The sequence below is a fragment of the Pseudorca crassidens genome, chromosome 10 (genome assembly GCF_039906515.1).
Source record: "Pseudorca crassidens isolate mPseCra1 chromosome 10, mPseCra1.hap1, whole genome shotgun sequence".
Classification (NCBI taxonomy): domain Eukaryota; kingdom Metazoa; phylum Chordata; class Mammalia; order Artiodactyla; family Delphinidae; genus Pseudorca; species Pseudorca crassidens.
Window position 1 is genome coordinate 19703596 of NC_090305.1, and position 144179 is coordinate 19847774.

Sequence of the window (144179 nt, forward strand, 5' to 3'; positions counted from 1 at the left end):
GGAGCCTCCTACAGAAGGCCACTTCTCTAAGGCCGAGAAAAGTTAACTAACCTACCACAGACATAAAAATACCAATAGCAGCTTAGACAAAATGAGGTGGCATAGGAATACGTTCCAGACGAAGGGATGAGATGAAATGCAGCTCTTTTTTCTCCAGTTAGCATTACAACAAGTCTGAGAAGTAAATATCATCCTCATGTATGGATAAAGGAATTTCAAGAATAAACTCAAGTTGAGAATGAGGTGTAGTGTGTTGTGTAAATACCAACTCAAGAGGGGCATGTGAAAAAAATACACCAGACTCTGAACATGAGACTAGTAATTCAAAAATAATTTTTATTTTAACTTACATGATTGAAAGAGTGACGAATACAAATGCCACAAAACTAAAAGCACCCCCTTCAACCAAAAATAAAATGCAGAAGTGAATACAAAAGATATGGAAGTACTCATGCAATATTCAAAAAATAAAAAAAAACCCAAACAACAAAGCAAACAACTCTGTAACATTTGTGATTTGACTTTCTATAAAAATCATTTCAACCATTTAACAGACCGTAGACTATACATACTAACTATAGACTGTACAATGTACCTTTAAAATGAAAGATATATGCATATATATAATATTTATAAATTTACAAATATATATATACATTATAACTTCACAGTTGAAAGAACTTATTTGCCAGGAAGCCTGACAAACAATTTTCACTTTAAAACGAAATGACTTGTTTTTAAAGGTCTTGCTAAAATGTAAATATTTAAAATGACATCTAAATGATATTTTATATAAGCACATTCAGAGAACAGTTGATATTCCACAGTTCAAATTACACTCACACATATTATTTAGATATCTTGGCATATCCCACCTTGTATACTCTTAAGAGGAAGAAGAGTTATTTAATAAGAGCTACTGAATGGACTTGTACTTTATTTAAAGGACTTGCTATCCTGATGTGGAAGCAATACGGGAGCTGTTGGTTTAACTATTTGGCCAAAGGGTCCTATCCAGTGATGAATGCTTTCTCTGGGGGCAGTAACCATCATTCAGGTCATTCTTCTTCCTAACCTTATGGTAATTTGTATAGAAGAAAAGACCACTGTTAATGACCCTCTGCTTCCGCCCCATTAGGATTCCTCCAACTTCTGTTCTTCTACTTCAAGGAGCATCATAACTTTCTGAATTAATCACAGCTGTCTGAAAACTTCTGGGTTTGATTTGTCTTAGCAGCAAAATACCTCTATTGTAAAAGTATCATTATAAAATGGCTCTTGTTTAAAAAAAAAAAAGCTTAAGTTTTGAGTATCTTCTTTAAAATGAGTATGGGTATAATCTTAATATAGTAGTTTTCAGTGATCTACCCATCTTTTTTACCATAACGGAAACATGCCTTTGGAATTTTCACGATAGACGAAAGAAACAAGAGAAATAGTGGAGGCTTGAAAAAATGAAATTAAAAAGAAATAAACTCTTACAATATGATCTTTTACCAGGTTCTGCAGGCAAACTTTTACTTGAAGAAATCTTTTTTTTTTTGCTTTGCACTTAAGGTAAAATTAGGTAACTAAGGGGCCACTCAACCCTGAGAACACAACAGAGGAAACACTGCAAGGCATATGATATTTATCAAAGTTTCATGTGACTATTTCAAGCTTATAGAAGAACTTCCAAAAATGTATAAAGATGGCTGATTTAAAATCCCATACATACTAGATAAGACAGACTCTTTTACTAAGTATTGTCAGACGCAATCAACCATGTAATCTACTGAAAGATACAGAGCCCTATTCTGTTGGCTGAAGGAAAAGCAGGTAAGTACTGTGAAAGAGGACTTTGAATTCCTCCCATAACATGTTAAATTCCCAGACAACCTCAACAACTTCGAGCTAAGTCACAGTACCACCTTGATTAACAGGGCCATTTATTAAGACAGCTGTTAGGCAGAGTTAACTTGTAATTAAAAGGCCGTGGCAACTTCACTTGCATGACGACCTCCAACTTTAACACAGTCTCGAGGAAATTTGTCCAACTGTTCATATGCCAGCCGCCCATCTTCTCCTGCATATAGAGCATCAAAAATGAATACCAGTTTGAACTTAACTTTTTTATTCATCACTCAGAATAATAATACCAGTTGTTTAGGTAGGGGTCGCTATATTTTGCTAAGGTTGACTTTAGGTGAGGAAAAGTCATTTTGGCTATTCTTAATTATGTTGTTTTCTAGGTAATGTTTAGAACAACCAAGGAACTTCTGAGCTAATGCCAGAGACTAAAACAATGTGAAACACAGTAGACGTCCTATGGGCATTTGATGTCAATAACTTCACATAATAGATTTATTCCTGAGAAATTATATGGATTATATTTTAAGTGCATTAGTGATTTCAGTATGGCTAGTCCTTGATTTCAGTGCATTGAACTTTTACGTAACTTTCACTTTTATACATTAGATATTGGTACATCCAAATGATCTGTCATAAAATCAAGTTTAGGCTTTCAAACTTCTGCTAAAAATTTATTCTTTGCCCTGTACACATGTTGATGCTGTCTACCAGCCAACAACTAGGCTGGTTCTATCAGCAGTACCATCTTGAACAGCCAACATGTATTTGCAAATTATTTGAATATTTTACTCCATTTTTCCTATTTAAGAAAAAATGGTTAGAAAATGGGAAAATGAAGTACAGATAACTAGTGATAAGAAACAGGCTTTCACACATTTAATACAAATGAGACAAAGATGCAAATAATTAATTGTGCTCAATCAGAAGTTCACTGTGAAGAAAAACAGAAGAAAAGATTCCTTGAAATGCTGGAAATATATTGATATTAGTGGGTTTTAGAAAAGGAGTGTAATCATGGATTTTATAATATATTGCCTCTATATTTGTATAATTTATTGGATATAAAGGCCTTTCAATAAACCAAAAGTCTGTTTTTGGTTGTTTTCTTTTTCAGTACATTTAACTTTTTCAGTAATACATTAGATACAAAAGTAGAGATTTGCGTGTATTTAAAAGAACTCTGTAGTGAACTCGTCTATAAGCAAAAGCCATCAGTTTTTAGATTCTTTTGTTGATTGTTTCTGCATGCCTTGACTTTTCTGAGGCAAACGTTATTTTTTCCCTGATTCAATAGTTTCCAACTTTTTCTTACTTTGGAGTAGAACCCTTTATTTGAAACAAAATATTTATGCAAAAGCCTGAATATGAAACATGAACAGCAATGCCTTTCCGGCTGATGACAGTGGAGGAGAGACAGAGGCCCGAAATTAAGCGCATTTATACCATACTCCCTGCCCGCTCACACACACCCCTGCGCATGCCTAGGCTAATGAATGCTACTTAAAAACCCAAGAGTACCAGCCTAGTTCCTAGTTTGCTCACAGGGAGATTCCAATTTAGAGGTCTTCAGTTCTTCCTCCAGTAACCTACAGCATCCAGGTGCCCTAGAGGGTCAGGGTTCCATTGCAGTGCTTGACCGGGTCTGGGTGTCGTGGGTGAGTTATGCAACCCTAGCATGGCTCACTGTGCCCCTCTGTAAATTGGGATTAACGGTCCCTCATAGAGTCTCAGGAGGATTAAATGAGCTAATCCACGTAGATCCCTCAAAACAGTGCCTGGCACGTGTTACCCAATATTCTTTACAGTGACACAACCCGGGCCGGGGTTTCAGGGCATCTCGCTGTTACTAAGATTCAGTTTTCAGGGGCCTGGATCTGTGTTGGCTCCTCTGCTAGTCCGTTTAACAGCCCTGTAAAGTAGGCAGGGTGTTGGAGCAGAAAGAGCTCGAGCTTTGGGGTGTCAGGCAGTGTGGTTCCGGACAAGACTGAGGTCCAGCCGGGACGCGCTGGAACGGCCAGAGGCGCGGTGAAAACTGCTCTGTCCAACAGAGAGGCCACCAGCCTCAGGTGGCTGCTTACATTTAAATGGTAACCACTCAAAATTAAACTAACTCCTCAGTCATAATAGCCATGTTGAACTGCTCAGCTGCCACATGTGAATACTTCCTGCCGTCTGGGACGGTGCATATAGAGCAGCCCCGTCATCACGGAGGGATCTACTGGACAGTTCTGGGTTCAAATATTGAAATAATTCCGTACTGGTTGGTAAACAGCGGCTGCTTGGAGCCCCTCGAACGCCCTGTGACAACCCTCAGCCCTAGAGTACCTTTTACCAATTCCCATCAAAAATACTATTTGCACTACATTAATTCAGTCGTCTGTGTGGGATAAAAATACACCAGTATTTGTGTCTTAGGGTCAAAGGAGATTCATAACATTGAGTTCAGAGGTTCTCAACCTGGGAGGCTTTTAATAATCCCAGTGCTAAGGCCCAGCTCAGACCCAGAGCAGAGTCATCAGAAGTGGAGCCCAGGTACGGGTGTATTTTAAAGGTTCCCTGGTGATTGCAGTGGGCATCTAGGGTTGAGAATCATGAACCGGTGGTGTGTGGGCTGTGGGGGCTTTGGGGAGCCACATCTGTAACGAGTTAAGGTGAAGCAGGTGTGATGACCAACCCTGGCGATACGGCTGTCTGTGCAGCTGAACTGGGTCTGGATCACCTACAGGGATGAGCCTCCTCAGGTTACAGTGGGAAGAGCAGCGTTGCTAGCTATTCCTTCCTTCATTGTTATTTCAGAACACTAAAGGATAAAAGAAGTTCAAACTAATAATACCCTGGGCACATTTTTAGGGAATTAAATAATTTCTATGCCTAAAGCAAGCCGTGAGGAATAACTGTTTTATCCTTTAAACACACATATGTTGGCTAAGATTTCTATGCATTGCATGATATATCAATAGCAGAATGAAGCCTTATTAAACCCTAAGAAAGAGCACCAGACAATGAGTGTGATTGCCATGGTGACCATAAGTGCCATGAGAGTCTTCCTTACATTCTTAAGCTGCTACTAGAGTCACACTAGGGCAGCGGCTTTTTCCCGACTAGTATTACTGAGCGGATTCTATTCGAGGACTTTGAGGGGTAGAGTATTTATACTCTGAGTGAAGTGAAGGAGAAGGGTTATTTGGATATTCCAGAAAAAAAAAAAAACTTCATCTCTTTTCTTTGGTGTCGGGGCTTAGGGGCAATAGGCCCGCAGGGCAATCAGAGGTTAACCTGAGAGTCTGGGGGAGGCTGTGTTACGTGGGGGATTATGGCATCCTGGGGAACACATCACTGTCCTCCAGGTAGTGCCAACCCCAACCTGGCAATCCAACCTGGCTTCCTGACTCTGACCTCTGCTTGATAGTTTGATTTCTGTGTTCTTGATTCCAAATAGTGCCCAGACTATGAAATCAGCTAGAAAGGCTCCAGAGAGCAACCTTCTCCCTCAACATCCAGGTAGTTAGAACGAGGAACTGGGGTGAGATGGAAATTGATCAGTCATACTGTGTGTGTGTGTGTGTGTGTAAGTGTGAGCCGATAGCCTATAGGGGAAAAATTGCTAAAACAAGGTACATGAAACTTTTCCTTACCATTCCCTTTGAGGGTGTCAGAAATAAACAATCATGTAAAAAAAACAAAAAAAAAACCCAACTCACCAAGAGATAAGAGAGTTTCTGAGGCCACATTTCTGATTTCTTCAGTATCAGACTGACACAATGTCACCAGCATTTTAATGCTTTCAGTAGCCTACAAGGAGAAAATAGTTAAAATAGTGTTCTGACATTTATGTGTGGGATTACATGAGACTTAGCATTTCGTAGCTGGTAGCTGACTTTAAAAACCCAGGGCTTCCCAAACCTGGTTGAGTATCAAGATGACTTAGGGCGCCCTTGTAAAAGTACAGATTCCTGGGTGCCACTCCAGACACACTGTATTAGAACTTTCTGGGTCGGAGCCCAGGATTTGTACTTGTGGGAGTTCTGATGATCAGCTAAGTTCCTATTTCACAGGGGACTCCAGACGTAGAGAAGTGAAGTGACCAGCCTGCTTTTCCAAAATAGAATCCAATTCTCTTAGTTCTTTCTACTCTATCTCATTCCCTCCAAAACAGTTCTAATGTAAGAATTCCTAATTTTAGTCTATATACTAAAATAGAGGAGGGGAATAAAGATCAAGGATGGGAATTCTTCTATTTGTTTATTCCACAAACATTTACTGAGCACTCTGTGAACCAGGCAGTTCACAGGGTCTGGGAAACTCAAGCCAGGAACATGACATGGTCCTGGCCCTCAGGACTTTACAGTCTGGTGGAAAGACAGACCGTGAAACAAGTAAACTAATTATTATGATGAGTGATAGGCTGAATCAGGGTGGTAGGGCAGAACACGGCTGGGAAATGCAGCCTGGTCTGATCAGGGAAGTCTTCCTGGAGGAAGTGATATCTTAGAGGAGTTAGTCAAGTTTGGGCACATGGTAGGGGTGTGTGTGTGTGTGTGTGTGTGTGTGTGTGTGTGTGTGTGTGTGTGTCTGTGTGTGTCTGTGTGTATGTGTAGTGTTTGGGGGTGTGGAGAAGGAAATACATTCTAGGTAAGGGGAATAGCTTGTTACAGGGTCCAAATCGATGGGAGGCTTATAAGCCACATTAAAGATTTTGGACATCATTCTAAGATCATGGAAAGCCATGTAAGAGTTTTAAGAAGGAGTTGTCTTTTATTCTGAGCTTTCTAACTGCAGTGGAGAGGATGGACTGCAGGGAGGCAGAGACGAGTGGGAAGGTAGCTCAAATCCAGGTGAATAGAGTGAGGATAAAGAGTGGGGAAGGGTGGGGTCACTGATGGCTCCTAGGTTTCTGGCCTGAGCTACTGAGAGACGGTTGTACAATCCACTAAGACACCAGAGGCTAGAGGTGGGGGTGAGATGGTGGAGTTTGAGGTGACTTCCTAGGGGAGATACCTAAGAGCAAGCTGATCAGAGATGGGAAGGGAAGACCTGGACTGGAAATACGAGGAATTATTAGCATAGAGATGATGATGGAAAACGTAGGAGTTGATGTTTCCCCAGGGACAATTCATAAAGGGAGAAGAGGGCCCAGCAGGTGTCTCTACAAACACCAGTATTGAAGGCAGGTAGCCGAAAGAGAGCCTGCTATGAAATAAAATGCTCTTCCTGTCATTTTGAGGAGTCGATATTGGGTAACAAATTACAGTTTTCTTTTCTGGAAGAAAGGTAGGCTTATGAAATGGTAGCTGCATGGGTAGACTATGGGTTATTCTAACCCAGTAAGACAGATGGGGAACCTAAAATTGGAGGGCCACTGGATTTGAGGACCTTGACCTCTCAAGCTTGTTTTCATCTTGATAATAGGAAAGAAAAATGTCAGCTGTTTGCCATCATTAATTAAAAAAAATTTTTTTCCCTGACAAGTTAACAAGAGTTGATTGGTTGAGTCTGCACTGTTTTTCACATCATGCTGCATGGAGCCCCTTTCAGGAGCTGGGGGGCTGCAGATGGTTTAGAAAGAGGTCTTTTAGTCAGCACAAAGGATCCTATCCTCTAGGAGAAAAAGGTAAAGGAGAGGAATTGGTGCTCCCAGACTCTGGATAAGCTAGACTTTAAAACTGTAGCTTTTAAAAATTATTTATTTATTTATTTATGGCTGCGTTGGGTCTTTGTTACTGTGCACGGGCTTTCTCTGGTTGCGGTGAGCGGGGGCTGCTCTTCGTTGAGGTGCGTGGGCTTCTCATTGTGGTGGTTTCTCTTGTTGAGGTGCATGGGCTCTAGGTGCATGGGCTCAGTAGTTGTGGCACGTGGGCTCAGTAGTTGTGGCGCACAGGCTTACTTGCTCTGCGGCATGTGGGATCCTCCCGGACCAGGGCTCGAACCCGTGTCCCCTGGATTGGCAGGCCGATTCTTAACCACTGGGCCACCAGGGAAGTCCTAAAACTGTAGCTTTTATGGTAAGCTTCACAGCATGTAAATCCACAAAAACTGGTGCAGATCACTTATCCTCATGTCTTAATTTATGTTAACCCTGTATCAGAGCTATCATCACCGACCTGTCACTGTATATCAGGAGAGCACCCAAATACACAGCAACCACTGTGTGCTTTTTTTGGCCACCTCAAGGTAATTTTTTGACCAAGTAACAAGGAAGGCAAATTTTCCCAGAGCTGTTTTTCTTCACAGGTCATTAACTTTTTCTTTTGAGGTGTTAATCCCTTCCTTCATGTTCCATCAGGCCTACAAGTCCTTGCACCAACCCAAGAGTTCAGCAAATTTTAAGGTGTGGCCTTTTCATTCTTTTCTCAAGGATGATTAATCTTACATTTTGTGATTAAGGTCGTTCAAACATTAAATCTTGACTACTGAAAGGCAAGCTCTTTAATGTTGGCAATTCTCAGCCCTTTTTCCATTTACACCTCCCTCTGACACAATTAAGATTGATGAGCTGCTTAGTAAAAAAGAGTTCTCCAGGAAGGATTTGGGAGTTTATTGGCACACTGGATTTTAATACTTCTTTGCCAATTTTATTTGTTCCTGCTATTTTTTTGTACACAAGAAAAACTGATGAAATCAGCATGTCATCTCTTTTTTGGGATGGAAGATACTTTTCTAACAGGCAAACTGATTCCTGTGGGCTATTGAGAAATGGAATTGTTTTCTGAAACGTATCGACTTTAACAAAACTAAGTTACATTTAGGTACTAAATTTGGGGTTGGTAGATGCAAACTATTACATTTAGAATGGATAAACAACAAGGTCCTACTGTATAGCCCAGGGAACTATATCCAATCTCCTGGGATAAACCATAATGGAAAAGAATATTTTAAAAAGAATGTATATAAAAAAAAAAGAATGTATATGTGTATAAAACTGAGTCACTTTGCTGTACAGCAGAGATTGACACAACATTGTAAATCAACTCTACTTCAGTTAAAGAAAAAGACAAAAAGGACTCGCGAACTAATATACAGTGTAAAGGAGAGGAGAAATGCTGCTAAAGCAGGTACTTCCAAGTACAGCAAGAAAGCTGTTCTATGCACCTGGCTTAGTCTCAAAGCCAAAGTCAGCTCAAAGCTGACCTGCCAGGGGCTCTGAGGCTGAACCTTACCTTCAGGCTTTTCAGGGCCAGGCAAGCTCCCTTCTGGAGCCAGAGGTCAGTCTTTGTTAGGGCTTCACAGTAATAGAGCAGGGCCTGAAAAAGAAGAAAGGACGCTGTGAAGACACTTCGATTTGTTTGTAGTTTTAGGTGTATATATCATTTTTACTCCCTGAGATAAGCTACAGATAAAACAAGACATTTTGCACTACCTTCAGAACAACAACAAAAATATCCATTAAAATTCATGTTTATTAAAAGAGCTGTCTCTTTACTCAATTCATCATGCCTTCTATTCTATGACTGGAATCACATAATACATGGCCTCTCGTGTCTTGCTCTTTCAGTGGGGGTGATGGCATTCGGCCCATAGAAGAGAGTTTTGAGCAAATTCTACCAGAAGATCAGAACTTTGTAGGAAAGAACAATATGAAGTTCATGCTCTTGGGCCAAAATGGCATTAGAATGGAATATCTTCCTGTGAGTACATGTCACCACAGGCTAGCTTATGTAGTGCCTTAGAAAAGTTAAGCAAACTCTTCTCAGAGTTCAACATCGACCTCCCCAAGGACAAGAAGGACCAAGTTTGATTTTCTTGAGCTGATCTGAAGGTTGACATGAATTGATTTTTAGAATGACTGTTCAAGTTGTAAAGGGCTCCCAGAGGACCGAGGCCCTTGCTTGTACTGGGCCCCAATGTGCTTGAATTGCAGATGTTTATTATACCTGGATGACTGTTGAATTAAAGCCAAGAGAGGTAAACTGTCTCTTCCCTAGCATCAGGAGCGATGGCTTTTCAAATTAAAAATATTCTAGCTGTTTGAGCCAGTAATTTGATGACTTAACACCAAACTACTCATGAGAAATGCATGTGCGTGAACATACATACGTATGTTCATCATAATATTTTTCAGAGTTGGAAACTACACAAATGCTCATCAATACGGAATAAGAAAATAATGGGTTATTCATATACTGAGATGCCATTTATCCATCAAATAGAATGAAGTAGATCGATACGTTCTGCCATGGAAAGAAAATAACCACGATATATTACATTTAAAAAATCAGTTGCACAACAAAATAGTGTGATCTCGTTTAAGAAAAAAATAATTATCCATGTTAGCATGGATAAAATAGAAAAAATCTGAAGGAATGTACACTAAGTTATTAACAGTTTTCTCTGGGGGCTGGACCTACAGGTACTTAAATATTTTCAGTATATTTTTGTAGTTTAAATCATGTTACAGAATATATATTGTTAATAAGTGAAAGAAAATTATTTTTATAAAGGAAAAGATGACAAACTATTAATAGTAAATGGCATAAAGTTAAACAAGCTTCTGCCTCGATGTCCATCATTTCATGCCCTACCTTTTCCCTGAAATGCTCGTTTCTGGAGGCTGCTGCCAAGTAAAGCATCACAGCTTCACTAACTCCACTGTCATCCCCGGTTAAGAGCAGAGCCAGAGTCCTGAGTATTTCCTGCTGGGCCAGGAGGCTGCTGGGTGCAAGGTCACTCATGACCTGTAGCAGTTTTTCATCTCTCAGTGACTGCAGAGTCTGAACCATGGAAACTGGAGAGTGAGAAGAAAACAGAGGTCACCTTCTGACAGTAAAGGAACATGTTCATTAAAAATATAAATAAGACTCAAGGATGTACATAATAACAGACCCAAGGATATATGAAAATTAGCATATTAGAAAGGCGATGTTTCCAATTAGTGAGAAAAGGACAGATTATTCAAATAGCTATATCAAGGCAAATGAATCATATGAGAAAAAAGTAAAAGTGGATTTCTACCTCATAATGGCTACTATAATAACTTAGAGATGAATTAAACAGTCACACGTAAAAATAACAGTGAAAAAAATACAAGTAAACAGTTGCTACAGTGTTCTTTTTTTACTGTCTTTTTATTTTTAAAGTCTTCATTGAATTTGTTACAATATTGCTTCTGTTTTATGCTTTGGTTTTTTGGCTGTGAGGCATGTGGGATCTCAGCTCCCCAACCAGGGATCGAACCCGTACCCCCTGCACTGGAAGGTGAAGTCTTAACCACTGGACCACCAGGGAAGTCCCCAGCCCCCTGTATTTCAGTCATACTTGCCTGGCAAAACCCTGACCCTGAGTGACCCCTTACTCAGCCTTCTCTCTGTCTGCACTCAGGAAACTGGACCCTGATGGAAAAATTCAGTTGGTTGGAATATGGGGACAATATGATAAAAAATAGGATTCTGAGTTCCATTTGGACAAATTGACCATGCTCTATGTACTCTAATCCTTAACTAGGTATCCAGCATGGGCATCCATTAGCCACAAAAGCATTAGGATAAGAGTGTATCTGGTCCGTGCAGATGGGAAAATATAACAAAATTCACATTCCATTAATAGAGCCACATCCTCTACACATGAACAAATTTGTGAATGATTAAGATTTTTTTGCTTTAATTTCCCACTTCTCCTGTTGTGGTTGTTCTGGTAACTTCACTGTTTTATAAATAAACACTCTAGCAAAAAGTCTCCAGATAAGATTATGTATAACAGCTAAATAAGTAACAGAAAACAACCTAAACATTCAACAATAATCAAATATATTAGTATGCATCTAAATGCAGGGATATTATAAAACTAAAAAATGTTTCAAAGAATAATATGGGATATAATGTCAAATTAAAAAACCAGGATATAATATTCTATAATGAGTATTCACAATTTTGAAATTTAAAACCAGCATACAATCAACTGAAAAACACGTTATATTTTAAAAATAGGAGAATAGGTGACTTGAATCTCTTCCTTCATACTTCTCCATGTTTTCTAAAATTTTTTTTTTTTGTATAATGAACGGCTTTTCTTTGTATAAAGAAAGGGGAAAAAAAGATAAGTAAAGGTTTAGAGTTCTTCCCATGGTCATTCTCCAGGGCTGTGTAACAGGAGGAAGGGGATGCGGTTTTAGGACCCCAGGGTCTCACTTTGTTATGCTCTTCATTTCTTTTTTTGTTTGTTTGTTTGTTTGTTTGTGGTACAGGGCCCTCTCACCGCTGCGGCCCCTCCCACCGCGGAGCACAGGCTCCGGAAGCACAGGCTCAGCGGCCATGGCTCACGGGCCCAGCCGCTCTGCGGCATGTGGGATCTTCCTGGACCGGGGCACGAACCCGTGTCCCCTGCATTGGCAGGCGGACTCTCAACCAGTGTGCCACCAGGGAAGCCCTATGCTCTTCATTTCTTGATTCTAAATTTGTCACAATCTAAATCGATTTTCTAAAAAAAAAAAAAAATCAATTATCTGAGTAAATTTCTATATTATTCAGTTTCCACCAGAGGCGTCTCCTGCCCAGGCTTGCCCTCTCTGGCACTCTGGACTAGCATGGCTATTCGGGGCTGGGGAGTGGGACCTAAGCACAGACTCCCGTGCTCAGGCTGGAGTGGCCCTGGGTGGAGGAAGATTTTCTTCTTCTCCCTGTGATGCCAATCACCGTGCTGAACATGGTGCCGCAGGGTTTAATGTTCTAGAAAGAGAAGGGCTGAGCCTGGGTTTGGGTCAGGGTCAAAAGTGTTTCTGCCACTAGCGCTGTGCCAACCTGTCTACTCCCAAGAACACACCTCACTCCCTCCCCTCCCCACCCCCTCCATTGCCCCATTGTCAAGCGTGGGTGGAGAAAAAGAGCACAAACTTGGGAACCAGAAACCAGCCCCTTACTGCCTGGCTCCACTCCCAAAGAGGTTTTCACTCACTGCAGTTACTGATTTTATTTCTTATGTTCGAAGGGCCACATGAGAAGGCAATAAGGAGCTTCACTGCCGCACCCCTGCGTTGGTTGCCTGTTCTCTTCAATCCCTGGATATGAAGCCTTAGATGTGGTTTTTCATCTTCTCCTCCTTTCCCTTCCCAATCTGTCACCCCACTGGTCTTCTTCTGAACCTCACTTCTGCTTAGTATTATGAAAGCGCCACCAAAAAGGGCAACATAAAATAGCACTGCCTGCGGGCTTGATCCCACAAGTGGCAAATACATTAATGCGGGAAAGAAATGACAGCAGTCTGAAATCATTCACCAGCTTCCTGTTACTGGCACACCCCTGCTGGATGACTGGGATGTGCTTAGCAAATCGCTGGCTCGTTGCCAAGGGGCTTACTAATGTGAAAGGTCTAGAAGTCACTTAAAAGGCGAACCTTAGCCCAGCTGTTGACTTGGGGAAAAAAAAATTACCACCACTAAAAACTATGACTAGAAAGACCAGGGATCATTCCAAACTGAGCCCCACACAGTGTGACCAAAGAACGTGTCCCACCTTGCTTGGCCAGCTGGTTCAGGTAACTCTCTAGGTCACTCACACCGTGGCTCGTAAAGTAACTGTAATACTGGAAGACAGTGATGACTTCGGAGGAGAGGCTGGAGGTAAGCAGGGGCTCGGCCCGGTCCAGGATCTGGGACACCAGTGTGCGAAACACTATTTGGAAGGGGAAGATGCGGAGCAGCTTTTAAGAAACATGATCAATCATTCATTCATTCACTCATTCATCTTTCTATTGTGGTACATGACAGATTGAAGTCTGTAAAGTGAAATCAGTGTACAGCCGGATGATTTTTGCATGTCTATACACCTGTATAGCTTGTCATCTGGATCAAGATACAGAACACTGCTAGGACTCCATTAGGTTTTCTTGTGCCCCTTTCCAGTCTATAGTTACCCACCTATCCCCACCATGGGCACCTAATAATCGAACTTCTATCAATATATTAGCTTTATGTGTTCTTGAACTTCATATAAATGGAACTATATAGTATGGACTTTTTGTATCTGGCTCCATTTGCTCAAAAAATATCTGTGAGATTCATCCAAATTGTTGCTTGTAGCAGTAATTTATTCTTTTTGAAAACTGCTATGTAATACCCTATTGCATGACTACATTACAATGTATCCAAGTTCTTGTTGATGGGCATTTGACTTGTTTCTAATTTCTGGCTCTTGTGAATAAAGCTGCTATTAAAAAATGAGCATAAGCATGTATTTCTCTTGACACATTTAGGAGTGGAATTGCTGGATCACAGGGTAGGAGTATATATATTTAGTTTTCATAGACACTGCCGAACAGTTTTTCCCAAGTGGTTATACCATTTGATACTCCTGTACTGCTGACATTTTAATGAAAAAAGGATACGTACTTCAATAGCAACACAGACATATAGTCCTTTTCAAAGTCACTGCTGATATTCAGAATGAAAACATGTTCAGTGCCTTTCTTTTCTTCGATTTTACTAAGTAGATGATGTTTTCTCTGGAGGGTAAGCCCTTTCTCAGGGCTAGCTGTGGGGAAAGTGTTGAGGGAACCTCTCTAGCGCTCACTCTCAAAGCAAACGACAGAAATGTTTCCCTTGCTCCTGCTGCCCTGTACCTGGGTCTGCAAGTCCGGGATAGTCTCTGTTGACAGTTCTGGCAAAGCTGGCTTCTAGCTGCTTAATCACTCTGTCCGCTGAGCTGTGGTAGACCCCAGCCGGGCTGCAGCACTTGGTCCAGAATGACAGCAAAGACAGCTTTTTGTGAAATTCCGGTATGGCTGGAATAGAAGAGCAACACCCCATCCCATGATACATGTTTTGAATGAAATAGATGAAGAGATGGACCTGGGTCAGGATGGGGAAGGCACCACCAAGGGCCTTCTTTTTTTTTTTAAAGACTGTTTTTTAATCAGAACTACAGGATTCCTCTGTCGTTGGCAGGTGTCCTGAGGGCAAAGAAGTTGAGATGAGGATCTCATCCCGCCTGGGCAGCAAAGGAAATGCAGCAAAAGCAAAGCTGTTTGCTTTAGGTGATAGAAAACATCAGGTCTACCCTTGGGAGAAGGTCCAATCATCTCATCTCCTATAACTTAACAGCAAAAAATATACAGGATCAGAGACTCAAACCTCAGGAGACTTTTCCGCAGGGGGTGCAACAGAGCAGAGGATGACTGAAGGAGTTTTTTCACCCTGCCCAGGCGGCTCTCTGACTGAAATGATTGAAGAGCCATATGCCACAGTCAGCATTTCACTCATGTGGCTGTGATCATGCAAGGGGGCCTGGGGGACGAACGGACAGGAGTCTGAATGTCCTGCCCCTTTTCACATCTCTCAGAGACCTGCCAAGGCCACCTGCTCCTGGGAGGACCGGAAGCAGGAGGCAGAAATGCATAGAAAGAAACTACAAGGTGTTTTAAGCTTAATCGGAGATAATCCAGGAGATCCTAGTTTTCCACTATTTCCACAGACTATCTGATGTGAAAAACGATACAGATTCTTGCCTTTAGGAAACAGCCCTGTAGCCAGACCACACAGATTCAAAGGCATCTTTCCTGGGTCAAGTTCTCTACCTAAAGCTCTCTGAACCAGGGACGCTCCTGAAGGCCTTCGACTTCTCGTTCTTCTACCTTTCCCAGTAGGGTTTGAGAGCACCTTGCCTTGACAGTCAACCACTATGGGAGCTGTCTCAGCCAGCTCTGTGGTGCAAGCACAATCCTGATTACCTGTCCCAAATGGAACCACACCAGGAGAACAAGTCTGTGAAACCACCTGGGAGGCGGATGCGGGTTCTGTGCATACACTAGCGTCTGCATTCTGGGGGTGGAGGCCCCGCTCGAAAAAGCTAGGCGTCTGCTGCTTTGACTCCGAAGGCTGAAGCATGGTGTTAATTACGACCACACTCGTGTGGAGACCTTCCTCTACAGCCCAAGAGCGCTTCTCTGCCATCCTAACAAAGCCATGAATAGATGCAGGCAGGGGAGGGGGCTCGTGGGGTCATCATTTACAAGAATGGCAGCGTAACTGCAGGTGCTCACCTTCGATGACAGAACTGATGCTTCCTATGTTCTCATCACTGACAGCCGAGAGCTTCTCCATCACTTGGATTTGCCTAGAAAGCTTCTCTAAGAGGTTTCTGGCCACAAATGGGGTTTTGCTTGAGAAAACAATTTGCTGATAAAACAAACAAAACCACTGTGTCAATTACATTGTTGTCAACAGAGCTTTCCCCACTCAATCTTGTCCTTCTGAATGAAGTGAGGATTTTTTTTTTTTTGCGGTACGTGGGCCTCTCACTGTTGCGGCCTCTCCCGTTGCGAGCACAGGCTCCGGACGCGCACGCTCAGCAGCCATGGCTCAGGGCCCAGCCGCTCCACGGCATGTGGGATCTTCCCGGACTGGGGCACGAACCTGTGTCCCCTGCATCGGCAGGCGGACTCTCAACCACTGCGCCACCAGGGAAGCCCATGTGGGGATGTTAAACTCATACACATTTCTCTTCCAGTTTGAAAATGTTCCTCATTCCAGGCCGGTTACAACATCTGCTGAAATCAGACATGTTTTTGTTGCTTTCAACTTTTTTCATGCCTGTGTAAATTCCTGAATTTTCTCAGTTAGTAGGGTTGCAAGGTTATTATAAAGTTACCTTTCTTGTATGTACTGTCAATCTAAAACTCCTCTCTGAAACTTGAAGGGCGTATTTAGGTTGCCCTCTGGTATGGAAACAGAAAAAAGATTTTTTTTTTTTACAAGCATAGTAATTTTTCACAGTCTGATTTATTTCCTTGTCTTCAAGCTGAAAATTAAGAGCGTGCTGTAGAATAATCCTAATTACAATCAAAGCTATCTCACTATAGTTAACAAGTTCTTACTATGTACCAGGCACTGCTCTGAGCCTTATACATGTATTAGTTTGTGTTATTTTGCACAACAATCCAATGAGGTGGGAACTTTTGATTTTCCATTTTACTGATGAGGAAACTGAGGTACAGAGAGGTCAAGCAACGTGCTCAAGGGCACATAAATAGCAAGTGATTTCACTTGTGTGCAGATCACAAGAATAAGGAAGGGCTTGAGAGGGGAAAGGACAGAAGTCAGTCGCTGCCTGAAGGTTCTAGTCCTTTCTGTGTCTCTCAGAAACCTGTCCCCTTCACTTGGTAGGCATGGCTGCAGGATGCAGACCTGTACCACCATTCTGTATGGTCTAAAGCATTTGGACTCTAAGGCAAAGAGAATTTTTCAAATTCAAAAGTCAAGTACAGCAATTATGTACTAATGCCTTTCATGTAAATAAATACAGTAGAAAATAACTGCTTTATTTTAAACATAATTATAGCTATTATGATTTTTATGCACTGCTCATTTTTATCTCTTTGCAATTATATACCAAATGAATAAGTAAACTCACTGATTCAGGAGCGGGTGTGAATTAGAAATCAAGCTTCTAACCCTTACTCTTTTATTCTATATCTTTATGTCTACCTCTTTTATTTTTCTTTTGTTTTTATTTCTTTCTTTATTTTTATTGGGGTATAGTTGTTTTACAATGTTGTGTTTGTTTCTACTGTACAGTGGAGTTCCCTGTGCTATACAGCAGGTTCTCATTAGTTATCTATTTTATACATGTTAGTGTATATATGTCATTCCCAATCTCCTAATTCATCCCACCCCTCCTTTCCCCACTTGGTGTCCATACGTTTGTTCTCTACATCTGTGTCTCTAGTTCTGCCTTGCAAACCGGTTCATCTGTACCATTTTTCTGGATTCCACATGTAGGTGTTAATATACGATATTTATTTTTCTCTTTCTGACTTACTTCACTCTGTATGACAATCTCTAGGTCCATCCATGTCTCTACAAATTCTTTTCCTTTTTTTAAATTTTAAAGATCTAATTGGCTTTACTAAACGATTCATGGATTGGGCAGTATCTCATGTACCATGTAGAGAGGAACTCCCCTCTTGTTTTTCTAGTGTTGATTTTCTCCACAGAAGAGTTGAGGTGTTATAACCTCACAGAAGAGTTGAGGTGTTATAAAGAGTTATAAGAGTTATAACTCCACAGAAGAGTTGAGGTGTTATAAAGGCCTTATTACCGAGAGAAACACTGCACTGACTACTGCATGCCAATTATTCTTTTAGAGAAAACATCCATCCCTTCATGGAAGAGAATTCTCCCATGCCTCACAAAGTAATGACTTTACGTCTAAAAGGTGAACGGGGAGTTTGCTCAGCACAGTCTCGGCCTCACCAAGGACAAAGAGCCGTGAAAACCATCTCATTCCAGTGCTTGGTGAGTAGAGGATAGCTATAAGTCAACGACAATCCTTGTCCATTTTGCTCAGAAAAAAAAAAAAAAATTGCACCTTCTGCCAGATTGGTTGTCAGCACCTGGCTTGTAAATTCAACGCTCAGCAGAAGAGATCTGCTGGGGTGTTGGCCAACCTAGTGCGAGAGTCATAACTGCCAACCAGTTTCCCAGAGCACGTGAGGTGTCTGAGGCTCTTTGAGGGTCTACATTCGTGGAGGAGAAGCAGATTCTTCTACATCTCATCACAAGTGTGTTACTAAAAAAGCAACATTAACCCACTCCTGGCCTCCCTGGGGTCCTTCCTCCTCACCCTGCCTCTGGTCTCCCAGTTGGCCATGTGCTCTTAAAAGCACGATTCCTCCTCTTCTGGCCTGGCCCACCCCCCGGAAACCATTATACATTTGCTTTCACATTCTTTTCCTGTTCCCCACACATCCAAGCAAGTGGGAGAAGAACTAGATTGGGAGAAGACAAGCCACTAGGTGAGGAGGAAGCATTCAAGTACCGATAGCTGCTTGGGGAAAATGCTTTGTTCGAGACAGCAGAAACTCTCCCTGCAACAAAAGAATGGCAGAATAGTTGCTCTGCTGTGGCAAAATCTTAAGGGATAAACAGCCTGAAATGAGAAGAAAAGTGAGCCCCAGGGTGTCGCAGAATGACAGCGAACTGGTGAGGAGGATAATACCTGTACAATGTTCTTTCTTGCTGCTAATAAGTACTTATTCAAGATCTGGGAAACTGTGGTTATGTTCTGGAGCATTTTGCCTTTAGCTGTCCAGGTGGTAGAAAACTAGCTCGTGTGATGGGTTCATATTAACATGTTCAATAATACTGGCTTTCAAAGTCCATTTGTAGATGGCGGAATGCAAATTCCTTATCTAAAAAAAAAATCACACTACTCTCACCTACTATCAAATGATTTGAAAGCAAGAGCACGTTATATGTCACCTACTACCTGTTAAAGTCTGGAGATCTAGGTTTTAAGATAGAAAACTCAGGGTTGAGGGAGCACGGCCATGCCTTTCAGAGTTTCTGAGTTGGGTCAAATCAAAGCAGGATGGCTCTCTTATTCCTGAGTTCTCATTTTCCTGGGAAAACTCAAAAAAGCAAGCACACATCCATTCTTGGTACATCAAAAACCTGGGCTCTAAAAACCCAGTGCCGTCACCAGTCCTACCTGGACGAGTTGGGTGCAGTACTGGAGGTGCCTGATGATGCTGAGGTCCAGGCTTTCATTTCCCGTGGTCAGTGGGAGAGGGCTTCCTGCCACACTAGTCCCGACTCCCGTGTCCTCAGTCAGGGCTTCGCTGAGGTGCCCCCTGGCTTCCGGGTGTACTGATCTGTAACTGTTGAAGCAGGAAGGTGAGCGAAATGTTAGCTGGTTCTTTCTGCATGGAAATCACAGGTCAACTCAATCACAGCACCCACTGAAAAGAGTCTTGCGCTCGCCTATCTTGAAAAATAGAGATACCTTTCAAAAACTATTTTATAACTAAGCCTGGTCACCGATTTGCCTAATATTAAAAAGATCCTGCAGACAGACTGTTTCCAGAGTTCTCCGTTTGCTTCTCAAGCACAACGAACCATCTGTACAGTTGGCTCACCAAGAAGGCTTTTGAAATGTGCCCTCGTTTCGCGGCACTTTCCTGCTCTGTTGACAGAGTGGTTTGCCAGATTTTCTGGGATTAAACTGTCCTGTGAACCTGTGGCTTCCCAAGAGCAATACCATTAAGAAATAATCAGTCAAGGCTTTTTCCTGGCCTTAAATCAATTGTGACTTGAAGAAAAGGAGAAAGGAAAGCTGTTAGGAAGAAACATGATGTTCTACTCCAGACAAAAGCTAAAAGGGGCATTTGTATTGCTTAGGTCTGCCTCGCGGGCTTTGTGTAAAGCCCACCGTTGAACTGTCTAAAGTTGTATCATGCTGGGCACTTACATTTAAAAATAAATCTGTTGCACCTATTATTTAATTTTATTCTTAATATGAATCTGTGCAGGAGGGCGAGGGGGAGGGAAGAGTCTCATTTCACACATGGAAGGAATGACCAGCAGAGGTGGTAACCAGAGTGTCCTCGTTCACACAGCTAGGCGGTTTTTGGCTTCTAGTTTCATGCTCCCCGGTCTCCACAATTTAAAAAGATAATGCACCAGAGTTTAGAGGCATTGAGTGCCTTACTCTGACTCACATTTGCCTCCAAGGGGAAAACATTCAGCTTGTGTCCTGGTAGTTAGCACATATTTAAAACACACACACAATTTCCACAATTTTCCATAATACCTCTTATGACATACGGTAGGACTGATCAAATTAGACATATTTAATAGCAATGTTCTGTAAAATTTACAAAGGCTATGATGTTTTTAAAATGCTTCTTGGGGCTTCCCTGGTGGCACAGTGGTTGAGAGTCCGCCTGCCGATGCAGGGGACACGGGTTCGTGCCCCGGTCCGGGAAGATCCCACATGCCGCGGAGCGGCTGGGCCCGTGAGCCATGGCCACTGAGCCTGCACGTCCGGAGCCTGTGCTCCACAACGGGAGAGGCCACAACAGTGAGAGGCCCGCGTACCGACCGCAAAAAAAAAAAAAAAAAGTTAAAATGCTTCTTATAGCAAGAAGGAAAAAAGTTTAATCTGACCTTGATCCATCATCTAATAGCTTAAGCTAACAAGTATACAGGAAGATGTTTGGTTTAAGAAGCATTTCACAAATTCAATCAAGTTAGAAAAATCTCACTGTAGAATGATAATTTAAACATGACATTCATTTCCTAAATTTTCTTTGCTATGCCCCCAGTTTGCTCAAAGGATAAATTCTATTTCTCACTTTTTCTTTTCCTCGTTTCACTTTGGCAGAAGAAACCCGCTAGGAACAACAAAACTCCAAAATATTAACACCACCCACAGAGAGGTTTGCGAAGGTTGAACAGCCACAGCTTGTTGTAACTTGAAAATCAGTGTATACAACACGTCAAAAGAAAAGATGGATGGAAACTCACCCTTACCTTTGGGAAAGTGTTTGTGTTTTGTTTTTGTTTTTTGCAGTAATTGATGGAGCTGAGTATGTTCACTGTGCTTACAGAATGGACCCCAGGCTCTAGTTCTAAACACATGGTTTGGTACAAGAAAGCCCAATGGAGAAAGAAGGTGACAACATTTCACCTTTATCCTCCCTTCCCACTGCTCTGTCCCATCCCCATCCTAGAGAAGGCCACATTCCAGCTGGAGGCCTGCAGATCCAGTGGCAGTTATCAGTTATCAGTCATCTCCTCTTACGCTCTAAGGAAAACATGGACCACGGGGCTTAAACCTGGCTTTGATATAGGCACTGATGAGCTTAATCTACTGCAAAGACCCAATGGCCAAAAGGAACGGAGAGGTAAGGGGTGGGAAAAGCAAAGTCTAACAAAATGAAGAAATTAGAAATACGATGCAAAGCAAGGAGAACCAGGTCCAAACTGATGATCCAGTAAGAGTTCTCCAGAAACATGGTATACCTACTTAATTTGCAATTAATTACATTGGGGACAAGTTGTAGACACTGAAACCTACAAGATGTATGTGTATACACATAAATATACACACACACTCATACAAAAATCTCCCCTTCATTTATAAGGAAGAAAATCAATTTAATTTTCCTTAAACAACACCAAAAGAGGTGAATGATATTTAAAAGTTGTACTTAACAATGAAAAGGAACTGTAAGCCAGTTCATGTATAGGGGGTTTTATCTTCCTGGAGATGTGTATCAGGTCCCGTCTGGTAGCTACAAAGAACTGCTGTAGCAGCTATGACAGTAGAAATAGAAGCAGACGCTAACTTCAGACTTACCTATTTTTCTCAGTCTCAGTGTCTGAAAATACTGAGTCAGCACCTCCTCCAACGTTACAAACCTCATCACCATCCTCCTCCTCCTCGTCAAAATCAGAGGTGTTCAGAAAATCAAAGCTTTCTAAAGCACTTTCAACTGTAAGACTTAAACTGGAAGACCTGCTTCGGCTTACTGCTGGCTTGCACTGCAAAGGTAGAAGGTACCAAGGAGAATATCAACATATTCGGAAGGAGAAACACAACAAAGACACCCAGTGGGAGATGTGACACTTTTCTTTTTTTTCAAGCTTTTATTTTTTTTTTTGTTGGCAGTAAAAAATTCATTTAAAGTCGTCTTATTAAAAGAAAGTACAACCGTGGATAAAATGACACAATATCTGGGATTTGTTCCAAAACAATCCAGAGGGAAGGAAGCAGGCAGAAGAACAGACACAAGACTGGCTGTGAATTGAGCACTGTGGAGGCTGGGGGATGGGCACATCAGGGTCCATCATCTGATTCTTTCTACTTCTGTTTGAAATTTTTTAAATAAACAGTTTAAAAAATACTACAATCAGAAGGCTTTGGGAAATAGAACTGCTATACTCTCTCCGCCTCGTGCTCAACCCCAAATAAAATGCAACTGGCAGACAGATCTAAGGAGTCACAGTCAATGCCAACTACTAACCAATCTCTAATTCCAAGTGGCAACATGTTCAGTGCCCTGAGACAGGGGTGAGCTACCTAAGGCACCTGTTCTAAAGGATTCACAAAACAAATCCCAGAAATAGAAAACTACTCGAAGTCACTTAATCCACACTCCCTAGGTAAGTACACTTAAATATTAATTTTACGGGGCTTCCCTGGTGGCACCGTGGTTGAGAGTCCGCCTGCCGATGCAGGGGACGTGGGTTCGTGCCCCGGTCCGGGAAGATCCCACATGCCGCGGAGCGGCTGAGCCCGTGAGCCATGGCCGCTGAGCCTGCGCATCCGGAGCCTGTGCTCCACAACGGGAGAAGCTACAACAGTGAGAGGCCCGCGTACCGCACCAAAAAAAAAAAAAAAAATTAATTTTACATTCACAGCATGTAATTTTTCTTTGAGCATTGAGGAGAAAATAAATGGCATGGGCATGACAAGGAGTAGCTGTGCTTCCTCTACAGCTCTTTGAAGGAACAAGTTCCATTTCTTCCCTGACTGGGCCCTGGAATTATGTGAGCAAACCCATTCTATGGTGTGGAGAATTCTACATTGCTGGATATTAAGCAGAAACATTACAAACAGGGTAATGCCAGTTGCTGTGGGCACAGAGATGGAGAGAAGTTCTTCCAAATAGTCAAGAGGATGCTGGGGGTTACTGAATGGGACAAATTCTGCAAGTAAGAAGAACGAAATGTTCTCCATCCAGTTAGGTGGCACTCCCTGCTGACTTCATTACACAAGGTCGGAAGGGCCTTGCAGGGATCTGAGTCTCTGACACTCAAGACAAAGCATACAGGAAACCGTCTTTCAGTCTTTTAAATCAGAGTTGTTTCATTCGCCCTCAGTGATCTCCGTCCAAGAGGCAGCATCATTTAGTTTCTGATCCTCAAGGTGTTTAGCATCCTAGGAATGTGAAGGAGGGAAAAAAGAGAAAGCTTTGTCCAGCGGATGCTTTAATCCTGGCTGGAGACAAAGCCACTTGCCCCAGACCTCAACTCTAATGCCGTTTTCCCTCTCAGAGAGAGAGGAGGAGCCAGTCCCGACTTGACCCACTTCTAGGGTCTTCTTCCCTAAGCTAGATTGCAGAACCTGATCTTGCACAGTATGGATGTGTTTAAATACTGATCAAAATAAAGAAAGAGGCAGTTAAGGATTTTAGTAGCGGGATAGTTTTGGAACAACTGCAGATTGAAATAATACTCTGGAAAGAAACCTATAGCCGCCAGGTTTTTATAAGACTAACAGATGACTTGCTGAGCGCTTCTTGGTGTACTGAGCTACTGACCAGCGCCCTAGACGCCTGGAAATGGGGGCATCTAGACATCTGAGGCATTTACTTTAGGTGGATCAATTGCGTCTTAGCTCTTTACATTTAACAACTTTTTCCCCAGTAAGCGAAAGCTGGTCAGCTGTGCTGACATGAGCTTGTTGAGGGGATAAACGATGTTTTCACTGCAGTGCTGGACAAACAGCCTCCATGCGTGAGCCCTGAGCAGATGCTTCTGAGTTATGTTTTACAGGAAGCAGATTCAGAATGCCCATCCCTATTGCTCGGAGGCTATACCTACAGCTGAATCAATCTGTCATGAGCATTAGAGGATGTGGGGAGTCAGAGCATGGATTATTATCTGCCCTGGGCAGACATCCCCTCCAGACCTAGGTCAGCATGACCGAGACTGTGAGAAAAGCCTTGGGAAGGTTGTTCCAGGTGCCACGGGGAAGGCCACATCTTAAAACCGTCACGCCAAGGGATGCAACAGCCTGCTGTGGGTTGACTTGCCCCTGACACTGTATTTTCAAGCTTATTTTATAGAACACGTTCCCAAAGAACTGCTCTTTCAAGAGAAAAGATCCAAGTTCTCTTCTCTGTGGCACTATAAATCAGAGTGGCAAAGCAAAGAATACAAGAAGTGGCCGTGGGATTCGGAACAAAAATTCCAGTTCTGTCTTCTTGTGCCTTGTTTTTAAAAATTTCATCTGTATGCCAAGTGGAGACAGATACATTCTGGGGTAGCATTAACGATCTCATTGCTAGGACCTCCTGCCTAAGAGGAAATCACCCGCTCACTCCTATCTTCCCATGTCTATCCTGAGCGGTCTGATTAGGAACAGGAGAGGGGAAGATAACTCTGGTGGAGTCAGGGTTCTCTGGCTTCTCGATTATTCGTGGGTGATTATCTGGGGTTTCGACTCACCAATTTGGGCCAATTGCAGAGAAGGGAATCCTCCAGGAGGTGGTGCCCTGGGCAGGGGAGAGATGCCCGTGGCTCTCACATCTGTACTGCCTAACTCTGTCTTCAACCATGGGAGGGCTTTCCTGCTTCCCTGATACTCAGAGAGGTACCCTCTCCAGGAGCATCTCAATGAGATTATGATGCCCAAAAGGCCACCATTTCACATTTGGAATCTGAATGATGAACTTAGGGACTGAGGGAATTTAGACGCTCTCCAGAGCTGTTAATTTAACTCCTAATCATTTTCCTTAAGTTGATCAGTTGTCAGGAAAATAAATATACGCTACTAGTATTAAAAATCAGTGCCATTTACGTAATGATTATCTACTGATCCTGTGATGGGGCAGGATAAAAAAAAAAAAAAGATAGGCTATTTTAAATAGAATGTTGGCTGAAGATACCTGTCTCCAGACCTAAGCCAATTTCCCTAAAAATGTACTTACTTTTAGAATGTCATCCAAGTGCATGACTTCTTGGTTCAGATCCTGAAACTCTTTATACTGCTCTTTATGTGGTTCTAATGCAAGGAAAAGCCCATTAAAGGCATCCTCTAAGCTTCCATCTAGGAAGGATCGACAGCCTTCGGACTCTCCACTGACAGAGCCCTCAAAGAGCAGCCTCTCGGTGGCCGCCGGCACCTCTGACGAGGTGAGCCTCTTGACCAGCTGCTTCGTGATGTTTCCTTCAAAAGTGTCCAGTTCCACGGGCTTGAGTTCAGAGGCCTCGTCAGACTCTTGCAGAAGGGCCTCTGCGACACCCTTCTCCAGGAATAGGCGCTCCGTCCGGGCACCCGCGGATGCTCTGCAGGCCTCGGGTTTCCCGAGCCCCTCGGTCTCTTCCTCCCTGTGGGGCCTGGGCTCTGAGCCTTCTTCTCCCAAGGAGCTCTTGGAAGAGGCCGAGCTGGAGTCATCCAGGCCCTCGTTCTGGGAGGAGAGGCTGTCGCGGTTCAGCTCTGCGGGGGTGATGGTGATTTCTGGATTTGCCGAGCACGTGCTGGGGAGAGGGCGGCCTGGGCTGTGGGAGAGGGTGCAGTCCCCATTGGGCAGGTCACTGAAGCTGAGGGACAGTGGCATTTTCTCCCCAGCTGCCTTCCCATTTTCAAGGACGTCATCAGGTAGATTCGACTGCAGATAAAAGGCAAATCATTACGATTTTAAATACAAGGGATGCGTTTGGCATGGTTCATTTCCAGACAAAATGTAAGACAATTAAAATTTTAAAAACAGACCTTTCACGATATTAACATTGTATTGTTGATTTTGTGTGTGTGCGTGCGCGCACATGCGTGGCAAAAGAAAACAAGCCTTTAAAAACTCTATTACCATTGTTGAATCTCGGTGAAAGTTCATTGCACTATTCTCAAGTTTGACATTTTTCAAAAGAAGAGGCTGGAGGCAGGGGAGTGGTGCTTGTTTCCCAAATCCCAGGATCTCACAATATTTGGCAGCCATAGTTAAGAATAGCACCACCGTTTTTTTTGTTTTGTTTTGATTTGTTTTTTTTGTTTTTTGGCATCGATCTTAAAAGACTTTACAACATTCTTGCTATTTCACTCAAAAGATGTGATGCTTTATTCTGCTTCAGTTCTCATAAAATTATTTTTTGAAAAACTCTACCCACAAATCCCAAGCCCTGGAAAAAGTTTTATTAATTCAGTAACCACGCCACAAACAATTCAAGACCTGAAATACGTGCGCAGTGCTTCTATAAAAAGAGGAGAAAAAGACTGATAAACTGAACAACTATCTTCCAGGGCTGCAAACCCCAGAGCTCCCAGGGTGTCTAGAAATCCCAAGTGCTCTGTCAGGCAGCCCCAGGCTCTGTGATCCGTGAAGCAGAACTCAGAAGACAGAGGTCAGAAATATCCAGGTAACCACGGTAATTTGTTTATGCAGGCGTTAAAGCAATTTCTAAGTCACCTTTCCTGACACAGTGGTCTTGGCGAAGTGCTAAATGTTGCTCTGTGGGAAAAGTTTTTTAGTGTTTTGAGATCAACTCCTTCAAAATGAATACTCTCTCTTGGATTCCAGAATTGATTGTTTAAGTAAAGGTAAGTACCTATTTTAATTATACATAAAACAATGAGGGAACTCCCTGACAGTCCAGTGGTTAGGACTCCGCACTTCCACTGCAGGGGGCGTGGGCTCCACGATCCCTGGTGGGGGAACTGAGATCCCACACGCCGTGTGGTGCGGCCAAAAAAAAATAATAGGGCTTCCCTGGTGGCGCAGTGGTTGAGAGTCCGCCTGCCGATGCAAGGGACGTGGGTTCGTGCCCCGGTCCGGGAAGATCCCACATGCTGCGGAGCGGCTGGGCCCATGAGCCACGGCCGCTGAGCCTGCGCGTCCGGAGCCTGTGCTCCGCAACGGGAGAGGCCACAACAGTGAGAGGCCCGTGTACCGCAAAATAAATAAATAAATAAATAAATAAATAAAACAATGAATGATCACGATAGTGCTGGGAATTAGCCCAGGAAACAAAAATGTTACAGCAAGTGAAATGAGGAGCAGACAGAAAGAGGCTCCCCATCCTCCTCCAGCAGCGTCCATGGTCCCATCACTGCTGGATCTGGGCCACCAGCTCCCAATACATGCAGTTTCAACTCAAACTCTCCATTCTCATCTGGTTGGAAGGTTTTTTACTTTAACCACAGGATGAGTAAAAGGATGTGTCACTGGGGCACTCAAGTAACCTCTGCAGGCTCAGTTTCTTTGCCTCGAAAAGTGAGAATGTTTTCCTTTTCGATTAGTGATTATTGGATTATTGGATTAGTGATTATTGAACTGTGCTCCAGAGTCCCGGTGCGGTGGGGGTGGGGGGTCGGGGGTGGGGAGGGAGTTCCAGGGACCGTCCTCGGGAGGGGACGGGGAGGGGGTGGGTCCCCGTGCGACTCACTATTTCCAGCCTCCTTTACTTCAGTTTCCTTCCTCCTGTATCTGCACCCCCTTTTCCCCCCAAACACGTTTTATGCCTCCAGGGCAGACAAAAAAGGAAGCTTCTGGGGAGGGATGGGGGAAGGCTGAGTCCTGCTCCCTGCACTTCCTCCGTGGGGTCCCCTGGGGATCTCACAGAAGCCCTGGGTCCTCTGAACGTTCCTGCCCAGCCTCAGCTCATCTTCAGAGCACACATTCCGAGCAGCTCTGAGGGAGGCGGGAGGCGCTGGCTAAGTAAGGAGCGGGACTGGTTGTCACGATTCTTATTTAAATTCCAAATTCCTCTTCAGCCACTTCTATCAAGTCTCACATTCCCAAACCCAATTTGCATGTACTTAAGTGGCAAGTATCCAGTTAGACTGAGATGCCCTGCTGAAGGGGACGTACAGCCTGCCAAGAGCGCGAGCCTATAAACGGGCACACGGGGAAGGCGTGCTGTAACTGAGGGGTGATGTAGGGATGCTGCAGGGTGGTAGGAGCCCCGGCAGGGGGCGGGGGTGGTGCTCAGGAGAGAGAGTGTCTGAAACTCAGCCCTGGAAAATGCGGAGAAGAAGGGCAGAAGGAGGAGGAAGTGCGTCCTAGAAGGAACAACAGGCTGTGGGAGCTCTTGAGAGGGAGGGTGCATTTGGAGGACAGTGATGGGGGTTGGGGTCGGCGGGGGGCAGTCCGGCAGAGAATGAAGGCTGGAGAGAGGAGAGGTGGGCCTGGAAGACTGGGCCGGAATGGAACGGCTGCTCCGAGGAGTTTGCGTTTATCCAAAAGGCTATGGGAAGCCATCACATTCTTTTCTAGTCTTGCTCTTGTTTACATGATGCAATTAAAACCTCTACTAACCATCTCTACACCCTCCAGCTTGCAGCGTATGAGCATCAATATACACATGACATTGACAGTTACTGCATCAGCTCTACTCTTCTCTGGCACGTGCATATCTTTCCCATTTTCCGTGGAAACTCCACTAGAGTTTAGCCTGGTCCATTTCACCTGTGTTTTTTAATCCAATGACTAAGATGCAATTATTATTATTATTTTTTGGATGGCTTATTTATTTATTTATTTTTTGGGAAGAAAAATAAAAACGCGTTTCAAGTAGTCATTTAGAAAGAAAAATAAATCTATTTTTAATTTTTATTTGAAGTATATTTTAAAATATATCTTACTAATGCAACAATCTTTTACCTCATTTGAGCATGCAGAGTGGGTACTTGAAAGTGATTTAAAAAAATCTATTTCAAACTCCTCTATAATCAGTCTCTCTACTAATTTAGGCTTGCCAGTTAGTCTAGAGCTGCACTCTTTTTTTTTTTTTAACATCTTTATTGGAGTATAACAATTATTATTATTATTAACCAGAAGACTTTTAACCCTTTCCTCTCTGGACATTCAAAGATTACTTTTATATGTCTGTAAATGGCAGAACATTCCAGGTATGTATGTACATATGTGTATGTGTATTCTCTTGTGACATAATGGATAACACATATAATGTAGGTTACCTATTACATTCCTGATTGCAAATTAAAGAGTTTCTTTTACTTCGATAGTATAAAACTAGCAAACAATACAATAAATTAGGGCTAAGAACCTCTTTCAATAAAAATAGTTTCGGGAAAATAGGTTTAAATCCAGTGCCAGGTTTTGAAGGCTACAACTGTAAAGACTGCTATTAGTGATACATTAGCTTAACTTGTGAACGAAAATCTTCTTTGACCTTGAGCGCAGCTGTATTTTTTTTTAAGTGACAATATTGTTACCATGGATATCTTTGCCACAGTGCAGAAAAGTCACAGCACAAAAGTGGAGATCATGAGCAGGGAAGGACAAACGGCCTCTCTCACAAAGGTGCATGCATGCCCGAATTTCCCACCCACGGACAGGAGGCCTGTAACCGTTAGCCAATGAGCGAGAGACAGCAGATAAAACAAGAGCCATGCCAAAGCCCACATGCCACAAGCCCCCTACAGCAAGCACGTCACACCCAGGCGGGCCACACACACTCACATAAAACTCTAGAACGGCCTTGGGTCTCAGCCTGAGGGAGGGCAGGTCACTGAAAGAGCGGCTGCGGTGCAGCTTGGCAAAGAAAGACTCTTGCAAGGCACTCAAGACAGACAGCCTTGGCTTGTCTGGTGAAGGATGCAACCATCTCTTCAGAAGTCAAAGCAAAATGGGGGAGTTAGTGGAAAGCAGCAGGTTACCATGTTTTTGTCAGCTTTCTAGCGAGCATTTCTGATTAAAACAAGGAGGCCGTTATTTACACCCACTTCTTTAAAAGTCTGATCTTAGAGAATGTGCAGAAAAGTCTACATGTGTTTACCAAGCAACAGGTTAAGTTGGGGGAGGGGAGAGGAGAGCCACAGGAGGTTTACCACCTGTGCGCGGGTGGCCACAGACATCTCGGAATGTGCTTTCCTTAGTCACCATGTGCTTAGGGTGAACTTGAAGATGACATTACAGTCAGCCCTCTGTATCCAAGGGTTATGCATCTATGAAAAAAAAATTCCAGGGGCTTTCCTGGTGGCGCAGTGGTTGAGAGTCCGACTGCCGGTGCAGGGGATGCAGGTTCGTGCCCCGGTCCGGGAAGATCCCATATGCCGCGGAGCGGCTGGGCCCGTGAGCCATGGCCGCTGGGCCTGCACGGCCAGAGCCTGTGCTCCGCGACGGGAGAGGCCGCAGCGGTGAGAGGCCCGCGTACCGCAAAAAAAAAAAAATTCCAGACAGTTCCAAAAAAGCAAAACTTGAATTTGCCAATTTGCTGGTAGCTATTTACATAGCATTTACATTGCATTAGGTATTATAAGTAATGTAGAGATGATCTAAAGTATCCGGGAGGATGTGCATAGGTTATGTGCAAACACTATGCCATTTAACATAAAAGACTTGAGCATCCTAGGATTCTGGTATCAAAGGGGGGTTCTCGGAACCAATCCCTCTCGGATATTAAGGGACGACTGTATTAGGAATTATAGAGACTCCCTAACACCGTATATTAAGCATTTCAAACCCTGGGTGCAAGCACTGCCTCAGGCTCATCATTTCTCCTCTAGAAATCACACTGAACTTACAAAGAAGGAGTGGTCTTTGAAGGTGGGCGTTTCTGGGGTGCCCTGGCTGTACATGGACATTCTTCTCTGGAGGGCGGCTGCCTTGTTCCCAGCGCCTGAGGATGGGGTCATGTCCTCCACGTCAAACGGACTGCAAAACAACAGGTCCCCGTGAACACACGTTTGTTAAAGTCACCTATAATCACCGGTCCGCAGGCCAAGAAAGCACCTCATTTTACTTACGTAAACTCAAACCAGTGGGAACTGGGCTGGTTTTGGCCAAATTGGTCTGTCAGCAAACAAACCAAGATAAAAAAAAGTGGAGCAGAAAACGGGGTCTAGACTCACCCAAGGGACCCCAGATTATCATCACAGCTTTAAGCACAATTTATGTGCACACCTGCAGACCAGATAAATTTGTTTCCTCGTTCGTATTAGAGACACAAACACATTAATGTTTGTCCCAACACGAGATGTTGAAGAAGTCTGTAAAAATTCCTGGAGCTTTGCAAGGGCAGACGCTTTAATGATACAAGAGAGCAACAGATTATTGTTCGGTTCTAAAGAAAACTCTCCTATTCCTTTCAGTGGACCCAGAGCCTGTTGTGTGACCGAGAGGATAACAGTCTGTTCACAATGATGCCATTTATCAGCATGCCATGTGCTCCTCCAGCAGAAGCACTGATCTTGCATTTGAGACGTCAATCATTACAAGCTACGGGGAGAGATGGGCTGGGCAAAAGCTGTGGACACTGCTCCAATAACAAGGCAACATGTCTTTGCTGCTTCCATGCCTGACCCTCGATATTGTAAAGGTGGCCCCAAACATTAATACTGAACATGTCCTAGTTACTTGTAACATACCAGGGGCATAAGATCAAATGTTGTGAGCAACCAGTACTTAATAGCTTATCATGACCTTTCTCACGGGGTGACTTCAGAAAACCACTTTTAAGTTCCCTGCTTTGACAAAAGGTGTCTCTGGCCCTTTGGAAATATTCTGTTTCAGTATATAGAGTGTGAAGAGACTAAGGATATCCAAAAATTTCCAAAGCAGTGTCAGGTATCTGAGATAAAGAGGGCTAAGCAATTAAAACACCATAGCGAGAATCAGGATCTTTCTGTGGATAAAATATCTCATACTGGACAGTTATTTCCTTTCAAATTAGTGGACGTGAGAGATATACTTCTTTATACACATCTAAAGGCTGAGAAGGAGGAGAGGAGACAGAATAAAATATTTAAAAATAGGAAGTTGAAGAGGAGAGTAGTGATACGGCAGAGGGCTCTCCTTTAACATGTGTGACCATCACCCAGCTTATTTAAGAGATTCCTGGGCCCTGAGAGATTCTGACACAGCGGGTCTGGGGTGGGGCCTGAGACCCTGCTTTCGTACCAAGCTCCCCAGTGATTTTGACGGTCCACACACCACCCCTGGGACAGCACGAGCCTACAGCACTTGTTTCTATCATGATGATATTGAAAAGGGCAACTTACTACCAGGTGATTTCCAGGTTGAGTTTGATGGTGCCAAGGTCATTGATGTCCACAGCCACCACCTGAGGTCGTGCTGCAAACAGCTCTTTGGTCTCGCAGGTCACACTGCCGACCAGGAGATGAGTTGCTAGCCCTTTGAGTTCTGTGACCTGGTGAGAGAGGGAGAGGTAAGAAAGGCCTTACAGGAGCGCAGAGGACGAAGCCAGGTGACTCTTTCCTTTGTTTTTCTTGGCCAGGGCAGGCATTTCAGAACCATGTCTGAAATCAGAGGTGGATGTTTCCCAAGCCCATCTCACATTTCCATTGCCCGCTCTGACACGAGGGCAAGTCTTCTGATGTATGTACCTGTAGTACATACAGAGGCCTGCGGGCTGGAGGGGCAGCAGGCAGAAGTAACGGGCACAGGTCTCCACGATGGACCATCCAGCCGTGGCACCAGCAAAGACAACAAACTGCAATGACGATATTGTACCTTGATGGAAATCAATCCAATTATCAGGGGCAGGAACACCATTTCTTCTCCATCCCAGGTCTGTTTGCCATTTACTTCTATTCTGCCTTTCAGTTTCCACCTCTGTCGGCCATACTTCATGAAAATCTGGGGAAAGACACCAAAGGGCCCTCAGGTTCCACTGCCCTCACCTGCCTTCCCACCAAACACCAGGATGAAAAAGGCAAGTAAATACAGTAGCTACTGTTCCTCCCCTCCTCCAGCATCCTCATGACACCCACTGACTGTTGCTTCTTCCAAATTCCCTGGCAGGGGGCGGGGAGCAGAGCACCAGCAGGGAAAGACTTTCAAAGGGGGTAAGTTCTGTTTCTCTAGGATAGAGGGTATGAAGGGCTTTCTTTAGAACAAGGTCACTGCATCGTGCCCTTTGGCTCAGTTCCTTCTCTCGTTAGTTCTACTTCAGTATAACAACCACTGGATTCATTCTCCATACTCCGCAGCTCCTTTAGAAAGACAAGGAACCAGCAGCTAAAATCTACTTAGTGTCCAGAAGCAAGAAGCAGGGCATCCTTCTTGTGGATAAGGGAGACAGGTCTGGACAAGGATTTTGAAATCTGACACACTCTGGGGGGAGGGTGTGCAGTTTCTCCTCAGTCAGACATCTTTACTGCTTAGAGGAAGACACATTCCCCCTCACCACCCCCGGCCAAGATGAATGATTACAGAAGGTTTTGGAGGAGATAGTTAGATGAAATCATTATGTAAGTTCCCTTCTGAAGAGGGAAAAGATAAAAAGCTTTTTTACTTTTATGGAGTATATTTTTATAAAGAAAGATCTAGATTCTATTATTCTTCAATCATGATACTTTTGAGTAGTCATAATCCTGGATTGGATCTTGCATCAGGAAAAATAAACTGCTGTCAAGTACAATATTGGGACACTTGGAAAAATATGAATATAGATTGTATATCAAATGACATTAGCTAAAGGGCCAGTGCTAAGTTTGTTGGTGTAGACAACTGTACAACGTTTATATGAGAGAAAGTCTTTCCACATTCAGGAAAATAATTTTTTTTTGGCTGTGCCGCATGGCTTGCAGGATCTTACTTCCCCAACCGGGGATTGAACCTGGGCCAAGGCAGTGAAGGTGCCAAGCCTTAACCACCGGACCGCCAGGAAATTCCCTCAGGAAAATAATTTAGGGGTGAAGGGTCATGATACCTGTGCATTAATCTAAAATAGTTCAGCAAAATAACAACAACAATAATAATATTAATAATAATAAAGCAAATGTGACATAACGTTAAAAACTGGTTGTCTAGGTGACCCGTATATGGGAGGTCTTACACTAATCTCCAAAATTACTTATTGGCTCAAATTTCTTCTTCAAAATAAAAAAATGTAAAAAAAAATTGAAGAAGCAAAATAATGACAGCTGACTCCTGCCTCTCAAGTCCAACACCCAGACCGACACCACACTTACTTCATATTGATCTCCGGGACAGAGGCGAGCAAAACCAGCCAGACCTGTAAGCAAGCAACTGGGATCAGAGGTGCAGAATTCATTTCCCCTCTTTATAAACCCACACTGGCACACTTATAAGACTCAAAGTGTCGGGCCTTTGTGAAAACTCATATAATAGTTTCTGAGGAATGACTGTGGGTACAGCTATTGTTGGGAATTCCATCTATCACAGCAAGAGAGGATATTCCTTGCTGGGGTGATGGGAGAGGTGCTCTCTGGGGCAGAGAAGACTGTTCTTTCTAGGAAGAGCCCCGTTAAGTTGTGAGACTGTGGGACGGATGAATCTGCTTTGCACCAGTCTCAACGGGCTATGCCAGGATTAAGATGATAGAGAAGGTCCAGGGAGGCCTAAAAAGGCACCTGCTGTTACCACTCTCTGTCAGTAGATGGCAGCAACTCACCAGTTCGTCACACCTCTCCATCCACGGAGCCGGTCCATTGAGGACCAGTTTCCACTAACAAGTAGAACATAACAAGCCTCTTAAAAGATTTACTGAAATAAGAGCAGAATTAAAGAAGCCAATTTTCACTAATAATTTTCTGGAGGATTAGTCTTTTGTTTTTAATACTTCTGAAAAAAAGCACAATCGACTGATCTTTATAAATCACAATTGGCTGGATATACCAATTCTAATAAAGTCCTAAACACTCTTTAAAAACCTCTGCAGAAGACATAGAGTATGGACTTGAGGACACGGGGAGGGGGAAGGGTAGGCTGGGACGACGTGAGAGAGTAGCATGGACATATGTACACTACCAAATGTAAAATAGCTAGTGGGAAGCAGCCGCATAGCACAGGGAGATCAGCTCGGTGCTTTGTGACCACCTAGAGGGGTGGGATAGGGAGGGTGGGAGACACAAGAGGGAGGAGATACGGGGATATATGTATATGTATAGCTGACTCACTTTGTTATACAGCAGAAACTAACACACCATTGTTAAGCAATTATACTCCAATTAAGATGTTTAAAAAAAAACAAACCAAAAAAAAACTCTGCAGAATATTCAGGATTTATCTACTGCCTACTTACATACCTATGCAATTACAATGGAAGCCTGGTTAGAAAACAAAACAAAAAAACCTAAAAAACTGATCTGATATCAGTGCTGGATAAAGAAGAGTAAAGGGGAAAATCCTTTGAGGGTTTTTATTTTTATTTTTTCCTTTCAAAATCACCAGAAATTTCATATTGGAAGAACTTATCCAGATGGGAGAAAGCTACTTGGTAGTGATGTTTTTGAGCTTCTCAGCTCATGTTATTAAAGCAAAATTTTTTGGAAATGCTTGAGGCGGTATCACTCTGATACTCTGATTATAACCATAACGTGGCACGTGGCAGTAGACAGGCAAAAACAGGCCTGGGGCTGTGCTATGATTCTTCAAGTCCTACCTGCTAATGTAAGCCACTCGTGGTACTGATTGCAGAAATGAAACTAACAGTGGGTCAATTAGAGTTACCGCCTTATATCTTTTAAACCTGGCCAGGTTTCTTTCAGACTCTGGTCTGAGGCCTGTTGGGATTTTCAGTTGGGGAAAGCTTCTTGTTTTCTCAGCAGTTTGGGGATTACTGCTGCACTGTCTACAAAGCTTTCATTATGGCCACTCCAAAAACCATCATGGGGGTTAGCACCCAGGGATGAGCATGGGCAAGTGGAGGGGCTGAGGGGGCTTTCATCTCCATGGTGCATCTTCCTGCACCTCGTGGATGTTTTACTGTAAACATCTATTACTGATAAAACAGCTCTTCCATGACCTCATTCGGAAGGCCCAGATGCTACAGTCTGCAACCGCCCACCCTGTTCTTCTTTTGCTCAGGGACCATTCTGCCAGAAGAATGTGCCGCCTTTTTTTCTAGTTCTGTGAGGATCTTCCTTTCCAAAGATAAAAAAGATCACACATGTTGGCAGGCAGCGTATACACAGAGAAAAGGCTGATTGGATATTCACGACAATCTTAGCACTGGCGGGGGGGGAGCGATTCTGAAGCTAAGGAAGTGACACTTTCTACTCCAAGGAAAACAGCCAGACAGCTGAATAGATAGGCGCTCCCATTACAGGACTGAATGATTTACTGACCAGGCATAAATAATGCAGATTTACTAGCTCCCTGGTAGATGTCCCCTCTCCCAAGGCCGGACCTGCCCTAAAAGCTGCAGGTGCCAACACAGACTTTTGGATATACACACTGCCTGGAACTTAATATGAAGTAGGTAATACTTGGGAGAAGTAGTTTTTCTGTAACAGACCATGTCTTTCCATCTGCAAATTGGTGGATGGGTCTAGGGCTCCCTCTTTAGCCCAGCGTTGGACCCTCTTCAAACTCTGGCATCAAGGAGTCCCACAACTCTCTTCCCAGGGTCCTCTCATTCTAATGCAAAGGTTACAGCGGGAAGCCTTCCTCTTCCCCGTTTCCCTCCCACAAGATAGGTGGGTGGCACCCTTTGCGCCCCCTCCTGCCACCCCCCCCGCCCCCCAGGCATCGAAGCAATTGGCCACATTATTGATCCAGTAGATCATTTATTCCGTGGAATTAGATTAGACTGGCTCATGCAACCACTGTCTCCAGTAGACTGTGTGGAAGTCAAGGCCAGAGACCATTCACCAGGATGCAGCCCAGAGCCTGGCCAACAGCAGGCTCAATTGTCTTTACCATCATCACTTACCCCGCCCCTCCAAAACCCCACAGAATGATTGCCATTTGTGAGTTGGGGAAGCGTCTGGCAGGAGGAAGCTGGCTTACCAGGTCTGAGGATATTATGAAAGATCCTCAGCTTGTGTCACTATGCATGCTGGGGGTGGTAATTCTTTTTTTTCTTTTTTTTTACCAGAATGAATAACAGATAAGAAAGTAGGTAACTGCAAAGATGCAAGATTTCTTGGCAGCGTGAGAGGCTCCCTTTTATCAAGAGAGAGGAAGATTTCCATGGGGGTGTTACCCCTGAAAGGCTTCATAGAAATAGTTCAAGTTTTCATGTTAGATTAGGAAAGTGGAAGTGAGATAAATCAATAATGAAAAAGGAGGATCACTTGCAGGTTTGAGTGACCCCCCTGGGAGAAACCCTGAACCCAGACAGAAGCCAGGGAAGCCCATCGGGCAGGAAAGACAGAATCACGCTGAGGGTAGAGCTGGAATAGCAGAGGCGGCAGCAAGTTGAGCCCGTCCATCATGACAGCCCATCATAACCCAGAGCCGTTCTTTAGCTGGGCAGCCGGGCTCCCCGGTGGATTGTAGGGCCCCCAGAGCATCCTCGCTGACCCTCAGGCCTGAGGTCCAGGTCTGGTGGGTGGCTGTCCCTTTCCTCCCACCCACTCCTGGGTGCCTGTGTGCTGGGTGGAAGACTACCATCCCATAGAAGAGAACATGTTTTGAGCAATAGTTTATAGTATCTGTTCACCTTTGTTAGAACGTCCCTCCTCATATGGGGCTGGGGGACGGGAATGCACTGGGAGCCACGAGCTCTGGAATTCAGTTTCAAGTTTGACTCCAACGTACCGTGTGACTTCTGGGACAAGTCATTTAACCCCACTCCCCATCGACAAAATGGGGAAATCACCAACTCACCCCAAATTGGTGACTTTGATAATAGTGAGCGTCAGAAATAGGGGAAATACGGTACTGCTTGGATTAACAGAGAGAAGACGGCATGATGGGAATTTCTCTCAGCTGTAAGACCCCAGACTGTGCTAGCCTGCGTGGAGGGTGCCCGAGAGTTAGGGGAAGGAGAGAGGAGTGTTTTCTGCTAAACACTGGCTCAGGGCAGTGGTTTTCCAGAAGCAGGCTGCTGACAGAATCATCCCGAGGATGAAAAATATACCCCAAGGGTGCCACCCACCCATCTTGGGGGAGGGAAACGGGAAGAGGACGGCTTCCCATTGTAACCCTTGCCTTAGAATGAGAGAATGCTGGGAAGAGAGCTGTGGAGCTCCTTGGTGCCAGGGCCCCGCCCTGACTTGCTGAGATGGGGGCAGGGCCTGAGTGGTTTTAGAACCACTGACTCGGTGAGGACCCACAGTGAAGAGAAAGGACCTAAAAAACTGAAAAAGCACAGATGTCCCGCCTCCGTAGTAAAGTAAGTATTGAGACTTCATACTGAATAACAGACTGATTCACTATGGGATCTGCTGGAGAGAAGAACACAGCCGTGTGGGCAGCTGAGGGTCAAGGTCATGTTGATTGCAGGTACACTCAACCAGAGCAGCTCTACGGACATCACACTTGACAGAACACTTTGCCTCCTGAGTTAGGTGACTCATTGGAAAATTAAGCTCTCCTGTCAAGCACTTAAAAAAAAAGCGCCCCTTTTCTACTCCCTTAATGGCAAAAAGCAGACAAGAGGGTGATTAAATCCCCATTAGCAACCCAGGGATCCGGCTGCTAAGAAACCTCAGAAAAGGAAAGGCACACAAACTAGCCCTTCTCCCTGCGGTGAGTGGGTGCGTGGCCCAAACTCAGAAGGAAGACGGACTCGCTGTGATGGCTGCTCATCTGAAGCCCTGTTGGCCACTGAGCTGTAAATCTGACAACACCTGAAGGATGCTCCGTTTCTACAACTAGAGCTTTTTGTTCTGAAGATGCTTGCAGTACAAATCAACAATGCTTTCAGAGTAGGACTTCCTGGAGTCAACACCAGAAAGGCACTGGGAAAAAGAGGAAAATGCACAGTCCTGTGTGGGTTTAACACTAAAAAACATTTAAAAATAAAGAAGTTGGTAGGTCGTTTATAGGAAAGTAGAGCATAAAGGAACAAACTAAATGACACCACCAAGAAGCCAACAGACAAGTCTAGAACGTGGGACATTCTGTACAACAGTGACATGTTGAAAGTGACAACAGTGACAACAGCTTCAACGTGACAAGTCAATGGTAGGAAAAAAACCAAGGAGGTGTCTGTTTTAGATGAAAGGAAACTGAAAAGAGATATCTAATGACCAATGATAATGCATGGACCTCATTTGAATCCTGATTTGAACAACTGTATAACTCACTTTTGAGACCACCAGGTCATTTGCTAATGGAATGGATTCATAACAAAGGCATATTCATTTTATTAGAAGCGATAATACTTGGCATTGTGGTGTCCCTATCATAAGATGTCCCTATTCTTTAAGAGAGGCACATTGCAGTCTACAGGGAGAGACTCCCACATCTGGGTTTTATTTCATCAAAGGAAGAACAAAGACAAGAAAACAGATGAAGCAAAGGTGGCAAAATCTTGCTGATTATTAAATGGAGGTGATGGGTCTATGGGAGTTCCTTATAATATTCTTCCATGTTTGTGTATGTTTGAGATCCTGTCACAGTAAATATGTAAATATGTAGGCACAGTAAATATGTAGGCAAGTCTCAGGACGAGAAGGTTCTGGAGCATCAATAAATTAACATAAGTGGGGAGGGTTGAGAGAGAGTGGCCCAATATCTTTGCAAGGAAAATTAAAACGGTGTGTGATGCCACACTTCAAGGAGCTAGGCGGAGATAGCACCCCACTCTATAAAAAGGAGGAAGAATACCTTTCATCTTGATGGAGAACTCCCCCAGCTGCTTCTCCAGCTCTGCTTCAATGGTGCACATGTTCTAAGAAGAGCACAGGAGACCAGCGTTAGGGCTACATTTCTTTCAAAGCACAGGATGTTCTCACAGCAGTGGACAACCGCTGCTCAAATGAGAGGCATTTACCTGTTTGCAGTGAGTTACACGTATGTAGCAAATCGTCACAAAATATTTAACCTAAGCCTAAGCAAGCCTTCTAGTGTACCGGCAATTTAGAGCATAGAAGACCAAGTTAAGTTATATCATAAACAGTCAGATAAATCCAGAATGTGGGAGATTCTAAAAGAACTGGCCTGGATTCTATAAAAAGGCAGCAGAATTATGGGAAAAAAAATTTTAGATAAAAGAGATTAAAGTGACATAACAACCAAATGCAATGTGTTAACTTTGATTCCATCCTGATTTGAAAGTAAATAAACTAAAACAGTTATAAAAGACATCATTGGGTCAAATAAGGGAAATCTGAAAATGCACAGGATATTAGATAATTCTATAGGAGGACTGGTAATCTTCTTAGATGTGATAATGGTGTGTGGTTATGCAAGGGATACACATGTTACATAGGTTATCATTAAAGGATCTGTGCTAAAATATTTATGGGGTGAAATGGCATGTTATCTACCATTTACTATCAAATGACTGAGTAAAAAAGGGGAAAAAATTGAACATATGCAAGAGAAGAAAAGCAAATATGGCAAAACATTACCAAATGGAAGTCTAAATAAAGGTATATGATGTTCAATATACTAGGCTTGACTTTTCTGAAGGGCTGAAATTTTTCTTAATAAGAATTTGGGGCAAAAAGAGCTCAGGAGGGCTTCCCTGGTGGCGCAGTGGTTGAGAATCTGCCTGCCGAGGCAGGGGACACGGGTTCGTGCCCCGGTCCGGGAAGATCCCACATGCCGCGGAGCTGCTAGGCCCGTGAGCCATGGCCGCTGAGCCTGCGCGTCCGGAGCCTGTGCTCCGCAACGGGAGAGGCCACCGCAGTGAAAGGCCCGCGTACCGTAAAAAAAAAAAAAAAAAAGAGCTCAGGAGCTCAGCTGTACTCAAAGTGAATGAGGCAGAGTTCCTGCTGCCATGCCCTGAGGCCCTCAAAATGATTCTTGGGTTTGACAAGAGTCCTCTCCTCACTCTAATGTTGGGGAACAGTAAAGGCAGAGGAGCCACACCATCTATGCCTGTGGTTAGATATCTAACCACTCGCACCCTACCTCCTCAGTGTCTGAAGACCTAAACAGAGCAATTGCAGTCAGAAATCAAGAGGAAAAGTGCTGTGGCCCTTCTGCAGCATGGCCAGTTTAAGCTTTCGATGCCACCTCTGGTGTTCTAAGCAGAAGTCCCAGTCCCATCTCTCACACACACACACACACACACACACACACACACACACACACACACACACACACACACACACACACACACACACACCCCTGCCCCCTGCCCCCCAGGGCAGCATCTGCAAGCTTCTTCCTCCAGCCCAGCTAGGGGCTCGGATGCATGGCCTGGGCAGCTCAGTGAGCACAGACAGGGGCTACTTCCATTTGGATTTTGTTTGCAAAGGAATTCCGAATTGATTTGCAAGCTAGAGGTGCTGACTCTTAAATGTTGGTACCTCAAGTAGCTTAGCAAAGCTGGGGAAAACTCCTGAGGTTGAGTTCTGTGCAGCTGGAAAGTTTCGAAAACAAAGTCTCAGTTTTGTAAACCAATTTTCTTCCTCAGAGCACTGGGTGTCTCTGGGAAGGAATGCATGACTGTTTCTAGAAATATATCAACGATGTTATCACGCATGTCAGGACTGCGACCAGTGTCTTTGAAAAACTTGGGGGGCAGCTAGTTTAACAGCTGAGGACATCCGTGGTCAGAATTGCTTTCTGTCTCACCCAGGCAGCCATGGACGCACACTGCTGCCCTTGCAAAGGCACCCAGAACCGTCTATTCCTAAATCCTCTTTGTGATAAAATGCGGGTTTTTGTGGTTATGTGAAGATACGAATCTACTTGATGTCAAGTGAGGTAGGAAGCTGCAGAAGTCTTGGACTTCTTTCTCCTCTTGCTGAAATTACACTCTACATCTTTGAATTTGTGAGGAAATATGATGCCATGTCTTGGCGCTTGACCACCAGAGGGTATTTCTGAAACAACCGACAAAAGTTCTGGGACAGGCACCAGCTGCCACTCAGTCCTCCTACGTGTGTACTCTGAACGGCCTCCTTCATTGGCAACTTCTCTTTTGATTTCACAGATGTGTGGAAATGAGGTCTCATGAACTAGGGCTGCTTTGAAGCCAGAGATTCTTAACCTGTGCTCCATCAGCTTGGATGGGGAAAAAAGAAAGTCACATCGCTATTTCCACTAACCTCTAACTGATATCTAATATATCCATACATCATGAACGTAGAAAACACGCTGCAGCCGTATGACTAGTACCTGTGACTTAGACCTGATAAAAGTCACGTCTATGTTCATGTCGCATCAATTGTTGCAGGTACCTTGAGAAATCATTTCTATTTTTCATTACTTTCAAATTGCAATAGTTATTGGAGCCACTGCTAAATCTTGTAGTTTGACGAGTTAATAAAGCAGCAGCCTTGTACTGTATCACACATTTGATTTTAAAAATATCTTGATCACTGTACTGACAATATTGAAATAACTGTATTTCTTTCTTTTTCTTTCTTTTTTTTTTTTTTTGCGGTACGCGGGCCTCTCACCGCCGCGGCCCCTCCCGTCGCGGAGCACAGGCTCTGGACGTGCAGGCCCAGCCGTTCCACGGCACGTGGGATCTTCCCAGATCGGGGCACGAACCCGTGTCCCTTGCATCGGCAGGCGCACTCCCAACCACTGCGCCACCAAGGAAGCCCGAAATAACTGTATTTCAATATAATTTGTTTCCTTTGAATTCCTATGGGTTTCATTTTATGCATTCAAAAAGCATTCTTCCAAATGGAGAGAAAGAAGCCCTGTTTTAGACCATGAAAAAAGAAAAATTTGGTTCAGACAAGACGCAGGGCTGGAGGGTTACACAGGAAGCAATGCTGTGGCAAGTCATCCAAGACATCCCTCCCGTCCCAGGGCTGAGACCGGATGCTCAGCTATGGGAATTGTCCAGCAGACCCTCATCAGGCCGATGACTTCATTCATGAAATTGGATCTTTGAACAAAGACACTTGGGAGAGTGAGAAGTGCTGCTTTAATAATTCAATCATTTCATCAAAGGCACTGGTTTCGGGTGACCCCCGGATGAGTGAAGACCTCCCTGTGTCATATGTTTGGGCCCCAGAGACAGAAAGCAGGAAAGCATGCTTCTGTTCATGGTTCTTTATCTCGCCTCCTTTAAGATAGAAGGGAAATTTCTTACAATAAAATAATCGTAGGCAGGAGGTGGGTGAACCCAATATCCAGGGCAGCCATCTTAACCACAAGGTCTGTTCAATTTGCAGGGATAAAGCTAGACTAGATTGTACACTAGAGAATTTGGAAGTGCATTTCAATGACCAATACCAGGGCATTTGTGACTTACTCATTTGCTGAAATTTTTAACATGCATTCGTAGTCTATTTGTGCAGAGACTATACACATAAAGAAGTATAAGATTTGGTCAGTGAATGGCTTCACAGTGTCTAAAATCTTGTGGATTTACACGTCCATGAACAAACCTATTACCAGGCACTATAGGAGGTGAGCGCCTGACAGGTGACGCTCACAACAGAAAGTCACATGCTCTGGAGTCCACAGAAGGCTCTAAACAAAAATACAACCAACAGGGCTCCCCTGGTGGCACAGTGGTTGAGAGTCCGCCTGCCGATGCAGGGGACACGGGTTCGTGTCCCGGTCCGGGAGGATCCCACATGTCGCGGAGCGGCTGGGCCCGTGAGCCATGGCCGCTGAGCCTGCGCATCCGGAGACTGTGCTCCGCAACGCGAGAGGCCATGACAGTGAGAGGCCCGCGTACCACACACACACAAAAAATACAACCAACAAAACCACCCGAGAGCCATTTTAAACCGCTCCACCGATGGCCTCAAGGAAACGCAAGACAGGCAAATAGTAAAACGTCTCTCTCTAAAGGGCAGAATGAGGTTGAGGGTGCCATTCCCCTGGTTCTTAGCAGGTGTCGACAATTCAGATTGGGCCAGGTGGGGTTCAGCAGCCGAGCAGGTTGGCGCATACCTCTGTGTACTCTTTGTAGCTCCGGTGGATCTCCGACAGGCTCTCCCGCGCAGCTCTGCTGGCAGGGGACGCGGCGAAGGCTTGCTTCATCTTGCTAGCGCCATCTTGGAGACGTCTTTGGATACAATAAGCTTCATAGAGTTCATCTACCTGCCGGAATCAAACAGAAACACAAGGGACATAAATATTTGTCACACTTGAAGGAAGTGACATTGGCCGTTGTTAAGTGCTTCAGGTACTTTATGTTTCTGACCTCAAAAGGAGAATCTTGTAGAAATGTCATCCTTTTAGACAGATCCATCATTTTTGTTTTAGCCACATGATCCATTTTCTATTTCAAACTGGATTTTACTCTGAGCTCTCTTTTCAAATGACACAAAATGAAAATGAACTTAACGTCGGTGGACTGCGCGAGACAAGGTTTAGATAATGAAGACAGGAGTCGTTTATATAAGGAACGAACACTGGAAGAGTGTATGCAGTTTCAAACCAATGTGAAGACGTTGCATTATACTGGGCTATTATCACTTTATTTTAAGAGAGTGTCACAAGGTGATATTCACGCATCCAGATTTAGATTTAAAAAAAAAAAGAACTCAAGGCTATTTATCTAAAATGATTTTTGTAAAGATGTGGCCCAACAAAAGAGAGAAAACAAAGGTAAGTTATTCTTAAAATTAGGGTGAAGCATGACTGTTAAAACTTAACAGACTGAACATAATAACTGTGACATTTTGGGCATGTAATTTATACCACAATTTAAAAAAGTAAACGGGAGGAATGGAAATGAACATTTCTCTGCAATACCTCTATATTTAGGCTTTTAAATAATAATATACCCATTGCAAATGGCTATTGATCATATTCATTATATAAGCCTGACAGTCACTTAATACTTCCAAGGCAGTGATTCTCAATCAATCCAAGGTGATTTTGATATTCAGGGGACATCTGGCAACATCTGGAGACATTTTTCAGTGTCACAGCTGGGATGTGTTACTAGCATCTAGTTGGTAGAGGCCACGGATGCTGCTAAACATCCTGTAACACAGAGGACAGCCCCCTACAACAAAGAATCATCCCCAAATATCGATAGTGCCTAGGCTGAGAAAACATACAGCTATATCTGACGATACTTATCTCTATAGTCTCTCGTCCTATCTTCAATTATCAACACACCAACCACAGTTAACTACAGGAATTATCAGGTAGATTAAGAAGGATATCACCAGACATTATGTTTTCTGGGAGGCAGTTATCTACCTAGGACTGCTTGAATTTTTCATTTCAGTACAAACTTTGTTCCCTCAAAAAGGAGGCTACAGTTGTAGAACCAGAAGAAGGTAGAGGTGAATATGATGGACGTCAGGGTTTAACATTCCCCTTTTGTTCTGAAGGCAAACTTCTGGCTGATCACTAAAAAGCATTACTATTACCTGTTAATAGTACAATTTTCCATAGTTGCTTTCTCTATACAGATGTCAATGATACTTAGCTTAGCATATGAATGTTAGTTAAGAGACTGAAAATGATTCTCTTGGTTAAAAGGATTCTTTGTTGCTCTTCAACAATTCACTCCACTTCACTGAGAGGAATCGTCAAAACTCTGGAAGGAACAGTCTTTCCTCTTTGGGGTTGGTGGGTTTGTCTCTGAATAAGAGGGAGGTATATAAGACCCAAGGGGTTGTGGCACATCTGCTGATAAGATCCTTTGGTTGGGTGACTAGCATAGAGGGTGGTTTCCATACATTAAGACTAAGCTAAGACTCACTTGGTGAGCTTGTTAAAATGAGGATGCCCAGGCTCCACTTTGAGATGCTGATTCAGTAGGTTAGGGATGCGTGAGGAGTCTGAAATTTTAAGTAAACAGTGCAGATTGTTCTGATGCGGCAGGTCCCCTAGACACTTAGAAACACAAGAGCTGATACCTCTTCCGATGCAGGCCAGGCTGTTTCACCCATATGGCCTCCCGGGGGACTGTCCCTTCAGCCCTTCCCCCACTGTAGTCCAAAGACTGTAATCCTCTCAACAAGGAAACTGCTAACTGGACCACTGGTATAGCCCTAACAACTTAGTTTACTACTTTGCATTTGAAGAAAAGTTTACCCTTGTTTTCATTTAAATATCAATCTACCCTAGCCAAATGGAGTTAACCTTTAGAATAAAGGAACTATGTACTCACATAAGCAGAAACTGGCCCATCTGTAGGCAAGAATTTGTCTTACCTATAAGTCAGCTGTAGCTCTCATCAAAATAAACTGATTAATCAATTAAATATCATTTGTTAGGATTTGTTAGGGATCCATCCACAAGATGCTGCAGATAGAGGACTACCAACCTTTAATAACCACTAGGATTGTTATATCTTACAATGATGGATACAAGATGGATAAATACTCTTACCTAATACTAATTGTTTTCTTGGTATTTTTCCAAGTAAACAGAGTAATTTCAAAGCTTGCCCGCCACATAAATATCTTCTAATGGATGTCATTGTTTGTTTATTTATTTAGGCTGCACCGGATCTTAGTTGTGGCATGCAGACTCTTAGGTGTGGTAGGAGAACTCTTAGTTGCAGCCTGCATGCAGGATCTAGTTTCCCGACCAGGGATCAAACCAGGACCCCCTGCACTGGGAGTGAGGAGTCTTACCCACTGGACCAACCAGGGAAGTCCCTGTTTTATTTACTGAGTTGAACAGAAATAGGAGCAATTTCAGATTTGCCAAGGTAATAAATATCTTTCAAAGTGGGAATGGGAATGTACAACGGCAGTAGCATATACATGTTTAGATCATCATAGAATTTTCAACTGGAAAGGATTCTTAGGATCCTCTAGATTGACTGTGTGCACCTCCAGCCTCACTGCATGGAGTGGAAAGCCAAGGTCCACACAGATGTTATAGCGCAGTGAGTACGTGGCAGAGATGGGACTAAAACCTGGGGCTTCTGACCACTAGTAGAGAGAACTGCTAAAACCTCCAGTCTCTCCACTTGGAACACAGGATGATGGGTGCAGATAAGCACAGGAATTGCCAATGGTGTGATCCAGCTGCCCTCAAAGGGACATTGTTTCTAGGTTGTACTGATACCGCCTGATAGTGTCCAGAGCAGGGTGGGGGGGGATAGTCCCACTCCACGTTAGGCTGGTGGGACCATCAGTCAACTATTTGTAGGGTTCAGGGCTGGATGTCAGGGACCCTGACAAACTGGTGTACGTAGAGGGGGGCAATGAGGATGAAAAGGAATCTGGAAACCAAGCCATGTGAAGAGTGGAAGGAACTAAGAGCTTGAGAACGACTGAGGGAGCTACATGACAGCTGTTGTTAAATACTTTAAAGGCCTTCATGAAGAAGGTTATGGGGGTACCACGTTGTATGTGGGACCTGAATGTAGAGTTAGGCAAGTGTGAAGATTTTTGTAGGTCAGTTTGGTTTAATCTTATCTCTAACCAGACTACACCCAGACTGCATCCTCTACCAGGCACCCTGCACACTGCACAGGAAACACTTAATAAATATCTGTTGAACTGAAGCAGAGTAAACAATGTGCTAGGTAATCAGGCTCTCCATTCTTATTTTTTTTCTACAACTTTACTGCCTGTTGGAGGATTTAATTGCTAATCAGCTTAGGAGTCAATTGGATAAGAAATTCTCCATGGACTAGAGGCTATGCTCAGGCCAAAGGTGTATTGATCAGTGACTGAGAACTGAAAAACGGGCAAAGACAAGAGGAACGTCAGTTACCTTACTGATGTGAAACTCCAGGCGTCTCACGTATCTTTCAATTGTTTTAATTTGCTGGAATAAAAGAAGAAATTTGAAAAAGTACAGCCATTTACAGTTCCACTGATTAGACTTGTGTGGCTATCTTTATTATCTCATACTCAAAAGTACCAGAAGATGTTAACTATTTCCACTTTCCTCCTATCTCTGTTGCTACTTTAAAGATTCTCTAGTATCAACTTAGAAAGTATTTTTTAAAAAAATATTGAAGAAATACTCTGAAAGACGAACTTGAGTTAGCTATTGGAATCCTTATGTTTAACATTAAGAGGGGCCAACCAAATGGAATTCACTGGATTTCTGGCAGGACAGTATCATATTGGCGTATACTTAAGTTTCTTCATAATAACATTTTATCAGCTCAAATATGAACTCGCCCCCCCCCCCCCATTTTAATGTCTCTGAAATGGGGTGCATTTTACAACTGCAACTGTCTGTGCACACCCCAAGATAATCATAGTTTGTTATGTGTCATCTCTTCCATTTGAGTTATAAATATTATCACATGCGTTAAATTTAATTACCCTTTAAAATATCTGCAAACAGATTATACTATGATTCAGTATTTTTTTAACATCTTTATTGGAGTATAATTGCTTTACAATGGTGTTAGTTTCTGCTGTATAACAAAGTGAATCAGCTATACATATACATATGTTCCCATATCTCCTTCCTCTTGGTGTCTCCCTCCCATCCTCCCTATCCCACCCCTCTAGGTGGTCACAAAGCACCCAGCTGATCTCCCTGTGCTACGCGGCTGCTGCCCACTAGCTATCTATTTCACATTTGGTAGTGTATATATGTCCATGCCACTCTCTCACGTTGTCCCAGCTTACCCTTCCCACTCCCCATGTCCTCAAGTCCATTCTCTACATCTGCATCTTTATTCCTGTCCTACCCCGAGGTTCTTCAGAACCTTTTTTTTTTTTTAGATTCCATATATATGTGTTAGTATACGGTATTTGTTTTTCTCTTTCTGACTTACTTCACTCTGTATGACAGACTCTAGGTCCATCCATCTCACTACAGATAACTCAATTTCATTTCTTTTTATGGCTGAGTAATATTCCATTGTATATATGTGCCAAATCTTTATCCATTCATCTGTTGATGGACACTTCAGTTGCTTCCATGTCCTGGCTATTGTAAACAGAGCTACAATGAACATTGTGGTACATGACTCTTTTTGAATTGTGGTTTTCTCAGGGTATATGCCCAGTAGTGGGATTGCTGGGTCATATGGTAGTTCTATTTTTACTTTCTTAAGGAACCTCCATACTGTTCTCCATAGTGTCTGTATCAGTTTACATTCTCACCTACAGTGCAAGAAGGTTCCCTTTTCTCCATACCCTCTCCAGCATTTATTGTTTGTAGATTTTTTGATGATGGCCATTCTGACTGGTGTGAGGTGATACCTCATTGTACTTTTGATTTGCATTTCTCTAATGATCAGTGATGTTGAGCATCCTTTCATGTGTTTGTTGGCAATCTATATATCTTCTTTGGAGAAATGTCTATCTAGGTCTTTGGCCCATTTTTGGATTGGGTTGTTTGTTTTTTTGATATTGAGCTGCATGAGCTGCTTATAAATTTTGGAGATTAATCCTTTGTCAGTTGCTTCATTTGCAAATATTTCCCCCGATTCTGAGGGTTGTCTTTTTGTCTTGTTTATGGTTTCCTTTGCTGTGCAAAAGCTTTGAAGTTTCATTAGGTCCCATTTGTTTATTTTTGTTTTTATTTCCATTTCTCTAGGAGGTGGGTCAAAAAGGATCTTGCTGTGATTTATGTCATAGAGTGTTCTGCCTATGTTTTCCTCTAAGAGTTTTATGGTCTCTGGCCTTATATTTAGGTCTTTAATCCATTTTGAGTTTATTTTTGTGTATGGTGTCAGGGATTGTTCTAATTTCATTCTTTTACATGTAGCTGTCCAGTTTTCCCAGCACCACTTATTGAAGGGGCTGTCTTTTCTCCATTGTATATTCTTGCCTCCTTGATCAAAGATAAGGTGACCATATGTGCATGGGTTTATCTCTGGGCTTTCTATCCTGTTCCATTGATCTATATTTCTGTTTTTGTGCCAGTACCATACTGTCTTGATTACTGTAGCTTTGTGGTATAGCCTGAAGTCCAGAAACCTGATTCCTCCAGCTCCATTTTTCTTTCTCAGGATTGCTTTGGCTATTCGGGGTCTTCTGTGTTTCCATACAAATTGTGAAAATTTTTGTTCTAGTTCTGTGAAAAATGCCATTGGTAGTTTGATAGGGATTGCATTGAATATGATTCAGTATTAAAGGTCTCGTATGTACAGAAATGTGTGGAAAGAAACAGCATCATATATAACTTAAAAGATATATCTACATTTAAAATAGGCCTAAGAGAGTTTTGTCACTAAGTATAAAATACATATGTTAAGTGAAAAGAAAGAACTGTGTCACAGTGTAGCTGTAATCACTCTTTTTCTTAGTGGCAAATAAGATAATGATGTGTTTTCCAATCAAAGAGGTCTTCCATTTGATGAAATATGATAGTTCCCATTTAGAGAGAACACAGGTAAGGACCTTCAAACCCTTGGGAAATTCTTAAACTTAACCAGAACACTGAGAAACCCTGCAACCAGGTGACTTTTTTTTTACAAAAGTGACCTTAAACACATTATTGGGTCTGTAGATCATAGTACTTATGATCTTTCATCATCCTCATTAGATAAAAGCATGAACTTTTCTAGGATTAGAAAAATCATCATTTCTCTAGGATCTTACTGTACCTAAGCAAGGATCACTGACTTCTCCTCAAGGATGAAGGATTTTATTTCCCAGTAACTCCCCAACACAGAACAATAACTTACCTTGTCTAGGTCATACAGCACACCCTAAAATTAAAAAAAAGGAGTATCTGGATTAAAACACATCTTCCTCAAAACCGTTACTGATAAGAATCAAAGGATTGTGTCTGCATTTCTGCATTGTCAGTGAAATAATGGTTAGCCCCATAATGTCTGTTGGACTTTTTGATATTCGCTTTAAAAGAGTAAATCTGGGTTATTTTAAATAATAGTAAGAATACTTTTAAGAGCTAATATTTATTTATACTCTGTGTCTCCAGAATTCTACCCAGTCCTCTCTGCCTTCTGGGAGCCTTAAGACGTTCACTTGCTTTGGGCTCTCCTCGCTTACATAGTGAGGGACACATAAATTCACGTCCACTTAAATGTTTTTTTAAATGTTTTTAACATAAAAAGTAGCAGTGATTATATGTGTTAAAAAAAAGACTTGGGCTTCCCTGGTGGCGCAGTGGTTGAGAGTCTGCCTGCCGATGCAGCAGACACGGGTTCGTGCCCCGGTCCGGGAAGATCCCACATGCCTCAGAGCGGCTGGGCCCGTGAGCCATGGCTGCTGAGCCTGCGCGTCCAGAGCCTGTGCTCCACAACAGGAGAGGCCACAGCAGTGAGAGGCCCACGTACCGCAAAAAAAAGAAAAAAAAAGACTTGCCTTCCTGTTTAAACACATAAAAATTGGCATTTAAGAAGAGCCCTTGAGAGTGGTGAAAGCTTTTCACAAATTGTTTTTAAAGCAAGTTTATTCCTGTGTGCTCACAATATCACAGTATAATCAGTACACTAAGCCCACATCCCCCATCAGGAGGGTTTTTATGGAACATGAGGTCCTGCTGGAAGCTCCTCCATCCATACACGATTGTTCTCCAAGAAGGAACATTTGTTGCCATTGAGGACTGCCAGGGACATTCAAAAGCTCTGAAGGCCACTCCACATTGAGTTCCACATAAATGGGAGCAATTTATCTTCTAATATTATTAGAATCTAAAACTTTTAACTCCTATGAAGGCTTTAACCTCTAAGCCTTTGAAAAGGATAACATCTTTAAAAAAAAAGAAGATAACAGCTATTCATGTATATGTGTACCTCGTATACGTAGACTTTTCCTGGGCTTTCTGATGCCTTAAAACTTTAAGGCATGATATCATTTAGAACTTAACAAAATCATTAAAAATCATTAGAAACACCTCTTCAAGCAGACAAGTCCTCACAATTCATTAGAGTAAAGGAAACTTGCAAGCATCTCCAACAATACAGTGTGTAGTTGAACTGGCTCAAGGACGCCTCCGATTTCTTCTACCAATGACCTCTTGAGCCTCCTTTTCCTCTCAGGTATCACTGACCTATTACAATTTTTAAAAATTGGATATAAAGGAAAGTTCTGGGTTCCAAATGCTGTACTAACAATATGGTAGGAAAACCCCAACTTTTCATTTCCTTATATTACTTGGGAAGAGGAGTATAGGGAGTTGGCTTTTTTAAAGTATTTTTTCCTGATTACAAAGTTTGTCTGCATAAACATGCTTGAAAAATACTGGAACATACTGAGCATTAAAATAAACATCAGGAAGCACATGGCACTTTGTCCCTTGGATCTGCTTTTCTTGAACTTTCTTCCTTGTCCCCGTGTCTATCCAGTAAGAGAAGTTAGCCAAAACAAACAAACGAACAAAAAACCAAAAAACCCACTGTGTGAACACCCTAAGGATTAGATGGTACCTACCAGGCGAGAGTTTCTTCTCATATCTTTTAACTGAGCTGTCAACTTGTCCAGCTCTGTCTGGTGAACCTCCAGATACTCACTGCAAAGAAAAGAGAGAGGTGATCGTGAACTCTGTGACTGTCAAGTGGAATCTGATGCTGATGCTGACCTTTCCCTTCTAAAGGGGGGGCATTAAGAACCTGAACCTTGCTCTGCGGAGCACAGAGCTGGCAAGGAAGAGGCTCTGCATTTTCCTAAACTCTCCACATTTTGAAAGATCTAGCAGTTGAATCTGATACTATCCAGATAGTCAAAAAGGAGAATGCCTATGAGGCTGGCATAGCAGGAAAGAAAAACCAATGTGGAGGGAATGGCAAGAACTATGGAGTCAGTCCTAGATCTGGGCTCACAGAATTCTATCTAGTTCCATAGGACACTGACAGTATGCATCTCACCACATACTAGGGAAGTTTTATTCTGGACAAATCATTGCTATAATATACTCAAGAAGGTTTTAGAACGCTTCTTCAGCAATCTCTAAAACAGATATGCCTGTCTACCAGTGTTTAAGTAAAATACAATATTACACAGAGTTAAATATAAACATATTACTATTTCAGGTCTCCTTCAATGTTTGGTTATGATATGGAAACCCGATCAAGTTCAGATCTTTGGGACTCATTTAAGGCTTCCTCAATTATGGTGCAATAATAAAACACCTACTACAGAAATAGACATTCTAAAATTTATCTCATAAGACTAGCTTTTGTGACCTTCCCGAGCATTTTAGAAAGGAAAAAGGTTTCAGTGCATTATTAGGTTTGATCTTCTTACTCAAGTCCATTTTTCAAAGCCCTGTAGACCTCTTCCACCCTTTTAGGCTGAGGCTCCTTGGGAGGGCTGCTGTTTTTGTATCCTAAATTGTGCATTTTCTTCAGTTTGGCCTGAGGCTTCTTGAGAGCAGAGGGATTTTCAATGAAGGAGTTACATCTACGGAAAGAGAAAAGAAAAGCTGACATTGAGTCTTGGGCACCCAAAACGATCTGACCAAAGAAATGCCTTTTAATCACCTTGTGTTTGTGTCAGTGTCTTCTGGGGAAGGTAACGTTCCCTTGTATATTAATAGATCTGAGCCATCCTTCATTTAGTTTTGTGGTGTTAGAGTTAACTGCTGAAATCTGGAAGCTGTGCAGGGCAGCAGTTACCCAGAGTCAAAGCCTGGATTCAGGTAATGTACACTCTGAGTGAAAGCATGTCACATCACTGAGACCTCACGGGAAGCCAAGAACAAACACTTCTAGGTGGAAATAATGAACAGGCAGGAGAATGTAATTCAGCTAAAAAAATATGTGCACTATGTGACATCAGGCATAAGCGTCTATTAAATTTGACTGGGATGTGCATGAATAGTTTTTAAATAAAGGGCCATAAGCATGACAAAGGGCTAATGCTGTATATAAACACATTTTATTGCACTTCAAAGATATTGTGTTTTTTCACAAATTGAAGATTTGTGGCAACTTTGTATGTCAGATGATGGTTAGCATTTTTTAGCAATAAAGTATTTAACTAAGGTATGTACAATTTTTTTTAGACATAATGCTATTGTGCACTTAATAGACTATAGTGTAAACATAACCTTTATATGCACTGTGAAACCAAAAAATTTGTGTGACTTGCTTTATTATGATATTTGTTTTATTGCAGTGGCCTAGACCCAAACCTGCAGTATCTCTAAGGTATGTCTGTAGTGTTAAAGTAAAGAAAAGCACACACAGCTGGATGAATAGACTTTTTAAAAGTTTACTTATTTATTTTTTGGCTGCATCGAGAGGCTCGTGGCATCTTAGTTCCCCGATTAGGGAGCAAACTGGGGTCCCAGCAGTGAAAGCGCTGAGTCCTAACCACTGGACGGCCAAGGAATTCCCTTAAGCTTTATTTTTATGTAGTAAACTTTGTTTAGGTATAACATGAAACTCAACATCCCTATTAGTGGCAGGGAGGCAGCCTACAGTGGTAAGATGGACACCTGGTAACTTAAACCCAAACTACTGATCTGATTAGGAAGCTCAGAGGCCAGACTACTCACTGACCCAGCTATTGAGTGGAAAGCCGTGACCTCTGAGTCTGGTAGGTGTCTGCTGTGCACCTTCCAGGTTAATTCTTACTTTCCTCTGCCATTACCGTGTGCACCAAAGGGGACAATACAGGTCAAAGCACATAAGACCCCTAAGAATGTAAGATCTTTATCATGTCAGAAAAACTGAGGATGAACTTTATTCCATGTTACCTATTTCACTACCTGTGTTCTTTTTCTTGAGTTCCTCTAAGTCCTATTTTAGATGAGGGGAGATTCTAGGGAAACTGAAGACTAACATTCCCAAGCTTGTGTCTGAAAGACATCTCTCCCCAGAGTCAGTCTGCAGAGTCGGTCTTTATCGACTACGTAACTTCATACCACAAATAATCTCCCAAATCTGGATACAATGGAATGTGCTTCAAAAAGGGGTGCGGGGTGATTTCAAACTCTATTATGAAGCTATAGTAATTAAAACAGTATGGTATTGGCATAAAAACAGACACATAGATCAATAAATAGAGAGCCCAGAAATAAACCCACTCATATATGGTCAGTTAATTTACGACAAAGGAGCCAATAATATGCAATGGGGAGAAGACAGTCTCTTCAATAAATGGTGCTGGAGAAACTGGACAGTTACATGCAAAAGAATAAAACTAGACCCTCTCTTACACCATATAAAAAAATTAACTCAAAATGGATTAAAGACTTGTATGTAAGACTTGAAACCATAAAACTCCTAAAAGAAAACATAGGTAGTATACTCCTTGACATGGGACTTGGCTATGATTTTTTTGAATATGATACTGAAAGCAAAAGCAACAAGAGCAAAATTATACAAGTAAGACTACAGCAAACTAAAAAATAAAAAGCTTCTGCAAAGCAAAGGAAACCATCAACAAAATAAAAAGGCAACCTGCTAAATAGGAGGAAATATTTGCAAATCATATCTGATAAGGAGTTAATATCCAAAATATATAAAGAACTCATACAACTCAATAGCAAAAACCGAACAACCCAGTTAAAAAATGGGCAGAAGATCTGAACAGACACATATCCAAAGAAGACATACAAATGGCCGAGGGGTACGTGAAAAGATGCTCAACAGCATTAATCATCACGGAAGTGCAAATCAAAACCACAATGGGATATCACCTCACCCCTGTTAGAATGGCTATTATCAAAAAGACAAGAAATAACATGTGTTGGCAGGTACGTGGAGAAAAGGCAACCTTTGTGCACTGTTGCTTGGAATGTAAATTGGTGCAGCCCCTATGGAAGACAGTATAGAAGTTCTTCAAAAAATTAAAAATAGAACTACCATATGAGCTGGCAATTCCACTTCTGAGTATTTAACCAAAGACAATGAAAACATGAACTCAAAAAGTTTTCTGCACCCCCATGTTCATTGTAGCACTATCTACCAAGGCCAAGATTTATGGAAACAAGCTAATGTCCAATGAATGGATGAATGCATAAAGAAATTGTGATACATATATATATGGCTGAATAATATTCATTATATATATATAGGAATATTACTCAGCCATAAAAAAGAATGAAATCTTGCCATTTGTGACAACATGGAAAGACTTCGAGGGCATCACACTTAAGTGAAGTAAGTCAGACAAAGACAAATACTGTACAATCTCTCATACATGGAATCTAAAAGAAAAACAACAAAAAACCAAACTCATAGATATTGGTGACTGTCAGAGGCAGGGAGTGTGGGCAGGATAGAAGAAATGGGTGAAGGAGGTCAAAAGGCAAAAAAAAAAGGTAGCAATTCAAATGAGGGGGAAAGGGCTTCCCTGGTGGCACAGTGGTTGAGAGTCCGCCTGCCGATGCGGGGGACACAGGTTCGTGCCCCGGTCCAGGAAGATCCCACATGCCACGGAGCGGTTGGGCCCGTGAGCCATGGCCGCTGAGCCTGCGCGTCCGGAGCCTGTGCTCCGCAACGGGAGAGGCCACAACGGTGAGAGGCCCGCGTACCGCAAAAACAAACAAACAAACAACAAAAAAAAAATTAGGGGGAAAAAGACTACAATATATGGTGTTACAATGGATATATATAAAAAGCCTTTATTGTTCTGTAAGAAAATATGTAAATATCCACCCCCAAAATAGGCAATGGATGTGAATGCACTGGTTATTCCCAAAATAAATACAAAAGACAAGTAAACTTATGAAAGCACATTTAACCTCGTTAGGGATGACATAAAAGACTGGAAAAGATTTTTAGAAAATGCTCAGTATCAACAGATGTGTGGATAAAGGTAAATCTGCTGTTACTGGTTAGAGGATAAATGGGTTCAAACATCTGGAGGCACTCTGGCAACAGGCATCAACAGAGCTGAAAGAAATGGGGTGGGGGTGGGGAGAGCTATACATATGTATTGCTAGCTTGTTCTAAATCTTCTTTGAAGGAGGAATTCTAAATGATAGAAATTTGGGGAACATTACATCTTTTTCATGAAAGAGATGAAAATAACACAGGTGTGTGTTGTGACAAGGCCACATGCACACGGACCCTCTTCAGAGCACCAAGGCTCACATCCCTCGCAAGCTGCGTCCCAGCAGAGAAGCACACACAACTTGCCTGGATCGCCTCTCCTGAAGGCCACTGAACCCCGCAAAGGACTGGCTCCTGATAATCCCATTAGGCCCTCCAGGCGAGAAGGACTGGGATCCTACCAACATGATTTCTGGGAGTCTGGCTGGCAGTCCTATAAGACAACAGAAAGATTAAGGCAAATTACAGGCAGGTTCAAACAGAAGACACGCGAAGCTTGTCAACGGTAATAGGAGGTGACATGAGGAAAGGTGAGTCATGAGGCCATTAGATGCTTGTAAGACTTCTTGCCTCCGACATGTTCTTTTTAAGCGGAAGGGTTCAGCTCTCAGGTGGACCTGAAGAAACACATGAAGATGTAAATAAATGTAAATTACACACCATTATCAGTTACTTTAGGGTTCCTTCAGGGATTATTTTTTTTAAACAAGGTTCAACCATACCCTCAAAATACGCAAAAACTTTGGAATGTTTCCCTCCATTTAGGACAACAATAGCAACAGCAAAAGGAAACAAATAGGCCAAGTCAAGTTTCAGATAGGTTCTGCGTGACATTCAAAACACAGTCCAGTCTTAGGGTGGAATTCTACACTTAGAAGTCACAAGGCTAAAAACACTAGGTTTCTTGAGAGATGAACTTACTTAAACTTGTTCTCCCTTTTTCTACCCTTAAGTATATTTTGAAAGATAAGATCGTGCCGCTCTTGTGGCAGTGATAAAAAAGAAGAGCACAGAGAACGCTCACAGAAGTAGTGATAATCTAGGTTATGATAAGAACACAAGAGAAGAGGCAAGAAAGGTAAAGGGGAAAATACAGCAGAAGGCACACACCCTATTTCAGTCGCTAGTTCACCTTTTATAAAGACTCATCACCACTGACCAAGACACGTTGTCAAAATACAACTTCAGCTGGACAGAACCCCAAGGTTAGTTCCCCCAAAGGACTGCCCTAGAACAGTTAGGTAATTCTATTCCCTTTAGATCAGGAAGAGTCAAAGCACATACCATTGTCTTAGCAGGTAACCTCAGTCCAGAGAGGGGGACAGGCTAGCAGGAGAAAGGGGACACAGCCGCGGTCCAGACTAAAGACTTCCAAAGTGGGCAGCCACTAATAGCATCAATAGTTGCCCTTTAAAAACCCAGCAAACAGGGCTTCCCTGGTGGCGCAGTGGTTGAGAGTCCGCCTGCCGATGCAGGGGACACGGATTCGTGCCCCGGTCCGGGAAGATCCCACATGCCGCGGAGCGGCTGGGCCCATGAGCCATGGCCGCTGAGCCTGCGCGTCCGGAGCCTGTGCTCCGCAACGGGAGAGGCCACAACAGTGAGAGGCCCGCATACCACAAACAAACAAACAAACAAAAAAACCCCAGCAAACAAGCAAGCAAGCAAGCAAAGCTAAAAAACAGCAGCAAAACACTCTTGTGTCCATCTAGATGGAACGGAAAAGCCAGCATCACTGGGCCCTACTCAAAGCTATTTGAAGCAACTCAGCCAAGGGAGGGGGTTTGAGTGAGTTACTTCCCCAGAGAGAGAACAAACAGCCCCCTTCCCCATGAGGCTGCAGATTGCTAAATCCCCTCCTCCCCACCCACCCCGGGAGAAAGCAGCTCTGAGGAAGCACGCATGCATTCTTGCTGACTCACTTGGCAAGAGGCTTTGCAATGAGCAACAGGTTGCTCTTTGATCTGGGTAGGACAGGCATCCCACCCAGTCCAGCGAGGGATGGAGACAGGGAGGCTTAAGTTTTGGAACATTCTCTAGAATTTTAAAAGTAATGACGTAGAAGTATGCATGTGCAATAAAATTAATATCTAGTGCACGAATGGCAGGACAAAATGTGGTGCAAATAAGACTCTTTCTGGTTACTTCCCCCCACCCCCAAGTTTCAAAAATAACCATGATTCACATAAATCCTTAATGAGGTTCTCTTAAGTGTTCTTTGTTGCTTACTAAGCAGTCTGTCTAGTTCTCGTTAAAAACACCTTCTTAGGTTCATAAAGCACGCCTGTGCTATCTTTGTATCACATGCAAACGTAGTAAATATCAAGAAAACGTAATAAATATCAAGAAAAAGATCCAGAAAATTTAATCAATATCAGGAAAACATGTTCTTTCTGTGCCCAATAATTTTATAACCTAAAACCCACCTCAAAGTCTCCATGTGGCAAATTTAATTAGTATTGTATCTCATTTTGTAAATTATTGTTCAACAGGTCTGTTGCATCATGGCGTTCTTTGGTCACAGGGAAAAGACTTAAAGTATTTGAACTATTTTAACTGCGCTATTGTCTTGTACTTCCTAGAGATTATGCTTTTAAACCAAAAAGATTTTTTTCTCTTATCCACTGGATCAGTAGTTTCACATACTCCCAGGCATTCTGACTTAACTAGTATGGACCTGTGTATTGGGATTTTGAAAAGGACCCCAGATGGTTCTGATGCTCAGCCTACAAAAGAAAAAAAGGATGATGCTGAATTGGTTGAAAATGTTCAAACTTCAGTTACAATCATCTGCTACAATTTCTCAAATGTCCAACTTTTAAAAAGTCTTAAATAAGCCTCTCTTTACAAAGTTTAAACGTTAAATGAATTAAACATTAGAACTGGATAGTGAAATAATTTTCCTTCTTCCCCTTTTTCAGTAATAGGTAAGAAAGCTTCTTGAGAACAAAACAAATGTTTGCCCTGGATTCTGAGTTTGTAAATTGCTTCGGGATGGATAAAATCCTCAGACGCTTTTCATTACATTTACGTGTTGAATGGATGCCGCTGGGAACAGGAAGGGAGGTAAGTGGTTTTGCCTGTCTGGTCTTAGAAATGGTCATTATCTATCGGAAAAGAATTCGACTGATAGCTGGCTTAGGCTGAGATCTCTATCCTGCCGTCAATTCCCCTAGAGGCTGGCTCACTGCCTAAGGAGAGTCATAAAATAAGTCTGAGGGCCTCTGCACAAGGTCAGGCTCTTGGAGAAAAGGAGTAGGTTGGGAGAGGGGAGAGCAGGTGGGTTGAAGGATAAGAGTATGCAAAGCACCTCCCCGCCCACACCCCTAACTCTGAAGTAGGGATGACAGTTCTTTTTTCTTTTTTTTTTTTTTTTTTTGCGGTACGCGGGCCTCTCACTGTTGTGGCCTCTCCCGTTGCGGAGCACAGGCTCCGGACACGCAGGCTCAGCGGCCATGGCTCACGGGCCCAGCCGCTCCGCGGCATGTGGGATCTTCCCGGACCGGGGCACGAACCCATGTCCCCTGCATCGGCAGGCGGACTCCCAACCACTGCGCCACCAGGGAAGCCCAGGGGTGACAGTTCTTTGCTACTACTCTTCCGATGGCCTCAGCCATTCCCCAGTGGCTAGTTATCCTGCGACTCTGTTATCATCTTCTTGACAACACCACTCCCACCTCTTGGAGCCCTAAGTCTTCAAGCTGCTCCCTGGCTTCCTAGAATCTCACAGACCTGCTTTCTTCCAGCAAAACTACCCTTAAAGCTACATTACTCATTTTCAGGCTTTAAGGACTTCAAACTGGTTCCTTGTCATTTGCATTTTAGTAGCAGATGCTTCTTTGAACCTTTACCTAAAGAAAGGACTGAAGTAGAACAGCAGTATCACTGCTGGTAGGGGTATAAAGTGGTACCGAAAGTTTGGAAGACAACTAGGTAGTATCTACTATTTAAAATGTAAAACATACTTATCCTTTAATATGTCACATCTACTCTTTGCTATCTCCTGTGGAGAAATACTCAAGTTCACAAAAAGTTATATACAGGGATGTTCACGACAGTTAATGTAATAGCGGAAAAACGGAAATGATGTAAATGTTAATCATTACAGGAATGGTTAATACACTATGGCATAACCATAGCAGTTAAAAACAATATGCCCACATAGAAAGATCCACCCCCCCCCCGACCCGCCAAGCCGAGGACAAATTGCAGAACAAAATAGAGTATGATACCAGGAATGTTGAGAACAAAATATAAAATTATGTACATGAATAGAAAAGTTCTGAAAGTATACACAGGCTATGAAGAGGTGGGATTGAGTAGTAGTCAGAAACATTTTAATTTTTTCTATATTGTTTGAGTTTTTATAAAGGAAATGGATTTATGTATGATTGATATGATGCAAAATTCTCTTTTGAAACTGCAGACATTTGGAGTTGTCTAGAGTTGGGACTGGAGAGGAGAGAAAGCTCAGATACAAGAACATATAAGATAGCTTTAACGGGTAACGGCTATATTTATATAGTTTATATTTTTAAGTCCTGAAGAGGAGAAATATAATTTCTGAGAAATAATGTATTAGGTTTCATAAATTCTGATTACAGTAGAATAATTCAGATTCCCCAGTGAAGTTCCCATTATGAGCTCTGAGCTATGTACCAACTTCTTTATTTTGATCTGAAGCATTTTTAGAGATGGTACTGTACTCCTGGTAGGACGCACTATACCCAATACGTATTGTCAAGGTTCACCAAATACCATATCTAATAAGCACGAAATTCCACATAAAAAACCACAAGTCCCTCTTTGGCTGCTGCTACTTGAAACTCCTGGCGCTTTGAAAAATGTTTCCAGTCCCTAAGTTACTGACTTCTCACCTGGTCTTTCCAAAAATGCCAGCAGAACTAACATTCATTTTTGCACATTAAATCCCAGAAAGGTCTCAAATCTTAGGCAAACGATAAAGCTGCTGTGCTTTGCCCCTTACTTTGTTTTGTCCCAGGAGGCCCAGGCTGTTACACCGGGTGGCCACCCATGCCCTGCCTTTCCCACAATCCCTGGAAAGATGGAATCTTTCTGGAAAGAATCCCCAGCACCTTGACTAAGAGTTGAACAAACCCTACCATTCTGAGCCGAGTCTCTTAGCACAGAAGCCAGAAAGTCACAGTTGTTTCTCTTCTCGACTCTTCATACAGTGAAAACCGCTGCCTTCTCCCTGGCTATGCAGTGCTAAGATCCACCTGAACACATACCGGAGTCTTTTGAAATTAAAATGAGTATAGGATTTCATGTGTTCTGATATGACACGGTGATACAAGTACACCGGGCCTTGGTGGGTACCACAAGCCACCAGCCGACCGGAAGTTCCTAGTTTGTTTGAATTAGAAGGTAGCTTATCAGATCAGCAGGCAGTTTGGTAACAGCACTGAGCGTGGCTGGAGATGGCAGGGTCTGGGGAGGGGGCTGAGGCAGATAAAGAAACATCAAGGGTCAAGAGGTCCCCCTTCATCCCACCAGGTCTCATGCTTGTTTAGATCAGAAATAAAAGGGACAGTATGAGTGCAGTTCAGAGCGGGGAAATAGCCAGTGACCTGGAGAACACAGAGATAACCTGATTCTTAAGAATAAACGAATGAATATGATAGAAGTCAACCTTGGAAGGTTGCTTGGAAGACAGGCAATGAAGGGCATTCGTCACACAGCAGGGCTACGCACCAGACCCTAAAATGCAGCTCCTGATGGTGCTACCAGTAGAAGTAGTAAAAATGGAAGAAAAATGCTTTGAAAGTTCAGTCTAGGTGACAGTTCCATTTCCCATTACATTTTTATTAACTGGTATTCTGACTTAAACTTTCTTGTAAATTTGATTAGCCTGAGTTAGCAAGCTTCTCTACCCAAATGTGAACAATTCCTCTCGGGGAACCCCAAGGTTAGGTAAGACAGGCCAACCTCTTTTCATCACTTCTTGGGCATGAATCTCCAAACTGACGAGTTCACAGTAGAAGTGTTAGAGGCATTGATTAACTGATATGGTAACTGGACAAAGCAACCGGTCAGCTAGAAGGAATGTTAATATTGATCGTTAGAGTTAAATATACTAAGACTCATGAAAGCAAATAGGAATCATTAGGTTATTTTTAGTTTTTCCAAGCATAAAAGCACTCTGCTGTATTAGGAAAATACAGAGAAGTAGAAAGAAGTCAGGGCAGGGAGGGGGAGGGAAGAACCATATTGTTTTCTAGCACCCATCGATACACCAGCAGAATTTTGGTGCATGTAATTTTCTTCAACTCTTCCCTTTCCACATAAAACATAAGAATTTTGAGCACAATGCATGTTAAATTTTGTATCCTGCTTTTTCTATCATATTCTTTTTCTAAAAAACTAATTAATTATTTTTTGGCTGCGTTGGGTCTTTGTTGCTGTGCGTGGGCTTTCTCTACCTGTCGAGAGCAGGGGCTACTCTTCGCTGCGGTGCATGGGCTTCTCACTGCAGTGGCTTCCCTTGTTGCAGAACACGGGCTCTAGGCGTGTGTGCTTCAGTAGTTGCGGCACACAGGCTCAGTAGTTGTGGCACATGGGCTTAGTTTCTCCGTGGCATGTGGGATCTTTCCGGACCAGGGATTGAACCCATGTCCCCTGCATTGGCAGGCAGATTTTTAACCATTGCGCCACCAGGGAAGTCCCTATCATATTCTTTTTTTAAAAGTACGTCGAGGGGTTTATAAATTAACTTTTTTCTTCAACCACCTTTAAGGGTGTACTTAGGTCTACCCCACATTCCATGTGCTACCTTGGATAATAAAAGGGAACCCATACAGTCTATATTATATATGCCTTTTATTTCTGATTTTAAGATATGGTCAAAAGCAAAGTGGACCTTGCCAGGATGACACTCGGGCCTCTCTATGGGATACAGGGGAGCAGATTAGCATTTGTACATGCTGGAGTTGCAGGACATCAAACATTATGAAATTTAAAAAACAACAACACAACAGCTGACATCACTGTCTTAATCCTGGAAGAGCAAGGTTTTTATGGTGTTTTCCTTTTTTTCATTTAACCAAATTCTCTAACATAGAACCCAAACAGGTAATTCTGGAAGACCCCCACTATGGACAGAAAATATAACAGACATCTGTGATTTCTGAATGAAATGAGTAAGGACATCTCAGTTCTCACCAAAGCATTTGTCGTGGAGCGGAAATGTTGACTTAGAAATCAACAATTGCATAGCTACAAAGCTACGCCATCTCCACGTTAGACTGAGAGCAACCCTCTGAGATAAGTCAATGGTCAGTTGGCAGGTTGCTGGAGTGACAATGCTGGCAAAAGTAGACAATTCTACAGTCAACCCCAGTGTTGGCCTGGTGCCAGGGATGGGAGCGGGCAAAGGACCATGAGAGAACTTTTGGGGGTGGGGCTGGAAGTGTTCTAAAACTGTGTTGTGGTGACTGTCGCACAACTGTATACATTTACTAAAACTCAAACTGTACACTTAAGATGAATTAATTTTATGTGATATATGAGGTTTACATCAATAGAGCTGTCGGAAAATCACTATCAATTTCCAGAAAATGTCATCATTCCTTCTGCAAGACGAAGTGCCAAGGAATCAGGACCTGAAAAGGAAAAGCTCGATCCACAAGCCACCACCTGAGAGTTGAATATTTTCGTGATTTGATCCTTTTCCCCATCAGCACCACATAAGATGCAGCACACTGGCCCCACTGCACTTTCTGAGTCATTTCTTCCTGCCTGCTTTGTGTGCCTCCGCTCTCCTCTCCTAACCGTGCTGTCCTGTTTATGCACCTCCACATCTTGGTCAAGGGCAGAAGTATAATTCAGTTGTCTGAAAGAGGCACGTGGGGCAGATGTAGATAGCCTGCTATGCTAAATGATTATTTAAGATGAATCCTAAAAATAGGCGTCTGCTTATTATATGGATGCAAGGTACCTATTACAGAACAGTTGACTAATCTTAAAAAAAGTGGATATATTTAAGTCACGGGCTTTTTTTTTTTTTGGAGTGTACTGCCTTAAAATAAATCGGGCAAGGCTAATATTTGCCTTCAGTTGTCAGCTTTGTTTGCTAACCAAACAATAAATACATGCAGGAGATATTACATTGATTGACTGAGACAAGTGATGTGAACGCATGAAAAAACTTACAGAGCAACATAGACTCACTCCTCAGTGAGAGATGGAAGAACCAAGCTCAGGTGTTCTTACTGGCCTCTCGGGCACATACTAAACTTGCTGAAGCTCAAATTTGGTATCTAGAGAACGAGAGTAGTAATTCCTCCCCATTTTAATAGACAAGCATTGTAAGGTTCAACTGAGATCAAAGCATCATTCGATCTTACAATCGTGAGGTTACTTGGACATCTTCTAACCTGACTTCTCACCAGCCCTATAGACGGTAAGACTTCTGCTTAAAAACATACAGAAAATGAGGAAGTGCTTTATACAAAGTAAGGTGCTTGAGAAATACAAAGATTGCGATAACGAAGACTGAGGTTCAACTAACGTGGAAGAAAAGGAACGCATTTTCAGAATCTCTGGAAACTGATATCAATGGTTTTCTTTCCATATTTTCTAAGACACCTCAATCAACACAATTATTAAGTACATATTATCGGCTCATCACTGGCAGGATGCTATGTGTTGCCCAAGATCTAAAGAGAACCAAAGACTGATCTCTGCTATAAACAGTTTTAATAATTTAATGGGAGAAGAAAATATGACTGTACATAAAGAAGTTAGGAGATCATGTCTGATGTAAGAAATATGTAGGAAATAACACACAGTGAAATTCTAAGTGATGTCTATTTCTCAGTGCTCCAAGGAAAGCAGTAGAGCTGAGATGATTAGAATGTGGACTCCCAAGTCAGACAAATCTGGGCTCCATTTGGGGGCTACAGTTTACAGCTGTTTGAACTTATGCAGGTTACTTAACCTCTCTGAATCCCAGTTTCCTCATTTGTATAAAAGGACTAACACTTCAGAGGATTTTTGAGGTGCAAATGAGTTAGTATACTCAATAGCTGGTGTGTGGTAAGTGCTTAATAAAATTTAAAATAACAGAGTTCTCTCAATGGAGAGGCAGATGAATGAGACAGGTACAGCCACGAAGTTTCATAGAGAAGATAAAACGCTGGCTACATCCGGAAGAATGGATGTGATCTGAACAGGTGAAATCAAGGGAAGCCGGAAACTAGCATCTTTGTGAACATAGCAATTTTTAGATAATTAAAAAGCAGAACTACTTTAAATACTGACTGATAAAAACTAAAACCATGGGTACTTTGGAAGCCCAGTTCAAAAACCAATTACGGTTTTGTTTTTGTTTTTTTGAAATAATTGGAAGCTTACAGAAAAGTTACAAGAAAAGAACAAAAAGCTCTCATACATCTTTCATCCAGATTCACCATTTGCTGAAATCTGTCACGTTTTACTCTGTGGTCTCCCCCCATACACACATACCCATTACTACTTCCTCAATCATTTGAGAGCAACTTGCATATACATATTCATATATATATTTGCTCCTCCCCGTTGAGCAATCTGCAGATACGATGCGTCCATGTGTATATCCTAAAGACGTGGTCATCACTTACATAATTGCAGTACAATTATCAACATCAGGAAATTTAACATCACTATGATACTATAACCTAATGTACAGACATTATTCAAATTTTACAAATGGTCCCAATGATGTTTGGTATACTGTCCCTCCACCCCCACCCCCATGCTAGGAGCCAATCCAGGATCATGCGCTGCCTGTCTTGAAATGTGCCTTTAGTCTCCTTTAATCTGTGATGGTTCCTTGTCCTTTCTTTGTCTTTTGTGACTTGGACATTTTCACAGAGTACAGACCAGGTGTTCTATAGAACGTTCCTTAGTTTGGGTCTGTCTGATGTTGTCTCATAATTAGGCTTAGGCTATGTAACTTTGGGGAGTGACATCACGTAAGTGATATTGCTGTCCTTCTGAAGGTACTGCATTCGAAGGCACGAGGAATCACTTGGTCCTATTACTAGTGATGTTAACTTTGATTACTTGGTTCAGGTGTTGCTGGACAGTTTCTCTCCTGGAAAGTTTCTATTTTTGCCTTTGCAACCGGTAAGTGGTTAGTAAGGAGGTACTTTGGGGCTATGCAAATATCTTGTTTCTTTAACCCAGAAGTTTTAGCATCCGTTGATAATTTTTGCCCAAATCAATTATTATGATGATGGTGGCAAAATGGTACTCTTTGAACTCAATCATTGTTTTCTGCTGTAAGAGATTTCTTGAATCCTTTTATTTGTTTTTATTTATTTTCAGGACTGTCAGCATGGATTCATGGATCCTTATTTTATTCAATGGGTTTGATCCATGACTATCATTTGATGCAAAAGCCAACTGTTTCTTGAAGCATTTTCTGAGCATATCAACCAGCACAACCAGAGGGATCTTGCCTTGTGAACCACAAAACATCCAACTATTTTTTGTTGTTGCACTTCTATTTTATCTATTTTTTGTTTTCAAAGCTTGGTTTTTATTTTATTTTATTTTTTGATCTTTTAAAATAAATTTTTATTGTAGTATAGTTATTTACAATGCTGTGTTAGTTTCTGCTATACGACAAAGTGAATCAGTTATACATATACATATATCCACTCTTTTTTAGATTCTTTTCCCATACAGGTCATTACAGAGTATTGAATAGAGTTCCCTGCGCTATACAGTAGGTTCTTATTAGTTATCTATTTTATATATAGTAGTGTTTACATGTCAATCCCAATCTCCCAATTCATCCCTCCCCCCTTTCCCTCTTGGTAACTATAAGTCTGTTTTCTACATCTGTAACTCTATTTCTGACAAAACTTCCAATTATTAATGGGAATTAACATACTCAGGGGCTCAGTGTATTATAATTATCTCCCTGAATGTTTCGTCTCTTTAATAAGCTACAAACTTCTTGAGTGTAGGTACCACCTGTCTGCACCAACTTCTTTCATGCTCAATACAGGGTAGAATAGAAAAGCATTGTCTCTGGAGCCAGGCTAACCCCAGGGTTCACCCAAGTTCTCTCTGAGCTCCAATTTTTCTTGTCAATAAAGTGAGTACAATAAGACCTAAGTCACCAATGTTATTGCAAGGAGAAAATGAGAAAACATATGTAAAAATCTTAGTGTGGAGTAATGGTCTTTTCTACTAACTAGAATGTGCCCTTTGAAGATATATCTGGCTTTTATCCATCAAATAGAATGCACTAATTATAAAAGCATACATACTTTACAGGTGAAGAGATATACAGAAATAAAGTAATTTGACATTACTGCTCTCCTCTTTCTTCCTCTTTTATTCCCCTTCTAAGCAATGACAGCAGAGAACTGTGAAGCTATTTTAAGGGTCTGGCTGAACCATTTGAAGAGTAAAGAAGAAACGTTAATTGCACATCTACTCACTGCGACAGTCAGTTGTAGGAACTTCTCGATAATTGACACCATTTCAGCCTGAGGAAAATGAAAACTCTATTTCTCCTTCCATTCTGGTGGATCAAATAAATGCAGGGGGAAGCAGCTGGCCTCACGATAATTAGAAGAGAAATGACTCAGGACATAAAACTCGCTTAAATGTCAAGAGGGGTTAAATGGATTTTGACTAATGTTATAACTCATTTTAAAATGCAAAGTCTAGAACACTCGGAGACCCTCATTTGGTGCAAACTAGACATCAAAACAGGACCAACTGTTTCCTGGTTTGAAGGAAAAAGCATTTTGCACTTATTACCTAATTTTTTTTTAAACCTATTCAAAACCATGTACATCAAAAGGGAAAATTTCTTGGAAACATGGTCCTCATAGACAGCTTGGCTGGTCCTGCTGAGAAAAACATACACCCACCACAAATCCTCATTATTTGATCATCAGATTCAAAAACAGCACTCCAGCATAGAAGAAAATGGTCCCATGCCTGGTGTTATCGACTCCTTCAGGCTTTTCTTGCATGTAGCCTGTTTACCCCTAGAGCTTGGCAACTCATTTCTAGCTAATGGTGATTGTGGCTTCTTTACTTCAAAACAGCAACGAAATGACACTGACATCTTCTATTGTTATTTGACTTTACTGAAATTACCATTCTTATAAGCTCATAGTTTTAATCATTTTCACTAGAATGGAGCTACAACTTTGGACATCTTAAAGAGAAAAAAAATCCTTAGGTCCTGGAAGGATGTACCCAACAGTGTGCTGGGAAGCATAATCATGTACCATGTACCTTGCCCAGCATGGGTGACCAACACTGGTATTCATTTGCGGGCATGAGAGTCAGGTAGAAAATAGAATTGAACCTTATAATTAAGCTACATGGTACAGTTCATCTCAGAGAAAGGAGAAGAAATTATCTTAAAGCTTTTCAGATATGGCCTACATAATCAAACAAATAGATTCTTCTTATGGTCAATTAATTTATTTCTGGCCATCCGAGCAATTAAATTGAATTGATGGAGGACTGACAATTTTATGTGATGGCAAGTATAGCTAAAGATACAGACTCAATTATGGTAATGTCATTTGATCACAGCCTTTGTTTGCACTAGGAGGTTACAGTTAAGCCCTTGCTTAGGTAAAGCAATGGACTTAAAACTAAGGCAGTCTTTTCAAAGTCAAGTTACACTTGTCATTTTATTCCTGTTGTTATGACAACACTTTTAAAAGCAGCACTTCAAACGCTTAGCATTCAGGCATCTTATTATAGACTTGAATATAATATATGAGGGTATAAAGTGCAGCTCGTAGGGGTTTTAAAGGGACCAAGGGACGCAGGGTTAGAACACCTGGATGCCTTCTCAGCTTTGGCCCCTGGAGCTCCTTAACTTGGCTTTTTCTACTAAAAAAAAAAGAAGAAGAAGTGAGGGCTCATCCAGAGGAGGGAAGATGAAAGGATTTATGTGGGAAGATATGCATTATTATTCACAGTCTCTGTTCTGATTCTCTTGATTACAGCCTGCGTCACGCAGTTTTTAGAAGTCTGTAAATGACAGCGTGTGCCGATCACCTTCGGGTGCTTATTGTTAGCTATGGTATGATTCACTTATGTAACTGTAACTTTATAGAAAGACTTCTCATAACGCAGACTTATGATGAAAATTAATAATCGATATTGGGAGCCTGGGATTGACACATATACATTATTGGTACTATGTATAAAATAGACAACTGATGGGAACACACTGTACAGCACAGGGAACTCTACCTAATGCACTGTGGCAACCTAAATAGGAGGGATGTCCGAAAGGGAGGGGATATCTGTATGTGTATGGCTGATTCATTTAGTTGTGCAGTGGAGGCTAACACAACATTGTAACCATACTCCAATAAAAATTAATTTTAAAAAATCGATAAAGGGATAGTGGTATTGGAGTCAATCTACTACATGAAGCAATGACCTGCTGTGTTTGCACTACAGTCTGATAAAAGCACAAAAATGTTTGTTAAATCTTACGTTGTAAGTTTTTCAACTGAAGTATAGTTGATTTATTAAAATCTTGTGTTCGTTTCAGGTGTACAGCAACGTGATTCAATTATACATATATTTTTTCAGATTATTTTCCGTTATGTTATTACAAGATATTGAATATAGTTCCCTGTGTTATACAGTAAATCTTTATTGCTTATCTATTTTATGTATAATAGAAAAATACAGAACGCTTCACAAATTTGCATGTGATCCTTGCACAGGGGCCGCGCTAATCTTCTCAGTCTTGTTCCAATTTTAGTATATGTGTTGCCGAAGTGAGCACTAATTTTTTGTTGTTGTTTTTTAAGAAACATACAAATAAAAAAATGTTTTTATTAAGGAAATGAGCTAGTTGAAGGCTGGTACTTTCCAATCATTATGTACTAACAGGGGGACACTTATCTGTCTTGTTAATTCTCTCTGCCTTCAAGTAAATTTCTCTGATAATTTTACCTTGGTCTCCTTCGACCTGTGGTGTTCTGTCTGAAGTCACGTGAATTATTACCAAACGAAGTAGAGGTGATAAAAAAAGGAGGATGCAAACGATAACATTTCAGAAAAACTCAGTGTCAGAAAGTTACTCTGTGGTTCGAATAGAATAAGGCTGTATATGAACGTGCCATCACATGCCAGCAGTTTCAAAGCTGAGTGGTTTCCCAGGGGCCTGTACACGTGTTCTCTGAATGGTAATTTTAGCAAATTAAACTGCTATAATAGGGATAGTGGTTTCATTACTGGTCCTTGCTGCTGCATACCAAGAAGGTGGTCATATTAACAACATCTGCTGCGTTATTTTTGTTTGCCAAAATCAAATAATTTATAATCAGAATGCAAAGCAGTTAGGTATGGCGATGTGCAAATACCTAGATTATCAACAAAGCAGAATTATGTTCCTTTTTATGGTACACCAAGGGCGTAAAATAATTTCTTACTATCCCTTGCTCTGTCCAGAGGATTTGAAGCTGTAGAAACAGGAATGAAGCAAAAAGTCCATTTAATCCTTAGCTTAAAGTACAATTTAGTGCAAAGAAAGAACAAATGTTTATGGATCCCACACTGGACCCATCAACATATGGCAAATTCCCAACAGCAAAGACAAAAGAATACATTACGGGCTTATTTGTACACATGTGAAATGCCATATTACTTGGATTCTGAGCCCAAAGGCACTGTCAGGATGCTTCCCCTCTCAGATGCCCACATAACTCCTAAAATCACACCAAGCTCCCACTCAGCTAGCAAATTAACTTCTGCTCTTAGCTGTCTGTGACCCTTTGCCCATTCATGCCCTTAGCCAATCTACCTAGAGGGGAGTCAGATCCATTTTTATAAAGCAGGAAAAAGAGGGGTTGGAAGACTTTTCCCAAGACAACCTGTCTCCCCTACCACACCACTCCATCACCTGACTCTCACCAGTTTCAACCCTGTTCTAGGCCATTCCCTGTGCATTCACTCCATCCTCTGGGTCACAGTAGAATTGTTTGAAGGGATACTTTCTATCTTCTGGGACTCAAATCTCACTCTGAAATGCTTGGCTTTCTTTTGGCTCTGTGTTTTAAATTTTGTCTCTGGTTCACTAGTGAGAAAGTGGTTTTTATCCATTTTCTTGCGTCCTTAGCCACTGTCTCCACCACCCCACCCATCTGGTCAGCCTGGGCGAAGTTATGAAAAGTAGAGTGACAGCGAGTGATTCTCTGGTCAGCCTGGGAGAAATAAAGCAGGTAACAGGCTTTCTCTGGACAGATCTTCTCAGGGCTTCAGACTCCTACTCATCAAATCATTTATTCATGGGAAAAAAGGGAGGAGAAAGGACAAGAGACTCAAAAGACATACCATCTTGATGCAATGTGTGGACCCTGTTTTAATCATGATGACAAACCTAATGAAAAAAGTCTTTTTTTTTTTTTTTTGTGGTACGCGGGCCTCTCACTGCTGTGGCCTCTCCCGTTGCAGAGCACAGGCTCCGGACGCACAGGCTCAGCGGCCATGGCTCACAGGCCCAGCCGCTCCACGGCATGAGGAATCTTCCTGGAGCGGGGCACGAACCCGTGTCCCCTGCATCGGCAGGCAGACTCTCAACCACTGTGCCACTAGGGAAGCCTGAAAAAAGTCATTTTTGAGACACTTGGGACATTTTAATATGGATTAGATATTAGACGATACTAAGGAAATATCGCTCATTTTGTTAGGTGCAAAATGGAATTAGGATCATGCAGGAAAATGTCCACACTTTTGAGATGCCCATGGAAGCTTGTAGGAGTGAAATGACATACGGTCTAGATTTACTTTAAGATGCTTTAATAACAACAATAACAAAAGGGATGGATGAAGCAAGTGTGGAAAATTCTTGACAATCATTCTACTCGGTGATGGGTTTTTAGGAATTTGTTATCCCATTTTCTTTATTTACATGCATATTTGAACATTTTAATTTATTGGATGTCTACTGGCCCAGTGCTGATATAAGAAGGCAATCCCAAATAGTGTATGGGTGTCAGGGCCCGCATCTAGCATGAAGCAAGCAAGTATAGTGTTGGAGACAGTAATCCTTAACTTTCACCCGCTTTATGGAGCACTTTAGAACTCAGTGAAGGTAAGAATGGGAGATGCAGGATGAAAGCAATACATGATAATCCCTGTCCTCCTCGAATCTCGGTGTGGGTAAAGATGAGGTCATAGAGAAGGGAAATTTGTCTGTTTTCTCTCGAAGGAGAGGGAGATTTGGTTTAGCCTTTTTCCTTGGTGAGTCGACCCAATCCCACTTGGAAGCAAACAAGAAGCCTATCATTTGACCACATTGGTGGTCAAATTAACTGGCTTTAAGAATTTCCAGATCCACCTAATTTTCCATTCCTCCCAGACCAACATCTGTGTAAACACAGAAACCCCCAAACTGGGACCATCACTCTTAGACATGGAGCAGATTAACAGGGAAAGGAACTGTGTCGTCAGGGGGCCTCAGATTTTGCCTCCGTCCTCTGGCTTGTAGGAAGAAGCTCGCGGGAATATCCTGAGGCTTTCATCATGGACAAGGGCACAGAGGGGTCTAAGGCCGTCAGGACTTGAGAAACAAACGCATACTGTGAACAAACTGGCAGCACTGAGCTTAGGAGCATTACTCATGCAAAAATGAAAAGATGAAATAATCTGTGTAGGGAAGTTAGGTGTTCAAGCCAATTGACAGAGGCCTTATCCACCATATGGAGCACCCAAAGAATTTAGTACCTCATGCTAAATTTAGAAGACTTTGGAACAGGTGACCCTTTGGGGAATAAAAATAAACAGAATGGTGCATCTTTTGGTGGCCACACAGCTGTCTGTAGTATGACCTAATGAGGAGACTCATAATAACATTTCATGTTCGCAGATTGCTCTTTTCCAAATGTTTTGACATCTATATCCTGACAGCAACCCTGTAAATTAGGTAGGACAATTACCATGATTCCTAGGTAAGGCAATTGACCTGTAGACAACTGTTCCAACAAGGCTGTTGGCAGAACCAGAACTAGCATTGGAGTTTCTGCCACCCACATGTGGCCTTGCTTCTACTCATCTCTATTTTCCTTTAGCTGAGAAAGCAGAATTCCTCCTCTAGTTTTATTTGCCTGTTTCTTTTTCTTTTCTTTTTTTTAAAGTTTGGCCGCGCTGCGTGGCTTGCAGGATCTTAGTTTCCCGACCAGGGACTGAACCCACACCCTTGGCAGTGAGAGCGCAGAGTCCTAACCACTGGACCGCCAGGGAATTCCCTTCTTTGCCTGCTTCTTAATGTGACTTTCCTTCAATTGGAGTGGAGGGTCACCAGTACTCAGAATGCCCTGTGGCCCCGAAGACGTCACTAATCAGGTCTGATCAGGTGCTCAGAGGGTTCAGGAACAATTGATCTTTGTCTCACTGTCACTCTCCTTGCTTTTTATTTTCTTATTCCATAACCTTTCCCCACAATGAGATGCTCATTGTAACATAGTATAACATAGTATAACAATAACAGCATTTTAGATTCAACAAAAATAAATGGGTAATCCTTGCTATTCAGGAGTAATGCCTTGTACCTTAAACTCTTGTGGCTAAATCCAGAAAGTTCAGTTTTGACTAAACCCAGAACTGAATTATTGGGTTTATTTGAAGATATTTACCACATTAAAATAAATATTTAACCTATATCTCAGCCTCTGCACCTTCCTATTGATATAACTATCAATAACATCTAGAAAGAGCCTAATATAATTTACAGAGTCTCAAACCTGGCTGTGTATTAGAAGTTCCTGGAGAGCTTTTTAAAAATGTGATTGTTGGGCTTCCCTGGTGGCGCAGTGGTTGAGAGTCCGCCTGCCGATGCAGGGGACACGGGTTCGTGCTCCGGTCCGGGAAGATCCCACATGCTGCAGAGCGGCTGGGCCCGTGAGCCATGGCCGCTGAGCCTGCACGTCCGGAGCCTGTCCCCGGCAACGGGAGAGGCCACAACAGTGAGAGGCCCGTGTACCGCAAAAAAAAAAAAAAAAAAAAAAAGTGATTGTCTGAGCCTCATCCCCAGAGACTTTGTTTTAATTGATCTGGGGTGGAGCCTTGCCAGAGATACTTAAAACAATCTTCCCAGGGTTTAATTTTTCTCTGCGCACACAGTATACCATAATCTTGGTCACATCTGCCTTCCATTCTTTCAATATGTAAAAAATTGAGTCACGATTAATGTTCTTTAGTCACTTGATTCCAACTCCACTACAAGAAATATTTGAAAAAGGCATTGTAGTCTTTACCAGAAACACAGGACAAAATTGTCTCTCTTATTTAGTGGCAAAAAGGAATGGCTCTGAGAAGCTTAGGATTTAAAAGAAAAAACTTTTCCACTGTTGTAAAGACTCAAAAGTAACTGCCTATCAGGACTGGAACTCATGGTCCTCTAATCTTCTGCTTTCCAATTGTGTGCTGACAAAGCAAGTGAGCCTTGCGTCTCAGGGCTGCTGAGACCAAAGAATTCACCCTGCCTGGGTTTGTGGCCTGGCAGTACCACTTTATATTGTATAGCCTTGATGGGCTGCTTAACCTCTCCAGACCTTAATTGCCTCATCTGTAAAATTGGGAAAAGAACCAAACTCATAGTTTCCTGTGAAAATTAAATAGGTTACTGAATTAAAGTGCTTAGAACAGTGAATAGCATTCGCTATTCTTATCGTTAGGATGATGAGGATGTATTATCAAGTTGTCTCCAGTTTAACGAGGTCTGGATGGAGACTTCCTGTGCATCTCCCAGACGAGAAATCTTTCAAAGGAGGTTGATTTCCTGAGCTTTATAATTTACCTAGGATCTCATTTATAGTACTGTGCATTCTCAGGTGTCTTGAAAGTCGAATTAGCTGAGCTAGGGTTCAATTGGAGAGACTATATAATATCTGCAGAGGGGGTAAAAAAATCGTTGATTCTTCCTAAATAAAAAAATGCAGTTGGCATTAAATATGGCACAAGATCCTAGGATATTTTACCACCAAGCAGGCATTTTTAAGAGTTGATTTTCTACGGTATGATTTGTGAGCTTTTCAGTGGACGCCCTCTGGACAACCAGCTGCTCTGAACATTTTCTTTTCTGAAGGGTGTCATTCACACTGTGTGTTTCTCAAACCTCATCCCAAGACTTCGGAATTGAAAGTACAGAGAACATTAAATGTGGGTGCTGAGTACAATCCAGTGGGATGAGCAGAATGTGGAATGTGAACTGGGCAATGTCTTTAAAAAAATGACATGCATTCACGTAAGAATGTATTTTGATCCCTAGGAGGGACAAATTTTTCTCTGTACCAAAAATACACCATTTGGCAGGATGGGTTTATTGTTTCCGAGTCAGCAGTGTGGGTGTTCCAGCCCCAAGAGCAGATGCCCTCCAACTGTTCGGCTTGGGGTATTCAGGGTAAAGAGAAAAAGGGGGCAACAGTATGGACAGGTGGCTGGACACAGCCAGCCACTGCACCCCCTACCCTCCTGCCGCCTTCCAGAGCTGGATTTCAGACCACGCTGTGTGCCACAATTAATATTCTCAGCAGGGAAGGGCAGTATCAAATGTATCAGTTATGTTTCTGTTAGCACTTCCAGAGTCAAGGAAAATGGTTTAAGTGGGAGCATTTGTCTTAGTGAATGAGAATACACTTCAACTTAACACGTGTGTATATATGTTACGTATTTCCTGAGAGTCAGCTCAGAGGTAATGTCATGCCATCACAGCTCTAATTAATAGAGGGTCTTAAGTTAGACAGAATCTTAGAGATTGCTACAGTCAGCGTCTTTGTACACAACAGAGAGGAGCAGCAAGTAAGAGCAAGGGAGCAGCAGGATCCGGAAGCTTAAACACACACGTGCACACACAGACACCTCAAGTTGTGTGGTGTGTGGTTAGACCATCAGTCTGCAGTCACACAATTGGTGTGAATTTCCTCTTTGGAACAATGACCTCTGCTCAGTTTCCTCTTCTCTAAAATGGGGCTCATAATATTGACATCGCTAAGTTATTGTGAGGATTATGGGACATCGAGCCTGTAAAGTGTAACGCCAGGCACAGAGTATACACTCAGTAAAACAGATGCCTGCGACCACCACCACCATCATCATCAACATCAAGGTCAAGGATATAAAGACAAATGGCCTCACCTAAGCAATGAAAGTTTTATGTTTTTATGCTCTTCATTTTGCTAATCAGGTTGGTCTCACTGAAACCTAAGATCTCAAGTGCTGAATTCCGGCACTGCAATAAGATTATTATGAAGTTGCAACTCAATTGTCTGAGCCGGGCTCCCCTGTGAGAACATGTAGGCAGGGAGGAGTCACCCTCAACTCCTTCTGGTAACCTTGCCTGAAGACAAAAACCTGATTATGGCACGTAACTTTGCCTTAGAAAAGTTGAATCTTTTTTTTTGTCCAAAACAGAGCAATTGAAGGCCAACTATACCTATTTCTTTTTCTCTTCATGAAGTTTCCTTTGATTGCTCCTTTTGGATCTTTAGGAGAACCTGATGGAGGGATAAGAAAATAAGAGTGAAGGTCGACGTGCAAAGTGTCGACTTTTGAACTTCACTGCAATGCTCTGGTTTAACGAGCTCAAATTAACCTCCTCTGTGTCAGTTCCCACATAAGACATTTCTTTTATAATTCATTGCTGGGGTAATTGGCCCTCCGAGGAACTGCTGTATTTTGCATGTCTATCTTCCTGATAGCAGTAACTTCAGTGATAACCGAGTATGTATCCGTTTTGGTCTGGCTACAACGAAGCTCAGAGCAAAACTTGCTGCTTAATTGTAGCATAAACATTAATTTTTTTAAGTTAGAATACTGACTTTCTGAGCTCCTTCTTTTGATACTTATTCTCTTTTTTAATTGTGTATTATTGTAAACTGTCTAAAATGTTTGAAAAGTTATGGAGAATAATTTTTTTAATAAACTTTAACCAAGTCTTGTTCTTCTCCCAATTACCATAGATGAATTCCAAGAGGCTTTAACAGCTATCTATTGCTTGACAAAAATCACAAGGATATTTCCATCTGTGTCCACTCATCGTCCCATAATTTGTTGCAGCTGTTTGTTTCGGTTTTAGTTTTTGGAAGCCACTGGATCCCAGAGGTTCCAGACAATGAGGAAACTACCAATCATTATTATAAATCCCCCATAAATCTTGATAAATGAAATAATCATCATTCCCATTGAATTATTCCCATAAAAGAAATTTTACTCAGGCTAACATAGGGCCCATGAAGATAATTTCTCTTGCACTGATTTGAAAAATGGGCACTTCTGGAAAAGATCAAACAGGAGTTAAGGGCTTCCCTGGTGGCGCAGTGGTTGAGAGTCCGCCTGCCGATGCAGGGGACGCGGGTTCGTGCCCTGGTCCGGGAGGATCCCACGTGCCGCGGAGCGGCTGGGCCCCTGAGCCATGGCCACTGAGCTTGCGCGTCCAGAGCCTGTGCTCTGCAACGGGAGAGGCCGCAGTGGTGAGAGGCCTGCGTACCGCAAAAAAAAAAAAAGAAAAAGAAAAAATACTTCTATTTAACAAACCAATGCAATTTTGCACATCACGCACACTGGTTACCGCTTTAAGTCTTTTCTGAGAGAGGGACAGAACGGTGAACCATGCATGGATTAACCAGCTCTGACACTATTCATTTCCTTCAACTGCAGGTAATTATCCTGTATAATTCTCCTATGCATAAATTAAACTGCATGAATTAACAATGATCTTGTTTTCCTACATTCAGTAATTAAGACAAAATTGAACAAGGGACACTTTACATGTGGGTATGGATTAGACAATAATCCTTCTAAAAGGGAAGGAATGACTCCTTTTTTCTCCCAAGTTTGCTTTTTCTCTATTTCCCTCCCCTTTTGTGGGGTTTTCAGATCGGAGGCATTGCGAAGGACAGTTGTTTGCATGAGGAAGGGGAAGGCTTGCCACTGACACACATCACTTATCAGGACGCATTGTCTACTCAGTGGAAAAGTGTCTGTTTCCCTGTGATAGGGTACCTCTCAGCACAGGCACACTGCTTACTTAGCGGGACTAATGAACCTTTTGGCTGGATGATGTGAAAAAGCTTCTCAGTGATTACAATAAAGTCCTGAAGTGTCTCATTAATGCCTTGATATCAACTAAGACTCTCGACCTGAAAATTGCATGGACCATCTGAGTACTGAGTGACTAAGCCAAGTGATCTGGCAACCATAATCCAGCTCAGTTCTGTGCGAGAACTCAGGCTTCTGGAACATGCTACTAACCGGCAGTTATAGGAACTCTGAATCTGGGGGTCTTTGTATATTTACATCCATAGCTACAGCCCAGACTGATACCAGGCGGCCCAGATTTAAAACTGTACTCTGTCTTTACTAATTTCGCTGAACCTCAGTTCTCTCATCTATAAAGTACAGATGATAATAGTAATTACCTTGGGGTCACTGAGAGAATTCAGTGAATGAATACATGTGCCTGGCACATTGGAAATGCTATTAAATGATAGCTATTATTATTAATATTGTTATATAAAACATTTTATTTCGATTCGATGTTTCACTACAGAAGAGGGGCTTTATGTCAACATGCGATATGAGATACATGTGGACACATATGTAATTCAGAAATTGGGTTTATTTTTAAAAATTGCAATGGCTTCAGACTTCCCTGTGCCTTCATTCAGTATCACATAATTTACTTAAGGGGAGAAGATGCAAGGAACATCTTTTTTTTTTTTGCGGTACGCGGGCCTCTCACTGTTGTGGCCTCTCCCGTTGCGGAGCACAAGCTCCGGACGCGCAGCTCAGCGGCCATGGCTCACGGGCCCAGCCGCTCCGCGGCATATGGGATCCTCCCGGACCGGGGCACGAACCCGCAGCCCCTGCATCGGCAGGTGGACTCTCAACCACTGCACCACCAGGGAAGCCCAGGAACATCTTTTCTGCACGCAGAATCTACATGCAAGGTCTACCTGCACTTATTTCCCCCCAGTTAGACTGTAAAGGAGTGAGACTCATTCCTTAAATGAAAACTACACATTCTTTCAATTTTTTTTTTCAGTACCTCTAGCTTGATAACTGTATATTCACATATTTGAAAGCACCTTGAGTTAATGTAGCCCCTTAGCCTCTTCTTGCTTTGGCTGTTTTCTTCCATCAGTGGCAAAAGAGCCATTTTGCAATACTCAGAGCCAAAAAAAATTACATCTGGAAAATATATTAATGTGAAGAAACACACTTTGAGGATCTAAAAAAATAATAATAAATAACCCTTAAAAAAGAAACAGCACATGCCATTTCTATCCTATTTTCGGCCAAAGGCCATTTGACAAAATTCAAAGGGCAAAGCTTTTTTAGGGATGTCATGGGAGCCTGCAAAGGGAGCAGTTCCTGACCTTTCTTATGTCATTATCGGGGCAGGTTTCCACTTGCAAAATACAGTGTCAAACTGACATCATTAGTCAGGTAGTAAGAGAAAACAGTCATGCTTCAGGCTCTCAATGAATTGGGCTTCAAATAGGCCATATTTTGGTGACTGAAGATGGTGGGCAGGCAGAACAAATCACCCCTCCCTCTCTCCAGCTTAACATTGATTTTGCTACAAAGGCCAGTTGAATGGATATTCTGGGGTGGCAGACGCCAAATGGGAGTGAGAACAGCTCAGCACTAACCCAGCCTCTTAGACATACTGGCACCGTGATTTTGGACAAGCCTTTTGTTTTGTTTCCTAATTGGTGAAACCAGGGACATTAACGTTCGTCCTGCAAACATCATGGGGTTCTCTGGTTGAGACGGGATAATGGATGTGATGAAAGTTGTTGAAGACTGCAAAAACCCGCAGAAATATAAGGTACTATGACTTAGACCAATGTATTATTATGTACCATTTCTGAGGGGACCTTGAACTTGAACTTCAGGAGCAGTAAACTTTGGGTATCAAGGAAGGAGGCATGTGCAAAAAAGAAGTGGTAGAAAAAGAAAGAAGAGCAGTCAGCCTGCTGGGGAGGAGGGCTAACACACTTCATTGTGTGTTAGTCTGGCTGTGTTTCATCTCTTTTTCTCCATCTCCTAAGTGGGTCCCAAATTTGACGACACTCCCCAAAGTAAAGATTTGCAGCGCATCTACCTGCCACACTGAGGCAATTCTACTTTCAAAAGAAGTTACCAGGCGTCTTGCTTATTCACACGTTGAATTAGCCAGTTTGAAATTCTTTCTCAATGCTACCAATTCCCCTTTTCCTAAATCCTCCCCCAATAAACCAACCAACAGACTGCTTCTGATACATATTTTAAGAATGAGTTTCTTAGGCCAATATTCTACAGCAAGAGAACGTGGGCTTTAGATTTGGTTATTCTACTACTGACAACTGTCACACTATTTACCTCACAGTGAAGAAATCTGATAGGAATAACACAAGATTGTGGTTTTAATTGACTTTTTTTTCCTGCATCCGACAGCATGGACCAATCCAGTTATTTATTGCTGCGTGACAAATCATCCCCAAATTCAGTGGCCTAAAACAACAAGAGTGAGTCAGGCGTTGGGAAGGGCTCTGCTGGACAGTCTGGCTCAAGGTCTACCATGCAGTCAGATGGTGGCTGGACATGGAGCAGTAGGGACCAGAGAAGCTGGGTACTGGCCAGGCATCTCTCTCTCTCCTTGTGATGCCAGGCCTCTCCATGTGGCTGGTTAGTTTGGGCTTCCTCACAGCATGGCAGCCTCAGGATAGTCAGATAGCTTACGTGGCGGCTGATAGCTTCAAGAGCTAATAAGAAGCTGGGTTATCTTTTGTGATCTAGCCTTAGAAGTCACATTCCCTATTAGTCCAGAGAGTCAGGTTTTTGAGCGGAGAAACAAAGGCCTCATTTCTCAATGGGAAGAGTATCAAAGTCACTGTGTAGGAAGGCCTGTAGGGTGGAAGATACTGTTGAGGCCACCTTTGGAAAATATAGTCTGCCATATAGACTGACTATAAAGTTGAGATAAGTTGTAGAATGTCAATAATTATCCCTGATACTGATACTTACATACAATCTCTCCTTACTACCACCCTGCCAGCGATAGCTAATAGATCAGATAGTAACTTCTAGTTCGGTAAAACAGGCAACTATTCTGATGCCTTCTCTTCCCCTCCCCCTTGTGCCTTAATGACTTAGTAACACTTGTTAAACTTCCTAAAAATCTCAGGCATCCGATTCTGTTCTGCCATATTTACATGCCTCCGTCCCTCAGGGCACTGTGCATATACACCTGTGGCTCCCCGGGCTCCCCATGTGCTCCCACGACAGCTGCACTGGATAGGAGTGATTGGCATTCAGCATCATTCCAACCCCATCTCGGTGCCTTCTAGTACCGAAGCCCAGAAGCTGAAAACACTTTTGAGAATCCCCTGCAGCTCGGATTACGCACATGATGCAGGGGGTCTCCACCAGGGGTACTTGCCACAAGATTTGATGGGGAGGCTGTGGGTATTGGTTTCCTACGGCTGTTTTAACAAATTGCTACAAATTTAGTGGCATAAGGTGACACACATCTACTAGCTTACAGTTCAGGAGGTCAGAAGTCTGAAATGGGTCTCACAGATGTGTTCCCGTCTGGAGATTCCAGGGGAGAATCCACTTCCTTGCTTTTTCTAGCTTCTAGAGGTCACCCACATTTCTTCTCTTGGTGCCTCTTGCTCCACCTTCTAAGTCAGCAATGTTGCATCTCTCTGACCCTTCCTGCATAGTCATATGACCATAGCTGGGACAGGTTCTCTGCTTCTAAGGACTGATGAAATGAGCCTGGGCCCACCTGGAGAATCCAGGATGATCCTAAGGTGCTTGACTTTATCATATTTGCAAAGTTCCTTTTGCCATGTAAGGTAATCTCTTCATTCACAGGTTTCAGGGATTAGGATATCTTTTGGGAGGGGGTGACGACACATTATTTTGCCTGCTATGCTATACTTCTGCCTTTTCTGTTGTCACCACTGGCAACCACCTTCATGGACTGTCTGGCTTTCCTGTGGTGCCTTCCTGGCTGGCTGTTTCCTGATGGTGGCAGTGGCAGCCTCATTCTGGAGACAGTAGCTTCCTAAATCAGCAGGCAGCATCTTGATTATTGATCAGGCAGTGACTCCATTACAACACGACTTTCAAAGTTGTTACAGAAAGCTTGACCTAGGGTGTGTTTCCCTGGCCTTCCTGACCTGACAATTCCATAAGTCATTTTATGTCCTTTCTGCTGAGTGGATTCTGAACCCCGATGCATGTTCTCAGTGCTATATCCCTGTGTGTGTCTATCTCTCTCTTTTCTAAGCTCCACATATTTCTGAACCATCACCAAGACAACACTAAATTATATTACAATTTCGGAAGATACGGATCATTTCAAAGTGGCTAAAATGCTGCTAAATAACTTTATAAATGAAAAGTATGGCACTGCTGTTCACGGGTTACCTGGTAGTTATACAGGAATCTTCATTTAGGGAAGTTAACCTTGAACCTCCATATATCAGCAGGGTCACATTAATTAGAAGGTAGACTGTTACAGTTAAGGCCAAGACCAAGTCACTCCGGGCCTTCATATATAGCAAAAGGTAGGGAAAGCAAATGCTGTACTGGGAATAACCTCTCAGGAGCTGCACTAGCTCCAGGAAACTGTCACTTTGGATTTATTCCCCCTATTATGGGAAGGAAAAACCGTGTGCCCTTTGTGTTCATCTGTATTACTTTTGTATTTGTGAGGTACCCTCCCCCCCACCCCGCTCTTGCCTCTCTTCCAAAAGTCCTCCCAGAAAACAAAGACAGAAGTGGACCAGCTTGAAGAGAATGGAGTCATTGTTCCTTCAGTTCCTTCCTGAACAATTTGTTTGAGAAGGAATAGATCACTTCCAGTGCTAGAGGTGAAAGCCACAGCATTAAACCCCAAAGACAAGTGACTTTATTATACAAGAGTTACAGGACATTGTTCTGTACACAGGTTGTTTTGTGGGACGGGCATCGCCAGCCTCGTTTTAGCACCATCACCATTATTTAATAGCCTTATTTCATAATCGTGCCCATCTGACCTTTGCCAGGCACACCGCCTCACTATCCTGAACTTTCCTACCTTCAGTCTTGATCTTAAATCTAGGTCACAGGCAACGAATTCACATTTGATGCCTATGATTTGCTAGGCAGCACGCAAGCCCTGAGGATCCAGGAAGGAACAAAATAGACCCTCTGTGCCCTCAGGGAGCTCACCGTCTTCCTAGTCTTATCTGGTGAGTCTTCCCTTTTCCCTTCCATTTATCTGTAATCTTACCATAGGCACGGATGAAATCTTCACTGGCTACTTCAATCACAGCCTTCCTCTCCTTCCTCTGACCTCTCACAGCCCATTTCTAGGGTGACCAAACCGGAATCCTTCTGAGTGAAAGGGGTGCTATTAATAATTATGCTGCAACAACAGATGTACACAGGGCAAACCAAGACATGTGTGGACAGCACTCTGTCCAACACAGTTGGGCTCTTCCTCCTTCCCTACCAGACTGTGCACTTCCTAGAAGGTATAATCAATATCTTACACTTTCATATTGAATAAAAAATCTAACTTTGGCCAGATCCCAGTACTCCCTTAAATTACAAAACACTGAGGACTTGGACTTCTAATGCACCTCAGAAATAAAAATACTTGTTAATCATTTTATTATATTTTTGAATGCTAAATGGTGTGAAAAACATTCCCTTTGTCTAAGACTCTGCCCTCCTTGGTCTGGCAGAGAGCTCGTTTTGATCTTATGAAATACAACATAGAAATATTGCACCTCATTTGCTTTCACTGTTGAAAAGAAATCTAATTTTCTTTTTTAATTAGTGTGATAGACATGTGAAAACATTCATCTCCTCCACGCAGTGCTCATCAGTGTCATGTAAACCTTGCACACTAGACAATAAGTCAGAGTGGCTTCTTTTCTTGATGGTGTCCAGGGAGGGCACCCCAGCATTGGGCCATGTGTAAAATGATCTTTTCTACATAGCCGGCCACATTCTGAGAAAAACATCTATTATTATTTGGGAATACTTCCAACTAAGGTGGGATTAGTGTACAGTGACCAAAAAACAAAACCAAAACAAAACGAAAAACCCAACAACAACAAACCTTGGCCATTCAGCCAGAGAGGAACTCGGTGGCCTCAGAGGGCAGATAGGAAGAGGGAGGAGGACGTGTGGGTGTTTCGATATTAATTCATTCAAGATCTGTGCATGGAGTGCTTTTGTTTAGTTGAATCGGCTGGAAGGCCTCCACATGCACAATGGGGAGGTTTTCATTTTCAGGGGGAAAATGTTGTGCGGAGAAACTGTCTAGAAGGATATGATTTTGAAAGCGGAGAGGAATGAAGCCAAAGGAGGGTTCCCTCCAGATGAAAAGGCACATAGTCATAATCGTTCCCCTTTGTTGACGGGATCTTTCAAATAATCACTGTGGGGTGTTTACACGACAACTGCTTTACGGAGCCATCCCGTGTCTAGGTTTGCCTTTGGGGAACCAATTATGTGCTGCTGGCCTATCTGTACCTCCTCTCCCCACCCCCAGCCCCGCTTCCCTTGCTTCACTGTCTGTTTTCAGCTGGTATTCTTTTCTGGTTGAATGGCCACAAACACAAGCTGTCTATCTCCTCCAGCTCGTGGAGTTCAGCTTGGCAGATGAAAATAACCTTGGTAGAGGAGCTGTTCAGAAGCACGAGGCCCTGCCCATGGCCACCAGGGCAGAGAAAGCCCAAGTGGAAAGTCAAATCTGCCATTGCCCAGAGGAGCACCTACTGCATAAACAAAATGGACTTTCACTTTACCGCCACCTCCTCCCAAGAAAAGGAAGAAACTGGTTTTAGACTTCTGACTTCTTTGCAGAATAGAAACAAGACAGCATTTTATCTTTTTTCCCCAAGCCATTGAATGAAATGAACAGTAAAAATAAAACACAGGTTTGCAAACGCTTCAACCCCAGGGACTGTTGTTTGCCTGATTCCACGATTTAATGTGAAATGTGCAGGCTGTGCTGCCCACCCTCCAGAACTGCCTTTGTCTGTGTTTTAGTCTCTTGACACCATGGGGTGAGCCAATAATCTGTGAATTAACCCAAAATATAGCAGAGAAGTGACTTGGTTATATTCAGAAGTGAGCATGTGGTTGGTATCACAGCTGGGCTGTGGGGTTTAACTACACTAGGGATGTATCCATTCAGCAACCTCAGACTTAGGGCAGGACACCTGGCCGTTTGGGCAGGACACCTGGCCGTCATGGGCAGGGCCCCAAGTCAATGGACTTCAATACTAAAGAGTAGAATTTGATATGAGTTTAGCTACCAACACCTGTAGATATAAATATCTCCTTCCCAGGTCCCTTGGTTTCTCCAGGTCACCCTTGAAAAGGGATGGGTCCCTTTTCTGCTGGAAATAATTTGACTTTGCAGTCAACAAAAAGAAAGAGAGCCATCGCTGGCGCTTGTGTTCGGGTACTCAGAATTTTGTGCAAGTCCCTAGTGCAGGCTTTTATTAGCTTTTCCTCGCTCTAGCTTGGTATTCCTTTATATTTATACATAAGATAAAATATTTAAAGCAGAAATCTCACACTGGATTGGCAGAGGAAGAGAGAAGCAGCACCCATTGGGGGCCTTTCGGAAAAGCAACATATGCAGTACGTTTTTGCTCAACAGATTCTCCAGTATTCAGGTTTTCAGATGCTTGGATGCAGCAGATTTTGGGGCAAGTGTATCACCTTCCTGGGGAAGAGACAGGATTAGGCAGTATCTCTACTGAAGGGGGAGCTGGGCACAAAAGGCTGAGCCTGAGGGCTGGGCTACCAGGGATGGTGAAAAGCAGGGAGGCCCTTTCCTCTAGTGGCTGTTACCCTGAGTAGACACACCCCTGCAATTTGTTCCTACAGAAGGTTAGCCACTGGCTGCTTCCTAATTAACCACTGGAGAGTAGCCCGATGATGCTCCTTCTTGAAGAGTTCACAGGTGACATCCCTTGCTTGGAACAGCAGCTAAAACAGTCTGATGGAGACACAATGGGGGGGGGGGGGATTAGAGGGAAAACTCAGAGGCTGGGTCAAAAAGGCTGGAGGAGGAAGAGGAAGAGGGCAAATAGGTGAATAGGAATATCCTGGGGTGGGGGTGGGTAGGAGAAGAGGAACATTCTCAGAGCCAGATAACCCTGATAGAAAACAAAAACGAAGAAGTGATCACGTGTCAGATAACAAAGGGGCAAATGCTCACAGAAGATGCCCAGTCCCATACGGAGCGCCAAGTACAATCTCTTTGGGAATGGGGGCGACGATTAGTCCCAGTCCTAGAACTTCAACCAACTGCATGGCTGTGAGCGTGGAGGAAGTGGAGAGCAGGGAGGAAAGACGGACCCAACATGTTTTCCAAGACAATCATGATTGTTTCCCCCGGACCAAAAGCTTAAACGTTTCCTCTCCGTCACTCGAGCAACACGTTGGTATCTTCAGGATAAGAACCTTCCACGCTGCCAACATCCCCTCTGCACCACCCCCGCCCCTCCCCCCAACAAAATCCGCCCGGTTATCTTGCTTTTCCACTTGCTCTCTTGCTCCTGCGGGAGCTGTCACTTTGCACGAGGGGCTGGCACAGCGCTTCTGCCACCTTAACATCTGCATGGCTTCCGCTTGTCTAATTTCCAGCAGCACCTACTCCCTTCTAACATGAGGTTCTCTATCCGTTCCCCACTACCCTGGGGGAGGGGGATAGGAGGTTACAGTCTCAAGGTAACAGAGTTGCAGATGCTTCTCTTCTCTAGACCATCTCCCAAGCCACAGAAACTTGCAGGGGTGCTCCGGTCCTCAGGTGCATCATCACCTACCCCACTCCCACTCTCCACCCCCGTTTTTCCAGACACTGGTGGGCATCAATGCAACAAATTTCTCCTTCTTGCCCCTCCTCCCAATTCTCATCCCCCCACCCCGTCACCCCACATTGCCAATTTGTAATTCAGACACGCGGGGATGAGGCTGGTTCATTGCCAAGCTGAATCCGGGCAGCCTGGGGGCAAGTTGGGACCCCAGAGACTGCGATCTGGACTCCCCGTGGGCGCTGAGAGTGCCGGAAGTCGTTCGGTGGCAGCCGGCAGCTCAGGACCCGCATCCCGGGACGCTCTCCGCGCCCCCCCCCCCCCGCCACCGCCCGCCCCAGAGCACCTAACGTCCGGCCACGCGTGTCCTAGCCCCAGAGATGCTCCAGCCGCCGGGCACTGCCGGGGGCCCCTTACCATCTTCTGGGCCGGTCCCTCCACTCTCCTGGGCATCCCTCGGTTTTGACTGCAAAAGTGCTTGTGCCCTGCACCGCTCGGCAACTTCGCGTCTCTACCCTGTGGGCATCAGAGACCCGAACCCTCCCAGACGGAGGAAGCCGAGGACGCCCCAGTCCCAACGGCTCCTTAACAGGCAACACTCATGCAAGCCGAGGACACCCTCGCCACACAGACCTCACTCGGGTTGTCAGCAAAATCAAGCAAAAAAGAACAAATAAAAAGGTGCTCATACCTAAAGACGAAGGCTCCTTGTCATGACAGGAGGACACTTGAGGTCTCCGGCTTAGAATAACAGCCTCCGTGCCAATGCAATGACCCGGGCCGCCCGCACCTCTGGCTTTGCAGCTACCCTGAGCGCGCTCACTCGGGTGAAGGGACAAAGGGTCGCGGGAAGCAGTCGGGTCCCCGCGTCCAGGCCCCGGCGCCAGCGGCCCTCCCGCGTCAGCTACCGGCAGCTGCGGCGCGGGCTGAAGTTGCGGGGCCGGCAGCGCGTGGAGCGAGCGCGGCGGCCGCGCGGGGGGCGGGGAGCGCGGAGCGCGGATCGCGGAGCGCGCGGGGGCGGGGCTCGGCCGAGGGGCCGACGGCGTCACCCGGGCGGGGAGGGGGCGGGGCAGCCAGATGCTTGACAGTTACTTCAGCCCAACTCCGAAGGGTGAGCTTTGCTGTCTGCGTCCAGCGGATCGCCGCCACGCCGAGCTCCTTGGCACTAGCTGGTGTCACCGCTTTGGAGTTATCCTTGGAATTCGCGCAGGAGACCGAGTGCATCGGAGGGAGAGGGCAGGGGAGAACAGCCGAGGCCATGAAAGGCCCTTTCGGCTAACCTTTTGGTACTTAAAAGAGAGGCTGTGTATTGAAACAATGCGCTGGGGCGACTCTGGTGGTGGTGGTGGTGGTGGTGGTGGTGGTGGTGTGTGTGTGTGTGTGTATGTGTGTGTGTGTGGCGGTGAAGTTGGTTGCCCACGGCACGACGTTTGCTTTGTATGGGCTCTCCTCTAGGGCCTGTTTGGGCACAGAGATCTCATAACAATGGGGAGAAACAGAGTTGTTGTTTTTTTTTTCTTTTAATTTTGTTTTGGTGGATTTGAACTATATATAAAGGTTTCCTTTAGGAAAGTGTGGATATGACAGAGACATTCCATAGAAAGAGTCTTTGGAGTGGAAATTGTCCAAGACAGGGAGTCTACAAAGACCCAGAGACAAGGTCTCTGCCTCCATCCTTAAATAGGGAATCCCTTACACCTCGGTTTCCTTATCTGTAAAGCCACCATTCTGAATAAATTGTGTACGTAGAATATGTTAAATAGAATGGTACTGCAAGGTGCATCCGCCCTCCCCAGCTTGAAATTCAGTCACCTTGTGAGGGAGTAAGAGTCGATGAGCATAGATATGAACCAAAAGGGAACATTTGAGGACACTGTGTCCTTATCCAGTTGTGATAAGGAGACTGCATCCTCAGGCCTGGACTCTAGGCCACCCAAATCATAGCCTAATCAATGACATCATAACCAACCAATGATACAACAGTAGGAGCAGAGTGCGCTTGATGCCTAGAAAGGGCACCCCAAAGCAAGCTCTGGTCACTGTGTCTCTGCCTTCGACCATGAAGGGCAGCCTGAGCAGTGAGTGCCTTGACAGGCTGAACACTTCATGACAGCTGGATTTTTCCAGACACCCACCTCCCTCTGTCCTTCTTCCAACTTACTAAATAGTTCCTGACAGCACTCAGTCTTCCCACATACACTTTCCTTCAGAAGAGAAAATGTGTTGAGCAAATGATACGAACATTCCTGGCAACTAATTCCTCGTATGTGTTCAGTACTGGTATATTCTGGTCAATATATGTGTCCCTAGTGAGTTTGGTTGACTTGACGTAATCCTTATGATGCTGAACACTACAGTTCATTGGCTATCTTCTTTCCTTTTTTAAAAAAATCTTTATTGGAGTATAATTGCTTTACATTGTTGTGTTACTTTCTGCTGTACTCAAAGTGAATCAGCTATATGTATACATATATCCGCATATCCCCTCCATCTTGAGCCTCCCTCCCACCCTCCCTACCCCACCCCTCTAGGTCATCACAAAGCATAGAGCTGATTTCCCTGTGCTACACAGTAGCTTCCCACTAGCCATCCATTTTACATTTGGTAGTGTGTATATGTCAATGCCACTCTCACTTCGTCCCAGCTTCCCCCCCACCCCATGTCCTCAAGTCCATTTTCTACATCTACGTCTTTATTCCTGCCCTGCCACTAGGTTCATCAGTACCGTTTTTTTGTTTGTTTTTTCCCATTGGCTACTTCGTATACCCTAGATTCTGGAGCAGATACTTTAGAAGCACTGTATCATTTATTCTTGACTATAAGTCTGCAGTAGGTATTATTGCTCCCATTTCATGGATGGGAAAACCAAGATTCAAGGGAGTTAATGTGAGTTGTCCAAGGTGACACAATTGAATCAACTTTAGATACATGTGCAAAAGCTGGGTTTTGGCACCTGAAAACATGGGTGGTAGTGGCCCCACTATCCTGTCTGTCATAGATCCTTGTTCTTCACTTCATTCTGGACCCGGGTTCGTCTCTGTTGTATCCCTGTTGATACTTGACAGCTGAGCCCAGGTTTTGTGGGTATTTCCTGACTCTATCTCCTTTCTCACTTCCTTTTACCTATCTGATGACTCCCCCAGTCCTTTTCAGCATCAATAAATCTGAGAGTCACAAAGGTCCAAACAGCTGCACAACTCCCACAGCACCCCTTGGCCTCTTGGTAGCTATTAAAATGGCCATAAATAAGACTGCTATTGAAACATTCATTCATACAATAAGTACTTGTGGAGAACTGAGAAAGGGACGGGGGATAAAAGAAGGAACGCTCCCCCCACCCCCACCCCTCAAAAAGTTTACGACCTAAATGGTGATAATGAGATTAAGAATGGGAGCTGAATGACACTGTTTAAGACAATGCTGAAATAGAGCACAAGGCCAAGTAGGATTAAGTCAAATGATACACTCATCCCCCCACGCCCCCACCCCCGCTAAGTAAGCAAAACCAGCCGGGAGAGAGAGGATGGAACCTGGATACTCTTCTTAAAAGATAGTTAGAATTAGGGCCAGTGAAAGAGAGGCAGTTCTAAAGGTAGACTGAGGCACTTTACAGAGGACTAAATGGGGTTCTAGGAATGATCTGCACATAAACAGCTTAGAGGGGTATTCAAGGGCCCACAGTGGGGCCTCATCTCATTCAGTTCATGGCTTTAAGTCATGTTCATGTGCTAAAGATTCCCAGATTTATATTGCAACTCAGAACTCTCCTCTGAGGTCAGATATCTGAGTACCTACCTAAAATTCCTGTTAATTTCTTGCTGCCCAATTCTTGATTCTCCTCCCCCCAAACCAAACCTGGTCCTCCCCTATACTTAACCATCTTAGTTAAAAAAATAATAAATAGCACCAATATCCAACCAGTTGCTAGAGGGCCAGAAATCTAGAAGTCGTTACTGATGCCTCTTTTCCCTTTACCTCCCACACGCAATTCATCAACAAAACCTGTTGCTTTTGTCTCCAAGACACTTCTCATTCTTGGTTACTCTCTCCAGCTCTACTGCCATCACCCTTCTCTGAGATCCTTCATCTCTAGACTGTATCGCTTATCTCCTTGCCTCCAGTTTGCCCTTCCCTAGAATCCATTCTCCACTGTGGCGGGCCAACTTTAAGATGGTCCTCAATGATTCCCACCCCCTAGTATTCACACCCTTGTGTAATCCCTTCCCCATGAGCGTGAGTCTAGTGACTTCTAACCAATAGAATATGGCAAATGGGCTGAGATGTCACTTTCATGATTAGATTATAAAAGGTTTTGATTTCTATCTTGCTAGCTGAATCTGTCCCTTGTTGGCTTCGATAAAGCAAGCTGCCATGTTGGAGAAGCTCATGTGACAAGGAACTGAGGCCCTCTGTTCAGTAGCCCACAGAAACTGAATCTCGCCATCATCATGTTAGCTTGAAAGTGGATCTGTCCTCAGTCCAACCTTCAGATGAGACCCCAGCCCTGGATGACACATTGATTGCAGCCTGAAGCTAAGCTGTGCCTGGACTCCTGACCCACAGCAACTGTGAAATGAGAAGCATGTGTTGTTTTAAACAGCTGAATTTGTGACAATTTGTTATGTAGCAATAGATAACTAATACAGAAAGAGTAATCTTTAAAAATAAAAATTATGCTGTGGTCACTCTCCTGCTTAAAACCCTGCCTTCATTCCCCATTTATTATAGAATAATATCCAAATTCTACGCCAGTGCTTACAAGACCCTGGTGAGCCAATCCCTTCTAGTCCTTCCAGCCTCACTCATGCCTCTGGCTTCCCTCTTACTAAGCTCAGGTTACTGACTCAGGTCACAGGGCCTTCTTTCAGTTCCTTAAACATGCCAAGTCACTTCTAAGAGAGTTCTTCCCTGACCACCCACATCTTTAAGTATATCCTTCCCCTCAGTTATTCTTTTTGAATACCCTGTACCTTTTATAGCACCAGCTGTAAATTGTAATGGTTTTTCTTTACCTTTTTAGTTGTTCTTTGTCTCTTTTTCACTGGACTGTGAGATCGTAAGGGTAGAGACAGTTTCTGTCTTATATACCATATCCCCACAGAGAACAGGGGCTCAATAACTACTTACTGAATGAAAGATGAATAACTCTGCCATTCTGGAGCACACCTGTACTCTTACCTCGATCTTTTTATTACCTTGTCAACACCACCCCCCACCCCAGCCTATCTCCATCCATGTAGCCTTCACCCGTTTCCTAATAGCCACATCTATTCATCAAGATCCAGTTTCAGTACTCTAGTTTGCATCTGTTTTTCCCAGATCTCTTGCCCCATTCCCTGCCCTCTCACTTCAGAACTTTCATAACATCTTAGCTCTTAACATCTCCCGAGATGCTGGGCACCTGCCACCTTGTATTACAGCTATTTGTGTAGAGTCGGATGGTTCCAAACATTTCTCCATTTACCTCATTCTAGAGACAGAGGCCTGGAGAGAAGCACAGATATGCAGGAAAAGTCTTGGGAGAAATAAGAGCTACTGCAGATTAGCATCAGAGCTAATAGGCTACCGAGGAAAAATCTGGAGGGGTGGGAGCAGGGTCTAACACCTCCCCTGGAGAGAAGCAGACTTTCCATTTCCCCACTATATTAGTCTGCTAGGGATGCCATAACAAGATACCACAGACTGGAGGGCTTAAACAACAGAGATGTATTTTCTCACAGTTCTGGAAGCTGGAAGTCCAAGATCAAGTTTCTGGCTGATTTGATTTCTGGTGAAGGTTCTCTAATTCATCTACCTCAGAAACTTCCCTGATCAAAGCATTCAGAGATTCCCTGGTGAAGCCCTTAAACCTCACCCAGGGAAACAGTGAAGGCCAGAGCTTGTTAGGCATTGGGGCGGGGATGTTACAGAAAACTCTGCTAGTGTGAGAGTTCGTCACTCTTTAACACCAATGGAGAGAAAGATTCCCTCCAAAGGAGTAACAGCTTAACACAAGTTCCCCTCCCCCTGTCCCACCCATGTATCAATTTTAATTTAAAAATCCCTAGGTACAAATGATAGTTATTATTTCAACAAGCTATTATTTCAACTCAGGTGCCAGGCACTCTGCTAAGGGAAGGAGCCACAGAGGTAAATAGGAAGGTCATGGAACCCATCTCGGGGAGCCTGGTGGTGAGGACAGCGGTAAATAACTCTGGTGGGTGTTATGAAAGAGGAAGTACTATGGGTGCTACGGGAACTGTGATTATTTTTGGTGCCATAAAACAGGGTGTTTGAACTTCAGCAGCACTGAAAATGGTCTCTTCTAAAAACTGAATTTTATCCTGTTTTTCTCTCATGGGCATTTTTAAAGCCAGTTTTTGTTTAGGGAACAGAATTGGCAATGCCAGGCTGATTATTCTTTGCACCACCAATCAATCCTAGTAAATGCATAATTCATTAGAAGAAAGCAGAAGGGCATCCAAAGTGCAGCCAATTTAGTTTCCTCATTTAGAGCATCAGATATTTAATGCAGAATTCAGAACATGTCTGAAGACCCACTGCCATTGTGCAATGAAGTAGATGCTCTGATCAGAAGGTCCCGGAGATTTGGTTTTATCTAGGGACCTCTATCCATTTATATTCCTATATATTCCTTCTGCCTATGATACTTCCTACTTCTACCTTTTTGCTCGGGCTATTTCCACTGCCTGGAAATTTTCCGCTGAGAATTGCCCATCACTTTTTCTTTTACCTCTGTTGTTTGTCTCTGAAAACCCTGTCTAGCCTAGAAAGACCCGTTCAAACACTACCTCCTTCCCAATGCCTTCTTGGCCCTCTAAACCCTACCTGCATCCTCCTGCAAGTCCCTTGTGTGTCCCCTGAATAAGACCCTATCACACACCTTCCTTCTGTCATAAATATTTGGTACACATCTCCTCATCAGTTTATAAATTCCTTGATGTCAGGAACTATGCTTGATACCACTTACATGATTGTAACCTCTATATTAATGAGCGTAGAGAATTGTCAGTGAATATTGACTACGTTAGGAATGAGCGCATACACTGCCCCTGCTGCCTTCTATCACCTTTTCTCTTGGAAAAAGTGCATAACAAGCCTGTATTTATTGACATCAGAGCTGTACCTACAGAAGTATGTTTCCACCTGACAAATGACAGCTGGGTCTTGCTTGCTGCTTTCTGAACTGGTGAGAGCTAAACCCCATTTTCCTTTGCCCATGTCTGGTACTGATGATAAGGTCCTCAAGGGAGTAAACATCTCAAGCTGTTGTTTTCTTACCATCGTCACACGCATCTGCTTGCACAATGGGAAACTAGTCTGGCCAACACCCTTAGCATTTCAGTATGTCCCAGGAGCGGATGTCCCGGGGGGGCTGAAATCAGGCCTATGCATTAAGGCAAATGATCTCAATCCTAGACCCTGCCTTCACCCCCACTTCTAGCTTCTGCACCAAGTGACCTAGAAGTTGCATGGGTGGAAGGTAGTCAGCAAAATGTTCAAGGCTGACAGGAAATAAAACATGTCTTACATGTAGCAAGCAATCCCCTTCTGTCCAGCAACCTGAGATTGGATTTCTCACACATTATTATTATATTACATGTAGAGGTCATTTTCTGCAATAATACAATCTATAAAAATCACTTCCCAATTTTTTGGTCTCAAGACCCATTACACAATAACACAATCTAGACTAGCCATTTTATATAACATATATGTATATACATAGGTTTATGTGTATATGTACTTGGAGGGCATTATGCTAAGTGAAATACATCAGACAGAGAAAGACAAATACTGCATGATATCACTTATATGTGGAATCAAAAAAAACACAACAAACTAGTGAATATAACAAAAAGAAGCAGACTCACAAATATAGAGAACAAACTAGTGGTTACCAGAGGGGAGGGTAAGGGGAGGGACATTATAGGGAAAGGGGGTTAAAAGGTACAAACTATTAGGTATAAAATAAACTACAAGGATAGAATATGGGGAATATAGCACATATTTTTAATAACTATAAATGGAATATAACCTTAAAAAATTGTGAACCACTATATTGTACACCTGTAACTTATATAATATTGTCTATCAACTGTACTTCAATTTTTAAAAAACCCACATTTATATATATAACATAATCTAGACTAAACCCTCTTATATTTTTAAAAATTGTTGAGGACCTTGGGGACCCACTGAAAGAGTCTTGGGAAACTTGATGGCTTCTCAGACTATATTTTGAGAAACTGGTCTAGACCGACAAACATTTTGGTAGAATATTAACTTTATAAATTCCTATAGCTCTGAACTCGGCTGAAGGCTGAAGGTAAATAGTATAAATCTAACAAATATTATTGCACAAAGATATTAAAAGAAGTATAAAATAATGCAGAATGAATGTAGAAGTGACTGGAAGCATGCACGTGTAAACACAGTGCTAGGTACTGGACATGTAGACTCTTTTTAAGGTTCTAAAATGGACTTTTCCTTCATAATGAATCCCTTCCCTTTTCTCTCATTATTAGGGGAAACATAAGAGAAGAGCTTTGTCTGTAAGGTTCGCCAAGGTGATTTATTTATATTGTGTCCCTGGGCCCCCTGCAGTCCCTGGCTTGCAGGTTGTCCCACGTGACCCCTTCCTGTCCATTCTCCACCTTTCTCTCTCCTGCTTCCCGCCCTGGGGGTCCCCAGGTAGGGACCACATCAACGACTGCCCTGTGATGTCCAGTAGGGTTTGGCCAATGGGGAGCCCCAACAGGAGATGGGAAAAAGGTAAAGGAGTGAGGTGAGGATATTAATTACCTGGCTCCTCCCTCTGAGGTCACATTGGGCTGGCTGTGCCCCTTCCTAAAAGACAACTGCTCTCCCCCCCACCCCCTCAAGGCAGCCCTCTCTACACAGCTTTCTCTCCTTGAAGATTCTAGCAACCTCTTCCTCTCCCATCCTTTGGAGCCAGGTGGTGTTGGTCTCTCTCTGCCCTCTGGTTCCCCCACAATCCACCCACACCTCTGTAAGTCATCTCTTTGTAAATAAACCTTCTTGGAATTATTCTAATGGAAGCTATCGGTTTCCTGACATTGCCCTGACTGATACACATTAACAATAGTGTACTGATTATTGAAAAAAAAATTAAATCTGTTTTTATCCAGTCATTCATATTTTTAAAATATTTCTTAAGTAACTCCTTTAATTATTTTCATTTCTCTTTCAATTTTAGGCAAGATCTGTTGTTAATCTCATTCAATTCCTTTCCTCCTTACTGCCCCCCAACGATGCACAAATCTTTTCAAAGTTTGGTCCCTCCCTTACTCACGAAATTGAGATCATTAACTTCAGGAGGTGATTTTAGGAGGAATTACGGGCCCAGAAGCCATTTTACTTAAAACTTTGTCACTGGTTGTTAATCTTCACCATCTTCATGGACATTATTCTGGAGTCCAGCTCACATCGGAAACAGGTCTCTGAGGTTAAACGGCTGTCACTGCCACTCAAGCAAAGTTAGAGAGAGCTGGAGGGAGTATCAAGGTACCTTAGAACACAAGGGAAAGATTCTGAAGCCATGACAGGTTCCTCCTGGCTGTTCGCTCTTCTCTACAGCTGCTCTCATATTCCTGCTCCTGGGCCTTGAGTTCAGCTGCATGTTTCAAAGGCCAGGGCCGCCTCTGTGAGGCCTGGAAACCATTAGCTATCCCTGCTAGCTTCAGCGTCCGGTGCCTCCCCCTACTAACATACATTTTATGCCCAATCGGGATACTGGATACAAAGCTCCATCCCCGTGGGCCCCGCACAGTTTCACTTTGCAGAGGTGAAAGTGGAAATCTGACTCCTGCAGCCAGGCTTGCTCAACCCACAAAGCCTTCTTTGGTAGCAGGGACGAGACCTGGCCCCACTTCCCCTCTTTCCTTCTCTGCTCACACACAATCCACATCCCTGGCAGCTTCGGATAGGAGCCGTGACAACAGGACAGGGCGCTGTTACCCTCCATGATTAGCCAGGCGGGCAATGCTGCTGTAATATCACAGCATTGACAGAGCTCTCACACCTATTAAATTATTCACGCCACCCAAGTGTAATCAGCCATCACGTTTGAAATAGGTCATTCACACTAAGGCTGCTTGGAGGTGAAAATTTCACAGGGATGGCACCAGATCCAAGTGCTTTGGCTTCATCCGATCTCCCAAGTAAGGGGCTGCTCCAAGCAATCCCCTATTAAATATCTTTCATTGAATCGCAGTTATGTTTTCATGAGCAGCAGCAGGAAGCATCTGGAACAGCTGTCTGCTGGCAGGCACAAGAGTTGTGGGCTGGAAGGCTATATGTCAGCCTCTTCCTTCAATGACCTGTCCTCAACGAGCCTCAAGGGGCTGCTTGAGGAAGATAAATCTGAACACCTGCTCTCATTTGTTCTCTGCGCCCAAGACGGTAGCTGGGTCAGAATGAGGATGTAAGCACTGGGCAAGGGCAGGTTTTAGAAGAACGAACGCACACAGGCCTCTCTGAGAAGTGCCTCTCAGCCCTGGGTGCCGCATTCAAAGAGGAATTCAAGTTCAACAGCTGTGGGGCGTGTGCCCCTGCATTTCAGATCCTAATTCACAGACATCTGGGCCTGTTCGGCACTCAGGATACACTTGCCCTCTTGTTGGCATAGATATACTATTCAACTCAAGTGCCTGGTGGAATACAAATATTTGACTAGCTATTGTAAGGTCTGGAGAATTACTGCTGTGTTAATATGTTCTTTTAATGGTTTTTGAGGATACGAAAGACTATCTTACAGGAGGAAGAACAATTTCCCCCTAGGATTAAAGTAAGGTGACTGAAGACATAGTTCACGGGATTTGAGTTAAAATACAAGCAAATGTGCTGATTGCTAGCGCTTCACTGTTAAATGGATACGTTACTGAGGGAGGCTGATAAATCTCCTTGGGGAAGGGAAAAAAGGCAGGGAGTTGAGCAATGGGATTGACCCCTTGCCTGCCTTCTATTAGGAGAATAAGAATAAAAACCCCTAAAGAGGTCTCTTTAGCTGAGATGCTACGGATGTACAGCCTAGGAGCGAAAGGGCAAGAGATGCAAGCTTTTTTTTTTAATAGAACGTTATTGGAATATAATCGCTTCACAATACCGTGTTAGTTTCTGTTGCACAATAAAGTGAATCAGCTATAAGTATACATATATCCCCATATCCCCTCCCTCTTAAGCCTCCCTCCCAACCTCCATATCCCACCCCTCTAGGTCATCTCAAAGCACCAAGCCGATCTCCCTGTGCTATGCTGCTGCTTCCCACCAGCCAACTATTTTACATTCGGTAGTGTATATATATTGATGTTACTCTCACTTCGTCTCAGCTTTGCCCCCCCTCCACCCCATGACATCAAGTCCATTCTCTATGTCTACTTCTTTATTCCTGCCCGAGATGCAAGCATTTTAACGTGGTGAGCGTAGCACCAAAAGCAGAGAGGCCACGTGAAGATGGAAAGTTCATGGATGCATTTCCATAATTATTCTATATATCAGAACAGTGCTCCCAAGGATGTTAAGCTCTCTCCTTCAAATATTCACCTTCAAGAAGGCTGCCCAGGGCTTCCCTGGTGGCACAGTGGCTAAGAATCCGCCTGCCAATGCAGGGGACACGGTTCGAGCCCTGGTCCGGGAAGATCCAACATGCCGCAGAGCAACTAAGCCCGTGTGCCACAACTACTAAGCCTGCGCTCTAGAGCCTGTGAGCCACAACTGCTGAAGCCGTGCTCCACCGCAACGAGAAGCCTGCGCACCGCAACAAAGAGTAGCCCCCGCTCGCCGCAACTAGAGAAAGCCCGCACACAGCAATGAAGACCCAACACAGCCAAAAATAAATATAAATAAAATAAATTTATTAAAAAAAAAAAGCCTGCCCAGATGATCCACCACTTCCCCCGATCTTTCCTTTAATTTCCTTTAAGTGTTTTGCACAGTTTGTATTGCTTCTCCAGCTCCTGGTTTTATGCAACAGCCCATATAGGTTATACAGCCCAATCCCCATAAGCTAGAGATAAATCTATGAATAATTCTCATTTATGCATATGCTGCTTTATCATCAACATTTCAACAGATATTTCCTAGTGCCCACTATTCTGGGTACTTGGAGTGGGACTTCATGAAGTCATCCCCTATTTATATCTAAACTATCTCAAAGTGGACTCCTGCTTCCCCATCATGGCCATACTACCCCAATGCAAGCCTGCTTCTCCAGCAGCCTTCCTCATCTCAGTAAAGAGCAGCATTATCCTTCCAGATGCTTGGGCCAGAGTCTTGGAGACATCCTTGGTAACATTTCCCTCCTTACCTCCAGAATTCAATCGGTATCAGGCCTGCTAAGTTCCCCATCAATTCTCTCCTGGACTGTTGCCATCCTCTTCTAACTGGCTTCCCTGCTTTTGCCTTTTATGCCCCCATTTTAATTTTCCAGACAGTAGTCAGAATGGTACACGGGCCTCTCCCTGTTGTGGCCTCTCCCGTTGTGGAGCACAGGCTCCTGACGTGCAGGCTCAGCGGCCATGGCTCACGGGCCCAGCCGCTCCGCGGCATGTGGGATCTTCCCGGACTGGGGCACGAACCTGTGTACCCTGCATCGGCAGGCAGACTCTCAACCACTGCACCACCAGGGAAGCCCCAGAATTATCCTTTTGAAAGGCAAATCAGATTATGTCACTCTGCTCAACATTCACCAATGGCTCCCCATCTCCCATAGAGCAAACCCCAAATGCATACAATGGCCTGTAAGGCTTATAGGAGCTGGACACCCTCCCTCCTAACAGAAACCTCTAGGGTTGCAGCTTCTACTGCCCTTGGCTGTGCTCACATCGTGCTGCAGCCACACTGGCCTCCCGACTCTCCCTGGAACATTCTCCTCCTGATATCCAAGTTGGCCCTGAGGTCCTTTCGAGCCTCTAGAGCCGAGTAGAACTGAATCCAGCACATGGTAGACTATCAACAGATAGTCTTTAATGAATGAAAAAAATACATCTTCTATCCCTACATAGTTCATAAGCTCCTGAGGGGCTGCATCTGCTAATTATGCTACTCCTTTCTAGAGAAGCCTTGGTAAGTGCTAATCCCAAAATATTTATGCAGAGATTTTAAAAATGATTCCCAGCTAGGCAGACATTGGTAGAAAAAATTCCCAGACCTCATTCTTACACATCCTGCTATGGAGAAAACAGTCTTTCTAAGACTGTGTCAGATATGCCCAGCCCTGGGCAGAATCAGCTCCCTGGGACCATTTCTATCTCACCTGGGTATTCAGTTCCCTGTTGTTAAACTTACATGGCTCAAGAAAAAGCAACCTTTTTGCAGACTTTCAGGAACTATCTGGTTCTTTCCTGTTTTGTTTTGTTTTGTTTTTTGGGGGTACCCATTCCTAACTCTTTTTTTTTTAATGTGGAAATATATATATGTTATATACGTATGTAGATATAATACATGTAAGATTTACCACCTTAATTATTTTTAAGTCTACAGTTTAGTAGCATTAAGTACATTCACACTGTTATGCAACCAATCTCCGGGACACTTTTCATCTTGTAACACTGAAAACTGAAGCTAGACCCATTAAACAACAACTCCCCATTTCCCCCTCTGCCTACCGCCTGGAAGTCACCCTGACATTTTCTGTCTCTATGAATTTGACTCTCTACACACCTCAGATACATGAAATCATACAGTGATGTGTCTGGCTTATTTCACCTAGCTTAATGTCCTCGGGGTTCATCCATGTTATACCATGTGTCAGAATTTCCTTCCTTTTTAAGGCTGAATAATATTCCATTGCATGTATAGACCATATTTTGTTGACCCATTCATCTGCTGATGGACACTTGTGTTGTTTCTACCTTTCGACTATTGTGAATAATGCTGCTGTGAACATATGTACAAATATCTCTTCAAGACCTTGCTTTCAGTTCTGTGTATATGCCCAGAAGTGGGATTGCTAGATCATATGTTAAAGAACTAATTTTAACTTTTAATTTTTTGAGGAACTGCACCTGTTTTCCATAGTGACTGCACCATTTTATAGTCTCACCGGCAGTGTACAATGGCTCCTGAGCTCTTTTTATAGTAAGATATTTTTCCCCTCCAGCAAGTTAGAACTGCTCAGAGATGCCTAATAGTGCTAAACATTCCAGCTCCTTCCAATGCTTAGCAACCAGGAGCCGAGCGGCCCCCACTGAACGAGCGAGGGTGTGTGTGGTGGTGCTTTTCGCTCTTTCCTTCGTGCCTGTTTTGAAACGGCTTTCTTGTCCTTGAATTAACATGCAGGCTGAGTGGACATCCACGGGTCTGCCCTACAGACAGAGGGCAGTGGGCAAGAGCCAGCACTGTTTTGGGGATGATCAAAGCTCTGCTAATCCCTTGTAATCTCCTAACGTAAAGGGGATATATTTCCAATTTGTGGTTTCTTTGAAAGATGCCCCCAAGGTTGGCACTATCACTTTTTGATGAATTGGGAGACTTGGAGTGGTGTGTGTGTGGAAAAGCCAAGGAGACGGCCTCGAGTCATGTTCGTGCATCAGTCATCTCTTGCAAGGAGGTCCAGGGTTTCAGATCTCGGGGACAAAGGACCCAAAGGGTCAAACGAGGAGGAGAGTGCCTTGAAGTCATGCAGAGGAGTAAGTGGGAAGGACCCTGGACACCTCCTGTGCGTCGCCTTCTTTCACCTCACTTATCGGTGGGCGGGGAGAACAGGCCTTAGTCCTCCTGTGTGTCTCTGCTTACATCATGCTGCCTTCTCTGCCCTCCCCCACCCAGCGCATTCTGTCTTTGGTTTTGTCTTGGACTGTTAATTTTTCATCATCCTACCAGTTGGTGTTACAGAGCAATGTAATATGGGGACATGTGTTCTCTTAAAAATAATATTTAAATAAAAATAAGAGGGGATAAATCTTCTCTTAAATGGGGATTTTAAAATGATAGGGGGCTTCCCTGGTGGCGCAGTGGTTGAGAGTCCGCCTGCTGATGCAGGGGACACGGGTTCGTGCCCTGGTCCGGGAAGATCCCACATGCCGCGGAGCGGCTGGGCCCGTGAGCCATGGCCGCTGAGCCTGCGCGTCCAGAGCCAGCCTGTGCTCCCCAACGGGAGAGGCCACAACAGTGAGAGGCCCATGTACCGCAAAAAATAATAATAATAATAATAAAAATAAAATGATAGGACCCTCTCACCGGCATGAAAAGGGGAAGAGCTAGTGGGAGAGACAATGACCTTAAGAGGCAAAATGATGGAACGTGATGACCTAAACCAGGGGTCAGCAGGCTTCTTCTGTAAAGAGTCAGATAGTAAGCATTTTAGGCTTTGGGGCCAAGAGGTAAAAAATGAGGAAATTGTATACTTACATATAACAAGAGAGAAAACAAACTTTCACATTTTTTATGGACAAAATTCAAAATATAATAATTAATAATTGAGCTTTTTTTTTTTATAACACCAGTCTATTAAGGAGAAGAATGGAATTCTTTTTCTTTGGGATAACATCTTGCTTAATTGAAGTTCAAGGTCAATGTTCCCTATCACCAAATCGATTTGCAAATGTCTGTCTTTTTGTAAAAACCATTTATGGCAGGCCGTACAGAAACAGGCAGTGGGCTGGGTCGGCCTGCAGGTTTGCCATCTCCTTCCCCTGCCAAGAGGTGGGTAATGAGCTACTGACTCACTATGTGCAGTTTTCTATATTGCCTGGTAGCTTATAAAGGCACAAACATCTGTCTTTTGGGTGTATCATTAATGTTAGGAAGACACACAGGGCTTTTTTCTGTCCTCTTCACTCTAGTCCGTGGTGTAAATGACAAGATGTGTTGTCTTTTCTCATACAGAAGAGGATGCTTCTGACCCAGCAGCAGTTGTCCTTCCAGGAGTCGGGAGGACCTGGGTTGACCCTCCCCAGTCTCCCCTCCTACAGCTGGGACCATTTCCAGCCTGACCAGTTATGTGCCCTAGTCCTAACTTTTATTGAGTGGTGCTCAATAAAGATTTGGTGATTAGTTCACAGTGGGTAGATCCCATTAACTTGCTCTCTGTCCCATGAACTATTATTATAAACAACTGAACTGATGTTTGTCCTCCTGTGTGCACATTAATATATTGACACACAAATATACATAAACAGATTACCATGATTTCTCCAGGAGGTTTTACCACTGAAAATATTTTAAAAAGCAATGGAAGTGAAAACAAAGCAAAACACCACTAGAGGAAACGTCATAGAGGCTTTGTTTAAAATCTTAATTACTGTCCTAAAATGCCATTAACATATGTATAATTCAAGTTTCAATAAGTGTTATCTTTAAATTAGAAATGGTTTAACAAATATAGAGAGCCCAGCCTTTATCAAATTACTTTTTAAAAAGTACTCTGTAAAGCGGCATGCAGAGGCAGTAACTGTGGTGTGTTTACCCCAAGTAAATATTTACCCAGGAGAAAGGGCCTGTGTATTGTTAAAGATACTGTTAAAGATATGATTCTTCACCTCCAGCTTTCCTGACCAAGGCAAAGGGGACTCTCTCCACAAGAAAACTGCCATAGCTTATATCACTCTTTAATACTCAAAGGATTTTCAGAGGGAGACCAGATTGGTTAAAGCCAAAAAAAAAAAAAAGGTAAGAAATCACAAATTCATTTTGTGCCAAGTGAAGGGGTTATTCTGAGTCCTGCCTTTGTCAAATGGTGGAGGTCGGATAGCAGCCAGGCTTGTTAATTCATGAGCCAGACGCACCTCTATATTCCCAGGAAAGCATTTGAAGTGAGCAGTCTCAATAGCTGTGCTCTCATCAGCTTGTGTCTTTGTTAATCACAGGCCAAGAGTAGAAGAGGAGAATTGTATAGACTTGGGAGACTGGGACAGCTGAGAAAATCACAATTAAAAAATCACTGACATTTACGTAGTAAGTCCTTACTGGTTTTCCATTATCGCATACATTATCTCCTTTAACTTCAAGCAGTTTGTGGGGGAGGTCACCACCACCACCGCCACCATCTTTATCACATTACCATCATCACCACCCCAGCATCATCACCATCACCATAATTATCATCATCTCCAAGTGGAAGAAGGAAAGTGAAGATTCTGAAGGGTTAGGTAACTTGCCTAAAGTCAAGCTACTAGTAAGTTGAATTAGGTCTTTTGAGTCCAAATATTTTGCTCTTTCAGCTATGCTATCTTCCCTCAGTTTGGAAGTCTGAATGGTAAAAAAAAAAAAAAAAATCAAAGATTTACAAACATGGTGGCTCTAGAATTTTTGGATGCCAAGTACTTAGTACAGCAATATGGCCAGAAAAGGGGTCTGTCCTCCACTGGAAACTGTTTGCAGCGTAAGCATATGATTTTTTACTCAGATTATAGAGTTCAAATCATTCAAAATAGCAATGTTTTCTGAAAAAGCTTTTTATCATGCTTTCTATTTGGACTCTAAATTCTAATTTATTTTTTAGTCTTTAGAGCTGCTAATGGAGATTAATAGTGGGCTGAGGCATGCCCCACCTCGAAGACATCCTTGGTAACCCTGAACATATAAACCAGAAGTTGAAGGAGAAGAGATTGTTTTTCAGAGATTGTTTTTCGTAATATTTCAGTCATATAATTTATCTGAAAGTGGTTAAAAGTGCCTTCTACGAATCCTATCTGCATATTAGATTCTTTGACACACTTTTCTTCAAATGCCATTCTATCAGTTCGTCGGGCTGTTATAAATAGGAAGGAAAATCCCACCATAGAACATGTTTTCGTATTTACTCCCTGTCAGAGTTTCCTGAATGCCAATTCATAGAGTGAAAAAAAAAATCTTCAACTGCTCAACCAGCTGACTCAATTTATGATCTGAAAGTCAAGTTATTTTCTTCCTGGTTCTCGGCTCATCACTCCTTACACTGAATGGGCAGTTTAGAATGACGTCAAGAGGGAGAAGAGACCAGTCGGTGTCCCCCTGTTGCTGCTTGAGTTGTACAGTATAAACATTTAAACTCTTAACTCCCAGTGATCCAAAGACTAAGAAGGAAAGACTTGCAGTGAAAAGGTGGCACCATAACCTCGTCACTTTCCAGACGGGCAGCAACTTGTTTTTAGTTCTCTTTATTTTATTTAGAAATAATTATTTCCTAGGGTTAAACCTCCTAATACAGCAGAGATGACATACCCTCAAGATCTTTTCTCTGTTTACTAGGTTACCTATTAATGACAATCTTTACAAAGGTTGACACAGTGTTTTCTCTCTCCCTCAGCTGGGAAAATAGACACCTCACCCTGCCAAAAGTTCACATTTTCCTCACTTTTATATTTTAACATCTAGAATTTTTTACTTGTATCCATCATTGATCTTCAAGTGTCTTCTGCCTGAAGCCTCTGTTAAGCAAGTTGAGGCATGAAAAAGCATAAGATATGGAAAGTCCACACGTGAAAGAATGACGATAATATAAATTATCATTAACTTGCCTCTGGAGTGAAGCTGGCCATTATACCTGCCTTTTGATTGTTATCCCAGCGTATATGTCAAAATCTTTCTCTTAAAAATATCTAAAAGTGATCAAGTAAATTGTCATTTTTCTTGAAGGGAAATTCTTGATGAGTGATGAGATACACTCCGTCTACACAGCACAAAATGAAGTGGTTTTTCAGCTCAAACGACCTGGTTTGTCTATCAACAAGGATCGAACACTTCAGATTCTTGACAAATCCCTTCACTCTGCAGTGCACACATGGTATGGAATCATCACCCGCCTAGTCGGCCAGGCATCTCCACATTTCAGGCGCCCGAGAAACCAGCCCCCAATCCAGCCTGGAACTTACTGTCCAGGAAGTACATGAACGTTCAATATCCCACCAGCCCCTGCATTGTGGTTTCATTTTCTTCCGTCCATTTTTACTTGACAGGACCAGTCACTATTTTTTTTTTTCTTCCTCTCTGTCCTTCTGGTACTTGAAACAGTCATTTCAACTTGACTCAACTAATACCTTTTCCTTCTTTAAAATCTCTCCTGAAACCAACTGAATTGCAAACATTTTCATTAAACATCACAGCCGTTTGGTAAACAATCAACAGACAAAATTTAGCCATCCAAAAATAAATGAGAAGTGGAATAAGCCTACACTTGCTAAGCACAGTAAAACATGTGAGGTATAGGTAACGGGATACATCACATTTCTTTAATAAATAGGTTGACTTCAGTGAGTGAAGTAACTCCCATCAAAGAGCAAGGGCAATACTCCCAACTTATTTCACTGCTTTGGTCATAACAACTACACATTTCGTTTTTTTTTAAACTATTTCCCCCCCATACAAACAACGGGTATGCATATACTTGTAGTTTTCAACTCAAGTCCTGTAGAAGATATACTCAAGGCTATCTCATACTATCCTAAAAAGACTTTACTGGCTGCCTACAGAGATATTAAATAAGCATTTAAAATGCTTTCTTTGTGATTCTGGGCCCCTTTTTGGCTTTGGCCTGATCTAAATAAGTCACCCTGAGGTCACTGGGGGCCATAAATCAGGGGGGTGGACTGGGGGCTAAGACGGTCTGCATAGCTTTAGTGCAATGTGCTATTTTAGCCTGTGCCCCTGAAATGACACCATCTCTTTGGCACCAGCCAAAGTAAGCTTCCTAGACATCTATGGGAAGGGAATGTTTTGCAGTAATCCAAGGCATAGGTCACACAGGCATGAAATATTGTGGGGAGGTCTGTGTCTGCTCCAGACCCTGGGACAAATAAAGTAGGGAAAACAACTTCCAACCAAAACGTTTATCCAGGACTCCAGGAATGGAAATTGACCCAAGCAATCCCGGCAAACTGCGAAAGCAAAGAGTGGCCAACTTTTTTCAACCCAGGAAACTAAGGCAGCCTCTTCCTGTCCCGTCTCCAATCCCATTACTTGGGTCCACTTGAGAACCCCAGACATGGATGTTTTTGAGAAAGGGCTGACATAGCTAAATAACAATTCTTATATCTACGTGCTATAAAATGTGGCATAATCAAACAAAAAGGTCCAACTCTCTCTCTAACCAAGGCACATACACTTTTATGTTCTCTTTCTCAACACTTTTTCCATAGAGGGTATGGACTTAACCAGTCTGAACTTTCAGGATTTATTGGTTTTGTACATGATCTTAATTTAATCTCTTCTTCCTTCTTTCTTTTAATTTTGGAAAGGGCAAATGTAATTCAGTAAATATCAAAACATGCCAGATTACAACAGGTTGCAGAATTGTTTACCCATTAAAAAAAATCTACCTTGGCTTCATAAGCAGTTTACACAGAAAGACAAAGTGGGCCTCTATTCTATACTTACAATTCTCTTTTTGTTAAAACTTTTGCAATTTTTTTGCTCTCTCTGAGCTGAAGATCCCATCGAAAGGGAAAAAAATGCTAACTTACTTGGCTTGGGGAAAGGAGAGAGGTTTGGTTCGAAAGTGTGTGGCATTTTTTTTCAAGCATCTGTCAGTCTCTTTAAGAGCGACAGGTAGCTAATGGTCGAGTGGACTTCCCTTTGAGTTTCTCTCTATCTGGGAGAGTTCTTCTCCTTTGGGGAGTTTGAAACAACTTTCCTAGATACTGTAATCCAGGACAGGAGAAGTATTCTTATGCTATGCTGCATTGTACCAGAACATTCGAAGGTCTGGCAAAGCTTTGCAGTTTCCTGTGGTCTTTCTAGAAGCAAGATTTTAAAAGACATGTAAGTGTCCAGGGACTATATAAGCCTGAGAAATACTTTGCACACATGACCGTGAACTCGTGCAGTTTTATTATTCTAATCATTGCACTTGACCACAGATTACTGAGCACTGCTGAAAACAAAGGCAGTGAGGGCTTGTGGTTCTAAGGAAAGAAGGACTGCAACTTTAACTTGTGCCAAGGAGTAATTCTGACTGCTAACCTACTGGCTGACCAGCACCTGGGGAACTGTTTCCTCCCACACACGAATCCTGTTCTGTTCTTGAAAGCTGGCCAAGGGCCTCCACTGTGTGTGACATTTTTTTTCTATTATTATTATCACCATCATAATTGTTAGAGTTATCATTACTATTATTATCCATCCAGCTATTTCTACTAACATACACCAGGCTGGCTGTCAAGAAGGCACAGTGACAAAACAGATGAAAGCCCTTTAATTTGATAAGTTTGAAACAACAATGGGAAAGAAGCCCTCTAATTCCAATTACTGGTTTTTCAATAGCTTGGTAATCAAACCAATCATTCCCCCAAGAAGGAATAAAGTCTACTGGATAGTAACCATTTTCTAAATGGCATGGTGATATGAAAATAAATAAATACATAGTGATATTTGGAAAGCCAACCTGAGGTGGGGGTGGGGGAGGGAGGGAGAGAAAGAGGAATAAAATATTAGGGTTTCTGGTGGGTAGGTGGGTGACTGCTTTTCTCTCTCTCCCTCTTCCTCTCTCCCTCTCACTAATCATATGCAACGCTCCTCTAGAACAAGAGCAAAGTTACACACCAATGCTTCTTAATTTCGTGAACTTTAACATTTTCTTTAACCACAGAAAACAACAGCTGAAGCAAACAGGATCTCAGAAAGGCAGTTAAAAAAATATATTGCGAGCATGACTCAGTTTTTTTCTTCCCAGATCTTTATGTGGTCCATAAATCTAAATAGATTATATATACTTTTAACCAAATGGACCTAAATTCTAAATTTGTTTTTCTTTAGGGGGAAAGGGTCCTTTAAAAATGTGGCCACTGCAAGGAAATATGGTTGCCTTGGTAACAAGCTCCTAGGCATCTTCCTTCCTTTATGTTACAGGAAACTCACTGGACCGAAAGCTTTCTGCTTTCTTAGGCATGTTAAAGTGAGCTTAAAGCATGGAGGAAAGCTAGAGCAAGCTTGAACTCCTCGAGGTAGATGTATGCCACTGTGCAGAAAAGATGAAGTAATAGAATGCTGGAGCTTTTCAAATGAGATCTGAGAGACTGTGTAATCAACACTCTTGTTTTAGGTAAAAAATGAGGCTCAGCAAGATTAAGTAAGTGACTTGCCCAAGATCCTACATCTACATTACAGCAGGTGCAGGGCTACAATCCAGGCTCCGGACAACTTGTCCTGTGCTGTTTCCACCCAGGCATACATCTGAAAAGTGGTTTATGAACTGATTTTCTGTAATAAGTCCTATTCTGAATACACTAGGTTAACCAGACATGTGAAAAAACTCTGTGCAGAATTCCTTTTATACATTGTTTTCTAACCTATTCTAAGAACCCATTTTTGTGAACACATAGTCAGAATTAGTATTTATTGAGTGCTTACCGTGTCTGAGGCACTATTCTAAGCACCTTCCCTGTAACAATATTTAATCCACACACCATCCTAGGAAGTTAGCCCTCCATTTATAAGTGAGTCAACTGAGAGAGAGATTAAGTAACCAGCTCAAAGTCATAGAGTGAATTAAGTGGCAAAGCCCAGGCAGTGCAAGTCTGGAGAGGAAGCTCTTGACTATAACCCTGCAGGGAGCTTACTTAAAAAGAAGGAACTACCCGGACAAGCTTTCACATAAATAGGCAAACATGATCCATGACTCTGAAAACTGAATACAAATATGCTGGATGTTGAACTTGCAAGGATTCTCTCTCTAATCTTTAGAGATTAAGTTAAATGAGATAATCAGTCTGGAAGGTACAAACCATATCACCTGTGAAGTACAACGCAAATGTTATGAATCTATTATGAAGATACCCTGTACAACCCAATAGGTATTATTGTCCCATCTCACCACCGAAGAAACAGAGGTTTAGTTTAGCAATTACTTTGCTTAAATCACATAGGTAACATGAAGCAAAATGAGAATTTGAATCGGAATCTTGTGTGACTCCCCGCTTGACTCTTTACCGTGCTGTTGAGGTTGAAATAATCACATTGAGAATCATGAACGCTCAAGAGAGAGATCTTACTCATCAAGCCCTGCTTTGCTGAGGTCTTAATTCTTTCCCTCAGAGTGGAGCCGCTCACCTATCCGTCTATAGGTGGCGCTCTTTAGCACAGTAGCCATTGGTAAAAGAGAAAAATCCCTTTGGGGGAAAGAAATGTGGCCTGGCATTCTGGAGGTTGGGTAGATAATTACCAAATTGTCCCATTTAGGCTTATCTTCCTAGTTGTAAACATGTTCTAATTCCTGAAGGGAGTAACTAAGTATGTATACACAGAGAAAACATCTTTTTTTTTTTTTTTTTTTTGCGGTACGCGGGCCTCCCACTGTTGTGGACTCTCCCGTTGCGGAGCACAGGCTCCGGACGCGCAGGCTCAGCGGCCATGGCTCACGGGCCCAGCCACTCCGCGGTATGTGGGATCCTCCCGGACCGGGGCACGAACCCGTGTCCCCTACATCGGCAGGCGGACTCTCAACCACTGCGCCACCAGGGTAAGCCCACAGAGAAAACATCTTTAAGTAGAAGTGAAAGCTGAGGAATGGAGCCTAAGATCAAACTTCGAGTCACAGTGGCTCTACCTGTCACCCAAGTAGAGCAACAGCTTGAGAACATGCCAAACAGCAAGGAAGCTGGGGGGACATTCTTTAAGCTGGTTGAAATTGTGATAAAAACCCAAATTATGGTTTTAAATATTTCTGAGGCTACAACAAAAATAATGTGAAGACAGACATCAGTAATGGTAACCTCCTAGATGACTAGATTACAAGGGATTCTTATTATGCTATACTCTTTCATTTGTCTTCAATGAACTTGTACTACTTGGGTAACTGCAAAAAATTTTACTAGAGCTCCTTTAAAAAATTACTTGATAAGAGTTTTTTAAAAACTACCAGATACGGTTCTTGCGGAAACCGACAAGTTTATGAAGTCCCGAGTCCAGAATACCACTTCTTTAGACAGTTCCAAATTCTTGAAAAGCTCTTGCCTACAGCCCAACCTCATAGGCAGCATTTGATTACAAGGCATCTGTAGATTACAAGATTAGCCATTTCAAATTGCAACCCTTACAGTCAAATCCCACAACACTGGTCTACCTGGGGAAACCTAAGCGGCGCAGTTGATGTCAGAAGCTAGCATGGCTGCTGCCTCCCAGCCTGGAAGAAGAGGAAAAGGGAAAGGCAACTGAGACAGGGTTGGGGTGCCAAATAAGTCCACGGAAGAGTGGAGAGGGCAAGACCCAAAGGCAGAGAGAGAAAAGAAGGACAGGTGGGTAGTGCAGAGCAAAGCAATATGGCACTGTGGGGCACCATCCCCGGCCCATCTGTCCAACTGCTGCCCTGCAGTCCTGCTGTGTGCTGAGCACGGAGACAGACTTATTTCCTTAAGGTGTTAGACAAGAGAGCACAGAAGAGGGACAAGGGGAAATTTTAGTACTATTTTCTACCCTAAACTAAACCTTTGGTCATGACTTTAAAAAAAAAAAATTATTTGGAGGAACCATTCAGTTCCCTTGTCCCGGGTTCTGCAGTGTACTTCTGGGGTGCCAGCCCATCCAGGATGCTTTCAAAGTCCTCAAGTCCCTTACCCAAACCGGGCCACAGTTTCCAACAGTGTCAAAGCTAAGCAAAGTAGATCAGAAAGGCTCCTGCCAGAATGACGTGTTTACCTTCACAAAAAACATCATCCTCTTCATCCATCAGGAGCTCCTTGGAGTCTAGATACTGCATCTTGGAGCCGGCAGTCAGCGTGTGCAGTGGCCTCAGCAGCTACCCTGCCCTCCGAGGCGACTTCCTTTTCCCAGCTTGGCTAAGCGCCCCGAGAGGGCAGCATCCGCCTCTGCCCTCGAGAAAGCAGCTTCATTCATATGAACAGGCTTCGTGAGCCTTTTGAAGAGTGCATTCCAGGTGGGGTAATTTTCACCACTGAGAAGAAAGAATTTTTTTCTTTTTTTTTTTTTGGAAGGGGGCTGCAGATCCGGTTGGAGCTGAACAGAGATAGCGCTTAAAGTCTGAGGGCAATGAATTCTATTTCAAAGCGACAGCTTTCATATTTTCTTAAAGAGGAAGGCGGCCGTTTAACTTTTTTATGAATTTGAACACAATGGGTAGTGTTGAAAGAGAGGGGGTTCACATTTCTCCTATCTTGGTTTTGCTTCAATGACAATTTATCTGAAAGGAAAGCAAGCCACTATGCTAGACCCAGGCAGGCATCTGGAGGGACAGAGCTTTTCTTTCACTCAGTAATAGTTGCATTTTTCTTTCTTTGCAAACCCCTGGCATTTGAGGATTAGAAAATTTCCAACACTTAAACCAGATTTAATGCACATCTAGGCTCTTATTGACTCAATCTATGGTCAATAAATGGATAAATCGTTTGGGTCAAACAACTTCCATTTTATAATACTGACTCAGTATGATACTTCAGACTTATCACTAAAGCAGAAAGGAGAAAATGTAACTCAGAAGGCAGTTCCTCCCAGAGGGAGGACTAACCACTGACCTGTCACGTCAGTACCAGTGGTTGGCATCACTATATTGAAACACCCAAAGTGTGCTAAATTCTGTATGGTGGTTCAAACACAAATCTCTGAGTGATACTGCAACCTCACTTGGGGTTTCCCAGCCCTCTACTTTGTGTTATAAGACGTCTCAGGCGTCAGAAGCTTGGAAAATGCAAACGGAGATGATGGCAGGGAGTTGTTGGCCCAAGGTGTTTATTTCTGGCAACCTTATTTATTGAGTAGGGTTTTAAAAATATGTACATATATTAATAGACTTTGTTTTTTAGAGCAGTTTCAGGTTCACAGCAAAATTGAGAGAGGAAGTAATAGAAGCTCCCCATAACGCCCTGCCCCCCCCCACCTATAGCCTCCCCCATTATCAACACCTCGACCCCCAGAGTGGTACATTTCTTACAACTGATGAACCTACGCTGATACATTATTATCACCCAGAATCCAAGGTTGACATTAGTCCAAGGTGCATTCTTGGTGTTGTATATTCTATGGACTTGGACAAACAGATAATGACATGTATCCACCATTATAGTTTCATACAAAGTAGTTTCTCTGCCCTAAAAATCCTCTGTGCTTTGCCTATTTATCCCCCCACCACCACAACCCCTGGCAGCCACTGATCTTTTTTTAAAATAAATTTATTTATTTATTATTTATTTAATTTTTGGCTGCTTCGGTTCTTCGTTGCTGCGTGCGGGCTTTCTCTAGTTACAGTGAGCGGGGGCTACTCTTTGTTGTGATGCGCGGGCTTCTCGTTGCGGTGGCTTCTCTTGTTGCGGAACACGGGCTCAGTAGTTGTGGCTCACGGGCTCTAGAGCACAGGCTTTGTAGTTGTGGCGCACGGGCTTAGCTGCTCTGCGGCATGTGGGATCTTCCCGGACCAGGGCTCAGACCCGTGTCTCCTGCACTGGCAGGTAGATTCTTAACCACTGCACCACCAGGGAAGTCCCAACCACTGATTTTTTACTGTCTCCATAGTTCTGCCTGTTCCAGAATGTCATAGTTGGAATCATATACAAGGTAGACTTTTCAGATTGGCTTCTTTCACTTAGTAGTATGCATTTAAGTTTCCTCCTTGTCTTTTCAGGGCTTGATAGCTCATTTCTTCTTAATTTTGAATAACATTCCATTGTCTGGATGTAACACAGTTTATCTATTCACCTACAGAAGGATATCTTGGTTCCTTCCAAGTTTGGGCAATTATGAATAAAGTTGATGTAAACAACCATGTGCAGGTTTTTGTGTGGACATAAATTTTCACCTCCTTTGAGTGCATAAAAAGGAGCGCGATTACTTGATTGTATGGTGAGAGTAGGTTAAGTTTTGTATGAAACTGTCAAATTGTCTTCCACGGTGGCTGCATCATTTTGGATCCCCACCACTAATGAATGAAAGGTCCTGTTGCTCCACATCCTTGCCAGCATTTGGTGTTCTGGATTTTGGCCATTCTAATAGGTGTGGAGTGGTATCTCGGATTCCTAAGTGCTTTTGAAGAGACTCCTGGTGCTACGTTCCAAGCTAAGAACTATCCCCTCCTCCCCTAACCGTATCCTTGAAATTACACCAGCTTCTCCCAGGGGAGAGTATGGAAAATAGAGCTGGAGAAGTCCAGCTGTGAGAACGGATGTGTACAGAGGAATTCTAGAGTCAGTCAATCATGAAGGGTTATTTGAGCACCAGCAGTGGGCTTACCCCTGCACTGGGTGCCGTGGGGTTTCCAGAGACAATATGTAGCCTGGGGCCTGTTGGAACCTCCAATTGCTCTCAAGCAGGGTTCAGACCATCCGTACGGGAGAGTTTGGAGATGGTGTTTTTGGTTGCACAACGACTGGGGGTATGACTGACATTTAATGTCTTGGTAACCTTCCTGTAATGCATGGGACAGTGGCTCGAGAGGCATTTAGTGTCCAGCCCTAAAGGCCAGTAGTGCCCTTACCCCCTTGAGAAATACCCTGAGAGGCAGACAGCTGGTGTTGAAGCCTTTCTCTAGATTGCCTTTGCTCCCCTCCTTTCTGACCCTTCCACCACCATCTCCCACCCCAATTCCCACTCAAATGACTTTTCTGGTCAAGGGTTGTGCTTAATTATCTAAATTAAATTAATTTAAATGGGCCTGAACTGGAGGTTGGTGAAGCCATTATGGAATATAGTATGGGGGTTCCTCAAAAAAATAAAAATAGAATTACCATATGACCCAGCAAGCCTACTCCTGGACATACATCCCCAAAATTTGAAAGCAAGGTCTTGAATTGATGCTTGCACTGCCATGTTCATTGCAGCATTATTCACAATAGTCAAGATGTAAAAGGAATCTAAATGTCCATCAGTGAGCGAATGGATAAAGAAAATGTGGCATATAGATACAATGGAATATCATTCAGCCTTAAAAAAAGAAGGAAATCCTGTTATATGCTATAATATGGATGAATCTTAAGGACATCATGCTAAATGCAATAAGCCAATCACAAAAAGACCAATACTGTATGAATCCCCTTATGTAATGTATCTAAAGTAGTCAAATTCATAGAACAGCAAGGAGAATGGTGGCTGCTGGGGGCTGGGGGGAGAGGAAAATGGGAAGCTTTTCGATAGGTATAGAGTTTCAGTCATGCAAGATGAAAAAGTTCTAGAGATCTGTTGTACAACAATGTGCACATTGTGGACTTAAAATGTGGACTTAAAAATTGTTAAGAGGGTAAATCTATGTTATGTGTTTTTTTTTTACTATATACAAAACAAAACAAAAAAATGGCCCCAAATGTAGGAAATTTGCATGCAGACCCGAGCTCCATTTGTTGTGGCTGGGATGAGAGGCTAGGTATCAATTCTGATGATCACTACGTTTCTCACCCATTGTCCTGTGCCCTTTAATCTGCATAACCGCACAAGGTGGGTGTTATCTCATTTTACAGCTGAAGCGGTGGGACTTAAATAAGGTGAGAGCTTAAATAACTTTCCTAAGAGCACATAGCTAGCGAGCGGCAGATTGCACTAATTCTAAAGCTCACCCCATTACCTCTCATCTAAACAGCTTTATGGAGTGACTGCCAATGATCTGGGTCACCAGAGTATCCCCGTGGCTCCTGGGGACCTGCACTGCCTCCATTTCCTCCCACCCCAGAACCACCAGGTTACCGTAGTAACCCTGAGGTCCCTAGCCATTCCACTTCAGCAAGTGAACATAACCTCGCTAGGCCTACCTCCTTATCTTCAAATGGAGAAAATAATATCTCCCTGTTAAGGGCTGAATTGTGTCCCTCCGCCATCCACAACCAAAGTCCATACGTTGAAGTCCTAACCCCCAGTACCTCAGAATGTGACCTTATTTGGAAATAGGATAATTGCAGATGTAATCGGTTAAGATGAAGTCATACTTGAATAGGACGGACCCCCTAAAAATCCAGTTGTCCTTATAAAAAGGGGAGATTTGGACACAGACACACACACAGGGAGAACAGCATGTGAAGATGAAAGCAGAGATCTAGAAATCAAGGAATGCCAAAGATTGCCAGCAAACCACCAGAAGCTATGGAACAGATTCTGCCTCACCTTCTTCAGAAGGAACCAACCCTCCTGACACCTTCATCTCAGCCTTCTAGCCTCCAAAACTATGAAACAATACATTTCGGTTATTTAAGCCACCCAGCTTGGGGTGCTTTGTTACGGAAGCCCTAGCGAGCTAATACATCTCCTCATTTGGCTTATTTTGAGGATTACAAAGAATAATACATGTAAAGGAACTGACAGAGCACATGGCACACCATACATACCCAACTGTAATTATCCAAATTAAATCTCTCACAGGGCAGTTTAGGGCCATTTCTTGGGCTGAGGCCTCAATGTGGGCGGAGAGTGAGCAACCACCATGCTCAGTACAAAATCTCAATCACCCTTTGGACATTCTCCTCTGTCTTTTCTCCTCCAATTTAGATATTTTTAAAAGACAGCTAAGAATCTCAAAGAACAAGTCATAAATGCCACTAAGAATGCCTTGAGAGCAGCATTATAGAAAATATGTTCCTTGCTCCCAAAGTTCACAATCACCTTAGAGAGAAGGCATATATGCATGACATGTTGGCTAAGGGGGAAAATGAATGACCTATAGATGCATGCATCCATACGGATCCATTCCAGAAACATCATGTTGACTAAGAAAGTCTCATAAAAATATAAATAATATGAGTTGACTTATATAAATCACAAAAATGGGCAAAATGAAAAAATATATAAATAACAGCTAAACTGACAAAAACAGATTAACAGGAGAAGAGGCATACAAATTTTATTAACATTTGTATAATGCCTGGGGGCTTCACAGAAAAGAAGTGAAAATCCCAAAGAAGTGGTTAGACTTGGGGGCTATATACTATTTTAACAAAGAGTGATAAGTTGTGGAGAAGTGACTAGACAAAGCAAGGCGGGGAGGTTTGGACTCTTAGGGGTAGTGACTTGGGGGAAGGAGACTAAGAAATGTATGACAGATAAGGGTTGTTTAATAAGGTATGTTATACAGAGACACTGAAGTGTAAGGAGTTGATGCACTTTTGCTAGCTTGAAGATGGAGGGGGTCCCATGCAAGGACCAAAGAGCAGCCTCTAGGAGTAAACAGTGACCCCCTAGCTGACAGCTAAAAAGGTAACAGGCACTTTAATCTTACAGCTGCAAGGAGCTGAGTTTTGCCAACAATCTGAACGAACTCGGAAGTAACTTCTTCCCCAGAGCCCCGCCCAGCTGACATTTTGTTTTCAGTCTTGTGATACCCAGCGCAGAGTACTCAGTTAAGCCTAACCTACAGAACTGTGAGTTAATAAATAGGTGCTGTTCTAAAAGAAAAAGAAAAAAAAAAAGATATGTTATGCAGACTCATCTCACCTCTGGTGACAAAAGTGGCCTTCAGTTGATAAAGAGTCATTTTCCTCTTCCTGGTACAGGAGAGGGGAACACTTTTACAAAGAGAAATTTATGCCCTGTGTCTGCTATTTCTGAATTGCCTTCAGCTAAAAATAATCCTAATGCCAATGTGGCATATTTTGGGGTGGCGTATTCTGATCCTCTTCAAATCCATACTAGAAAAGAAAGACTAAAGCTAGGGAAACTGAGTGCTCAGAGCTAGGTAAGTCAGTGAGGTGGAGTTAAGGGGGTGTAGGTTATAGAGAGTAGTCTTGACTAAGCAGTGAGAGATGAGTCTGGAACAATAACTAAAGGACCTTGCACGTCAGTGATAGAGGCAAACAGCTAATACTTGGATTTGAGGAAGAGAACAAAAGTAAGGATGAACCAGTGTGAGCCAACTATTTTAATAAAAGGCTGATTTGTGATAACCTGGGCTAAGTTTAACAACAGAACTCACCAAGGTCAAAAGCACAGGAACATGGCAAAGCTTTTATACCCTGAACAGTTGGTATCCACCTTGTGCTATACCAGGTATGCAGATATGCACGGTCTAGTCCTTGCTTTGAGGAGCTTTACTTGCCCATTCCTGTGTTCATTCATTTACTCATTCATTCATTCATTCATCCATCCATCTATCTATTTGAAAAATGAAAATGAATGCCTACTATATTTCAGGCACAGTGGGAAACATTTAAGTAAATATATAAATGACTGTGCTTGTGTTGTGTTGAACATGTGAAAATCAACACGGTGATATTATTTTGTTGTATGAGAATTTGTTATAATGATTGGCTATTTATTAATTTTAAACATTTCTGCATGGTTTGCTGTTTTGAAAAAAAATTACCACCTGTGAAGTGTTTAGAGGAGGAAGTCACCCTGATGGGAAATGTCATCATCCAATGTGGGCTTTCATTTCAATAGAGGATGGGCTTCACAACCTTCTCTCTGTACCCATTCCTGGAGAATTTCCCACTCCCTCCAGAAAGTATTTCTAAATACATAATTTTCAGATACAAAAACTTCAGAGCAGGGAGAAGAATCTGAAATAATTAGGGGTATTAGAAACAGAAAGGAGAACAAAGTAGGAGAGAGGAATTGAAACTGTGAGGAGTGTTTGGAATCAAGAAAGAAAAAGAAGGTGAAAATACCACAGAGCCAGAAATAAGCTTATCTTTGGGTAACTTTGCCTGTAAAAATGCACATAAGATGTATCTAACTGCAGAATGCCATGGACAAGGAGCTGAGACTAAAGGAGCATGATTTTTTTTTTTTTTTTTTTGCTGACAAAGCAAGAGACTTTATTGCAAGGGGCACCCGGGTGGAGAGCAGGTGGGTAAGGGAACCCAGGAGGACTGCTCTGCCACGTGGCTTGCGGTCTCGGGTTTTATGGAGATGGGATTAGTTTCTGGTTGTCTCTGGCCAATCATTCTGACTCAGGGTCCTTTCTGGTGGCGAGCGGAACCGCTCAGCCAAGATGGATTCCAGCAAGGTGGATCCTGGGAGGTTGGTAGGACATGTGGAGTGGTGTCTCCTCTCTCCTTTTGACCTTTCCTGTATTCTTCTACTTGACGGTGTCTTGTTACTTCCGTGTTCTAAAGAAACATGATTTTAATGGTGTTCCTGTTTTCACATTACAAGAGGAGACACCCACCTCATGGGATTACGGCTCTCCCAGAGGCTTCATAAGTCTTCCTGTTCACCTTCCCCCATTTTAGGGGTATCTTTCAACTGTAGAAGCCACACTCAAGGTCACTTACTACAGGTGCTGGGGAAGCCTGAAGGACAGGCTGACCAAAGCTCTGGATGGATTTGCCTCCCCAGCTGTGTCGTAGCCTTCAAAACCAAGAGCGAACAATATAGTGAAACCAGCAGACTGGTAGTCACTGGAGTGGTTAGAGAATGAGTTTGGAGCTTCTTTAAAGCCCCTTTCCCAGAAAATTGTCATAATTTGACCTGCCTTTTGGTTCCCTGGAAGACCCCATTTACAAGGCTGTCTTTATTTAACTTGACTCAGTGCTGCCTGGAGTGAAGAGCCTCTTCCCTGGGCCTGCTTGTTGAAAACAATCAGAAGCAATTGGTGAATAACTAAGCTGCCTAGGGCAGTGGTAAGAATTGGGGGCAAACAGTAGGTGAACCAAACTCTTAAAAAAAAAAAAAAAAGCTGAGGAAACAGATGGCCACAGGGAGCTTTGAAAAGCTCTGACATGTTCCTGGGGATCCAGAAGGCCAAACACGTGTAGGGCTGTGCGCATGACCAGGCTGTGCACATGCTTAGAAAAGACCTGCAAGGCCATAAACTCTCACCTCTGTCTAATCTTGAGGCTCTGCAGAAGCAGGAAGTAAATGTTAAGGCAAACTTATAAAGTGCCTAGCTGAGTGTTGAAGGTGTGTCCCAGCTTACATACAGAGTCACTTGGCAAAAGCTAAGACTTATTGTTTCCAGGCATCTAAAGAAATCTCTGTCTGACGTTAGCTGACTGCTAAGTAACTAAGCAGAGATTTCAGTGTCCACAAATGACAAAGAATACAGACTTTACAGAACTAGTTCGGAAAAGTCACTAAACAACAATAAAAACCCCTAGGGAAGGGGGAGAAGCTGATTTCCAAAATTCCCATATAATATTAAATAAATTGTCCAGTTTTCAACAAAAAATTGAGACATGCAAAGAAACAAGAAAGTATGGCCCATAAAACAAAACAAAACCAATCAATAGAAACTGTCCCTGAAGAAGCCCGGATGTTAGACTTACTAGGGACAAAGACTTTAAATCATCTATTTAAAATGTATTCAAACAATTAAAGGAGAAGAGAAGAAGAATGTCTCATGATGGAAAATATCAACAAGAAGATATTGTCTGAAGAAAACAAAAAACACTCACTCAAAAAGATATATGTACCCCCATGTTCATGGCTGTGTTATTTACAATAGTCAAGATATGGGAACAACCTTAGTGCCCATTAGTGGATGAATGGATAAAGAAGACGTGGTATATATACACAATGAATACTACTCAGCTATAAAAAAAGAATGAAATCTTGTCCTTTATCAACAACATGGACGAATCTAGAGGGTATGATGTTAAGCAAAATGTCAGACAGAGAAAGACAAATACTGTATGATTTCACTTATATGTGGAATCTAGAAAAACAAAACAGATGAACAAACAAAACAAAATAGAAACAGACTCATAGATACAGGGTAAAAACTGGTGGTTGCCAGAGGTGGACAACTGGAGTTGGGGGATGGGCAAAATAGGTGAAGGGGATTAAGAGGCACACACTCCCAGTTATCAAATAAATAAGTCATGGGGATGTAATATACTCAATAATATCATAATAACTTAAGATGGTGACAGATGGTAACTAGACTCATCGTGGTGATCATCTCATAATGTATATAAATGTCAAATCACTACGTTATGTACCTGAAATTAATATAACATTGTATGTCAATTATACCTCAATAAAAAAAAGAAAGCCATATGCATACATATATTTTTTTCTGACAGAGAAATGTGATAGAATGATCAAAAAAGAGTTTCAAATAATATTACATTATTAATAATGTAATAATATTACATTATTATTTTAATGTAATAAAAATACATTACATTATAAGAAGGGAAATTGTCCCAAACTTGGGCTGAAGTCAAACTTTGTGGTGTGGTTGGAACAGCAGCACCTTCTGGGATGTATCTAACATTCTTAATAAAATGTACCATCAGTTTCCTGATAGATTTTCATTAGTTAAGAGTCCTTCTGGAATATCGATTTATCCTACCTGCCTAACTTATAGCCTTATACTGAGCTAAGATACTGATGATATTAAACTAGAAGTTCTTTTTTTAAAAGTCCAATATGTTAATGATCATCTAAATTACATAAATTACATCCTTTGTAAATTTTAAAACTTATAATAAAAATTTTTAGATATACAAAGGTACATAGTTTCCCAAAATTTACTTTGGGCTTCAAAAACTAGACAGTTAAAGACCCCTGGTACAGATCCCGCGTTGAGTGCAGCAGGCCTGCAGCAGGCCCTGTAGGACCTGGGGCCATGATCCGGTGTCCCACATGGAAGCTGGGGCCCATGGCCTCTGGGCATCTGCAGAGGGAAGGCCTGGCAGCTCCATCCCTTTACACGTACTAGCTTTGTGGGTTGTGACCCATTCATCTCTTGACCGGTTTCTTCTTAGCCTCAGAATTTCTTCTCCTCAAGGATAGCAACGAAAGTTAGGAGTTGAAATTTGGGACTTGCTATGTTCTGATTTTGGCCAAATGTTTTTGAAAACTCTTCCCAGTGTGGCTTCTCTTTAATAGATATGTCTCAGTGACTCCTGACTATACAGAGGACAGAAAAACAATCTGGGGAAAGAGGTCTTTCAGAGACCACATTCAAGGAAGGAAGGAAGGAAGGAAGGGAGGGAGGGAGGGAAGGAGGGAGAGGAGAGAAAAAAAAGGAAAGCATGAAGCTAAGGGCAGAACATTTTTCTTTTGGAAGGAAAATACTTCCAGACTGCTTTTTTTTTTTTTTTTTTTTTTAGGTTCTGGGGGAAGAACGCTCCTTGATTTGAAATTTTAGCCCTCCTGGAAATTCAGAAATGCGGCTCTGGGTGCTGTAGGAACACTACAGGGCAGAGTTGGGCCCTGGATAAACCCTTGACATGCTTAAACTCTGATTCCCAAGTTCCTGGCTCATCTTAGATAAGCTTCAAACCTGCTTTGTCAGGCACCCAGAAAGACCTAAAAGCACTGAGTTATTTGGATGGAGAAAATGGAGAGTTATAGATGAAGAGATCATGATTCCTCCTTTGTTTCTCTGCAGGCTCTTTCCTCCTTTAATGTTTTGTTTTGAAGTGTAAATCACAATTAAGAGGACCAGTGAAAACAGAGCATGGAGTAAAAGGAAGGACAATGCAATGCGTCCCCTCTTCCAAATAAGGGCACCGTCCTGCCCAGGAGGGACTCAGTTCCCATCTCCTAACTCTGGCTTTCCAATGTTCCCAATCTACCAGCTCGATGGTGGCTTTTAAGCTTTTCCCTCTAAAGAAGTGGAGTAGCAACAGCTGCTTCCCTCCCCTCCCTGAAAACATAGCAGCAAGCTGGTAGAGAAGGAGGGTGATCCAGCTCTGACGCTTTACAGTTCAATGAGCAGCCTTGAACTTCAGTGAAAAAGGGGGGGCTATGGTTTCGTCTCTTCCCTCGAACTAAAAAACAAAGCTAGCTGAAAGAGAAGGAGGAGAAGATGGAGAGAGAGAGGAAGAGGGAGGGGGAGGGGGAAGATGAGGAGGGGAGAAAGAGAAAAGAAAAAAGGAGGAGGAAGAAGAGAAGGAGAAGAAAAAGCTGCTTTGATTCTAAACACAATACTTGACCATGGCCATAACCTGAAGCAGTGAGGGGATGAGCTTAGCTTCCTCTCAAGGGTGGCTCTCTTTGTCTCTCTCAAATTATTGCACATGGGAATTTGGAGTTATTGAACAGTCTGCATATTTTTTAATAATTTCCCTTTTAATTGTGAGTTCAGGTTGCCCATGGAGAAACTTTGTTATGACCAAGGGATCTTTATTTTTAGGCACTGGACTCCCCTTTCCTCTTCTCTCTGTCATGCTCCCTCTGGTTCCTGCTCTCTGATTTCTTTTCAGCTGAGAGGTGTGAAAAACAGTCTATGGTTTGTTTCATCTCTGCACAGCTGTGTCAATCCCTCTTACTTACCTCTTCAACATAAGACCAATTTTTTGTTTCTTTTCCTAGAGCCATATCAGGTGTGATAACAGGTTGAAAAGTGCCACCCATCCTCTCTGAGACCACAAACAGAGCTGAATCAGTGAACCTAGACTTATAAACAAGGGCGTAGACCAGAGAACGTGATGAGACCAGAGGAGGAGAAAGAAAGCAAGAAGATAAAAGCACTGCAGCTTCAAGTGCGAGGTGAGCGGAAAGCAGCCAGCCCTTCAAAAAACAGGAATCAAAAACCAAAACACAAACCTCATGAAACTGTCATGAGCGGGAAGGTTTTGAGAGTCGTTTCTACTGCAGATTTTAGAGACTTCTTCCATTACCCCGAGGTACCCACGAGCTATAAACCCAAATCCTTAAAAGTTCAGCCTCAAGGCATAGGGTCTAAGGGAAGGGTCTCAGTGGAAAGGGTCTCTGTGCTACTCAGGTAACCTTACAGTCAGCTTTTGTGAAGTGGTTCGGTTGGGCCAGCTTTCTGGTCATTCCGTCAGCGAAGAAGCAAGCAAATTTGGAGAAAATGGGTCGGGGTAAATGAAGGTGAGTGGGTGGGCTTCTTCTAGTGTGGACTTGGCAGAAGCCAAAGGCAGTATAAACGTCAGCTTCCCATCTTCTAATATCATGGAAACCCGGGGTGGTGGTGGGGCAGGGGCTTCCTGAACCACCTTGAGGTGGAAGAGAGGCCTCAGAGGTCAGAAGTAGGTTAGCAAGAGCTCAGGAGGACAGGTCTTCTTTGCCCTCGATGGGGGGAGGGGTGGGGGGGCACCAGCCCACCCCGTGGAAGGAGTAGCTGCTGGGAAAATGTTAGAATGATGGGTGAGATATTTTCTCATAAAATTTCATCCAAAGTTTTAACAAAGTACAAAAAAGAGGAGGTGTCAAGGACTGTGTGTGGGTAGGGTGGAGGGAGCAGGGAGGAGAAGGGGAAGTTCTACGCTCTGCCCAGCTTCTTGACCAAGGTGTGACCTAGTGTCAAAACCTGCACATGCAACCAGCTGCCCATTTCATCCACATGGCTCGGTTGTTATGTATAGAATCCTACACATGTCCCTGATGTTTGTACGGAACAGGGTGCTGAGCTGAGCACCAGATGGTCCTGGAAGAGCACCTAGTAGTGTTTCTTTCACTGAACAGAATCTAATAAAAGCTTTTTGCAAAAGTCATGAACTATTATTGATTATAGATATTACCTGATAATAATAATTCTGTTAAGTTCCAGTTTGGACCAGGTAACTCTGTGAAGGGAGAAAGTTGATACTGTACATATTAAAAGCAAGAGTCTTTCTTTTGTTTTCCTCCCTCCCTCCCCTCCCACAATCCTCTCCTCGCCCTCAGGAAAATTTGGGCCCTGACTTAGCTTTTGCACACCCCTAGGATCTCATGGTTTCCTTTGCGATGAGAATTTTAATACCAATGAAGGCACTTTTCTCCGAAGGAATTTAGGAGTGTCTGTTGCTTGTTCTGCTGAGTTTCCTATGAGGTAAGAAAGGGAGTTCAGTGTGACTGTCCTCAAGTTATTGACGGGGAGATTTAGGACAAAGGAGCTATAGATGCACGGGCAGCAGGGCACCCGTGACGCGGCACAGTCGCCAGAGCAAGTCAAAACGCTCTCAAAGAGCAAGTGAGTCAAGATTGTGGAAGCCGTGCCGGAGAAGTTTTTCAGGGATGGCTGAACTGCTCCATATACATGAAAAGAAAATATATTCATGTAAAAAAAGCCCCGAAGTGGAGATATCTAACAGGCAAAGGGGACAGGGGTGAGTGAGTAGGGTTTGCTGCACTGGGGCTCACTTCTCAAATCTTTCATTTTCTGTGCTGAACTCTGAACACAGTGCAAGCATATGACTTGAAGCTGCAGGATCTAGGTCATATTTATTTGTTTTGAATCCAGGCTGTCCTGCTAGACTTGGAGATTCCCAGAAAGCAAAGGTCAAGCAAGACCTTGGCATCTTCATTTCAAGCCCAGTGGGAACCAGCGCTCCACAGACATTTTCTAAATGAATAAGTAATGGATTCCCTGAAGTTCTCTAATCTCATTGTGATCAGAGATTTTAGAAGGTTCCTATTAACGGGTGGAATGACACCTGGGCGAGCAGCAGGTGGTCACCAGGTCACCTGCTGGTGTTAGGAAGGTTGGGAACACAGCTTTGCCTGCGAGTGAACTTTATCCCACTTCCCAATATGGGGTGGAAGCACAAACATCACACAGGGCCTGATTTGGTTTTTAATGTTTGGAAGGATCTGTGTTGCCTTCCAGGTACTGCAGACCCCTCTGCAGGTACTGCAGTGAGGGACTGACAGATATTGTCTCATGTAAATTAATTAGCTAATCCATGAGTTTTACAGTTAAATAGATGTCTTTACACAACGTTACCTGTCAACTCCTGGAGGAGATATCTTCAAATTTTATTGACAAAGGTAAGATTTCCATAAAAGGATCCCTCAGTGGTGTTTAATAAGGAAATCCAAAGCAAGGTGTTTATAACTATAATAAATGTTTCTCTACCACTTTGCCCCAGGCATCTGCCCCTGTAGTTCTTTTTCCTGGTTCCTCTCCTCTTTTTAACGCCCTAAAAGAAAACTATATAAAAGACTCAGTAGAAACATTAAAACCTGGTATAAGGGAAATTTCATGATAGGGCACGTTATGAAGGTTTGCTGAGAAAAAGTTCAGACCTTCCTTCCTTCTTGCATTTTCTGGATAAGATTTTCACTGGTCCTTAACATAGAGACTACCCTGCTTCAGTAGTAATATTTAGTTCCTTTTTCTTTGTACTCACTGGGATAGATGGTACATGTGAACGGAACTTGTGGTAAAAATGACCTTGCCACAAAATGACTCCACCCCTGCTTACCTTCCGCTGGATCTACTTGTAAATATGTGGTGAGTGGCAAATGTGGAGTTTCCTGTACTCTGCAGTGTGCATTGCCACACCACTATCTCCAGTGGAAGGAGCTAGAATGGAAAATGTATGCCTCTTTTGAAATGTGATGACGCAACATTGAATTCAGAAATAGGATGACTACATATTCTGTACTATATTGCACTCTTTTGCACAACATGAAAGAACACAACATGAGAAACCTAAGAAAGAAGGAAATAGAACAATTGAGGTTGTTGGCTGGGCAGGCTGCAAGGAAAAGAGCGGAATATGAAATACCCCACCTAGCTAACATCTTCTTGTGGGTGTTATTCCTGCCTCCAAGGCTCTGCAACTTTCCCCTCATCATTATTCTTTCCCATCATCCATCCATCCATCTGTCCATCTATCCATCCATCCACCCAACATTTGGGCACCCTGCCATTCTAGTCGCTCGGAATACAGACATGCTGCAAAAGTTAAAGAACTAGCTTCTGGTGGGGGAGATGATTTGCAGTGTTTGTTGGTTTTCATAGTGTAAATTACTCCCACCGTGGCTGATTTCAAACTCCCAACATGGATGGCATCACTGAACACAAAGTTGGGAAGAGATGCACAGGAGCACACCATTATATAGTGTTTCCACCCTCCAGGTACAATAGATGCAAAACCTCAAGTACACAGGTATTAGTTAAATGGCGGTAATTAGGAAGTGATAAGTTTTGAGTACTTACTAAGTTTATTGTCAGATAATTTATTCAATTTTACATTTATGTAATTTAATTTTACATAATAGCTGTTTCAACAATCAGCTCACAACATCTCTGAAAATTTAACAATTGGCTCTGTGAACAGGCATGAGCTGTCTCCAGTGCAACACTGGACAGAGATAAATAACGTAGGCTGTCTGCTTTACAAAAGTTTTTTGTCTAGAAAGGAAGATGTATACATATGTAAATAATTAGTAGCCCTACAGCTGATGTGATATTGCAGTAGGGGAAAATGCTGGGTATTAGAATTAGTGGGGAAGTACAGTGAGACTCCCAGAATAAAGTTACCTTGAGGAGAGGGTGTTGACTTGGACTCAACACAAGCACCTAAGAATACACAGAGCAGGACTGGCTTGAACTCAGCATGTGGCCCTTCCTTTCTCAATAATATTTTCTATCTCTACTCACTGTCTTCAGACCCAAACACCCTGGCACAATTGCTATCCTTGGCAGACTGCTGACTGGGCAATGGGAAACTCTAACTTTGGAGCCCAAGCTGAGACACCCTAGCAGGGCAGGTGAGTACTGGGGTGAGCAAGGACCCCTCAGTGTAACAAGAGGAGTCACACCTGTTGAACTGTACAGGCCCCGTCTTCAACAGCGACATCTCGTGGCAACAAAATGAACAGCATGAATAGGATTGATGACATTTTCTAATTCCCTCGATTCCTGGCATTGATAGCAAAATTTATGCCCTTTGGAATGAGAAAGTCCCTGAGATTTTTTAGACAACTTGGTGGCTGGACAGAACTTGAGTGGTTTCCCCCTAATGTGGCATATGTGGCCTTGAGCAAATAGTAAAAAACAAAATTAAGAGTTGTGACTTTTATATTCTGATTTGCAGAGCAGGTCATAGGTGACATAATCAACCACGTGTGTGTATATGTGCTTAGAGAAAAAGATGTTGGCCAAAATGTTAACAAGTGATTCCCTCTGGATGATAATTTCTGCAGGGAGGGTTAATTTTTATATATTTGCTTGCATGGTTTAATAATTTTATATTTTTTTACCAAAAAATAATGTAAATAATTTTTTGTGGCAGTAAACAATATCTGCTAATTGTTAAAAAGATAAATAACGGGGCTTCCCTGGTGGCGCAGTGGTTGAGAATAGCAACTAAGTCCATGCGCCACAACTACTGAGCCAGCGCTCTAGAGCCCGCGAGCCACAACTACTGAGCCCACGTGCCACAACTACTGAAGCCCGCACGCCCAGAGCCCGTGCTCCGCAACAAGAGAAGCCACTGCAATGAGAAGCTGGCGCACTGCAATGAAGAGTAGCCCCCGCTTGCCACAACTAGAGAAAGCCTGCACGCAGCAATGAAGACCCAATGCAGCCAAAAATAGATTATAAATAAATAAACAAATAAATAAGGTTAAAGATGGAAACTAAAAATACAACCATAACCCCAACAGCTGGATATAACCACAGTTGGTATTTTGGTATGTGACCTTCTAGACCTTCTCCTATGCATGATGCATTTTCCTTTGTTACCTCTCTTCAGCTTAGGTTAGTCTGTCTCCATTTCCTGACCAGCGCTTCTGAGCACTGCCGGGCAAAACAGCTCATACTATTATTGTGTTTTGTTTTGTTTTAACACAGTAAGCCCTTCATCTCAGCTCACCCATTTTTTTTTAAGAATTTTTAAGATCTCTAATTAGCCCCTTTTCATTCCCCACAACTATTTCAAAGCTTAAGCCATTCTTTGTATTACTTCCTATTTCAGAGAGAATATAGACCATCATATGTGACTTTTCAATTCCTTCCCTTCTACCTTTAAATCTGTGCCCATTCCTTCTTCCCTGCTGTGTCAGATGAAAACCTACCTTTTTCCCTGACCAAGGATCATGCTGTTTCTTTGAAAAAAAAAAATCACATTTTCTTCCTGGCTTCACAAGTAATCATACCAATATTGAAAAATTTACAAAAATAAGAAAACACAAGGGAGAAAATAAAAATCACATGTAACTCAAACACTGAGAGACAATCACTGCTAACATTGTAAATTCTTTGTTTTTTCCATGCATGACTGTACATATCTGTACCTTAAATATTTTTCACACAATGGAAATTATTCTGTCAATACTATTTCATAATCTCCTTTTTCCTCTTATAATAGATGATGAATATTTTTTACATGACTGCAAATAGTCTCCTACAATGAGATTTTAAAATAATTTTTTAAAGTTACGAATAATTTTTTTTCTTAATTTAAAAGCAGTGCAGGGACTTCCCTGGCGGTCCAGTGGTTAAGACTTCGCCTTCCAAAGCAGGGAGTGCAGGTTCAATCCCTGGTCAGGGAGCTAAGATCCCACATGTCTCGCGGCCAAAAAACCAAAAAACATTAAAAAAAAAAAAAAAAAAAGCAATATTGTAACAAATTCAATGGAGACTTAAAAAAAAAATGCATGCTCATTGTAGAAAAATTAGAAAATATAGTTAAAAGGAGGAAAAACAAAATACGTATAGCCCCACCTCTGAGATGTAACCAGCTGACATAATTTTATATAAAACTACTTCAGAAAAATAGGTCCAGTCACTACAAGGATATATTGTATGGCACAGTGAATATAGCCAATACTTTATAATAACTCTAAATGAAGTATAATCTATAAAAATATTAAATCACTAAGTTATACCTATGAAACTAATATAATATTGTAAATCAACTATACTTCAATTAAAAACATATATATAAAACTACAAGGAAAAAAGTCTCCATCAGGCATCATTCTACAGTATTTGTGATATATGAATATTATCTCATTGAATTCTCATAACACATTGTGTAGTTGGTATTATGATGCTAACTTCCATTTTCTAGATGAGGTAACTGATGCCCAGAGAAGCTCAGTAACCTGTCCAAAGTTACATAACAGTAAGCAGTGGAACTGGGATTTGGATCGAGGCAGTTTGCCTCCAGAGGCTGAACTCGTCACAACTTATCTACAGAGCTCTCAGCTTATAGAGAACATATTCCCATGTTAACTTTCCATGATAAATATTACGCTCTGTGTCATGCTTATAGAGATCTACCATACACCAGGATCAAATACTGAGTTTTGTTTCTGCATAGTTCTTTTAAGATTTTCTTTTTCAATTCATGGTTGCACGTGGAATTACTTTTATTCTGTGGGTGAATTCTCACTTCAGCTTTTCCCACATGGTTAGTCAGTGATCCAAGTCTTATTTCTTGAGTAACCTATCCTTTCTCCACTAATTTAAACTGCTACCATTGTTTTTGCTTCTATCTTCTCTTGCTTTCCTTGGAAACTTGTTTTATTTAGCAACCACTATTTCTCCTGGATCTTGAAAATATGAGCTAGCTTTCAGTTATCTGTAACTGATTGGTTAATTGAAATACTTGTTCATTAATCGATTGATATACTCGTTAATTAATTGGTATATCAATTAATTGATTGATATACTTGTTCATTCAATGATATTTATAGAGAATGCCCCAGTAAATAAGATTTTTAAAATCTCTTTTGAGGCGTAAAGTCTAGGGACGTATACAACACTTTTAAAAAACACTTATCTTGCACTTGTAATGTGCTTGGCATTTTTCTTAGTGATTTAGAAATATTATCACTTTGCTGTACAGTAGAAACTAATACAACATTGTAATGCAACTATACTCTAATAAAAATTAATTTTAAAAAATATTATCTCATTTAATCCTCATAGCAATGCTATATAAGGTAGGTATTTTTATTTATTTATTTATTTATTTAATCTTTTGGCCGTGCCGTGCGGCATGTGGGATCTTAGTTCTCCGACTAGGGATCTAACAAGCTCCCCCTGCATTGGTAGCACAATCTTAACCACTGGACTGCCAGCGAAGTCCCAAGGTAGGTACTCTTTTTATCTCCATTTTTCATATGAAGAAATGAAGCATGGAGAGGTTAAGTAACTTGCCCGAAGTCTCTTAACTGGTAACTGGGGAGTTGGGGGAAGTTAGTAGGCAACTCCCATTTAATGCAATAAATGTTATTTACCATAGGGAAATACAGGGTTCTGTGAGAACTCTTTTAAGGGCCATGAGGGTCAGGAAAGACTTTTGGACGGAGTGACATCCAAATGATTCCTAAAGAATGAGGAGTAGGCCGGATATGGACTGGAGAAGGGAACTGTGAGTGGTGAGCCGGGGGAGGGGCAGAAATATTTAAGCTGGAGAGAGTAGTAGTACAAAGGCATAGAAAAGAGAGAATGTTATGTACTAGAAGCTGAAAGAAATGATGTATGGTTGGGACAAAGGGTGGGGTAGGGTGGGTGGGAGGTGGAAGGTCCTAGAGTTGGAAGGGTCAACAGAAGCCCATCTTCTTGTGAGTCTCTTTAATGAGATTTAACTGTAGTCTAAATATCAGAGGAGACAGAGAAGGGTTTTGAGCAGGAGAGAGATTTCTCTAGCTGCTGGGTGGAGGGTGGATGTCAAGAGGGCAAGAGTTGGGCAGAGTAAACTGTTAAAGGGGTTCTTGCAAAAATCTGGGTGAGAAATGATGTTGCCTATAGAGCAGTAGAAATGGGATGGAGAGAAACAAACAGGTGGATTCAGATGTCCCTCTGAAGGGGCTTCATTGGACAGGTGGTGAAAAGAAGGGGATTCAGTGCTTATGACCTGGGCCTTGGCTTACCTAGTAAGTCTCCCATATTACCATCTATGGCTTTGGTTAAAATGTGGATAATAAATAGACTAGACCTAATATGCAGAGGAGAAAAGATAACTTGCCTAGAGTCTAATTATAACATTCCCATGATGTCCTCCTTCACCACTCACTAAACCCTTATTAAGGGGGGTCTGCAAATTTATAAATATGGCAAATGTTAAGTGCATTATCTCTTGTGGTAGGATTAGGCAAATTAAAAAAATTTTAGCAGCTTTATTGAGATGTATTTCATGTACCATACAATGCACCCATTTAAAGTATTTACTTGAGTGGTGTTTGGTATAGTCAGAGTTGTGCAACCATTACCACAACCTAACTTCAGAACACATTCAATATCTCAAAAAGAAACCCTGTACCGGTAAGTAGTCACTCGCTATTCCAGTTTCCCCACCTCACGCAGCCCCAGGCAACCATTTATTTACTTCCTGTAGAATTGGTAGGATTTGTCTATTCTGGACGTTTCGCATAAATACTGTCATGTAACAGGCAGTCTTTTGTGGCTTGCTTCTTTCACTTAGCGTAATGTCTTCAAGGTCCATTCTCGTTAAAACTTGTAACAGCACTTCATTCCCTTTCACGGTTGAATAATATTCCCTTGTATGAATATACCACATTTAGTTTATATATTCATTAGTTAATAGACATTTGAGTTTATTCTACCTTTTTGCTATTAAGAAGTTTGCTGCCGTCAACACTGCTGTACACCTTTTTGTACAGACATGTATTTTCCAAAGCTCCTGCACCACTTTATATTCCCACCAGCAATGTGTGATGGTTTCAATGTCTCCACCTCTTCTTTAATACTTGCTATTCTCTGCCTTCACATCCTGCTGGGTGTGAAGTGGTATCTCTTTGTAGTTTTGGTTTGTATTTCTCTAATGACTAATGATGTTGAACAATTTTTCACATGCTTATTGGGTGTTTGTAGATCTTCTTCGGGTAAACGTCTGCATAAATTCTTGGCCCATTTTTTAAATTGGGTTACTTATCTTTGTAAGCATTCTTTATATACTGTAGACACAAGCCCCTTGTGAGATGTGTGATTTGCAAATATTTTCTCCCATTCTATGGGTTGTATTTTCTTGATGGTGTCCTTTGTTACACAAAATTTTAAATATTGATGTAATTCAATTTATTCATTTGTCTGTTACTTGTGCTTTATAAGAAACCACTGCCTAACCCAGAGTCATGAAGATTTTGTCCTATGCTTTCTTCTGGGGATTTTATACTTTTAGCTCTTATATTTAGACAAAGGTCCATTTTGAGTTAGTTTTGTATATTGTGTAAGGAAGAGGTCCAGCTTCTTTCTTTTGCATGTGGATACTCAGTACCATTTGTTGAAAAATTCCCCATCTGAATTGTCTTGGCATGCATAATTTAACTTTTATTCTTTATACTTTCCTTTCTTTCCCAAAATCACCGAAAGACAGAAAGAAAGAACATTAAAGCCACATTTTTCCCCTTTTTTAAATGGAAGAAGCAGTAGATCATTAAAAACAGCATATGCACCAAACATTTCATTTGAGCTGGGTTTAGCCGGGGACCTTTTCTGACACCACCAGATCAAGCCATCCTTTTGTCCTTTGCTCACTGTGAAAATAGCCAGTCTCCTCTCAAGTCCTACCGTTTTAGAGTTTGTGAGAGCAGACCTATTTTGTGAATTTTAGCTGTACAAGTAAAGGGAAGGTCCTTAGAAATAGCTAATAATTTTCTTAAGGATGTTATGTACCAGTTACATGGGAGAAGTTACTCTTGTGCTGGGGCAGGAAATAAATGTAGTTTAGCTGCAAGAGCTATTTGATTATAATGCTGATTTTAAAAATCTTTTCGAGGTTTATGGAGAAGTACATAATGTTTGGTATTTATTATTTATTTCCTGGGGCTGCCGTAGCAAAGTACTACAAACTGGGTGTCTTAAACAACAAAATTGATTCTCTCACAGTTCTGGAGGCTGGAAGTCTGAAAGCAAGGTGTCAGCAGGACGGGTTCCTTTTGAGCGCTCTGAGGAGACTCTGTTCCATGCTTCTTCCCAGCTCCTGGTGACTCCCGTCAATCCTTGGCCCTCCCTGGCTTGCAGATACATCATTCCAATCTTTGTCTCTGTCTTCACATGGCATTTTCTCCCTGTGTCTCTGTATCTTCTTATAAAGATATGGATTACAGGCCCACCCTACTCCAGTATAACCTCGTTTTAATTTAATTAATCACATTTATAATAACCCTATTTCCAAATATGGTTACAATCTGAGGTACTCTGTGCTAGGACTTCAATATACCTTTTTAGGGGGACAAAAATCCAACCCCTAACAGGTGGCCTTGGAGATAATTTAATTAATATACTGTTCTGATTCATTCCAGAATTTTCTCAGAGTAAACTCTAGGCTGCCATGACAGGTCCTAGGAGGATCCACTCAGGAGAAGTGGTAATGGGGGAATGGTCATATGAAAGTGGGATGGATTGCTCTAATAGACTGCTGGCTTTTCTCCCTGGGAGGGTGGCCTCACTTTTGGCTGACCATGGAAGTAATGGTTAAGCCTAATGGGTGAAGACAGATGGAGGCTGTCGTGGGAGCTTCTCTTGTGGGGAGGGACACACATTACAGAAGTGTCTCTGTCCTCATCCCTCCCTCAATCAGCCTTCTCAGTGGAGGAACAGTGACTTAGCTGATTGGTGAACTTGGAAGATGGCTCTGAGCAGGCTCCGACCACCCCCTTTCTCTCCTCTTTGGAGCCAGCTGCTTGCACGTTCTCTGTTCTTCCACACACTAAATTGTCCTAGGGTAATGCCGCATGGGGGAGGCCAGCAGTTGTCCAGTGCTGCTTATGACCGGGTAGCTAAGTCTGCCTAATTCGGGAGGCTGGGGAGGTCAGGACTAGCCCATCACTTGGCCAAGAGATCTAAGCCACACCCTCCAACCTGGCCTTTATCTACAGTGGAAATGTGTCTGCATTTCCTGTAATACAGGTGTTATTTTGATTTTCTTCTGCCTACCTCCTGCAAATGGTTCCAAGTTCAGACAAAAAAAAAAAAAAGAAAAAAAAAGATGCCTCTCTAGGTTTCCTTGAACCTCCAGAAAAGGATGCGATTAGCTCATTTTCAGATACTCCCTCTATCCTAAGTACCAGATGTGACAGACAGAAAGGAAAGATATGGAGGATGCCTCTTATTAACTTCCATCTCCCAAACCCCGCCTTTTTTCCCAGTCATGAGTGAGGAGCAGGGTGTGCTGTAGCGCTAAGAGGGGCAGAGGTGAGAATAAGAGGATGCTTTGTCCATTTCTAGCCGCTTTTGTGCCCGTTTATCAAACACTTAAGGAGAGTCTGCTCTGGGCAAGGCGCCATCCTACTCCCCACCGGGAACACAAAGAACCGTAAGGCAAACAAAGTCTATGCTCAATGGATTTACAGTCTTGTTGGGGAAACAAGGCACATAAAAAAGACAAGTTACAAAACAAGACGGGATGTGGTCAGTGCCAGCGAGTTTTATAGACAGTTAAAGAGCCATGAAAATTCAGAGGAGGAGAAGAACACTGTGGAACACTTTGAACTGATAAAACATTGGGGGGATACTTGTAGGAAAAGAGAGTATTCCGGGCCAGGGGAATTGTGTATGAAAAGTTAGAATGTTTAAGATATTTTAGTAAGCAATTCAAGCAACATTTAAGGAGTCCCTGCTGTGTGAAAACCAGGGAATGAAGTGGATACAGTGTAAAGGGGTTGTCAAGAGGGTGGGCTCTGAAGCCAGATTTGTAGACTGGAATTCCAGCTTGGATCCATCGGGGAGATCTAGGGCAAGCCATTAAACTCTGCAAGCCTCAGTTTCCCCATCTACGTGCTGGGTGCTGAGGATATGACAGTAAGTAACGAAAGTCCCTATTTATTATTTGTGCTTACTGTATGGCACGGGTGCTATTCTAAGAACTTTACAGGTGTTAACTTATTTAATCCACAGAATAACCCAGGGAGGTGGGTGCTTTTATTAGCTTCGTTTTACAAATGCAGAAAGTGTGGTCTAGAGAAGCTAATTACCTTGCTCTAGGTCTTACAGCTCACAAGGGGCAGAGGCAGGATGCCCACCCAGGCAGTCTGGTGCCAGAACCCATGCTCTTAACCCATTGTGCCAGCTAGCCTTTGAGGTGGAGGGCTCACAGAGGGGATGGCAGTGGGATATGCGATTGCATAGTGTGTAATGACCTTGAGCACCAGAGTAAGGGAAATAAGAATATCTCGCAACTGGAATTCTTTTCCATTTACTGGTTTGCTTCTTTTTCTTTATTTTTGCGGTACGTGGGCCTCTCACTGTTGTGGCCTCTCCCGCTGCAGAGCACAGGCTTCAGACACGCAGGCCCAGCGGCCATGGCTCACAGGCCCAGCCGCTCCGCGGCATGTGGGATCTTCCTGGACTGGGGCACGAACCCGTGTCCCCTGCATCGGCAGGCGGACTCTCAACCACTGTGCCACCAGGGAAGCCCACTGCTTTGCTTCTTGAATGAGTTGTTTTGGACTTATAATTATAGGTTCCATGTGGCCATTGAAAGCCTCGCAGGAGAGATAAGTAAAAACTATTTTAAGATTGTTCTTCCTGTGACATAAATTATGGTTTGGCAAGGAGAGAGTTTGGTGGTAGTGAGCACTAATTAGAAGGGATGATAAGGTCTGGACCTAGAGCAGGGGCTGTAGAAATGAAAAATAAGGAGCCGACTTGAATGATACTAAAAGGGAGACTATTAGCTCCATTTAACAATGCTTAATATACTAGTCTATCATAGTATTTAATGCCATGGATATACAGGGCTGTGGTTTTTAAAGGACTCTGCAATCACTAATTAATTAATCCATTCAAAGTGCTGAGAGGAGAGGCACAGTTAATCGTTAAAAGGAGGCAGTTGAGGGCTTCCCTGGTGGTGCAGTGGTTAAGAATCTGCCTGCCAATGCAGGGGACACTGGTTCGAGCCCTGGTCCGGGAAGATCCCACATGCGGTGGAGCAACTAAGTCCATGCGCCACAACTACTAAGCCTGCGCTCTAGAGCCCGACGTGCCACAACTACTGAAGCCCGCGCGCCTAGAGCCCGTGCTCTGCAACAAGAGAAGCCACTGCAATGAGAAGCCCGCGCACCGCAACCAAGAGTAGCCCCCGCTCGCCACACCTAGAGAAAGCCTGCACACAGCAAGGAAGACCCAACACAGCCAAAAATAAATAAATAAAATTTTAATAAAAAAGGAGGCAGTTGACCTCAAGGATGGATACCTTTCTTTCATAGTTCATCTTTTTCTTTGGTTTTCATGGTATTATATATTGCCTGGGAGAGGTGGGAGAAAAGAGACTTCATGTTTGTTTACTGCGGTAGGTTTTGAGGCTGCTTAAAGAATAGCACTTGAAAAAGGGTAATAGAGCTAAAACAGGAGATTGTAGATGGGTGTATGTAAAAAGGTGATATGAATCTTCTGGCCATATTAGTTCTATGAAAACCTCACAATTTACAGAATGAAGGATATCTGCTAATCTTCAAGAGCGATATTAGAAAGTCAAATAGCTGCATTTGCTTGGGGTCTTAGGATTCAGTGGTCTGGAAATGGAAGAATGACTCACAATACCTTTGTCCTGATCAAGGCCAGGTGGGAGAGAATTTGAGCTCCAAATTCCACTGGGGCAGGATTATCTAGTCCTCCGACATTTGACCTTTTCCTTGGTTGGCTACGGAGGCCTCAGCAGAGGATGCTGGTGTTTTTCACCCTCTTTCCAGACTTCTACCACACAGATTGATAACTAGCAAATTCTCGCGTTTTTTCCTTCCTCTTCTCAGTTTCAAGGTTTGACAGAGTTCCTAAGGTTCCCCAGTAGGGGTGATGGGGAGACCGGATGAGGGAGCTGGTTTATATCCAGTTCACTCTTATATTGAAAGTGAGTCCTTTGCGATCCTAGCTTTGAATGGGGTGGAGTTGGGTAAGGGAAGATCTCCTACCAAACCTTAGGCTGGCCTGGGTTTTGCCTGCTGTGTGAATATATTTTTTCCAAAGACAATTTTTTCAATTATGAGGTTATGGGAGATTTATCTTCCTTTTTATATGTTTTTAATTTTAAAACTTAATAAAAATATTAAAACAAAATGCTAAAATAAATAAAATCTTTGCTTTAAAAATGCTTTTTAAAAAACCAACATTAAGGAGAGAAAGATGGTTACATAGCTAACTAATTTACTATTTAGTAAACAGCATTAAGTGTGGCAGAGCTGAAGAGTTCCAGAGGATGTGAAACCATTTTTTTGGGTAAATGTTTCTTTAAAGAAGAAGGGAAAACCTGAAGTCTGAAGTCCTTTAGAGGAAGGAAAAGAGGAAGAAGAAGTCATAAGGAAAAGGGAGTGGTAGTAGAATTCTAGTACAGCAGAGTGAGCTTAGCTTAGCTACCTATCAAGGAAAATTGTGTATTAGTTACCGACGGCTGCCGTAACAAATTACCACCAACTTAGTGGCTTAAAACAACACAAGTTTGTTATTTTGCACTTCTGGTCAGAAGTCTGAAATGGATCTCACTGGTCTGAAATCAAGTTGTCACATTCCTTCTGGAAGCTCTAGGGGAGAATCAGTTTCCTTGCCTTTTCCAGCTTCTAGGGGCTGCCTGCATTCCCTGGCTCATGGCCTCCTTCCATCTTCAAAGCCAGAAGTGGTGGCTGATTGAGTCTTTCCCACACTGCACAACTCTAATGCCAACCCCTCTGCATCCCTCTTCCACTTTTAAAAACCATTTATGATGACATTGAGCCTAATAGGATATTTCAGGATAATCTCCTCATGTCAGGGTCAGCTGATTAATATCCTTAATTCTATTTGCAATTGTAATTCCCCCTTACCATGTAATGAAACATATTCACAGGTTTCATGAGTTAGGACGTGAACATCTTTGGGGGACCATTATTCTGGCTACCTTAGAGAGAGAAGAAGTCTTTAGGTCATTTGGTCCAATTCAGATGGGAAATTCTTTTACAAATTACCTGCAGATCAATGATATTTAAAGAATGTTTTATTGTGAAATAAAACATAAGAAAAATATGCAAAACAAATATATAGCTAATGAATTATTATAAGGCAAATGCTACTGTAACTTCTGCCTGGGTCTAGAAGTTAAACTGTGACAGCCACTGCCAAAACCCCTCCATGTGCCCCATCCCTACCCTAGTCAGTAACCTGCAAAATTACTCATCACATGGTAGACACAATTCTGGATAAAAGAATTTTCCTCTGTCCTGCAAGAGTTCCAAGCCCTAGAAATTGTGGAATCTCCAATTATCACAACTGAGTAAACTGGATACTTTGAAACTTTTACAAAATCAACTGCAGCATGAAACAAAATGATTGCCTCATGTAGAGAAATAGAATGGGATTAGGTGAAAAGCACAGAAAGGAATGTATAATCTTTCTTCTTCCTCCTTTGGCTCTGGAACAATTTCTTCCCTTTAGCTATGGAGAAGAAAGAGAGCCTGTGAAACCATGCTTCCCACCTGAAGTTCTCTTTGCTTTAAACGTGATGCTCAAGATCTCAACCTGGGACCTCAGAGGCATCAATCAGCACATAAAATAGATGGACAGATTGCCATCAAGCTCTCTATAGGACCCACGCTAAGGCATCCTGCAAAGCTCCTTATGTAATGGTAACAATAATAATATAATTAAGGTATACATGTAATTGACTGAATGATTCTTTCTGGGAATAAAACATTCAGTGGGGCAATTTCTTGGGGGAGTGGGAGTATTTTTCCATACTTCAGCTACTGAAGTAAGTCACCACTGGGGAAATCACAAAGCAGATATTTCATCATCATTATATAAAATCTGCATGGAGTTTTATTGAGTCTCATCATTGTTATTAATATGCTATTAAGTTTAGCAAATTACCTAACCCTAGTCCAAAATGTTTTGTTTAATACTGTGTTTTTGATCCCTGTATCGGACAGCTGGGATGCCATGTGTTGGGGCCCTGCCGAGTTGGGAAATTATACATTTGATGATTATGAAATTGGACTTGATTGATTTAATCACTGTAATCACTGGCATTGTGCAGATATGCAACCGGGAGGTTTTCATTCCAACAATCATGCACGATGAAGTCACGTTACACGGGAGGCTCATCTCTGTGTTTATTTCTGTCTAAATGGGAAGGAGGATGGAGAACAAGGCATGATCCAGGGTACAGCACTGCCGGGCGAACCCACATTATGCAGCCAGGGAAAGATGAGTTCAAGTAACAAGCTGGATGAAGTCATTGCACTGTACCTGGCTCCCTCTGGACTTGGGATGCAAAGAATACCTTATTAAATATAAGCTTATGCCATTATCCCTCAAGGAGGATTAAAGGGCAGAGTATCTGGCACATGGTAGGAGCTCCCTAGATACTAGTTCCTTTCTCCATGACAAGTCCTTCAGGGGGGTCTAGGGGTGGAGCTACTCCAGACCATCACCCTCCCTTGTAACTACCTGTTACCCTAAATACCCTGGAGGGAGATTGGCTGGAGGAGAGGGAGTGCTTTCCTCCCTCCTGGCTCTACAGATGATTCAAGTTACTGACCGAAGGAGAGGCTCCCCATTGGGAAGTGGTACAAAATTATGGGAGCTAGTCAGTCTCTGGGGAAGGCTTTGAAGAAAGCCAGCAAAGCCTAAGCCATTCTCATCATTATCAAATCTCAGAACTCTGGCTGGGAAAGGAGCACGCTGCAGCTTGGAAATCAGCTCATTTCACAGCGTTCTGGGGGTGTGATTTGGAAGGAGGCTGCGTGTGGGAGTGTGGAAGTGGGCACCAAGAAGAGAGAAGGATGTGGGAGGAATCCTTGGTCTAAGATATTGTCCAAGTGCAGAATAAAGGACAAAGACATATTGTCCACTGCCACCATGCACAGAATCACAGTGCAGTAGAGGGAAGGAGGACGTTGAAGACCATCTGCTCCAACCCCTTCATTTTGCTGCTGAGGGACTGAGACCTGGCAAGAGTGATCAGGATCACACAGCTGATGGGAGTCAAGTGGTCCCTGTAATGCAGGACACCCGATGAGTCTTCTTTTATTTATTTCTTTTCTTTTATTTATTTTTTGGCCTCACAGCGCAGCACGTGGGAATCTTAGTTCCCCGACCAGGGATTGAACCCGTGCCCCCTGCAGTCCTGCAGTGGAAGCTTGGAGTCCTAACCACTGGACCGCCAGAGAATTCCCCTGACGTGTCTTGTGCACATTTCTCAGGTTACTCGCTGAACTTACAAATCTGTTTATAACTGGCCCCTCTTCTAACTGGCATAAAGCTTCCATCAGGACAAGAGTTTACTGCATGAATTAAAGAATATATTAGTTGTTTTCCTGTGAGATAATATGCAACCTAATTCAATCCTCAAAATAGCTCTGTACAGTGGGTATTTTCATTATTTTCTTTTGTGGATGAGGAGATTGAGGATTAAGAGAAATTACATGATTTACAGATTAAGTGGCTGGGCCTTGAATTGGAGCCCAGGTCCTCAGAGCCCCCCTGAGCCACATGTCTCAGCTGCGAGACCCCAGTCCCGCCACATGCAGTGAACTTTCATACATCACACCTTGACCCCCATGCATCAAAGTTGACTTCAGCTGCCTTTCCCATATCAAGGATTCATATTCAGAAATCAAGCAGTAGCTCAAGGATTTGAGCTATTGCTGCCACCGAGAGGGAAGGCGAGCCCTCTCTTGCCTGGGGGGAGCATCTTTGGGGTATTTTCAGTGTCTGCTCCCAATGCTGTCACTCCCTGCTGAGTGGAAGCACCTTCTATACCCAGCCTCCAGCCAGAGGACCCGAGGATTAGAATCTCAGTCTGTAACAAATCCTTGTGCTTGCCTCTATATCAGTGGTTCTCAGCTGGGCAACTGTGCTCCCCCAGTGTCTGGAGACATTTTTCATGGTCAAAAATAGGGGTTGGGGAATGGGAGGTTGCTACCAGCATTTATTAAGTAGAGGGCAGGGATGCTGCTAAACAATCAGGACTAGGGTGAGGCAAGTGAGGCACCTAGGATGCACGATTTAAGGAGGCACTTACTCTCAGAGTCATGCAAATGCCAAACCTCTACATGTAGGTCCCTGAGAGCAAGTGCCTCCTTAAATTGCGTGCCCTAGATGCCCCGCTTGCCTCACTCCAGCCCCTGGCTTGCTCTAAATAGCCTACAATGCACAAGGCAGCCTCCAGCAACACAGAGTTATCCAGCCCAACCCGTCATAGTGCCCAGGGTAAGAAACCCCATACAACATCATGATATCAGTCGCCTGAACAATACTAAAAGGGCTGCACCTTTCAGAGACTGTGCCTTTGACTCCTGGCTGCTCCTGCAGGTGACCAGTTTAATCAGCTCATTGCTTTTCCTTCTCTTCTCATTACCTTCAACCACTTTCCCATCATGAGACAAGTTGTATAAGTCGCTTGTGAAAAAGAACCTAGGTGTTCCAGGGCAACGGCTCTCAAATTTTAGCTTGCATCAGAATCACCTGGAGCTTGTTCAACCACAGCCCTCTGGGCCCCCCCAATGTCTCTGATTCAGTAAATCTGGGGTAGGGCCTGGAAATGCATTTTGTACATGCTCCCAGGTGATGCTGTTACTGCTGGTCCAGGAACCACAATTTTCGAGAACCACTATTCGAGGACCTGGCTATGTAAAGAGTGGCCCAGGGACCTGGGAGAATCTGATCACCTGGGAGAAATGCAGAATCTCGGGCCCTCCCCTGCTGAGCCACTGTGGGTAAGAATCTGAATTTGCAGTTAACAGATCCCCAGGTGATTCATGTGCACATTAAACTTTGAGGAGCTGGCCTCAGAATCAGTGGTTCTCCATTCCGGTTGCACATTAGAATAACCAGAGGAAGCTCTTTGACTTACTGAGTCGAAGAACCTTTATTCACTATTTTTCCTGGGAAGGGCAGTTTTATGAGTCACTGGGTGGGTGGGGGGAGAGACCCCAAGCACACACTTGAATTGCCAAGGTGCCCACTAAGCTACCAGGCTGCAGTCCAAAATGGATGGGCCCTGGACCAGCGCCAGGATGGATTTCACTGACAAGGCTCTCTGGGGTCGGCCCTGCCCTGCTCTCCAACTTCACCCCCTTCCACTCTCTCTCTTACGTGCTCAGCCAGGCATCCAGCTACCGGCCCTCCCCCTATTTCTGTTCTTCCAACCTGCTGAGCTCACACATCTCAGGACATTCCTACTTGATGTGTCCCCTCCTGGAGGAACTTTCCCAGAGTCCCCTCCCTCCAAGAGTGGCTACCTGTTCCACTCTTTCTATCCCACCGGCCTTTCTGATCTTCTTCAAGGACTCCGTACGCTTACTAAGTGAAATTATCTATTGATTTACGTGCCTCTTCCACCAAAGCAAGAAGGAACTGCTCCACATAGTAGGTGCTCAATAAATATTCATCGCATAAACAAAATAAATTAGTTTGGGGATAGTTTTAAGGCTGAGAGTTCAAATATCTTTTATAAGAGAGGCAAGAGATCTTTGAAGTTCCTGGATAGGAAGTTTGAGAAAAGAAGAGAGCTGAGGGGTCAGAGCACTGCATGGAAGGTGCAGGGAAAATAGGGGGCATAACGAAAAGGCCCTATTGTCGGGAGAGCAGAAGGAACCATGAAAAACAAACACCTAATTCGGTTGTTTACCTTGTGAGGGATGTTTACCTTGTATTGGAAACCCCTATTCCTTCTCTCCTGCAAAGTCTTCAGTCAAGTCTACATCACCCAATAATAACGTTGAGGGTAGAGGATCATTTAGGGGAAACTCAAAATGCTTCTGAGTTCTGTATACTTGTTGGCACAGGGCTGAAAATGGAAGGGACAGGTTTCAGGAAGCAAGAGCAAGACTGAGGAGGGCTAGTAACTGGGTTACTTTTCAGATACAAAGTCCTGCTCTTTCTCCCATGCCAGGTAAGCTAGACCTCTTTGGGGAGGAGCCCAAGAATGTGTTTAACTTAAAGTTATACTGGTAATCTGTGGGGAACCACAGGTCTCTCAGGTTGTAGCTCCCAGGCCCACATAAACACCATCCCAGATGAAAGCAGAGCTGCTCTGATGGAGGGGTCAGATGACACCGGGGAGGGCACCCTTCATCTCCTGAAGCAGCTATGGAACCTTTAGGGCTCTGTGGTTTGAAAACTGAGCTGGATGGAGCCACGGAAGCCACGCTTGCCAGGTGTGCAGATCAGGATGTTGGAAGGCGGTGACTCCACTGGCTCAAGAGTGCTAGGCTTCCGAGCCATAGGAGACAATATGGTGAATCGCCTAAGAGCTTGGCCTTTAAATACAGCAGATATGGACGTGACT

The 144179-nt window shown here is 42.8% G+C and overlaps 1 protein-coding gene and 1 non-coding gene across 5 annotated transcripts; both read right to left on the bottom strand.

Annotated features, from left to right (window-relative positions):
- Positions 1-310: 310 nt before the first annotated feature.
- RIPOR2 (RHO family interacting cell polarization regulator 2) lies at positions 311-112199 on the bottom strand. 4 transcript variants are annotated; one of them, XM_067752142.1, is made up of 23 exons: positions 112090-112199; positions 56999-57125; positions 53154-53309; positions 52341-52419; positions 50630-50653; positions 47746-47799; positions 44002-44151; positions 39793-39856; positions 34242-34285; positions 32779-32904; positions 32307-32455; positions 30831-30960; positions 29767-29913; positions 25276-25956; positions 21918-22102; positions 19266-19434; positions 15817-15952; positions 14398-14559; positions 13293-13451; positions 10371-10573; positions 9009-9092; positions 5553-5643; positions 311-2065 (listed from the first exon to the last, which is right to left on the bottom strand). In XM_067752142.1, the coding sequence occupies exons 1-23, from the start codon at positions 112148-112150 to the stop codon at positions 1965-1967; spliced, it is 3282 nt and encodes a 1093-aa protein (XP_067608243.1). In that variant the 5' UTR covers positions 112151-112199; the 3' UTR covers positions 311-1964. The 4 variants fall into 4 exon arrangements, with proteins under 4 accessions (XP_067608243.1, XP_067608240.1, XP_067608241.1 ...); XM_067752139.1 differs by lacking the exon at positions 29767-29913 and having other exon boundaries at positions 112090-112198; XM_067752140.1 differs by lacking the exons at positions 29767-29913; positions 112090-112199 and adding an exon at positions 88211-88486.
- On the bottom strand, positions 70378-70484 carry LOC137233228 (U6 spliceosomal RNA). Its single transcript, XR_010947387.1, has one exon. It is a non-coding gene; the product is annotated as a U6 spliceosomal RNA (small nuclear RNA).
- Positions 112200-144179: the final 31980 nt, after the last annotated feature.

Bases quoted from the DNA above. Each gene is read 5' to 3' on its own strand.
- RIPOR2 (XM_067752142.1), bottom strand. From the start codon at position 112,150: ATGCAGTATCTAGACTCCAAGGAGCTCCTGATGGATGAAGAGGATGAT. The intron at 19,435-21,917 runs GTAAGTCTGAAG...CTGCTTCAACAG, and splicing joins ACTGAGACTGAGAAAAATAG to TTACAGATCAGTACACCCGG. The intron at 2,066-5,552 runs GTGAGTTGGGTT...CTCTATATGCAG, and splicing joins AGAAACTCTCTTATCTCTTG to GAGAAGATGGGCGGCTGGCA.